General features: G+C 42.3%; 1 protein-coding gene and 1 long non-coding RNA gene across 2 annotated transcripts; one reads left to right on the top strand and one right to left on the bottom strand.

The window, feature by feature from the left end:
* Positions 1-25,307: 25,307 nt before the first annotated feature.
* LOC132709547 (uncharacterized) lies at positions 25,308-85,627 on the bottom strand. The gene is made up of 4 exons (XR_009620579.1): positions 85,476-85,627; positions 36,251-36,350; positions 35,659-35,729; positions 25,308-26,030 (listed from the first exon to the last, which is right to left on the bottom strand). It is a non-coding gene; the product is annotated as an uncharacterized LOC132709547 (long non-coding RNA).
* Positions 85,628-86,220: 593 nt separating this feature from the next.
* Positions 86,221-142,877, top strand: LOC148114273 (uncharacterized). The gene is made up of 3 exons (XM_087894536.1): positions 86,221-86,606; positions 140,734-140,798; positions 142,275-142,877. Exons 1-3 carry the CDS (start codon positions 86,297-86,299, stop codon positions 142,314-142,316), a joined length of 417 nt encoding a protein of 138 aa, XP_087750662.1. The 5' UTR covers positions 86,221-86,296; the 3' UTR covers positions 142,317-142,877.
* The last annotated feature ends 1,302 nt before the right edge of the window (positions 142,878-144,179 follow it).

Raw genomic sequence — 144,179 nt, 5'->3', positions numbered from 1 at the left:
TTTAAAAAAGATGGGCTTTGGGGACCAATTTATACAGGCAATCTCAGCAATTTATCAAGAGCAAAAAGCACAGATTATTATTAATGGAAGTTTGACGACAGAGTTTAAAATTGAAAAAGGAACAAGACAGGGATGTCCGTTGTCCCCACTCTTATTTATTTTAACATTGGAAGTCTTGCTAAATACAATACGGGACTCAAAAATTTTGAAAGGTATAATGATAAGGCAAGAGGATTATAGAATAAAGGCATTTGCAGATGATCTGGTGGTTACCCTATCACAACCAATGGAATCAATAATCCTGATGAACGACATTATACAAGACTATGGTAGAGTTTCAGGTTTTAGACTGAATTCAAAAAAGACTAAAATGATAATCAAAAATATGACACAAGATCGTAAACATGAGCTTGAAAGGAGGGCAGGTTTTGAAATTGTACCTAAGGTAAAATATCTTGGAGTTCAGGTTGCAGAATCAAATATGAAATTGTTTCAAAATAACTATGAGGTGTTGTGGCGAGAGGTTCAGAAAGACATGGAGACTTGGAAAAAGCTGCAACTGTCTTTACTTGGAAGAATAGCAGCAGTTAAGATGAACATTTTGCCAAGATTTCTGTTTTTGTTTCAAATGATTCCGGTGCTTAAAAGTGATAAACAACTGAAAGTTTGGCAAACTGGACTTAATAAGTTTGTCTGGAACGAGAAAAAGCCGAGAGTGAAATTGAAAATTATGCAAGATGTTCCAGAAAGAGGAGGCCTTAAACTTCCAAACCTGCAGTTATATTATGATGCAGTAGCTTTAACTTTAACAAGTGATTGGTTTGGAAGTAAAAAGGCTGGAATATTGAATGCAGAAAGTTTTGATCTTGAATTTGGATGGCATGCTTACCTATTTTATGATGACAAAGTTGATAAAGTATTTAAAAGTCATATACTTAGAGACTCTTTGATGAGAGTTTGGAAGAAGCACCGACTCAAATGGGATTATAAAATACCGCTATGGCTGGATCTTGGTCATACCTTGTGGAATACAAATATAATGTCACTCGGGGGGTTTTTATACAAAGAGGTTCTTTTTACAGATGCGGGCAGATGGCAGCTGAAGACATTGCAGACACTGTTGGACGAAGGGATTAATTTAACCTGGTTACAATATAATCAATTACAATTGAGATGGAAAGAGGACCAAAAAACTGGTATTATGTTGCATGAGGAAGAATTGGTTAGACATATAAGAGAGAAAGGTCCAATGCATATTAAAAGGCTTTATAATGTTTTGCTAGAAAGGGATTCAGAAACGGAATTAGTTAAAGATTGCATGATTAAGTGGGCACAAAATTTTGAAGAACCAGTGATGTTGGAAACATGGGAAAAAATTTGGGTTCAGAATGTTAAATTTACACAGTCGCAGAATCTGAGGGAAAATTTTTATAAAATGTTTTATAGATGGCATCTAGATCCTAAAAAGTTGTCATGTATGTACCCTAATGTACAGCCAAAATGTTGGAGATGTGAATGTTTGGATGCTACGTATTATCATGTTTGGTGGACCTGTAGGAAAGTTAAGGCTTTTTGGATAAAAATTTGGTGGGTCATGCAGAATGTATTGAAGAAAAAAATTCAATTTTCTCCACAACTGTTTTTATTGGGCATAGTTAAGGGTTTTACATTGGGTGAAACAAAATTGATATTGTATATGATAACAGCAGCAAGATTGTTGATAGGTAAATATTGGAAGAATGAAGTTTTGCCTACTATCGAGGAATGGACTTCGAAGATGGCCAGTTTTGCAGAGATGGCGAAGATTTCAGCATATTTAAAAGACTGTTCACAAGAGACTTATGAATGGGAATGGAAAAGGTGGATAGAATATGTTCAGAACAAATATCAAATTAGAAAGTATCAAATAGCTTTTATTTGAAAACAATGTATTAGAAATATCTTAATGTAAAGAGATAAAGAGGGAAAATTATATAGGGGGAGGGATGGGTTCAGGTATATATATCAGTGTTATTAGTTATGAGTACATAATAGGGAAGTCCGGGGGGGGAGGGTTAGGGAGGGTTAGGGAGGACGGGAAGTTTGGGGAGGGAGGTGGGGGGGTGAAAAAAAAAAGGGTGAAAATGTAATTGTAAAACTTTTGCAATAAAAAAAAAAAAAAAAAAAAAGAAACGTGACTTGAGATGGGAATGGTGTCCTTTGCCCAATAGCAGTCCTTGTAGGATCTGCTATGTGTCATTGGACCCCATTGCAATGGTTTAATAATGTAAATTTTGTTGTGGAATTGCACTGCTATGTTGGCTATTCATGTTTCAAATTGTTCATGAAATAAACCTCTGAATCTTAAAGTAAGATTTATTGCTTGTGGTTTGTCTCCTGTTTTCCTTTATTGGGGTCTTTTGATAACAATAGTAAATATATTAACTTAATGTATCTTGTGTTAGCCCATCTTGTTAAGTCTACTTTAAATTGACAATAGTTTTCTCAAATTTCATATAGAAATCTCTCCCAGCCCAGTATTTGTGAAGATGTTTTTCACAGAAAGTGTCAGACATAAAATATGAATGTAGGGATCATCGTCATCCTTATTGCTAATGGTCACTTCATAGAACAAAAAAAAATGAAAATCATAGGTAAATTTGAATTGGATATGAACATGTTCTGGAGATGACCACCTGATTGCTAAAGTCTATAAAATGTTACATAAGATGAATCTGGAAGATAAATATGTTAAGCTTATATGGTAAAATGGGCAAAAAAAATTCAGTTATAACATAATGTTAGATCAATGAGAGAATGCATGGACCAATGGTTGAAAATTTACTTTAAATTATAGATGGAAAGGAAACTTGTATAAGATGAAGTATCATTGGTATTTGTCTCTGGACAAACTGGTGAAAATATATACAAGATTTCCAACAAGTGCTGGAAATGCAATCAAATTCCAGGTACATTTTACCATCTGTGGTAGTCTTGTAATTATGCTAAATCATATTAGGTAAATATAATAATGACAATGCAAAAATATTTAAAATACAAATACTGATGAAATCTGAAGCCTTTCTTCTAGGTGTTATGGACAAATTGGTAGAAAAATAGTTTAGGACATTATTTCTTTACATGGTGACTGCTGCAAGAATTGTGTATGCTAAGTATTGAAAAGAAAAAGGGATGCTGAGTGTTGAAAAATGGACTTTAAGATTAACTGAACTGGCAGAGATGTTGAAATTAATTGCATTGATTAAAGACAGTGGATTAGATAAATTTATAGCAGATTGGAAGTCATTTATTGACTTTCTCTGTGTTAAATACAATAACTAAAAGTTAACAGAGGTTTTCAAAAATTAGTTTTATTCTTAGGATTATCTATTTATTACTTATTTTATATATAGTGAACAGATGGTGGATCCACGGATTGATAGATACATAGATTTCCACATTTTTATGCAACATAGTATTTTTATTAAATATAGATGGGAAAGTTTCTAATTACTTGTAGGTTTGCTTTGTAAATGGGAGAAGAACATACCAGATATTTTAGATAATATTGTTCAGCATTTAACCAGGATGGATAATTTATGTTTAATGTTAGTGCTATAATGATATACTTGTCATTTGTTATATTTTGTACATGTTTTTTATTTTTATTGTCAGCATTTGATGGTTGTTTTTTCTTCATTTTTCTTTCTCCCCCCCCCCCTCCCAATTTTGTATTTTAACTTTGAAGATAAATAAGAAAAATTAAAATGGTGATTTAGGAAGGAGAAATAGAAAAGGCTACAAAAAAACCAATAGTACATTATAGAACATCTGTTGAGCATGCAAAAAATCTGTAAAATCTCACCCTCAGGGCAGATCAAGGAAAAAAGAATCACATGGACTTTAGTAGAGATGCCAGTATTGGGGGTAAAGTAGAGATTCTTGGAAGTGTCACCCTGTTTTTATTAGTGGGCTCATTAAAGTGGAACCTCTAGTATCTCCTACCCAGGCACTTTGCAGCCCGTACTGAGTGGCTTTTTATGAGCTAATAACAAATTCCTCTCCCTTCCAGTGGTTGTTTATCTCTATGAGTCATAGTTTATTTCTTAGCCCCACAATCTTACAGACTCATTTTGAGGCTCTAAATTCTCAACAGCAGTGTGTGAGAGAACAGTGGCCTTCAGGGGACCTACAATGTAATTTCATATTTTGGCAGAGTGGGAGAGATTCAGAACTATGCCATGCTACTCTGTCCAATTTAGCTGCAAGTCATCAACCCTTCATTTTAAAAAGGAAAACAACATCATTGGCATAAATTGTACTAAATGGATCAACAAAATAACTCAGTATAAAGCAGTTTCCACTGCTGCTCTTTATTGGAAGCTCTTCTTTTTAGAGACCATATTTTTCATGATCAATTGGTATTCTGCAATCCCATATTAAAGAATACAGGGCTGCATGTGTTGCATTTATAATGTGATGAAGTGCCATTACTAATACACAGTGTTGTGATGTCTGGTATATTTACAGAGGGAGTTATGGTATCATTCTGTGACTTGAAGCAGAAAACATGATCACAGAAGCTGTTTAGGGTTCCTTTTTTTAAGGCCACCAAATGCCTTAAAAACATGTGGCTGAATAGCTGTGGCAGGAATACAAGTATTAAAAGAGGATACTTTTGTTGATATTTACTGATATTTTGCAGTGGGGGGGGGGAATGGCTCAGCAATTAAAGGCTTTAAGCTTGTCAGCTGGGGAGCTGACAGCCTGAATTCGAGAACTGAGCTCCATGCAGCAGGGTGAGATCCCATTACTTGCCCCAGCTCCTACCCACCTAATAGTTTGAAACTACATGCAAATTAGAATTAGAATTATTTATTTATTGGCCAACTGTGATTGGACACACAAGGAATTTGTCTTTGGTGCATATGCTCTCAGTGTACATAAAAAGAAAAGATACACTCATTAAGAATCATAAGGTACAACACTTAATGATAGTCATAGGGTACAAATAAGCAATCAAATCATACTAGGAAACAATCACTATAAATCATAAGGATACAGCAACAAGTTATAGTCATACAGTCATAAGTGGGAGAAAATGGGTGATAGGAACGATGAGAAGACTAATAGTAATAGTAATGCAGACTTAGTGAATAGTTTGACAGTGTTGAGGGAATTATTTGTTTAGCAGAGTGATGGCGTTTGGGAAAAAACTGTTCTTGTTTCTAGTTGTTCTGGTGTGCAGTGCTCTATAGCATTGTTTTGAGGGTAGAACAGTGGTGGGTTGCTCCCAGTTCGCACCAGTTCGGGAGAACCGATAGTAAAAATCTGTCATCGCTCACAGAACCAGTAGTAATGGCTGGCTGGCCATGCCCCCAAACTGGTCCCCCGGTCGCCACTTACTCGCCCCAGCCACCATGTTAATCGCTGCTGTTATATCCTGGCAGTTGGTGCATGCGTAATTGCAGCCGCCAGAAGAGGGCACTATACTGGCGGAAAATAGGAGTGCGTTGATTGGTTTAGGCGCCGACAGCCCAGGTATATAAGAGCTGTCATTTTACGAGGGTTCGGGTTGTTCACACTGTCATACAGTTAGCTGTTTGCGATTGTTCTGTTGCTAGTTAACGTAATAATTAAAGGCACTGTTATTGTTAACCGGATTGCCTCGATTTCTGCCGACCCATGTCAGTATATATCACTGGCGACGAAGGTTGGATAAGTGAGGTGGCAAATCGAGCAACAAAGCTTAACTGTCAGTGAGCTGAGGAACCGTGTGGAGCACTGAGTAGGCGCCTCAGGCAGCTGTCCGAATACCATGGACACCCTAACGATGTTCGCACCCTTTAATCAGACGCAGGAGACATGGGACTCTTTCCTGGACAGGTTTGACTGTTTCCTAGCTGCTAATGATTATAAGGCTCTACCGGGCGATAGGAAGCAAGCTGTTTTCCTCAGCGTCTGCTGACATGAGATGTTTGAGACTGCGCGAGTGCTGTTAGCACCGCTGAGGGTCCAAGATGTGCCATGGGATACATTGATGGCCAAACTAAAAGGACACTATGCCCCCTTGCCTTCCCGTGTCGCCAGGCGCTATGCTTTCCGCCATAGATATCAGGCTGAGGGAGAGACAATTAACCAATATGTGGCAGCGTTAAGGACAGCTGCCCTGTATTGTGAATTCCAGGACTTGGATGACCTTCTGCTTAACCAATTGATTTGTGGGGTGCGGGACCTCCATTTACAACGTCGTTTGTTGGCCAGAATGGATGCCACCCTGCAGTGGGCCATCGACGAGGCCTGCGCTTCCAAACTGTCAGACAAGTCCTCAACCGAAATGCAGAGGATACCTAACCCTGTAGCAGCGAGGCAGACTTCAGCTGTTCACCATGATGACATAGACTCTGAGCTATCTTTGGAGGAAGACGGGATTAGTTGGGTAAAGATGGTGTCAAAGAAGGATCGGGACCCCGAGAAGCAGAAGGCACAGGGTTTGTGTGCTGGTTGTGGGGGAAACCATAACCGCTCCGCCTGCAGATTCCGAAGCGTGGAGTATAGGCGTTGTGGCAGAAAGGGCCACATAGCCAAAGTCTGCTGAGCTGGCCAACCATCCACGGCTAATCCTAATAGACCAATATCCCAGGAGTTCCGACCTCAAAGTAGACAGGGGCCTAAGGGAAGAGAGTGCTTTACTATCTACCAAAATGCACACAAATCTGAGACAGTTGTTGGCCAGGCCGGTGGGGAAGTTAAAAAGAAAATCTTCCTCACTGTACTAATCGAGGGTATTCCGTGTAAAATGGAAGTAGACACTGGATCCTCAATGTCCATAGTGTCATGGAGCACAATTAAACACCTTATGCCCAAAATGTCAAAAAAGCAGTTGTCCCCGTGTGGCATTCGGCTGCGGGATTATCAGGGTAACGCCATTCCGACTCTGGGTTGTGGAAACGTCAGAGTGCAGTATAACAATTTTAGCGGCCGCCTGCAAGTAATTGTGGTTAGTGGTTCTTTACCCAATCTCCTGGGGTTGGATTGATTTGATGCCCTGAGTCTAGCAGTAACCAGGGTCAATAGGAATGGCGAAGATAAATTTGCCTCATTGTTGGATGAATTCGCTGACGTATTCAGCGAGGGACTTGGCACTTACATAGGAACACCTGTTTCTTTTAGTTTAGACCTGGGTGTCGCCCCTATCAGGCTCAAACCTCAGAGAGCTCCCTTGGCGCTACGGCCCAAGGTCAACCAAGAACTGGATAAACTAATTAGCCAAAGGGTCCTGGAGCCTGTGGACTACGCAAAATGGGAGATGCCCATAGTCATTGCCATTAAACCAAACGGGTCTATTCGTATCTGCACTGACTACAAGGTGACATTAAATAAGGCCTGTCCCTGTAGTGCAGCACTTGCTGCATTCTTTGGGCCGTGGTGCAGTTTTTGCCAAGTTGGACATGGCGCAAGCCTATTAGCAACTTTGGGTGGACAGCACCTCTGCGGAGGCCCAAACAATTGTTACATACCGGGGTGCATTTAAATGCACCCGCTTGCAGTTCGGGGTATGTGTGGCCCCTGGCATCTTCCAAAGCTTAGTAGAGCGACTATTACAGGGTCTACTGGGGGTGATACCCTATTTTGACAATGTATTCGTCTCAGCCAAGGATGACCATGAACTTATGGCCCATTTGCGGAAGGTCCTTCTGCGATTCCAGCAAGCTGGACTTAAACTGAAGCGCGATAAGTGCCAATTGGGCTCGTCACATGTCGAATTTTTAGGCTACCAGATCGATGCTGCTGGAATTCACCCAACCCCGGTGAAGGTAAGGGCCATCACGGAAGCTCCCCCTCCTAGGAACAAGACCGAATTACAGGCCTTTTGGGGCCTTTTAAATTTTTATAACATGTTCCTTCCGCATAAGGCCACAATCTCAGAACCGCTCCATCGTTTACTTAAGACACAGATACCATGGTCCTGGGGCCGCCAGGAAGCTGCTTCTTTTGCTGCTGTTAAGTACTTGTTGACTTCATCTAATCTCTTAGTTCAGTACGATAGCTGCCTGACTTTGTCCCTTGCCTGTGATGCTTCCCTGTATGGTGTCGGGGCTGTGCTCAGTCACTGCCTGCCTAATGGGACTGAGGCCCCCATTGCTTATTTCTCTCGCACGCTCTCTCCAACTGAGCGGAGATACGGTCAAATCGATAAAGAGGCCCTGGCGTTGGTGGCCGGCATTAAATGTTTTCATCACTATGTGTATGGCCGTTCTTTTGACCTCGTCACGGACCATAAACCCCTCCTTGGTATTCTGGCTAGGGACAGGCAAACTCCGCAAATCATCTCCCCTCGCATGGCCAGATGGGTCGAGTTCCTGGCTGCCTACCATTACCGCCTCCTACATCGTCCGGGTAAGGCTCTAGGGCACATGGATGCCCTCAGTCATTGTCCCATTCCTGTTGAGGTAGATGACCCCGCACCCGTCTCTGCTGTTCTGCTGATTGACGACCAGCAATTTCCTGTCATGGCCGCAGACGTCGCCAGGCTTACTGTGAAGGACAAAACCCTGGCAAGAGTCCTGGACTGGGTTTGGAGGGGTGGCCTCTTGGACAAGCTACCCCTGAGTTCCAGCCCTTCAAGATCTGACAGAACGAACTATCTACGCTTAAGGGGTGTTTGTTGTGGGGTGCACGGGTCATTGTTCCGCCCGGGTTACAGAAGCCAATATTGTCGTCTTTACATGAGGGTCACCTGGGGATTGCCCGCATGAAGGCGTTGGGGTGAAGTTATGTTTGGTGGCCCCATTTAGATCATGACATCACTAATTGGATGGAGGGGTGCTCCAGTTGTCAGGAATCTAGGGCTTCAGCACCTGCTGCCCCACACCCCAGATTGGGATACCCCCCGCAACCCCTGGTCCCGCTTGCATATCGATTTTGCGGGGCCAATTCAGGGGCAGACCTTTATGGTCATGGTAGATGCTCATTCCACTTGGGTCAAAGTTGTGCCTATGTCTTCCACCACCACTGACGCTGTCGTCAGGGCTCTGCAACTCCTTTTCTCAACCCATGGGCTGCTGGATGTTATCATTTCCGATAACGGCCCTCAATTCACGTCTACCACCTTCCAGTGTTTTTTTAGCAGGGCATGGCATTTGGCATGCCCTTGTAGCCCCGTTTCATCCTGCCAGCAATGGCCGGGCTGAGAGGGCCGTGAGATCGACTAAGGAGGCCCTCCGGAGGTTGGGACCGGGGGATTGGCAGGCTAGGATGGCCACCTACCTTTTAACACAACATTCAACCCCTTGCCCGGTCACCAATAGATCGCGGGTAGAGTTGCTAATGGGCTGCCGGTTGATGATAAATTTGGATCGTCTGCATCCATCCTATGCCCCTGAGTTACCCCTAGACTCCGTGAGCAGGGTCTGAACCTTCCACGACGGGGACTCTGTCTACACCAGAAATTATTCTGGTGACCCCAAATGGGTCCCGGGGATGATTTTGGGGGTAATGGGGCCACGCTTATATGCCATTCTGCTGACTGATGGCCGCACTTGGCGGTGGCATGTGGATCAGTTGAGAGCACGACATCTGTCGGTCCCACAAGGGTGGGACATTCCGGCCGCACCTGTTTCTGCATGCCCACCTACAAGAGATAGTGCAGCTGAGAACCTGTTGCTGCTGAGACCAACATACTCACCTGTGGAAGAGGAGCCAGTGGCACCAGATGAGTCTGGAGGTGACAGCTTCTCTCCACCTTCGCTGCCTATTGCCAAGCCTCTGCAGCATCCACCCACACCTCCAGCTGGAACCAGCCTTCACCGCTCGGGAAGGAGCAGGCACCGCCCAGCATACTTAGACGATTACATTTGCACCCTACCGGGGGAAAGGGGTGTTATATTCTGGCAGTCGGCACATGTGTAATCGCAGCTGCCAGAAGAGGGCGCTATACTGGCGGGAAATAGAGTGCTGATTGGTTTAGGTGCCGACAGCCCGGGTATATAAGAACTGTCATTTTACGAGGGTTTGGGTTGTTCACACTGTCATACAGTTAGCTGTTCGTGATTGTTCTGTTGCTAGTTAACGTAATAATTAAAGGCATTGTTATTGTTAACTGGATTTCCTCGATTTCTGCCGACCCACGTCAGTATATATCAGCTGCCATGTTCTTTGTGCACGCGCATCCCATTGTCTTGTAAGTCCAATGGGATGCGCATGCGCAAAGAACATGGTGATGACGGCAGCAGCTTTTCCCGCCAGTACTTTTTGGCAGCCTGAGGAGAAAGCAGCCAGCAAATAAGCCTTTTTGGAGGCTTCCTGGCCAGCCGCTTTCCAGCAGTGGTGGCTGGTTGGGGGCCGCAGAAAACTCGGGTCAGCTTGCCTTCCTGACTCTGGACCAGCCGCCGCGGAAGGCAAGCCAGCCGAACAAAGAAGCGGTGGTGGGGAGGGAGGCAGGCAAGAGGGCCTGGCCACGGGGACTGCCAGGAAGGCAGGAAAGCATGTCAGGGCTGCCCAGCTAGCTAGCTCCCTTCCCCTTGGCCCTGCCATGCTTGCCTGCCTTCCAGCCCAGTCAATGGGTGGGCGGATGGCCCTTTGGGGAGATGGAGCACTGTGCTGGAGCTGAGAGGGGTGGCGGCAGCAGCAGTGCTGTGGGAGGGCAGGCGGATGTCCCAGGGCTGCTGCACATGTGCACTGCATGTGAAGGGAGGCAGATACCCTCCTCCAAGGAAAAGAGGCAGCAACGAAGCCCTGGCTGTCACGCAGGAGAGGACCGCAGAGGGACACACACACAAATGCCCCTGTTGCCTCTGCTGCCGCTTCTTTTGCTGTTGGCTTCTCACCACTCTTAAAGTTGATCGTGAAGAGCTGGAAGACATTTCCTTAGATCTCTGCCAAACTCATTGTTGGAGTGTCAGCAATCTAAGAAAATATTTTCCAGCTCTTCAGGATCGACTTTAAGAGTGTTGAGAAGCTGACAGCAAAAGAAGGAGCAGCAGAGGCGACGGGCATGTGTGTCCCTCTGCGGTCCTCTCCCGGGTGACAGCCAGGGCTTCGCCACTGCCTCTTTATCTCAGAGGGGCGGTGTCTGCCTCCAAGTCCTTGCGGGGAGACACACACACACACACATACCCATCACCTCCACTGCTGCTTCTTTTTATCGTGAAGAGCTGGAAGACGTTTCCATAGATCAGCGGTTCTCAACCTGTGGGTCGCTACCCCTTTGGGGGTCGAATGACCCTTTCACAGGGATCACCTAAGTCCATTGGAAAACACATATTTTCGATGGTCTTAGGAACTAAGACACCACTCCTCTATCTGTCTCAGATCAGCTGGCCTTAACATCTTAGTGCGCATGTGCACCGGCCATGCCGTCATTGCCTGCATGCAGCCCCGGGACTCCACCCTTTGCCAGCCAGGAGTGCTGCCGCCAGTTGCTCCTGTGCACCGGCTGGCTGCCTGCCTCGTCACTGCCACCATGAGGAAAGGCCCTGAAGTTGCGCTGCCTGGGATCCACATGGGCTGCCACAAGGAGAGGCCAGGTATGGCTGGCTGGACGCTGCCCAGAGCTGAGCTCGAGGCTGGCAGGAGGAGGAATGTTGCCTCTTAGCCAGCTCGAACTGTCTGCTGCCTAGCCTGCCGCCATCCCCTCTCCCCTGCCAGCTGCTCCTGCCACTGCCAGAGAAGCGGCTGTGCGAGAACCGCTGCTGCCAAGGGTGAGGGGTCGGTGGTGGCAAGGATGGGTGGTCTCGGGCTTCCTTGTCTCCCTGCCTGAGCAGACTTCTGGCATAGCCCCAGGCCTCTGGACAGAGGGAGGGAGGGAAGCCCTGGCCTGCTGTTCCTGCCGCCGCCATCCCCTTGCCCCCAGCAAGAGCGGTTCTCGTGCTGCCGCTTCTCTGGCAGCACCAGGAGCAACTGCCGGGGCAGAGAGGGTGGGGCAGGCTGTGGTGGCAGGCCGTTCTCGCCAGGTAACAGGCTGCTCCTGGAGCACACAGAAGAAGGAGAAACCACCAGTGGGGAGGCGAGCTGCCCCAGGAGGACTGGAGGAAAGTGCAGTTCCTCACTTATGGAGATCCACCAGCGGGGAAGTGGTCGTGGAAAGTGGTAAAAAATGTGCAAGCCAGGAAGCGGTCATGCTCCCTGGCAGGAGAGAGTTGCACGTACACTCCAGCAAAGGTTTGTGCAACCCTCTCTGGCCAGAGAGCATGACCGCTTCCTGGGCAGCGCACCTCTTACCGTGCCCACTTCCCCACCGGTAGATCTCCATGAGTGAGAAGCTGCACTCTCCTCTGGTCCTTCTGGAGCAGCTCGCCTCCCCGCTGGCAGCTTCTCCTTCTCCTGACTGCTCCAGGAGCAGCCTGAGACTCTGCTTTCCTTGGCAAAGTGCTTCATATTGCAGCGCAGGGGACATATGCAGCGCCAGGGGATCTATGCAGCTACTATCCCACCCCTCCTCAGCCTCAGCCATGCCGTGAGGTTCCAACTCAAGGAGGAGAAGACAGAGGAAGAGGGGGGGAGTCCAAACTGCAGCTACCATGAGCAAGCCGCAGCGCTATAACGCAGGGCTCCGAATGGTTGGAGAAGCAGCAGAAACAGCAGCCAGGGCTGCACTTTCAGCAGGTAAGCAACACTACCTCTGCTGCAAGGAACTTTGGAGAGAGAGGGCGGGGGCAGGCTGTGGCCATTCTCGCCACCTAAGAGTCAGGCTACTCCCACAGCCTGCCCCTGCCCTCTCTCTCCAAAATTCCTCGCAGCAGAGGCAGCGTTGCTTACCCACTGAAAGCACAGCCCTGGCTGCTGTTTCTGCCTCTTCTCCAACCACTCGGAGCCCTGCATAATAACGCTGCAGCTTGCTCAAGGTAGTTTGGACTTCCCCTGTCCCCCTCTTCCTTCGTCTTCTCCTCCTTGAGTTGGAGCCTTGCGGTGTGACCAAGGCTGAGGAGGGGTGGGATAGTAGTTGCACGGATCCCCCAGTGCCGCCCATGTCTCCTGCCCTGCAATAATGAAGCGCTTTGCCAAGGAAAGCAGAGTCTCTTGGCTGGGCAGGAGGCGAGATCTGGCATCGCAGGCATCGGAGACTGTGACAGCCTGGCAAGCCCATTCTCTCTTGGCTGCTTGGAGAAAACAGTGAGAAAGCAGAGGATGAGGAAGTTCGGAAGCCATGAAATGGGATTGAGGGAAGGGAGGGAACAGATAATTCAAGCAGTATATTGGTCTTTCCATACAACGGAAGGAGCAGCAGACTGGGGCTTCAATCCCTTCCCCCGGAGGCCTGGGCTTCTCTCGGCACAATCAGCCTTGTATGCGTGTTTTCCTTCTGCTTCGGAAAATATGTTACCCCACTTTTCTAGCAGCTGCTAAGTCATGTCCCAAAGTTGCTTTTTTTCCCCAAGAGGCAATTGTTTTTTCTTTGAAGACGTTTTGGCTTCTCATCCACCAAGAAGCTCCGACTAGAGATGGTGGGTAATGAAAGGATTTATATTCCTTGCAAGCCTCAAAACCAGAGCTGTGTTCGTAGATGACACAAGAAGGATGGGTTGTTATACAAACTGTGCCATATTATCCTCTGCAAAAATCTCTATTGACTAATAACATGCTGAGTAATAGGTTCTTTCAGATAATAATGGGGGACAATATAAATAAGGTAAGAAGAAAAATTATGAGCAACTTACTCCTACCAAAATTTTAGAACCCACCCCTGGGATAGAAGTTGAAACAATTTATGTCCAGGATACAAGGGGTCTGTAAATATTTTTACAGCCCTCTTTTTGACTTGTGTCAGGTCCTGAATGGAAGGCAGGTTGGTAGTAATTATTTTTTCTGCAGTTCTAATTATCCTCTGAAGTCTGTATCTGTCTTGCAAATGTAAATAGATCAATAGGTACCATTTCGGTGGGAAGATAACAGCGTTCCGTATGATTTTGGCATATAGCTGGCCACATAACCAAGGAAATTCTCTTCAGACAATGCTGGCTCCCTCAGCCAAGAAACGGAAATGAGCACTGTGACCTAGAGTTGGACACAATTGACAGGGAAACCTTTACCTTTACATCTGCAGTGCGAATTAGGCTTTGTCTCATCTGCTGCCTAGGAAGGTCATTTTCCAGTGTCCCACAATCCATAGCTGGGTTTCTTTCTCCATATCTTGACAACAACTGAGAGAAAAAAACTGTTCCTTCGTGCTGTAACCACACCCTCCTGTCACCTTGCACTCCAGTCTTTTTCTCTCAGTCGCTGACAGACTGGGTGGTTTCTTCGTGCTCGGGGTTTTACCCTGCTATTTCTGTAGGCTCATTAGCTAAATTTATTTATTTTTGATTATTTCTTTTACCTTCGGGAGAGAGCTGTGGATTGGACTTATTGCAGCCAGCTGCTGAGGCGCGTGTGCCAGGTCTGGGGTTCCAGGCCAGCCCGCGCCTCTCCTTTCAGTCTAATTAGCAGCATCCGGATACTGTCCCTTCGGGGTGGTCTCAGGATTGGCATTTCAGCCGCTGGTGTTGGTGCCGGGCTGCTGGTCAGCTGGCTAGCCCTCCCACACCATTTGAATTTCATCAGCTCTCGTTAGTGGTGGCTCCGGAGTCCCTGCTCGGGTTCCGAGCACACTCTGATGTTTGAACAGCTTCGCTGAGCTCAACGGCTGGTTGCCTGGTGTGGGAGGCAGAGCGATCTGAAGGGCCGCGGTCATCGTTGCCTCGTTATCAAGACCGCCATCTTGCCTTGCCCGGCACGGCCACCATTTTGGAAACAGCGGCTTCCACCTCAGGCTCCCGGCATGGATGCTATTTTCAGACAGGGCGGCCGCCATTTTGTTACCGGCGCGGCCGCCATTTTGAGATTGGGCTGTCACCATTTTTCCTCATTTTTTGCCGCTGCCATTTGAAGGCTCCTGCACCGTAAGACCTCTGAAGCAAGCGGAGCCAGCGAAGCCGTGCCTTTGGCCAGCGCTACTGGGGGATATCCTCTCTGGACAACTACTGTGGCTCAGCACAGTAAGAGGTTTGTGCTCCTGGGAGGGATTGGCCTTTTCTTGGCCCCACAGTCCCATTTGGGCCTTTATCCCATTGCTCCATTGTGTGACTGTCTTATCTGGACTCATGGCTGACTCCTCCTTATCGTCTGATCTGGAGCATGAACCTAGCCCTCCCAGACCCCCCAAAACCAAGGCCAAGTCAAAGACTCAGTCGGCCTCTTCCAGCCAACCCATGCATCAGTCTAAGGCCTCAGTGGCATCTGACAAGGATGCACTGCATTGGCATAATGCTTTAGAGCGCCAAATTAAAAAGGCCAAGCAGGCCGCTTCTTCGTCTCTAGGCCTAGAGACACAGCCATTGCAGCAAGCCCCTTTGGTGCAGGGACCTGATGATGCCACGCCCCTCATTACACATACACAACGGTCCAGTAAACTGGTGCACTCAACTTGGGGTTCGGGCCACTCTCTGGCTCGTTCATGAGGGGTGTCCCTTTCCATGCCAGACATCTCGGCAGTGGGGTTGGCGCCATCATCAGCTCCCCAACGGAAACAGCCAGAGGCTACGTTTACCCCTACCACTGCGGGGCTCCGCGACGAGGCGGGTCACCTGCAAGGGAGCCAGTTGGCTCCCAACTGGACCTACAAGTGATGTTGTCTACTGCTCTATCATCCTTATTGGCAGCGGTAATTCAGCAGGCCACCCAACTACCTGGCACAGCTGTTCTGGTTCAGCCTCTGTCACAGGGTCAGCTGCCTGTACGATCCCACTCTCCACTCCGCAAAGAGTCTGCTTCCTCGGATGATTCTGATCACGGGGAGGACTGTCCTGAGTACATTGAATTCTCAGAGGATGAGGGCTTTTTGCCGGATACCCCCGCCTTTACTGGGCTTTTCAGACAGTCCCTATTCAAGTCGCTTTTGCACAAAGCCTGGATGACAACAAATCTCGGGACGGGTGATTCACACCTCAGTGCAGCGCAATCGGAGTTTGGTCCTCATGACTCTTTGTTTAAACTGTTCAAACCAGACAAGGACTGTATTCCCTGTCCCCAGCTATTTTTGGAAGTGATACAGAATCTGTGGACCCAGCCTGGCTCATTGACAGCACCCAGCAGCCAGGATAAGACTGTATTGCGCAGCCCCTGAGTTAGAGGCCATGTTAAGGTTACCAGTGGTGGACGCCCCAGTCGCGAACCTGTCCTCAACTTTGGTCATATCTACTGACTCTTTGGATGAACTCAAAGCGGACGACCGAAGAGTGGAGCTTGCATTCCGGAAGGCACACCAAGCCACGTCCTGGGCCATCAGAACAGTGACCGCTACGTCCTTTTTTAATCGGGCATCACTTATCTGGCTGAGGCAATTACAAGAGAGACTTCCACCAGAGGAAACGCGGTTACATCAAGATATTAACAAGATAGTAGCTGCCACTGAATATTCAGCAGACGCCTCGTTAAATTCCGTCAAATTTGCCTCACGCGCATTGGCCTCTATGATCACATCACGACGTCTGTTCTGGCTCCGCGGCTGGAAAGCGGATGCCAAAGCCAGATGGAAGTTAGCTTCTGCACCATACAAGGCCCCCAACATTTTTGGGGCCGCTTTGGATCCAGTCCTTGTTGAGGATAAGGATAAGCGCAAGGTCCTGCCATCTTCCTACCACAGACCAGAGCACCATTACATCCCGTACTCATAGAGACAGCCCTTTTGTGCCACTTCAGGACCCAGGGGGTCCTTTTCCCAGCAACCTGCATACCAAGGAGGTGATTGCTTCGCAGACAGACAACAGTTCCGCGACCACGGCAGACCCCACTCCTCCTCCAAGCACCTGTCTCGTCTCATGGACGAGGAGATTCGGCATCTTTTGGACATCAGGGCCATAGAACTGGTTCCCCTGGATCAACGGGGAACCGGTTTCTACTCGGTGCTCTTTTTGGTCCCCAAAAATTCGGGAGGCTGGAGAGGGATTCTGAATCTGAAAACCTTGAATCTGTTGGTTCGCTATCGCAGTTTCAAAATGCACTCCCTCCTCTCGATCCTCAGCAGTGTGAGAAAGGGGGACTTCTTACAGTCCTTGGATCTCAGGGAGGCATACCTTCATGTCCCGATTCATCCCGCCCACCAGAGGTTCCTGATGTTCGAGTATGCGGGCAACCATTTTCAATATTGTGCAACACCCTTTGGGCTCTCCTCGGCCCCCAGGACCTTCACCAAGCTGGTGTCGGTTGCGGCAACCCTTAGGCCAGTACCAGTCAGAGTCTTATGCTACCTAGACGACATTTTGGTACTCTCATCTTCCCTGGACCAGTCGTATCGTGACATGGCTTTAGTAATCGATGCTTTCCAGAGACACAGCTTCTCCATCAACCGGGACAAGAGCCAGTTAATTCCTTCCACCTGTCTGCTTCACCTGGGCACGGTGATCAACTCAGCCAAGGGTCAGGTGTTCTTATCACCGGACAGGGTTCAGAGTCTCAACGACCTGGTGCATCAAGTTCTCGCTCAGATGTCTACCCCCCTGTTACTCCTGTCTCAACTGTTGGGGAAGATGGTGTCATGTTTTTCCATTGTTCCCTGGGCTTGCAGGCATTCTCGACCCCTCTAGTGGCACCTTCTTCCCTTTCAGCGGACTGGCCGCATCAACTCCTCTCACTGGGTGACGTTACCTCCTCAGATACGCCTCTCGCTACGCTGGTGGACCTCCCCAGCTCTACTTTGGGGCTGTCATTTCCTAATGCCAGACTGGCTGGTGCTGACTTCCGATGCAAGCCTCCATGGCTGGGGTGCACACCTCCTCAATCAGGTGACACAGGGCCAGTGGTCTCCAGCAGAATGGCTACACAGTATAAACTTTCTGGAACTTCGTGCGATACGGTTAGCTCTCCAACACTTTCAGCAGACCTTGGGGGGACATCACATATTAGTCCTCACAGACAACATATCAGCCAAGGCTCATTGAACCGGGAGGGCGGCACTCGTTCCAGACCATTAATGCTAAAAGCGGAGAAACTAATGAATTGGGTGGAACATCACCTTCTTTCCATCAAAGCGGATCACATTTCCGGCGTCGCAAACATTCGCGCTGATTGGCTGAGCAGGGAGCAAATAGACCTGGCGGAATGGCAGTTGCATCCTCAGCTGTTCCAGGATATCACACGTCGGTTCGGGACTCCGTTGATCAACCTGTTTGCCAGCCAGTTGAATGCTCAACTCCCTCGGTTTGTGTCCCGCTACCAAGAACCGTTGGCAGAAGATTGTGATGCCCTCCGATGTCGTTGGCCTTCAGGACTATTGTTTGCGTTCCCGCCGATTCCCCTCATTCCTTGGGTGTTTTGGAAACTGCTAGAGGAACAAGCGGACCTGCTGTTGGTGGCCCCCAATTGGCCACGATGGCCGTGGTTCGCCGATCTAGTGGCACTCTCTGTCGACCGTCCATGGGTGATTCCTCCTCACTGGGTCTCTTTGCATCAGGGGGCCATCTGCCACCCAGAGTCTCAGTGGCTCCAGTTGACCATCTGGCGCTTGAGAGGGTCATCATGAGGAGGGACTGCCTGTCGAACGAGGTGATTGATGTTATTCAAGCTTCCAGAAGACCGTCCACTTCCCGTATCTATGAGGCTTCCTGGCGGGTCTTCTGCGCCTGGTGCTCTAAGCACCATGTGGATCCGATGTCCGCGGACATCCCAGACATCCTCGATTTTCTTCAGGCGGGCTTCACCAGAGGTTTGGCACTGTCTACTCTGAGGAGGCAGACCGTGGCTTTGTCAACTGTGCTTACCTGTCCACCGTATCCATCTTTGTCGCACCATCCTCGGATTCGGGGTTTCCTCCATGGCGCCACGAACTTATGCCAACCTACGGTACATCGGTATCTGTCCTGGGACCTGCCTCTTGTACTGAAGGCTCTTATGTCCTTTAAGGTGGCATTCCTCCTGGCGATTACATTGGCCAGGAAGGTGTCGGAACTTTCTGCCTTATCTATCAGGAAGGATCTCTGCATTTTTCATTCAAATTCTGCGGTGCTTCGCCTGGATCCTACTTTCACCCCCAAGGTGAATTCATGGTTTCACCGGGCCCAGAAGCTCATCCTACTGGACTTTTGCCCAGCTCCGTGTCATCAACGGGAGAAATGTTGGCATAAGTTGGACGTACATCGGGCCCTCAGGCACTACATTCGCCATACTTCTTCCTTTCGTAAGACTGAGGCCCTTCTGGTCTCATATCTTCCAGCCTCCATGGGCCAGAAGGTCTCTGCTTCCACGGTGGGATGATGGAGCAAGGCCTGTATTTCGCTGGCATATGAACTCGATGCCAGACCTTACCGGGCAGGATTTTGCCACATTCTGCCTGTAGTGCGGCAACCACGGCTGCCTGTGCTACACAGGCCTCTGTTTCTGATATCTGTTGGGTGGCCACCTGGTCGTCCATCTCACCTTTCATTTGTTATTATAAGAATGACGCTTATGCCTCGGCCGAGGCTTCGTTTGGACGACGTGTGTTGCAGCCTGTACTTTTGCACCAGAACTCGGGGAGCAGTCAGCCTCCCGCCCTGGAGGTTTGAGCTTGGGTATATCCCAGCTATGGATTGTGGGAGCAGCGCACTGGAAAATGGACGTTGTCTTACCTGAACGTCCCTTTTCTGGGTGCTGCGACCACAATCCATCCCCTGCCCTTCTGGCCTCCTGCTCCTGTATAGGTGTGTTGTGTTGTTGGTTGTTTTGCTTCTCTCAGAATTTCTCTATGTTTGGAGTCAGCGCCTTCATGGCAAAGACTGGAGTGCAAGGTGACAGGAGGGCGTGGTTACAGCACGAAGGAAGTTTTTTTCTTTCAGTCATTGTCAAGATATGGAGAAAGGAACCCAGCTATTGATTGTGGTTGCGGCGCCCAGAAAAGGGACGTTCAGGTAAGACAACATCCGTTCTGCTTCAAGTCAAAGATGAAAGATGAGGAAAATCTGGAAGCCCTGGCTTTATAGTTTTGAAACATTTTCACCTCACAGATAAGACTGAATTGGAATGGATTGGAATACCTATAACAGAAACTAATGGGTTGAAATACCCATAACAGAAGCTACCACCAGCAAATGTATTGGGTTGGTATACCCATAACAAAATGGATTTTGATTGGAATACCCATAACAGAAGCTACCACCAGCAAATGGCCTCTAAGAGATATAGCACAGCCATTACATTCTAGGATAAATAGCATCAGGCAAGAGATCAGAATGCTATACTGAATGCCATTTGCTATACTAGTGAAGCAGATGTTTTATATCATGAAAACTCAGATAAATGGAATTGCTGTTTTTCAGGTAATATAAACAGAGTTGGCATTTCAAGGTGGCATCTTTGGAACCTAGCTATGTGACATTATAGTCCTAGTTGCCTCATTGCAATGCTTTTTAAATGCTAAGCAATTGCTGTTTTAATTTGCCCTAAGAGCTATGCTTGTTTTTCTAGAGTATTCTGAGCACATAAATGCAGATGCTTGGCACATCCCAATTTTTACTGTAAAAGGCTTATTCACCCATCTGTCCATTGTATTACACTGTGCATAACACAAGAGCATGCAAGAACTTATAAATGCATTAGAATGATGCATGCTCAGAAAAGTATATTTGTGCTGTTTAAGTGAGAGGGAATTCTTTAAGCAAATCACTAGTAGAGATATCTTCATCCAATTCTTGCTTTTGTGATTCCTCAGTGTGCAGATCAGATCAGCAAGTTACTCAGAATAGCTTGACCAGAATGTCCTGCATTTGCTGCTGACAAATACTGGACTGCACAGTGGAAAACTTTTAGCTGGTGCCAAAGACAGATTGGACAATGGAATGGGGGAGGCTTTTGGATATTAGCTGATTAAAAAAGGAAAATCCAGCATCATTGGCCCTGTTTCCTCATCATTGATCAATTGGCTTTCTGCAGAGGGTGGAATCTCAGATTGCTTATGCTTGCATCTTCTTTATACTTAAAACATATTCAAAATCATTTGTGCAGAATGATACCTTGTCTAAGGGGGATGTTAACAGTACAGTCCTATGTCTCTATTCAAACTGAATACCAACTATCAACTTAGCTTAGTATTTGCATGTATCTGCTCTGGACAACATTGTCTAGCCTCATCACATTACAATGCTGAGGCTGATTGGGGTAGCTTAAAGTTATAAGGAAGATAGCAGTAAGATATTAGATTTTTTTTGGTCTAATTTCTCCCAGGGGGAGATAATTCCAGAAATGTTTAAGCCCATGATAAACTTATCACACTTATAGTGTATTTCATAATTTTTCATCAAATTCCAGCATGTGTGTGACCTTTATTTGATAAATTGGTGCTGAATTTTAACAGTGAGTTTCTTGGGGAAATTGTGGGAGAAGCTGGGAAGGGTGCTCTAAGGACAATAAAAAATGCTTAGGGCAAAGAAAGAGAGAACAGCTGTGTTTGCATGGATGTTTATCCATGGTTTTTTCATTTAACCCAATTTTCCAAGCTCTAAGCACATGAGTTGGATTACCCAACATGCAAGATTTTTAAAAATGTGATTGGCTAACTTGTGTCTCAAAGTGTCATTTAAACATAATAAAGCATGTGACATATACAGTAACTGCAAAAAGAATATCAGTTCAAAGAACGAAGGACTCTGCACAGAAGCATAATTTATTTAGAATTTTCTACTTCGTTAGTAATTTTTCTTGCTTTATAATTTAAAAAGTTTAGAAAATTGATTATGGTTCTGAGGGCAAGGTAGGGAAAGCAAAGAAATATTTCTTTTTCCTGTGTTTCTTTTGACATTTATACAATCTCTCATTTGGTTGAATAAATAACTGGAAATCATTGTTTTGCTTGAAATCTTAAATATGAATAAATTTGCTTTTTTAAAAAAAAATTACTGAATTGATAGTAGCTTTAAATATAGGATCCTTCAGATCTAGTAAAACACTCAACCACTACACTGCACACTCTCTGAACTTTTTGAAGTTGCATAATTTTCCTCTTCCAAGCACCTCCCACTTCCTACTTTTCATATCCCCTCTGTAAATGTTGTCAATGATGTTTTATTTCATTTTTATTATGGTTACTCACACAGTCAGCTAGATGTTTAGACTAAATATTGCTTTTTTTATCTACCTGGGATAAGCAGATGTGGATGTTTGATGATGTTAAAGGAATTATTACAGGATGTTAGCTGTTCCAAGTAAAGCTCCCTCTTGCTATTGACTGATGGTAATTTTGTCAACTCTGTGGTATTCCAGTAGTGCTCCAGTTGTTTAGTGATTTTACCCAAGGAGGCTATTATTACTGGTACTATCTTTGCCTTTTTTGCCACAGTAATTTTATTTCTATTTGCAGGTATTTGTATTTTGTTATCTTCTGTTCTTTTTCTTCTGTTCTGCTGTCCCCAGGCACTCCTGTCTACTATTCAGACTTTGTCTTTCTTTTTAACAATTATTAAATCTGGGATATTACGTGGCAAACGCCTGTCAGTTTGAATTCTAAAATCCCAGAGCATGTTAGCTTTTTTATTTTCTATGACTTTCTCTATTTTATGGTCCCACCAGCTCTTATTTGCAGGCAAATGGTATTTATTGCAGAACTTCCAATGCACCATTGTTGCTACTTACTTTATCATGCTGTTGTTTGTAGTCAATCTGTGCAATCTTCTTGCAGCAGCTAACCAGATGATCAGCTTTTTTACAGAGGTGGCATTTTTGTCTGTTGCTTTCTTTTCAATTCTGCCTTTATATGACCAAGCCTTATGAACATATGCCAGGTTCATAAGGCTTGGTCTTGTGCAGCCACAATTAGCCCCTCTGCCTCTTTCTTATTATTATTAAATGTATTTGCCACCATCTAGGGTTCAAGGCAATTCTGAGCAACTTAAGGTATTGTAAGGTCCCAATATATTCCTGAGTCACCAGAATGCCAAAGAGAGAGACTCAAGATGAGGCTTGCAAAAAAAAAAAAGTAGATTTTATTTATGGCCAAAAACAAAATACTGGGTGGGACTATATCCAGAACATACAGATACAATGCATGCGAGGAGATAGCCACACTTGTGGAAGGTATGGCGTCCTTTTATACCCTCAGAGACATCAGTTTAGTACCCAATTCTGGCCCCCCTAGTTTAGGTTCGAGTATTCGTTGTTGTCCTGCAAAGGAATAAAAACTTCCCAATTAGTCTTATCTCGTCCTTGAGCATTCCTTTGTTTTTCTCAATTGGCCATTTGGCCTCCTGGTTCTGCAAGGAATGAGCTTATACAGATCAAAGGCATAAATTAGGGCTGAGGTGTAAATTATCTCTTGGTTGATGTCTGCAGTTCCAACTAAGATACCTATCATGCTCTTAGATGGCACAAGAAAAACAGGAAGAAGATTGATATGGGTTCAGGTCAAATGGCAGGGACATATGTTTGACAAATATCAGATAATAACAATATGTTTGTAGCAAAATATAAAGGAATAATATATGTGTAATAAGATATGTGATACAACTACAAAGACACAATATATGTGTTACAGGAACCTAATGGTTACAGAATAACAAGTTTTTACTAAATCTAGTATATCAGTATTTTATATTCTATCCTTATTATTGTTTCCCTACAGTATGATAAAATATACAGATATCAAAGCAATTACAAATGTGAAAACAGATTAGAATTACAAAAAATTTAAATAAACTAAAAAAGCATGGGTTTGGAGCGGGGAAATGGGTCATGTTCTCTGTTACTGCATCAACGACCTCCAACAAACAGTTTCTTCTTCAGGACACCAAGCCAACCTATATAGCCAAGTTTTAAGCTTTTCCTGAAGGTTAAAGGAGGTGAGGGGGGTTTCTCCTGTGGCAAGATGCTCCAAGATGCCGCATGGGCATCTTCTCCTAGATTCCATCAGCCAAAATTCCTTGGCTGATGAAATGGCTTAGGACCTGGCTACTTACGGGACCGCCTACTACCACAAACAGCCTCCCACCGGCCGGTACGCTCTCATAGAGAGGGGCTCCTCCAGGTGCCGTCAGCCAAACAATGTCGACTGGCGGCCCCTAGGGGGAGGGCCTTCTCTGTGGGGGCACCTACTATCTGGAACAAGCTCCCCCTGGAGATACGGAGGATCCCGGATCTGCGCACTTTCCACCGTGCTTTGAAGGCACTCCTATTCCAGCAGGCTGGCCTGGCCTAATTTTTTCCCCTTCTTTTAAATTTATAAACTCAAATTTTAATTCGTTTTAAATTATTGGGAGTTTTAAATTGTCTAGGGCAAAAATTATTTAATTGGGTTTTAATTATGTCTTAACTTTTGTATTTATGTGTTTTATTTCGTGCCTGTTCACCGCCCTGAGTCCTTCGGGAGTAGGGCGGTATACAAATTTAATAAAATGTAAAATGTAAATGTAAAAATGCACAGTAAGTCCATTCTGCCAGCACAAGGCTGGTAGGCCAGTTCCATTGTAGAAGGATGGTTTCACATATATCTTGGACTCATGTCATAGAGGGCTATGAAGATAATAACCAACAACCTGAATTGCAACTGGAAGCAGATCTGCAGTCAGTGTAGCTTGCATGACAGTGGTATTACATGTGCCATCCTAAGGGCCTCCAAAACTGTCCACATTGCTGCAGTCTGGGCCAATTATAGCTTCTGAATACTTTCCAAGAATAGCCCTAGGTACAACACATTGCAATAATCCAACCAGGAGATGACCAGGGTGTGAATGAGTTCAGGGCCTCATGATTCAGGGCATAGTTGGCACTGAAAAGGGCATAAAGTTGTGCAAAAGCTCTTCTAGCCACAACTGCCACCTGCTTTTGAGCAGGAGTCATGAATCTAGGACGGGTGGGCAAATGTGGCCCTTTTACAACCTGTGGAATTCCTGAGACAGTTGTAAAAGGGCCACATTTGCTCACCCCTGATCTAGGAGAACCCACAAGTTGAGCACCAGGTCTGTCTGACATATTGCAATCCCATCCAAAACTAGGTGATAAGCCTTTGGATTCTGAGGCTCTGTATACCCACAGTCACTCCATCTTACCAGGTCCCAAAGTCTCTACAGCCTTTTTAGTAAAATAGCTACCAGTGTATCTCTTTCAAGAAAAATAATGTCTGTTCTTCCGTTTTTCTGAGAATTAAAAAGGCAGTGCTGGGGCTGATATTTTCCATACAATGGAGGAGGTAGCAAAGTGATAAAATAATACCTTGAAGTAAATCCTCCATAATTTCAAAGATTGTAATACTAATAACTATAAGTAAAGTTTCTGTTTCTTTTTTTCTTCATGTTTGCAGTTGAACTCCTACCACTATTATCCGTTGTTTGGATGTTTGTAAATAATTACCAAGTTAACACCTGCAGCATGCTAAGTTCATCATCTTAATGATTCAAAAGCTGGAACAACATTTATTGGAAAACAAGTAAGTTTCCTTTGTGGAAACAGGTTATTTCTTCCCATGAGCTTTGTTTCCCTACAGACTATTATTAATAACATCTTAATATTATAGTTATTGCTGACTATAATACCTGTCATCATTACTATTACAGTATATATTAGTGCTATGGCTGGATGACTTTAGAAGTTGCTACAAGTTGCTAATGGAGAAATCACTAGCCTAAATTCATATCATGATTACCTATTACAGAGTGTGATGTTCATGGTATTTTTTACATGTCTTGACCTTTTATCTATAAAGCAAAACAACATATAGTTCAGGTAGCACTAAGGTTGGGTGAAATGAGGGAGTTTTAATTCCATTGGTAGCCATCCTCTGAAGAATGGCTTGGATTATATTTCTGGACAATAAGGATTCTGGGTCAGATAACCTCATTTGGGTAGACTGATTTTTTTTTATACCAAAACTAGCAACAGACAATGACAAGACTGGCTATTCCTCAGAATAAACAGAGATACCAGCACCTTGACAATCCTGCCATTTGTATTTTTCAGTGTCCCAAATGAAGAAGAATTCATTTCAATGTTGCCATTCTGCAATCTTTTACAAGAATTGAATGAAGAGGCTGCATCAGTCTCCCTGGTTCCTTTATAAGGTCAGAACTCCTATCACTGGTAACTTAACCTGCCTTCTTATGGTACTGCAAAAAGTAGTTCTGCAAAAGCATGAAAACAGATGGTTATTTCTTCAGTTAACATGAGAAAATAATAGGATTTATATATTGTTATCAATACAGTTGCTACAATTAAATGTTTATGTAGAAATTACAAGACAAAATAAGAAAGACAGGTAGAGAAGGAATATTGTGCTGTGCTCTTTTTGGGCAATCTGGTTCTGTATTCGGTCTGTTCTCATCAGGATGTGAGAGGGATAAGGAGACTGGAGCTGCTTCCTAGACAGTTCATAACAATAGGGAAAAAATACATTGACAGCACCTAATTATTAAACAGCACTTCTTTGTCTTTTATTAAAGCAGGAAGTTCTTTTTCAGATTTACACGAGAGCCTGAACAATTTAGTTTCTGCTTGAGGAAATTACCTCATTAAATTTAGTGTGATTATTATTATTTTTTTTATTGTAAAAGTTTTACAATTACATTTTCACCCCATTTTCGCCCCCCTAACCCACCCCGAACTCCCTAACCCACCCTCCCTAACCCCCCCTAACCCTCCCCTCCCCCCCGGACTTCCATAGAGTATACCCCATCATTATCCCCTTTATATAAAAAAAACCTTGAGCTTTAAACCCCCCCAACCCCCATATCATTTTTCATCTTCACATAGTTCAAATATTTCTATCTTAATATAATATAATACTATCAATAAAAAGCTATTTGATACTTCCTAGTTTGATATTTGTTCTGCACATAATCTATCCATTTTTTCCATTCACATTCATAAGTCTCTTGTGAGCGGTCTTTTAAATATGCTGAAATCTTCGCCATCTCAGCGAAACTGGCCATCTTCAAAATCCATTCTTGAACGGTAGGCAAAGCTTCATTTTTCCAATATTTACCTATCAACAATCTCGCTGCTGTAATCATATACAAAATCAACTTTGTTTCGTCCACTGTAAAACCCTTAGCTATACCCAATAGAAACAATTGTGGAGAAAATTGAATTTTTTTCTTCAAAACATTCTGCATGACCCACCAAATTTTTATCCAAAAAGCCTTAACTTTCTTACAGGTCCACCAAATATGATAATATGTAGCATCTGTACAATCACACCTCCAACATTTTGGTTGAACATTAGGGTACATACACGACAGTTTCTTAGGGTCTAGATGCCATCTATAAAACATTTTGTAAAAATTTTCCCTCAAATTCTGCGACTGTGTAAATTTAACATTCTGAACCCAAATTTTTTCCCATGTTTCCAACATCACTGGTTCTTCAAAATTTTGTGCCCACTTAATCATACAGTCTTTAACTAATTCAGTTTCTGAGTCCCTTTCTAACAAAACATTATATAATCTTTTAATATGCATTGGACCTTTCTCTTTTATATGTCTAACCAGTTCTTCCTCATGCAACATAATACCAATTTTTTGGTCCTCTTTCCATCTCAATTGTAATTGATTATATTGAAACCAAGTTAAATTAATCCCTTCATCCAACAGTGTCTGTAATGTCTTCAACTGCCATCTGCCCGCATCTGTAAAAAGAACCTCTTTGTATAAAACCCCCCCGAGTGACATTATATTTGTATTCCACATAATATGACCAAGATCCAGCCATAGCGGTATTTTATAATCCCATTTGAATCGGTGCTTCTTCCAAACTCTCATCAAAGAATCTCTAAGTATATGGCTTTTGAATACTTTATCCACTTTGTTATCATAGAATAAATAAGCATGCCATCCAAATTCAAGATCAAAACTTTCTATATTCAGTATTCCAGTCTTTTTCCTTCCAAACCAATCACTTGCTAAAGTCAAAGCTGCTGCTTCATAATATAACTGTAGGTTTGGAAGTTTAAGACCTCCCCTTTCTGGAACATCTTGCATGATTTTCAGTTTCACTCTCGGTTTTTTCTCGTTCCAGACAAACTTATTCACTCCAGTTTGCCAGACTTTCAGTTGTTTATCACTTTTAAGCACCGGAATCATTTGAAACAAAAAAAGAAATCTTGGCAAAATGTTCATCTTAACTGCTGCTATTCTCCCAAGTAAAGACAGCTGCAGTTTTTTCCACATCTCCATATCTTTCTGTACAGCTCGCCACAGTACTTCATAGTTATTTTGAAACAATTTAATATTTGATTCTGCAACCTGAACTCCTAGATATTTAACCTTTGGTACAATCTCAAAACCTGCCTTGTTTTCAAATTCATGTCGTCGATCTTGTGTCATATTTTTAACTATCATCTTAGGTTTTTTCTGATTCAATCTAAAACCTGATACTGTACCATAATCTTGTATAATGTCTTTCATCTGGATTATTGATTCCATCGGCTGTGTTAGGGTAACAACCAGATCATCTGCAAATGCCCTTATTCTGTAATCCTCTTGCCTTATCACTATACCTTTCAAGTTATTCGAATCCCGTATTGTGTTCAACAAGACTTCTAGTGTTAAAATAAATAACAATGGGGATAACGGACAACCTTGTCTGGTCCCTTTTTCAATATTGAACTCTGATGTCAAACTTCCATTAATAATAATCTGTGCCTTTTGTTCTTGATAAATTGCTGAGACCGCCTGTATAAATTGGTCTCCAAATCCCATTTTTCTTAAAGTCTTTAGTAGAAAGTTCCAATCCACTCTATCAAAGGCCTTCTCCGCATCCAAGAAAACCAGCACTGCAGAGATCTGTTTATTCTTCTCAAGATATTCCAATAAATCTATAACTTGCCTTACATTGTCCTTCATGTATCTACCCTCTATAAATCCCGCTTGGTCATCGTGAATCACCTCTTGGATTACTGGCATCAATCTGTTGGCTAATACTTTTGCATAAATTTTATAGTCATTATTTAAAAGAGATATTGGTCTATAATTTTCCGGTTTTTTAGGACCCACTTGTTCTTTTGGTATCAAAGTAATATATGCTGATTTCCATGATGGGGGTATTTTACCCCCTTGTTGTATATTGCAAAATAAGTCTCTAAGTTGTTCCACCATTTCTGCTTGTAAAGTTTTATAATACACTGCAGTCAATCCATCTGTTCCAGGAGCTTTAGCTGTTTTCAATTGTTTAATTGCTGCGATTATTTCCTCAACTGTTATAGGATAGTTCATTCTTTCTTTTTGTTGGCTAGTAATTTTTGAGACTCTTTTCTCTTCTAGATATTTTTCTATAAGTCCATTCTGTATATCATCTTTAGCATATAATTTAGTGTAGTAGTCTACAAAGACTTCTTTAATCAGTTTTTGTTGAGAAATTTCTTTCCCTCCAATATCAATACTCTCAATAGTCCGTATACTCTGCTTCTTCCTTAAGGTGTAGGCCAACCATCTTCCCGGTTTATTAGCATTACAAAACGTATTATGCTTCGCATATTGTAAGTTTGTTGCAGCTTGCTCTGCCAAGAGCATTTGAAATTGATCTTTCAAAAGTTTTGTAGCACCAGATATTCTTTCATCTGTTGGGTTTTTAATGAGTAGCTGTTCCTTATTCTTTATTTCTACTTCCAATTCGAGTCTTTTCTTTTGTCGATTCTGTTTGTGTTTAGAATTCATATAAATGAGTACCCCTCTCATATACGCTTTACTCGCATCCCATACAATTTCAATTGGGGTGCCCTTATTCAAGTTCATCTCAAAAAATTCTTTCATCTGTTTTTTAAGTTCTGTTATATTTTTTTCATATCTAAACAAATTTTCATTTAATCTCCATGACCTTCTCTCAGTTTTTCCCATCTCAATTTCTATCCATACAGAACTATGATCAGTTAAAGTTCTTGGAAATATCTTTGTTCTTTTTGTTTTAACAAGTAAATCATCTGATAACAAGATAAAGTCAATCCTGGAAAAAGATCTATGTCTATCAGAGAAAAAAGTATAATCCAATTCTTTTGGGTTATAAATTCTCCAAATATCTTTTAATTCCAAATCTTCTTTCATATCAAAAAAAGTCTGTGGTAGTCTGATCCTTACTTTCGCCAAACTCTTTTTATCTAGTTTAGAATCAATTACTCCATTCCAATCTCCCATTATTAAAATAGATCTGTAATCCCATTGCAATATTTTATTATGTAAAGTCTTATAAAAATGATCCTGTTGTTGGTTCGGAGCATAAATTCCAATCAAAAGAATTTGGCCGTTTGCTGTATGCAATTCAATTGCAATAAACCTACCACCTTCATCTGCTTCTATAATTTTAGCAAACAATCTTTTATTTACATAAATAACCACACCATTCTTTTTTTCCGAGGTTGAAGCTATAAAATGTGTTCCTAATTTAGAGTTTATCAGGTATTTGTGATCTTGAGTTCGAATATGAGTTTCTTGTAGACAAATTATGTCATTATTAAATTGTCTCAGATATGTAAATAACTTCTTCCTTTTTTGTGGTGAATTTAATCCGTTAACATTCCAAGATAAGAGCCTAATTGTCACCTTGACCTTTCTGAAGCGATGAGCTGCCTTGCCTCGCTTCTTCTGAGGTCTTCGGCCTTGCTCCCCCCATAGCTTCACTTTGTGTGGTGCTTTTAGCTCCCCTTTTATGTTGACTTTCTTCTTGTTGTTTTTCTTTTATTTGCTTGGAGACTGCACGAGTTATACGCTGGTCCTTAACTTCAGGCATCCAAGCTAGATCCAAAGCAGCATCTCTTGTTGACAAAATTGGTGAAGATTCTAGCAGGGATTCCTCCATAAGGCCTCCTCCTCCTACAGCTCCCTGCATTTCCACTAATTCCGTCTGCTTGGACTGTTGTTCCCTCTCATGCTGAAATTGCTTTTCCTTATCACTTTTTATCTCCAACATTGTAGATGTACGTGGGGATGATGATCTTTCTTTAAGAATATTATAGTAAAAATATTCCGCCTTCTGAAAAGTATTCAATCGGTGTCCCTCTCCATTATATTTCAGAATTATACCAGTTGGGGCATCCCACCGGAATGGTATTTCTTGCTTTTGCAATTCATTCACTAGAAACCTATATTCTTTTCGATCTTTTAACATCTTAGGTGGTAATTCCTTGTAGACTCCAATTTGAGCTCCCTCCACTTGCACAGAGGAAAGAAAGGATCTTTGCAAAATATCATTTCTTATTCTTCTATCAGTAAAATATATCACCACATCTCTGGGTAATTTTCTTTGTCTAGCCACCCATGAATTTACTCTATAAATTTTATCTATTTTATAGACCACATCTGCTGGATCAATTTTTAACAATACAGCCAAGGCATCAGAACAAATCTGTCTCAAATCTTGCCTATCATTCTCTTTTATTCCTCGAAGCCTAATAGCGAATTCCATGGATCGAAACTGTATCATTGTAATTTCATTTTCAACTCTCTGCACTTTATTATCCACATCAACAATTTTAGAATCAGTATCCTTCATTTTAACATTAACTTCTGATTTAAATTCTTCCAGTTTGGAATCCACTTTAGTAATGGTTTCTGCCAAATCAGAAACCACATTTGACAATTTGTCAGACACCTTGTCATAATTCTCTTTCATTGCCTCTTTAAATTCATTAATTTCTTTCTTCATTTCCTGTTGTGATTTTTGAAATTTATCATCCAGAGCCTGGGTAATAAAGTCCTTCAAACTTTGAACATCAAAGTCCTTTCCCTCACCCTGCTGGCTGGGAGGGGGCTGCTGTTCCGGTTTATGAGTGGGAGATCCCTCCCCTGCAGCCTTTCCTTCCTGTTTCTTTGAAGCCATTCTGCCACGTAAATTAACTTTTCTGAAAAAAGGAAGTCTTTTTTCCTTTGCACCTCCACAAAGTCCTTTGAAAAAGTCCCCCAGATTTAATCAAATTAGAAATTGAATAAGCTGAAGCAAGCTCAGGTTTATTTTAAAAGGAATTTTTTCTTCCACTCTTCTCTGTTCGCTTGCTACAAGCAGTGCTACAATGTAGCTTATTGAAATAACTTTGCAAGATCACTCTCCCTTTCAGCTCGTTAACGCTGGAACGGCGCCATTTTTTTCAAGCCGTTTCCGCTCACTCTAGCCTTTTCCCAAATCAGAAGTTCAAAAACAAAGAAATACTTGCAGTTTCTTGGTTTAGGGGTTGAGGTTGTTTTATAGCAAAGTTATTTTTCCATCAATTTAAATGTTTGCTGCAGCCGGCTTGCTCTGACAGGCAGAGTCGTCCCACGCCGTCCGGAGTCTCCGCAAGTTGAAAGGGAGCCGCGCCCATTTCCTCCCCAGTAGCAGACTTCTGGGGGTTCACAGTGTGAACTGTGTGATTATTAAAGCAGCTTCCATTTTAAAAAAACTTGTGTGCAAGTTAGTCTGGCCATTTTAATGAAAAGCAGAGAGGCATTATATTCACATTATATGCAAATTCTGCAGCACAATGACATTGTTATTATACAATATTTTAATCCAGAGATTTACAATGGTGATATACTGTACCACTAGGGCTCCTATGCAAGTAATTATTGGGATCCAACTATTTTTCAGCTGCCTCTGGTGGCATTTGGGGAACATATAGGATCAGTAATCAACATTCAGAATTTAGAATATCAATTTTTCAATTTCTTGATAACACTCAATTCTTTCTGGGGTCCAAAATAAAAAAAGGTACAGCTTGCAAATGGTTTGGCTATATGAAGTAATCTAAGCTTTTCCTGAAGCACTATAATAATAGACATTTCAATGGGCCTTGTTCACATTCTATCCACATGTTCTTATATATAAGATATGCCCCCCGTCAACATGGCCATATTGAAATTAAGATGGAGGATGATATATGATTCACTATGAATGTTTTTTACAATTCAACATAACTTTTGTCATCACCTTAGTGTTTCCAGATAGGTGACTCCTAATATTACTGCTCAAAAGGCATTAAGCAATGTTTGTTGCCTTTACGCTATAACAATTGTATTAAATAAGGGGGAAAGGGGAAGAAGTTATGAGGAAATTGAAGGAGTTTTTTAAATAGAGGTACTCAAAAAATACTTTGGATTTTTAAGGGAATAGATTTGTAAACCTATGAGATTGGGCTCCTCCAGGGTACCAACCTCTTTAGCATTTGTTCTTCCTCTGATCAAAAACTGATATTTTTAAAAAGAGAATAGATATTGGAATAAATCTATATTAAATATGCTTGCACTGGAGAAATTTATGGAATAATGTCTGGAAAAGCTGCATTCAGTAGGACTACAAAATAACGAGAGTGCTAGGTAAGCTATAAGAGATTTAAAGTTCCTAAGTGCTCTGTTCTTTCCCCCCCACCCCACCCCACCCCACCCCACCCCACACAACACACTTATATTCTAATTTTCCCATTTTTCCCCTTTCTCCTCCCCTATCTAGCCAACCATCAAATATGCTGTTTTACCTACTTACACTTAAAAGCTCCATATATTAGAGAAAATAGTGAATGAAAATGAATATGGGCACATAAATGTGTGTCTATGTATTACACACACACATACACACATACACACATTCACTATATAGATCGGGGGAAGGAGACAGTATCTTGCTCTACCAACAACATAACACATTACAGCTGATCTGAATGTTTATAATCATTTGTATTTGTGATAAAATTTTGTGAATGACACAAGCAACTGAAAGATAAAAACCTCTTCCATAAGTACATCCCATGTCAGTTTAGTAAGACCAATAATCCTTTCTGTGCTGCATTTTAAAGGAAAATCTGATGTGGGTGGCTGAGACTTTTTGCTGCTTTCTATGTCCTTATTTGCATCTTGAATTCAATGGAATCTCTAAACTGGTTTGTTTAGAGCCGTGATGGCGAACCTATGGCACACAGAGCCATATCGCCTGGCACGTGTGGTGTCGCCTGTTCCTCATCCAGGTTTCTGGCATGCATGCGCATGTAACGATCAGCTGTTCTTTGTGTGTGGCAGTGCCAGAAACCGGAAAAGCTGGTCTTCCGTTTTCCGGCGTGACCATGCATGCCGGCCAGCTGATCGGCATATGCGCATATGTGGAAACCGGAATACCTTATCTGGTGTGCGCATGCCTCCTGGGCAGCTCCTCTTCCTGGTCATGGCCCTGGCAAACGCATGTGAAGTGCTCCCTTTTCGGCACTTGGTGCCCCGTGTGCATGCTCCCTTCACCATCACTGGTTTAGAGAATTGCTCTTGCACAATGGAATGATGGACTTCATGATACTTGTCTAAGGCATACAGAGGTCATATCAGAGAAAGACCCATGGTTTTGTTATGCTTTTTGAACACTCAGTCAATGAATAGCATCTTTGAATATTGAATAATTCTGTTATTTTGTGTACTGTAATAGTATCTTTGCTGTTTTTCTTTGCCAAGAGCTCAAAATAACAGTTTATTAACATTGGTAAAGCCAGGAATTGGCATTAGGTCAAAAAAGGATAAGGGAATTACTAGCGGAGATAAACTAAAAGTTGTTAACTTTGAAAATATTCCTTTTTTTTTGCCTCTGATATAACACATGAGAGAACATTGCCCAAGACATTTCTGGTGCCTAGTAAGAAAGATGTGTATCAGGGGTGGGTGGGAGAGAGGAGGAAGGAGGGAGGGAGACAGAGGGGGGGGAGGCACCACCTTTTTGAATGCATAATGCACATACTTCTGTTGTTAATACATAACAAATCAGTATAATTAATAGCTTTGAACCTGAGATGACAATAAACAAATCATTGTGAAACTAAACATTATAAAGACTGACAAGGAGCAGAGATAAAGATGTAATGCTTTAATAGAAAAAGCACTGATAAAACATTCTTGTAAAGTACAGCACAATTTTTAAAAATCCCAGATGAACTTTAAAAGCCGGTTTGGCAAGATTTTGGCAAATTCATCTTCAGTGAGAGAAAAGATAACTGTGGAAAACACCAATCAGCAGATGCTTGTGATATCTCTAGCAAACCTTCCCACTTCATCTTCTGCTAAATACATTTTATAAGGTGTTGAAAGAAATGTAATTTAATTTCATATTTATCTGATGATTGAAACAAGTATTCTGTTTCTGGGATCTCAATATTGTCTTTGATTTTAAATGGAAATTGGTTCCATTCAAAAAGGTAAAGATTGAATCTGAAGAGGGAAGAATCTTGATCCAGCTGACAAAATAAGTGGTGGGGGTGGGGGTGGAAGCTTTATTAGGCCTGTTCACACCAACATTGTATATTTAAGAAATTATATACATGATGGCTTGTTTAGATCTGGTTAGTTTCCCATAAATCTCTCCGGTATTTCTTTTTTGTTTTCCTGCATATTGGGCAATACCTTGTTTTTTGCCATGGATATAACACATGACAGAACATTGCCTAAGACATTTCTGGTGCTTAGTAATAAAGATGTGTAAAAGAGAGATGGTGGGAGGGAGGGAGGAAGGGAGGGAGGGAGAGACAGACAGACAGATGGGGGAGAATTTAGGAAAGTATCCATTCCACAGATACTATAAATGTATACTGATAAGGCTTAAATTGTACTTGCCAACATTTACTAATTTTAACTCTTTTTGGTAATAATTTTTGTCTTTATTTGAATTCAAATTTTTGGTATGGTTTAAACTGCTACTCGATACCCTGAATGATGTGAGGCGCATATAAATTTTTTATCTAAATAAAACTTATTTTATACAAATCACAACTTATTTTATACAGCCAAACATAAATATTGTAAGCCAATTTAAAACCCAGATTACCATTCAGATTTCTGACAGACTTCTGACAGACTTTTTCCTTGATTGACTGATTTCGTTGGGGTAACTTCTTCCTTGAGATAGAGGGGAAAACAAAAAATATTCAACTGGTTCTTAAAAACAAACTATTCCTCTGAAGTATGCAATCATATGAATGAAAGATCTTTAAACATTTCAAAGGCAGGCTGGGAAAAATATAAATATTTGAATATGACATTCCCCTAGTTGGGAAATAAAACACAATTTTCAATAACCATTAAAGATGCCAACATTTTGCAAGAAATAAATCTCAAAATGCTATTTGCTTGTAAACTGTCAACATTCTTTCCCTGTCTGAAATTATGGCAGGATTCTCTTCCATCTCCATTCATTAAAGCATCTCAAAGCAAAACAGAATTTATAAATAAAACCTACACACTTTTCAATACACATTGTATTCATTTTTTATCAAAATAGCCAGCTAACTATATCACTATGATTTATTTAGCATGTTCTGACTGTTTTGAGGCTTCAAAAATGGATCTAAAAACCATCTAATATTCAAGGATTAATCACTTTGACTATTTGGCTAGAGACTTAACATAGCTTCACCAACCTGGTATGCGTCAGATGTGGTGGACTATAAATTCAAGTTGGGGAGATGTGTGGTTCTTCATGATAGACGTTCTATGAATGGGCAGTCTTCTTTGGTGTAGCTGTTTAGCAGGAAAATGCCATAGATACTAAGCAAGCTGCAGAAGATTGGATTTCTCTTCAGTAGCTAATATACCAAATTAAAATTTCGTATGCTTAGGAAAATTAAGATTCTGTACTTAATAGTATTGGTACATTGATTTTAAAGTAGTGGCAGATACATAAAAGAAAAAATCGCTTGCACTTCTAAGGATTGTGCAAAACAGATGTTGCTTATTTGTCCATACCTTTGCCCTCTTGCTTAAGGCTATCCCATTTCAGCCTCTCACAGTCTTTAGATGGCTAAAATTTATTTATTTAATACAGCCATATCTCATTTTTTACCTAACACTTAGCTCGATCCAAACATATTGAGTTTTGGCAAGATTGCTATATAATCTTTCAACTGAAAACCCTAAACCCCACCTATTGGGACCCAGGCTAAATTCCAAAATTTGAATAGAGGGAAGCCAGCCCACTTGATGTAGACCAAGGAGAGAGAGAGAGTACTTTGATTATAATCTTGAGCCATTCCCTTTCCCACCAATCCTGCTCAAAATGTCTTCTATTGACATGCATCTTTTCAATATTGTTAGATCGGCGCAGGGAAAGAAAGACGCGACCAGCAGTGGTTCCTTCAGAACCTTTATTCAGCTCAGAAATAGAATGAGCGGCTGTGCTGCCGGGGCTCTTTTTATACGCTCCGGCAGGCTCAGCCGCCAAATGACAGCTGTTTAAATCTCCCGCCGGTGGATCAGCCAATCCCCCGGCAGATGTCCTTATAAGGACATAACACTCCTCCCCTCCTAGTCCGAAAAACGTCCATCACAGTCAATCAGCGATACGTAGTCATGCAGGTAGGCGGGACACCTGGTGGTTCTGGATGACCTGCGCAGTTCACACTGAGCTTTGCCCCCGACCTGGGCAGGCAGGGCTTCTGTCCTCTCCGGCCCCCGATCCGGGGTGGACCTGAGTCCGGCCGTCAAGTGTGCGGGCCCTGTCCCCGCACCTCCGGCCGCAACATCTGGAGTTGCCCGCTGGTGTCTCCGGTCCTTTCCCTGACCGGAAACTCTGGAACCTCGCAGCTGGACATCACTGACGCTCGGTGGATGCCGACTGATGTCCGGTAAATCCATTGGATTTTCTTTTAATTTCTGCTGATGTTGGGGTCGCTGCTGCTTCTGTTGTTGTTGTTGGGGTTTTTTTTTTTGGTTTTTTTTTTTTATTGAACAAGTTTTACAAATACAAATTTTTCCATTTCCCCCCCTTTCCCTCCCTAACCCTCCCTAGCCCTCCCCTCCTCCCAAGACTTCCGCAAGGTGAAATCCAAATCCACATCATATTATATCATACTTTACCACCCTTCTAATCTCCCCCTGTGTACAATACATTTCTACATAACATTGAACTATTCTGCCCCCTATATACTGTACATTTCTACACAACATTCAACTAAAAGCTATCTGATACTTCCTAGTTTGGTATTTATTCTGCACATAATCTATCCATTTCTTCCACTCCCATGCATAAGTCTCTTGAGTCCGGTCTTTTAAGTCTGCTGATATCTTCGCCATTTCTGCAAAACTGGCCACCTTCAAAGTCCATTCTTCAATAGTAGGCAAAACATCCCTTTTCCAATATTGACCAATCACTAACCTAGCTGCTGTCACCATATACAATATCAATTTTGTTTCATCCATTGAAAAACCCTTAACTATACCCAATAAAAACAATTGAGAAGAAAATTGGAGTTTTTTCCTCAGAACATTTTGCATGACCCACCAAATTTTTATCCAGAAAGCCTTCACTTTCTTGCAAGTCCACCATATATGATAATATGTAGCATCCAAACAATCACATCTCCAACATTTTGGTTGAACATTAGGATACATGCATGACAGTTTCTTAGGATCTAAATGCCACCTATAATACATTTTATAAAAAATTTCCCTCAAGTTCTGTGACTGCGTAAATTTAACATTCTGAACCCATATTTTTTCTCACGTTTCCATCATAACTGGTTCTGCAAAATTTTGCGCCCATTTTATCATACAATCTTTAACCAGTTCATTTTCTGAGTCTCTTTCTAACAAAACATTATAAACCCTCTTGATATGCATTGGGCCTTTCTCTTTTATCTGTCTAACCAATTCTTCTTCATGCAACATTAAATCAGTTTTTTGATCTTCTCTCCATCTCAGTTGAAGTTGATTATACTGTAACCAAGTTAAATTAATCCCTTCTTCCAACAGTGTATTCAATGTCTTTAGTTGCCATCTGCCCCATCATTAAAAAGTACTTCTTTGTATAAACCCCCCCCCCCGAGTGACTTTATATTTATATTCCATATGATATAACTAAGATCCAACCACAACGGTATTTTATAATCCCATTTGAACCGGTGCTTCTTCCATACTCTCATCAAGGAGTTTCTAAGCATATGGCTATTGAATACTTTATCCACTTTATTTTCGTAGAATAAATATGCATGCCCACCAAATTCAAGATCATAACTCTCTATATTCAATATTCCAGTCTTTGTCCTTCCAAACCAATCGCTTGCTTGTGTCAACGCTGCTGCTTCATAGTACAGTCGAAGTTTAAGACCACCCCTTTCACGAACATCTTGCATAATTTTCAATTTCACTCTTGGCTTTTTCTCATTCCAAACAAACTTATTCATTCCTTTTTGCCATTCCATCAACTGTTTATCACTTTTAAGCACCAGAATCATTTGAAACAAAAATAAAAATCTAGGTAGAACATTCATTTTAACTGCTGCTATTCTTCCAAGTAAAGACAGCTGCAGTTTTTTTCAAGTGTCCATATCCTTTTGTACCTTTCGCCACAACACCTCATAATTGTTTTGGAACAGTTTTATATTTGAATCTGCAACTTGAACTCCTAGATATTTCACCTTTGATACTATTTCAAAGCCTGCCTTCCTTTCAAGTTCTTTCTTTTGATCAACTGTCATATTTTTAACTATAATCTTGGTTTTTTTCTGATTCAGTCTAAATCCTGATACCATACCATATTCTTCTATAATATCTTTCATCTGAATTATTGATTCCATCGGCCGTGTTAGGGTAACAACCAAATCATCTGCAACTGCCCTTGTTCTGTGGTCCTCTTGCCTTATAACTATTCCATTCAAAGTACTAGAGTCCCGTATTGTATTCAACAAGACTTCTAGAGTTAGAATAAACAACAACAGACAACCTTGTCTTGTGCCTTTTTCTATACTGAAGTTTGTAGTTAAGCTTCCATTAATGATAATTTGTGCCGTTTGCTCTTGATAAATTGCTGAAACCGCCCACACAAACTGCTCCCAAAGTCCATCTTTCTTAAAGTCTTTAATAGAAAGTTCCAGTTCACTCGATCAAAGGCCTTCCAGAAACACCTGCACTGCAGAGGTCTGTTTATTCTTCTCAAGATATTCCAATAAATCGATAATTTGGCTCACATTGTCCTTCATGTATCTGCCTTCTATAAATCCTGCTTGATCATGATGAATCATCTCTTGAATAACTGGCATTAATCTGTTGGCTAATACTTTTGCAAAAAATTTATAATCTGTATTCAGGAGAGATATTGGTCTAAAATTCTCTGGTTTTGTAGAACCTGCTTCCTCTTTCAGTATCAAAGAAACAAAAGCTGCTTTCCATGAAGGGGGTATTTTACCCCCTTGTTGTATGCTACAAAATAAGTCTTTAAGATATTCAATCATTTCTACTTGTAAAGTTTTATAATACACTGCAGTTAAGCCATCCGTTCCTGGAGCTTTAGCTGTTTTGAGTTGTTTAATAGCAGCAATAATCTCCTCGGCTGTTATTGGTAAACTCGTTCTTTCCTTTTGATCGCTAGAAATTTTCATAACTCTCCTTTCATCTAGATATTTATTTATAAGTTCATTCTGTATATCATCTTTGGCATACAATTTAATATAATAATCCAAGAAGGCTTCTTTAATTAGTCTTTGTTGAAAAACTTCCTTCCCTCCATACTCAATACTACCAATAGTCCGAGTACTCTGTTGTTTTCTCAGTATGTAAGCTAACCACCTGCCCAGCTTATTAGCATTGCAAAAAGTATTATGTTTCGCAAATTGTAAATTAGTTGCTGCTTGTTCCACTGTAAGCATTTGAAATTGGTCTTTCAAAAGTTTTATAATTCCTTGTAATTTTTCATCTGTTGGATTTTTTATAAGCATCTGTTCTTTTTTCTTTATCTCTCCTTCCAATTCTAATCTTTTTCTTTGTTTATTTGATTTATGTTTAGAGTTCATATAGATCAGTACCCCCCGCATATACGCCTTACTCACATCCCAAACAATTTCAATAGGGGTACCCTTATTCACGTTCATTTCAAAAAATTCCTTCATTTGTTTTTTAAGTTCATTTACATTCTTTTCATATCTAAACAAGTTTTCATTTACTCTCCATGATCTTCTCTCATTCTTTCCCATTTCTATTTCTATCCATACCGGGCTATGGTCAGTTAAAGTCCTCGGAAATATCTTTGTTTTCTTTGTTTTTAAAAGTAAATCAGCCATAAGTAGAATAAAATCAATCCTAGAGAAGGATCTATGTCTATCTGAAAAAAAAGTAAAGTCCAATTCTTTTGGGTTATGCATTCTCCATATATCTTTCAATTCCAAATCTTCTTTCATATCAAAAAATATCTGTGGTAATTTAACACATAACTTTGCCAAACTCTTTTTATCTTTTTGGGGATCTATTACTCCATTCCAATCTCCCATAAGTAAAATAGATCTGAAGTCCCACTGTAATATTTTAGAATACAATATTTTATAAAAATTTTCTTGTTGCTGATTAGGGGCATAAATTCCAATCACCAAAATTGGACCATTGTCTGTAGAGAGTTCAATTGCTATATATCTTCCACAATCATCTGCTTCTAAAATTTTTGCTGGCAGTCTTTTATTTATATAAATCACTACACCATTCTTTTTCTCCGAATTTGAAGCTATAAACTGTGCTCCTAATCTAGAATTTATCAAATATTTTTGATCTTGTGTTCTAATATGAGTTTCTTATAAGCAAATAACATCATTATTAAATTGTCTCAAATAATGAAATATCTTCCTTCTTTTCTGTGGTGAGTTCAGTCCGTTCACATTCCAAGATAAAAACTTAATTGTCATTTGTAGTCTCCTGAAGCGTTAAGAGCATTTGCTGAAGTTTCTGTTCCAGGCTAGTAGTCTTTGGCTTAGCTCCTCCCATAGCTTCAGATTTTTGTGTTTTACCACTGACTCCCTGCTTATCTTGTGGTGACTTAGACCTCTGCAGTTGTTGTTTCTCTAGAATTTGTTTATAAACTGCTCGAGTTATACGCTGGTCTTTAGCATTGTGCAACACCAAATCGAGATCCGCTGCCACTTCTCTTGTATTTTTAGGTGATCCACCTATAGCCTCTAGAGGAAGATCCAGCAATGGTGCATCTAAAAATCCCCCTGTTGCTCCTTGAGTTTCCATTGCCTCCACTTCCATCTGTTTCTGCTGCTCTTCAAGCTCTTGTTCAAATTGCTTCTCTTTTTCACCCTCCACTATACCTAATACTGAGGATGTACATGGAGATGCAGCACCAGTTTTAAAAACATTGAAATAAAATCCTTCCACCTTTTCAACAGTATTTAATCGGTATCTCTCTCCTTGATACCTCAATATTATTCCAACTGGAGCATCCCATCTAAATGGAATTTGTTGTTTCTTCAATTCAGTCACCAAAAATCCAAAATCCTTTTATATCTCTTAGCATCTTAGGTGGCAGCTCTTTGTAGATCCCAATCTCCCTTCCATCCACTTGAATAGTAGAAACAAAAGACTTTTGTAAAATATCATTTCTTATTCTTCTATCTGTAAAGTAGATCACCACATCTCTAGCCAGTTGCCTTTGCCTTGCCACCCAAGAATTCACTCTATAGACCTTGTTAATCTTGCACAAAATCTCCTCAGGGTCAACCTTTAACATCACAGCCAGAGCATCAGCACAAACCCTTCTCAAATCCTCCCTATTGTTCTCTTTTATTCCTCTCAGTCTTACAGCAAACTCCATGAATCTAAATTGCATCATTGTCACTTCATTTTCAATCCTTTGCATTTTATTATCAACATTAGAAATTTTATAATCAGCTTCCTTCATTTTAGATTCTACTTCTTCCACTTTTTTATCAATTTGAACAACTGCTTCTGACAAGCCAGTCACAACTGTCAGTATGTCACGCTTCATCTTGTCATACTTTTCTTGAACCACCTCCTTAATTTCCTGTTGAGATTTTTCAAATTTCTGGTCCAAAAGTTCATTTTGATTCAACAGAGCCGCAGCAACAAATTCCTTCAAGTCTTTAAAGCCAGTTTCCTGTGCTTGGCTCTGGGTCTGCAAGCTTAAAGGCTGCTCTTGTGGCTTGTGAGTGGGGGAACCCCCCCCTGCAGCTTTGGCTGGCTTTGTCTGCTTTGAAGCCATTCTACCACGCAGACTGATTCTTTCTAAGAAGGAAGTCCTCCCTCCCTTTTCACCACAGAATCCTTTCAGAAATTTCCCCAGCTTTAGTCAAATCTCAAGGGAGAAGGAACAGATCAAAAGCCTTGGTAGTACAGTGATTTAATGCACCCTGTAATTAACACAGCTGCCTGCAATTTATGCAGGTTCGAATCTTACCAGGCTCAAGGTTGACTCAGCCTTCCATCCTTTCTAAGGTAGGTTAAATGAGGACCCAGTTTGTGGGGGCAATAAGCTGACTTTGTATAAATATACAAAAGTATGAAGGCTATTGCTTAACGCATTGTAAGCCGCCCTGAGTCTCTGGAGAAGGGCGGCATATAAATCAAATTAAAAAAAAATCACTTTAAAAAGAACTTTTCCCTTTTCTTCTAGCCAGTGCTGTTACTTTTAGTTACTTTGTAGCGTATTAAACACTCAGGCAAATCCACGTTCGCTTTCAGCTTTCCCTATCACTGAAGCCAGATGCCATTTTAGCAAACTTTTACTTTCTCAGTTCTTAAGCTCATCACAGGGCTAATAAAAATACTTGCAGTTTGAATTTCAAGTCCAGATTCCACCCTGTTTATTTTTTGGTAATTCGCTTGACTTTCGCTAGTTACGTTGGTCGCGTGGTCTGGCTCTGCTAAATGCAGAGTTGTCCCCGGAGTCTGGAGCCATGGTGAGCTGGAAAGGGAGCCTCACCCTGCTTCCTCCCCAGAAGCAAAAAAGACAGTCTGGGGACTTCGCAGGGGGCTCTACCTTGTCTCGCCGGCTCTCCTCCCGATTCTTCAAGATCGTGGAGTTTTTCAAGCCGCCTCTCAGCTGTAGAGGTGGCTCTTTACGGGCGGCGGGGCTGGAGGTCTTGAAGAGACCGTCTAGCGATGACGGCGGCGCCAACCGGAAGGTCTGTTGTTGTTGTTGTTGTTGTTGTTGTTGTTGTTGTTTCTCTGTCTGTGTGTCGACTTGTCGTGGCGGGTGGCTGACCCCGCCGGGGGGTCTCCCGTCTGCCTTGTCGGGTCCGTGCGGGTTGACCTCGCCGGGGTGGTGTTGGTCGACCCTGCCGGTGTGGTGGCGGTGGTCTCCCTCACTGGGGGGTTGTAGGCCAGCCCTGCTGGGGTGTGGTGAGCCTCTCTCCTTGCATTGTCCCCGGTCTACCGTGCGGCGGCTTGGGTCTCCCTCACTGGGGTGTTGTGGGACAACGTCGCCGGGGGTGTGTGGCTCTCCCTCCCTGGGTTGTCCCCGATCTACCTTGTCGTCGAGGTGGAGGTCTCCCTCGCTGGGTTGATGGCTGGACCCCTGGTCGGCATGGCGCAGACTCCCCCCTGGCTGCGGGTACTGGTCTACTTCCCTCAATTGTCGATGGCTCGCTTTGCTGCGGTGGTGCCGGTCTATCTCGTCTGGGGCTCACAGGCCTACCTCGTGGGGTTGGGGCAGGCCTACCCTGCAGGGTTGAGGTAGGCCTACCTCATAGGGTTGTGGCAGGCCTACCTCATCGGGGTGTGGTAGGCCTACCTCGCCGGGCTGTTGCGGGCCTACCTCTTCGGGGTGTTGTAGGCCTGCCTCGTCAGGTTGGTTTCGACCCATCTTTCTCCACCTTTTCCGGAGCTGGTCGATGTGACGTCTACAGACCTGTCCATCTTCCAGCTCTACTCGATAGGACTTCAGGCCAGTTGTGCTCTCTATTCTCCCCTTCAGCCACTTCGGAGAGCCATGGAAGTTTAGCGCAAACACCGGGTCTCTATGGCGAAGGCGCGAAGCGGGCGGCTGGCCGTTGCTGTCACCTCCGGGTTGTACTGGGGGTGTAACTGGTCCAAGGGTGACCTTAGCCGTCTGCCCATCAACAATTCGGCCGGGCTTTTTTGGGTGGTGGTATGCGGCGTGATGTGCTGGGTGAGGAGGAAGTTGTCTATTCTTTCCTGCCAGTCGCCCGTGCCCATCTTGGTGAGCGCTTCTTTGGTCAGTCTCACCATTCTCTCAGCCTGTCCATTGCCAGCTGGCCTGTAGGGTGCCGAGAGGGCATGACGGATGCCCCGTCCGGCCAGGAACTCCTCCATGGTCTTGGATGTGAGTTGAGGTCCATTGTCCGAGACCAGGACATCTGGCAGCCCGTACATTGCGAATAGGCGCCGGAGTGCCCTGATGGTGGCTTCAGACATGGTAGATGCCATGGGGATGATCTCCAGCCACTTGGAAAATGCGTCCACCACTATTAGGAGGTACTGCGCTTGCATTGGACCCGCGAAGTCAATGTGTACCCTTGCCCAGGGGCTGCTGGGCGTCTCCCATTCCGACGCCTGGGCTTGGGCTGGGGCTGGGCATACCTCCTGGCACGGGTCACATCTGGCGACCCATTCTTCGATGTCTTTGTCTAGGGATGGCCACCAGACGTAACTCCGTGCCAGTCCTTTCATCCGCACAATGCCAGGGTGTCCGTTGTGAAGCGTTTCCAGCGTCTTCCGTTGCAGGGAGCTGGGAATCAGCACTCGGTCTCCCCATAGCAGACAGCCTTTCATTGTGGACAGCTCCTTTTGCTTCCATGTGAATGGGCTGAATTTTTCTGCCGGTTTCTCAGTTGGCCAGCCTCACAGGACCCAGGAGGTGACCTGTTTGAGGATGGGGTCCCTCTGGGCGTGGGCTGCCATGTCAGCTGATGTGAGTGGACACTCTCTGTCAGCGTCAATGTGGAGTAGGCTGAGCGTGGGTGCGGGGTCTTCTAAGGGATCTTTGGTGGGGCATCTGCTTAACGCGTCTGCATTCCCTATAGATGTCCCAGGTCTGTGGGTCAGCCTGTAATTATAGCCGGCCAGGAAAATTGCCCAACATGTCATTCTGGGTGACATGAAGGTCGGGGTGGGTTTGTCCCCCGCCAGTAATCCCAATAGAGGTTTATGGTCCGTGATAACTGTAAAAGTTCTGCCATACAAGTATTCATGGAAACGCTTGATGCCAGCCATGATGGCCAAGGCTTCCTTGTCCAGCTGGCTGTAGTTCCTCTCGGTGCTGGACATTGTCTTCGAGAAGTATGCGATTGGAGCTTCCGAGCCGTCTAGGAGTTGGTGACTTAGGACTGCTCCAATTCCATATGGTGAGGCATCGCAGGTCAGCAGTAGTGGTAGCGCCTCATGATATTGAATGAGCATGCTGTCTGAGGAAAGTAGCCCTTTGATGGTCTTGAAAACCGTTTCCTCTTCTTTCCCCCATTTCCATGGTACCGCTTTCCCCAACAGGCGATGGAGTGGTTCAGCAGCTGTGGCCTTCTGTTTTAAAAAGACACTGTAAAAATTCAGTAGTCCCAAGAGGGCCTGAAGCTCCGCTTTGTTTTTGGGGGCTGGAGCTTCGTGGATAGCTTTGACTTTTGATTTGGTGGGGTGTATGCCAGTGCCATCTATGAGATAGCCCAGGAACTCGACCTCCTGGACCCCAATGATGCATTTGTCTCTCCTGACTCTCAAACCCTTCTCCTTGAAGCACTGGAGAACTTGCTTCAATCGCTCAAGCAGCTGGGTTTTAGAGTGCCCGGAGATCAAGACATCATCAAAGTACGGCACTACCCTTGGAATGCCTTGGAGAAGTCGTTCCATCAAAGATTGGAAAATTCCTGGGGCTGCGCTGACTCCAAATTGGAGGCGGTTGCACTTAAAGACGCCCCTGTGGGTGACAATAGTCTGAGCCTCCACTGTTTTTTCATCAACTGGCAGTTGCTGGTAAGCCTGGGCCAGGTCCAGTTTAGCAAAAATTGTCCCACTCCCGAGTGAGTGCAGCAGATGTTGCACCACTGGGACTGGGTATGCGCTCTGTTGCAAAGCCTTGTTGATTGAACATTTATAGTCGGCACAGATGCGCACAGATCCATCATGCTTCATGGGGGTCACAATGGGGGTCTCCCATGTCGCATGATTGATTGGCTCCAGTACGCCTTGGGCTATCAGCTTATCTAGCTGAGCATCTACTTTTGGCCTCAAGGCAAATGGAACTCTGCGGGGCTTAAGCCTAATTGGTGTAATTGCCTTATCTAGATTGAAGGAAATGGGTTTTCCCACAAATTTCCCCAGCTTACTGTCGAAGACTTCCTTGAACTCTTCGAGGAGGGTGTCGAGTTCATCCTTCCTGATTTGATTGACTCCTCTAATTTTAAGCCCTAGTGGCTTGAACCACTCCATGCCTAGCAGGTTCAGGCAGCTGTGCTCCACAATGGTGATGGGGAGGATGCCTTGGAATTCATGGTAGGCAATCTGTAGCGACGTTCTCCCCAGGACTCCAATCGGGTTTCCTCCAAAGTCAACCAGTCTTGATCGAAGAGGCTTCAGGTCCTTTTTCCTGATCTCGGGCTTGAGGCGCTTTAGCTGTTGCCAGTCCATGATGGAGTAGATCGAGCCCGAGTCTACCTCCATGGAGCATGGTGTCCCTTCCACGTGCACGGTCACGTGGCACTTGGTGGTGGTGTCGTCATCATCGGAGAAATCGATGGTTGTTTGGTGGACTGCTCTCCTCTGGTTCCCGTCACTTTCTCCGCGTCTGGGTTGGTAGGAGGACTGTCTAGATGACCTAGACAGGCTACCTCACGTAGTCTTCATGATTTTCTCGCGGGCGATGGCTGGACGGTTCTGGGGCTGGATCCTTGGCTCTGCAGGCTTTGGCAATGTGACCCCTCTTGTTGCAGCATCTGCAGGTCGCATCCCTCCATCTGCATTTGGCCCTGGCATAGTCTCCTTTGCAGCTGGCACAGTGCTCCCTCCAGTCGCCGTTTTGAGCGGTTTCCCACTCGGAAAGTCTGGAGACTTTGTGGACGGCCACTTCTTCCTCCGAGTCTGATCCAGCTGTTGACTCTTCTGTCAATGACTGTGCTGCTCTGTGGATCTTGTGGATCCCTTTTGCCCGAAGCATTGCGGCTGCCGCTCTCTCGGATGTCTCGGCAGCCGTGGCTTCCTCCACAACGTCCCTGAGCACGAGCTTCTTTTTGCTCAGGAACTTTTTTTTTTTTATTGAAAAAGTTTTCAAATACAAATTTCCCCCCCTTTTTTTCCCCCTCTCCCTCCCCCTCCCTAACCCCCCTTCCCCACCCATCACCCCCGTGACTTCTTCATGACAAAAAAAAAACCTAATTCATAACAGATTACTTACTCCCTCCTCTAAATATTGACCTTTACTTACTGAAAATATTATTAATATTATGACATCCCCCTTTATCCATACATTTCAGAAAAGAGAAAAGAAAGGAAAAAAAAGACATTATACTATAACATTATAGAATAACTTCTAATTTAGCATAATAGTATTATACCTCCCAATTTGGCAATAATCTGCCCTTTTTCTCCTCTCCCAAGCTTGTATCTATATATTATTACAACAATTCAAGACCTCCTTCCACTTTAAAACTATACGATAAGTCCTACTTTAACATTTAATCTTCTATATATATTACTATAACATTTCAAAGCGGCCTTCCCCATAAAATCTAGTTTAACATTTATTCCACTCTATCCATTTCCTCCACTCCCCTAAATATATCACTTAAGAATCCCTTTTCTTAGACTAATCAATCTACTAACTAGCTTATTCACCCACTATCATACAAAATTACCATACACAACAATTCTTAATGTCTTTGATTCACTGCCCACACTACTTAAAAATATATGTCTATATATTCCATTATATCTAAATAAAAGAAAAGAAAAGACAATGACTTTAAATTTATAGTCCATATAATATCTTCTTTGAAGTCTTTCCACTGGATTGGTAGAACCAACATCCATAATAGGGTAACATAGCTTGCTGGTGCAACAGTTTATTCAGAATCTTCAATCATATCTGCCCCCATCAGTAGTAAATATCTTCTTATATGTATAAAAGTAAAAAACAACCACCCGAGTGACATTATAATTATATTCCAAATAGTAATAATTGTGGGTTTCATCAGGATTATTGATTCCCATCATCGTAGTGGGTAACAACCCGATCTTCTGCATGCCCCAGCATAATTCTCTTGCCTTGTGATTCAAGATAATTATATGTTTATCAACACAAAAAGAAATTCCAAAGTGGATAATTCAAATCCATCAGTTTAAGGCTCTTTTCACGTCCCCAGATTACAGCCATGCAGAGATCTGCCACAATCCTCAGGATGATATTAACCAATACGTCGCCTCTTCTATGTTTACACATAATCATTCATATTTTAAAGTCACTGGCTTCACTGTTGCCTGATTTAGAAATTTCTATTTTTATGCAACCTATTTCTTTTTTTTTTTTTTTTTTTTTTTTGTGGGTTTGGTTTCCATCCTGGTTTCCTTTCTACAAATTGTGTATCATCTGGTCGGTTTTCATTCTGCTTTGTAGATTGGTCTTGTTGGTTTTGTTTTTGTGTCTCATGTTTCTTTTTTATCCCTTGTGTATCCCCTAATTAATTTCCATACTTGTCCTTGCCTTGATAAGTCATCACATTAAGGTTAGATGCCACTTCTCTCAAATTTGTAGATAGTCCAGCTGGGGTATTCGATAAATCCAAAGGCAATTCATCTGGTACAGTCTCTATAATTCGATATTTTACCTTTATTTCCAGCTCCTTCTGCTTATCCTGTATTATACCTGAAGATGTTAAGTTCATTTTCAACCTATTTTGATAAAATTCTTCCGCTCTTTCAACAGTATTTAGCTGGTATCTTTCTCCTTGATATCTGAATATAATACCAACTGGGGCGTCCCACCTAAATGGGATATTTCTCTTTTTTAACTCATTCACCAGAAAACCAAATTTCTTCCTTTCCATTAATATCTTAGGTGGGAGTTCCTTGTAAATCCAAATCTTTCTTCCATGCAATTGCAAATTAGAATTGAAGGAGTTTTGCACGATATTATTCCTAATTTCTTTATCTGTAAAATAAATCACCACATCTCTAGGCAGTTGCCTTTGCTTGGCAATCCAGGAGTTTATTCGATAAACTCTGTCAATCCTACAAAACACTTCCTCAGGTTGAACCTTTAGAATCCCAGCTAGAATTTCAGAAGATATTTTCCTTAAATCATCTCTGTTATTTTCCTGCAAACCTCTTAATCTTATCGCATATTCTGTGAAATTATATTGTACCATTAGAATCTCTTTTTCAATCTTCTGTTGCAAATTTTCTACATTACCAAACTTTTGATCAGCATCCATTTTAGGTTTTTCTTCTGAGCTATTATCCTGAGTGTTTATCAAATCATTTTCAATTTTTTGAGTTCTATTGTCCAATTTATCTTGAATTTCTTCCATTTTAGACTCTAGTAAATTAGTATTTGTGTCCAACTGTATCATAAATTCTGAAAAACCATTAGCCACTTTTGAGAATTTTTTCTCCAAAAAATCAAACTTAGATTTCACCAATTCTTTAATTTCCTGCTTAAATTTTTCAAGTTGCTGATTCGCAATCTCCTCCCTTCTTTCAATCTCCTCTAAGAGAAATTCTATTATATTAAAATCAGGTTTCTGAGACTGAAGAGTTAAAACTTGTTCCTTTAAATTGTTGGTGGGGGAATCCCCCCCCCTACTTGTTTATCTGACTTTGTAAGTCTCAATGCCATGTTTCCGCCCAGGCAGGCTTTGTTAAAAAAAAAACAAGAAAAAAAGACTTCTTTCCAATCAACAACAATATCAAGTCTCCAAGGGAAAAAGAGAGAAAAAGACACAGGAGCGAAGTTTTGTCTACAAATGTAGCCAGTGGTATTTATTCCGCTGCATTGTAATAATAGAAAACGGAAGGACTTTCCCTTTCAGCCTCTCCTCCAGCCACGGCAGACGCCATTTTAAAAGGCTTTTTTTTCCCTCTTTCTTTTCCTCCCTTCTCTTAAGTAATTTTTAAAAGATAAGTAAAAAACTTGTGGTTCAGTATTACAGGTCCAGCTCACATTTTCTTTGAGTAATCTGTTAAATTTGCAGGCTTGCTTCTGACACCTGGCTCTGCATTAGCAGAGGTCTCCCAAAGCCCGGAGCAGCGGCTGGGGATATGGGGCATCTCATCCGCTCCGTCCCAAAAGTAAAAAAAAACTTTTGGGACTCCGCAGAGAGTTCTACCCACCCCTGCCGGCTCTATCTCCGTTTCCTCATGGAAACGGAGTTTTTTCGAGCCGCCATTCCGTTGTGAAGGCGGCTCTGACAGGCAGTGGAAGCTGACGATCCCAAAGGAACGTCTGGCAGCGACGAGCAGCAAACCGGAAGTCGCTCAGGAACTTTTTCTGCAAGGCTCTGTCCCTCATGCCAAACACAATGCGGTCAGCTATGGCATTGTCCACGTGATCGAACTCACAGCTGGCAGTGATTTGGCGTAGGGCGGCCACGAATTCTTTGATCGTTTCACCTTCTCTCTGATCTCTCTGGTGGAAGGTGAAACGGTTGGCAACCGGCGTTTCCATCGGTGCATAGTGTTCCTGCAAGAGTTGTTGCAGGTCAGCCCATGGCAACTCTTCGATGTCCCTCGGTGCCACGAGGTCGACGGCCATCTCCAGGACTTCGGTGCCACAATGGGTCAGGAATAGACCTCTCTTTCGGTCATCATCGATATCACGGGTGTTGTTGCCTCTCAGGAATTGCCGGAATCTGATCATGTAGGACTTCAATTTCTCCTTCCCTGGGCGGAAGGGGGCAAGGGTCAGCAATGCGGTTTCTGGTGTTGCCATACTGCTGGACAGTTCCTACGTGTGACTTCAGCTTCTAGTGACTAGCTCTTTGTTTGTTGGCTTCGTGCCACGAGGTTCGTCGCTTGGTTCTTGAATCCTTCGTCGCCAGTGTTAGATCGGCACAGGGAAAGAAAGACGCGACCAGCAGTGGTTCCTTCAGAACCTTTATTCAGCTCAGAAATAGAATGAGCGGCTCTGCTGCTGGGGCTCTTTTTATACGCTCCAGCAGGCTCAGCCGCCCAATGACAGCTGTTTAAATCTCCCGCCGGTGGACCAGCCAATCCCCCAGCGGGTGTCCTTATAAGGACATAACAAATATGATGGGAAATCGGGGAGAGGCTATTTTTCTAAAAGGCAAGTGACAGTCCAATATCATTGATTTTTCCATTGACTTCTGCTAGGATTTGGGTATTAAAAAATCATCTGTTTGGTGATTTTTTAAAATCCACTCCAAACAAAGCAAGCCATTATTAATGATTTGAAATAAGGTGTGGTTGAAGGTCATGCTAATATTTTAGCTTTGCATTTCCTTAGAGGGTGTATTTTGTTCCAGAATTTCTCCTATAGTGCTATGCTAACCCCAAGTGCTTTTCTCATAGATATAGTCAGTCCTTTTCCCCCTCCCTTGCTTTTGCTTTTATTCTTGGCTTTATGGTACATCAATTTTTCCATTGCTCTGATTATGTAATGCTGGATCAAGTAACCTCAATAAACTATTTGTTATGTTTCTGAAGTGATGGGAAGGAGGGTATCATTTTCAGAAAAAGGCAAAGAGCACAGTGACCCCGCCCCCTCTCTGTAGTCTCTCACAGCTGGGGAATAAAGGAGTTGGTTTTCATGTCAAACTCAGATTTCATACCAACAGCTGACCAAACACTATCAGTTGAAAGGGAAAATCACCAAACCAGCCCATAGGCATTCTTGCCTATTTACCCACATCTGGGATGGTGACAAAGGTTGTTTGAAACAGATTCAGGGTTAATATTGTATTACGGAATAGCTTTCTGACACAAATCTAGAAAGTGTAAGGCAAGTATAGCTAAAAACTGTGTCTTTTCTTTGCTCTGTTTCTTTCTCAGGAATATTAAACTTTTAGTTCCCCTTACCTCCATGCAGTCTTGCCAGATGAGATAGCTTCATGTTCAGTAGCTAGACACTGTGGTCATCCTCTTCCCCTCATTGTTATCATTTTATATGTGCCTTGACATGATTACCATACATTCTGTAGTCTTCCATAATGCGATGCTTTTCAGATATAGTGGGCTTACAATACCCAGAATTTTTGAAAGTTATCAGATTATACTGAGGATTGCATCGTTCATTACCAAAGTTTATAAAGAATCATCTCCAGCTCTAAGGAAGAGAGGATCTGTATTTAAAGAGGCACCATTAGCTTCCTCTGAATTTATGACATAGCTGCACTTATCCATCAATAGTTATGACAATCGCATTGTAGTCTAGGATGACATCAGGGTAGGATTCTGAGGCAGATGTCCAGTTTCACACTCAGAAGAAGGAGCAGGAAATTTCCTAATGCAGACGGTTTTGCTTTATCTAAACAATATAACCATAGAATCCCACCCACTTACTTTGCTGAATACAGGAATTCAGATGAAAACATTCCTAACAGGCATCTGTCCAGCTTCATCTTGAGATGAATCCTCTCTGCATAATTGGTTTCGTTATCAAACTGCTCTTACTGTTTTTAACATTCCACCATGATCTGCCTTCCTGTTATTTAAATCTGTTTTTCCATATTATACCTACTGGGAGAAAGCAAACCTGGCTTTCTTCCATATAATATTCTTTTTAAAAAAAATTTTAAAAAACAAACTTTATTAAATTTAAAAATATTTTAAAAAAGGAGAAAATATACAAATTTTCTCAATCATAAAATTACATTTTCAATCCACAATTACACTAACAAACTAAATACATGTGATTATATAAACACATATATACAAACAGTGACTTATTTACCTATTCTATCTATCTGACGGTGCAGTCTTTATTGCTTGAATTTCCCCTAATTCTTATCTTTACCCTTTTTTCCTTTGGTTTATACACTTATACCATCTATTCCATACTATAAAATATTTTGAGTCTTCCTTGTCTTTTAATTCTAGAGTTAATTTATCCATTTCTGCGCATGTATAAGTTTTTTGAATTACTTCCTGATCTGTTGGCATACAATCTGTTTTCCACAATTGTGCTAATGCCAGTCTGGCCGCCGTAATTATATGTAGTGTTAAATACTTTATGTCTTTTCTAATATTCCTTTTTATTATGCCTAATAAAAAAACTTCTGGTTCTAATTCAATTTCTTGATCTATTATTTCTACTATCCATGTTTTTATTTTTTTCCAATATTTCTTTATTTCTGGGCAAAACCACCAAACATGGAAAAAAGTACCCTGAGCTTGTTTACATTTCCAACAAACAGGATTTACATTCGGGTACATTTTCACTAGCCTCGAAGGAGCTAGATACCATCTGTACCACATCTTATAATGGTTCTCCTTATATGCTACCGATTTTGTCATACTATAATTGTTTTCCCATACCCTCTCCCATTCTTCTAACTGTATGTTATGCCCAATGTTCTTTGCCCATGCTATCATCTGTCCTTTAACCAGTTCTTCTGCCAAATCGAATTCTAATAAGTATTTGTAAATTTTTGAAATTAGTTTTCCTTCTTTGGATTCTAATAATTTATCTAATCTGTTTGGTTTTGGGTCTATTCCTCCCTCCTCTTGGTCTTTTCTGTATCTTATTTTTATTTGTGAATAGGGCCACCAGTCTATTAATATTCCTTGTTCATTAAGTTCTTCCCTTGTTTTCAATACTCCTTGTGAATCTAATATTTCTCTGTATCTTAACAGTTTTTGTTTTACTAATAAGTTGGGATGAATTATTGCTTCTATCGTTGATAACCAGCCGGGAACTTTCATATAATGTTTGCTTTTTATCTCTTGCCATATGTCAATTAATGATTTCCTAATAATATGGTTATTAAAATGTTTGAATATTTTATTTCTGGGACTCCATAAAAAAGCATGCCATCCCTTCATTAAATCATGACCCTCTAAATTTAATAATCTTTGATTTTCCAGGGTTACCCATTCTCTAATCCACGTTAAACTTGAGGCTTTATAATATTTTTCCCATGCTGGGAGTCCAAATCGGCCTCTAGTTTTGTCATCTTGTAATATACTTAATTTAATTCTTGATTTTTTCCCCTCCCACACAAATTTTGTAGTTATTTTATCCAAATTGCTAAAAAATTTCTTATCTAATTTTATTGGGATTGTTTGGAATAAATTTATTTTCATATTTGTATACCGCCCTATTCCCGAAGGACTCTTAAAAATAAATAAATAAAGGAGTCTTGGCAGTATATTTGATTTTATTGCTGCAATTCTCCCCAACAATGACAATTTTAATTTTCCCCATTTTTCCAAATCTTCTTTTATTTTTTGGACCAAAGGTCCATAGTTATTCTCTTTTATCATTGTACTTCTGGCTGTCATATTTATCCCTAGGTATTTCACTTTTTGGACTACCTGTAATCCTGAATCTTTTGCTAATTTCTCTACATGTTTTGCTGTTATATATTTTTGTTATCATTTTAGTCTTTTCCTTATTGATTTTTAGACCGGCTACATTTCCAAATTCCTCAATTTCTTTTATTAATTTGGGTGTTATTTTTATTGGATCTTCTATGAAGAAGACAAGGTCGTCCGCAAAGGCTTAGACCTTGTATTCTTCTTTTTTTACTTTTAATCCTTTTATTTGTTTATTTGACCTAATTCTGATTAGCAAGTTTTCCAGAATCATAATAAAAAGTAAGGGCGACAATGGGCAACCCTGCCTTACTTCTTTATTTATTCCAAAGAATTTTGTTGGGTCCCCATTTACTTTTTTTTTTTTATTGAAAAGTTTTATGAAAAGTACAAACATTTTCACCCCCCCTTCCCCCCTCAACCCCCCCTCCCCTTCCCCCCCTCCCTTCCCCTCCCTCCCCCCACCCCCCTCCCTAGACTTCCCAGAACGAGCACAGGGTATAACATTCACAAACCAAGAACTAAAATGTGCTAACAAATTATTACATTTCATGTTCTCCCTAGGTCCTTAACTCCTTATAACTCAGAAAAAACAAACATAAACTACTTAATATTATTTCATTCATAAGTTATATGAATCTTCTTATTCGGATACTTCTTCTGTATGTAATCAATCCATTTTGTCCATTCCGATATATATCTCTCATTTGAATGGTCTTTAAGGTATGATGAAATTTTTGCCATTTCCGCCAAATGCACAACTTTTAATGTCCATTCCTCAATAGTAGGTGGATCTTCCTTCTTCCAGTACTGTGCCACCAGTAACCTGGCAGCTGTTATTAAGTTCAAAACCAGCTTAGTCTCTATTACAGTACAATCCGTAACTATTCCCAACAGAAAAAACTGTGGTGTAAATTTAATTTTTTTTTTCAAAATATTTTGAATAATCCACCATATTTTTATCTAAAAAGCCTTAATCTTTTTGCATGTCCACCATATATGGAAATACGTAGCATCTTCACACTCACATCGCCAACACTTGGGTTGTAAATTCGGATACATACAAGCCAGTTTTTTTGGGTCTAAATGCCATCTATAAAACATTTTGTAAAAATTCTCCCTTAAATTTTGTGCTTGTGTAAATCTTACATTTCTAACCCATATCTTTTCCCATGTTTCCATCATTATTGGTTCACCTACATTTTGTGCCCATTTTATCATACAATCCTTGACAAACTCTGTTTCTGAATCTATTTCCAGTAATGCATTGTACAACCTTTTTATGTGCATTTGACCTTCATCTCTTATTTGCTTTATCAAATTCTCATCCTGCTGCAAAATACCAATTTTTTGATCTTCTCTCCATCTGGCCAGCAGCTGTCCATATTGAAACCAAGTCTTAATAATCCCTTCTTCTTTTAGTTGTCCCATGGATTTTAACTGTAGTCTGACTCCTTCCTTATAAAGGAGTTCCTTATATGTAATCTTATCTTGCTTTTGCTCTAAACTTATGTTCTCTATCGCGTGTCTGGGTACTGTCCATATTGGTAACCTATCCTTTAGTTTATATTTATACTTTTTCCAGACACGCAATAGAGCATTTCTTAATATATGACTTTTAAAAGTCTTATCTACTTTCTTATCATACACTAAGTAAGCATGCCAGCCATAAACCAAACCATATCCTTCAATATTCAATATCTTTTCTTCCGTTAAGTTTATCCAATCTGTGATTGCTGAGAGGGCAGCAGCTTCATAGTACAATCTTAAATTGGGCATCTTAAGACCACCTCTTTCTCTAGTATCTTGCAATATCTTTTGTTTAACTCGTGGTTTCTTCCCTGCCCACACAAATTTGTTTATGCCCTTCTGCCATTCCTTCAAGTTCTCATCTTTTTTAAGTATAGGTATCATTTGAAAAAGAAATAGAAATTTTGGTAAAATATTCATTTTTACAGCGGCTATCCTTCCCAGCAAAGACAGTTGTAGTTTTTTCCAGTTGTCCAACTCTTTCTGTATTTTATGCCATAATGGTTCATAGTTGTACTGATATAATTTCGTATTTGCAGTCATAATATAAACCCCCAAATATTTAACCTTCTTAACTACTTCAAATCCTGTTAACCTTTCTATCTCTTCTTTTTGGCTCCTAACCATATTTTTAGCTATTATTTTTGTTTTAGCTGCATTTATTTTAAAGCCAGATACTTGTCCATATAAGCAGGTTATATCCATCAAGGCTGTAATCGATTGTACTGGTTGGGTTAAGGTAACAACCAGGTCATCCGCAAATGCTCGTACCTTGTATTCATCCTGTCTAATTTTAATTCCCTTAATTGTATTCATCTCGCGTATCTTGTTTAATAAAATTTCCAGCGTCAAAATAAACAATAACGGGGACAAAGGACAGCCTTGCCTTGTTCCTTTTTCTATGTTAAAAGCATCTGTTAAACCACCATTAACTATTATTTGCGCTGTTTGTTTTTGATATATTGCCTTAATAGATTGTACAAATTGTTCTCCAAATTGCATCCTTTCTATTAGTTTTAGTAAAAATTGCCAATTCAATCTATCAAAAGCTTTCTCAGCATCCAAGAACACAAGCACTGCGGGAACCTGGTTGTTCCTTCCCAAATACTCTAATAGGTTAACAATTTGCCTTACATTACTCTTCATTTGTCTACCATTTATAAAGCCAGTTTGATCATGGTGAATCATTTGCTGCATGACTATCATTAATCTATTTGCCAAAATTTTAGCAAATATCTTATAGTCTGTATTTAATAATGAAATTGGCCTATAATTTTTAGGATCTGTATCATCATGCCCTTCTTTTGGGATCAACGAGATAAATGCCGTCTTCCAAGTTGGAGGTACCTTTCCTCCCTGTTGTATATTATTAAATAATTCTTTCAACGGTTCTATCATTTCCTCCTGTAGGGTTTTATAGTAAATAGCCGTCAAACCGTCCGTCCCAGGAGCTTTACCCACTTTCAACTGCTTAATTGCTAACGCAATTTCCTCAGACGTTATCGATTGATTTAAACTATCCCTCTGCTCATTTGAAATTGTATAAATATTCTCTTTCTGCAAAAATCTCTCTATATCTATATCTTTAATTTTATCACCAGTATACAGCCTCGAATAAAACTCTAAAAAAGATTTTTTAATCAATTGTTGCTCATAAACCTCTTTACCCTTATATTTTATTCTCTCTATTGTCCTTGATTTTTGCTTTTTCCTTAACAAATATGGTAACCACCTGCCTGGTTTATTGGCATTGTAAAAAGTATTATGTTTTGCATATCTTAAATTAGTTGCCACTTGATCTGCTATTAACATATTAAATTGACCTTTCAATAAATTGATTGCCTCTTTAATTTTCTTATCCGTTGGATTAGCTACTAAAGCCCGTTCCTGTTTACTAATCTCATCTTCTAATTCTTTTCTTTTTGTCCCCTGTTTCTTTCTATATTTATTATTCAAATATATCAAAATTCCTCGCATATATGCCTTACTTGCATCCCATACCATTTCCATCGATGTGCCCTTTTGCATATTCATAACAAAAAATTCTTTCATAAATTTTTTACACTCTTTTACATTTTCTTCATACCTAAACAAATTATCATTTAACCTCCAGGACCTCCTAGGCCCTTTCTCATACTCCAATTCCAGCCAAACTGGACTATGGTCTGTCAATGTTCTTGAGCAAATCTTCGTATTTTTCACCCTAGATAAAAGATCGTTAGTAATTAGTATAAAATCAATCCTTGAAAAGGATTGATGTCTATCTGAAAAAAAAGTAAAATCTTTTTCTTCCGGGTTTCTTTCACGCCAGATATCTCTCAACTCCCAGTCGTCCATCATTTCCCAAAACGCTTTGGGCAATTTTGCTCTTGTTAACACTTTTTGTTTAGGTCCCTTCTTGTCTTTTTTAACGTCCAAAACACCGTTCCAGTTGCCTAACAGGATACAAGTTTTATATGCCCACTGTGTCAATTTTGAGTGTAGTAAATTATAAAAGTTTTCTTGTTGTTGATTCGGGGCATAAACTCCAATTACAAGTATTTTTTCTCCTTTTACTAAAAGTTCTATCGCTAAAAATCTTCCTTGATCGTCTGCTTCAATTAATTTAGCAACTAAGTCTCTTTTCAAATATATAACTATACCATTTTTCTTTTCTGATGCTGCTGCTATGTAAGATGTACCAAGTCTTGCATTAATCAAATATTTTTGATCTTGTATTCTTATATGAGTCTCTTGTAAGCAAATTACTTCATTCTTAAATTGCTTAAGATAGTGAAATATTTTTCTTCTTTTCTGTGGAGAATTCAAGCCATTAACGTTCCAGGTCAAAAATCTAGTTCCCATCTCAGGGCCTTTGGAGCCTCTGAAGCAAGTCCTGATGCTCTGATCTCATTTGAGTTTTAGGTCTTGCGCCCCCCACTGCTCCTGTTTTAGTAGTATTTTGAATCATTTCTTGAGTTGCCATCTGGGATTGTTGCTGTCTTAATTCTTCCTTGAGTCTAGCTGTCACCGATCTGGTCTGTCTTTGGTCCTTTGGTAACTGCGAGAAATCAATCAGCGCCAACTCTTGAGTAGCCATTTGGATTTGTAATGTTTCTTCTTGATCAGCCAAAGCTCCCCCCTGAACTACTGTCAAGAGCTCTTCTGTCTCAGCTTCCATTACTTCTTTCTTTCTTTTGCCTTCTGGTGATTTAGTTGGTTTGGGTGTGCCAGCCTTTAATACATTAGTATAAAAATCTCTTGCTTTCCAAATTGTATTAAGCCGATATCTCTCTCCTGAGTAAGTCACCACTAGTCCAGTTGGTGCCTCCCATCTGTACTGTATCTGACGTTTTCTCAGCTCATCCACCAGAAAGGCATACTCCCTTCTAGCTCTCAAGATCTTAGGGGGGATTTCTTTCATTGTCATTACTTCCTGGCCCCCCACCCGAAGCTTGTTTTTAAAAGTAGCCTGTAAAATTTCGTTACGTACTGTCCTTGTAGTAAAATATATCACAATGTCTCTTGGTAGATGTTTCTGTCTAGCAATCCAGGAATTAATGCGGTACAGCTTGTCCATCTGCCAGCCCAGATCATTTTTTGACTCCCCCACCAGCGGTGCCAATGCCTCAGACATCATTTCTCTCAAATTCTCTTGTTTATTCTCCTTCACCCCTCTGAATCTTAAAGCAAATTCCATGTCCCTGTATTGTATCATTATTATGTCGTCTTCAGCCCTTTGAATTCTGTTTTGAGCTTCTCCCATTTTACTATCCAAAATTTCAGAAGATTGTTTAATTTCCTCAACTCTATCATCCACCATCTCAATATTGCCTGCCAGACACTTAAATGCCATTAATATATCATCCCTAATCCCCTGATTGCGAATTGCAATCTCATCTGACACAGCCTGTATCTTTTCGTTAGTTTCCTTAATTTTTTCATTAGTTTCCTTAATTTTTTCATCAATCACATCAACAATTTTATTTTGGGTGATTTGGAGAGCTTGTTGCAACATTTCCAACGTTAGGGTCTGTGGATCCGCTGGAGGAGCAGAAACTTGTAATCTAGGAATATGAGCTGGGGAGCTACCAGCACTCCCAGTTCCTTTAGTAGGAACAGTTTTTACAGACTTTGAGGCCATTTCCAGTTTGAAATTAGTCTTTATATTTAATCAGAGTCAAAAAGAAGAGTTCCTCAAAAGATTTCCCAATATTAATTAACTTTTAAAATCCTCCTTCTGTCAGCACAAAAGCTTTTTTTTTTCCCAAGCGAAGGGCTGCCAGCAAAACGAAACTTTTCCTGTAACTTTCCGTTTCCCCCGCCCTTTCAAGCTTCAATCGCCATATTGTTGCAAAGTACTAAGTGATTACTTCCGAAGGAGGCTCTAGGCATTGGAGTTAGGTAAAAAATACTTGCAGTCTGATTTTTCCTTGCTCGTTCCGCCTGCTGTTAGTTCAAGATGTTAATTCCCTCATTTCCATTCAGCAAGATTGGTCGCGGCTTCTAATTCCGCTAATTAGCTGAGACGTCCCTGGTCTGGAGCAGCTTGACAGGCTTTTAGGGAACGCGCGCCCTTCACGCCCCAGGAGTTTTCCTAGGGCGTTCGGGGGGGTTCTACCTCCACCTGCCTGCTCTTCTCTCTCCCCTTTGCCCAGGGAGAGAATTTCAAGCCTCCAGACAGCGTTTGTCAGCTGCTCTGGGGCTTTAACGGAGCCAGGGAGCGGACGGTCTCAAAAGAACATCTTTCAAGGCTCGCAGAGCCAAGCCACTAATATGCTAGCCTTTTGATTCTTATATATTGATGATATCATTCTTGTAAATTTATCTCCAAATTTCATATTTTTAATTTGGTGTGTCATAAACTGCCAATTAACTTGGTCAAATGCTTTTTGTGCATCCAGAAATATCAGTGCTACCTGTCTTTCTGGATGCATCTCATAGTATTCTAAAACGTTTATTATCATTCTTATATTGTTTTTTATTTGTCTTGTAGGCAAGAAACCGTTTTGATCCTGATGTATTCTATTATTTAGTATTTTTTTCATCCTATTTGCAATTATGCCCATAAAAAATTTATAATCGGTATTTAATAAGGAGATCGGTCTATAATTTTTTAACAATGTTGTATCTGCTCCCTCTTTTGGTATCAGGGAAATATATGCTTCCCTCCATGTATTTGGTAACTTTGCCTCCGTCAATGCCTCATTATATATTTCTAATAATATCTCATTTAGTGAGTCCCCTAAACTTTTATAAAACTCCATTGGTAGGCCATCGGTCCCCGGCATTTTGTTATTTTTTTGTCTCTTCAATGCTTCTTTTAACTCCCCCATAGTAATTTCCTATGGAAAGATGATCAGAAACTAGAAATTGAATCCCTATAAAGAGATTGGAAAGAGAAGACTGAGGGATATACGATAAAACTCTTCAAGTACCTGAAAGAACATTATATGGAGTTAATTTCCATATAATGTTCTTTCAGGTACTTGAAAAGTTTAATCATATATCCTTCAGTCTTCTCTTTCCAATCTCTTTATAGGGATTCAATTTCTAGTTTCTGATCATCTTTGTTGACCTTCTCTGTTTAAAGTTGTCTAAATTTGGTACTAAGTTTGGTATTAAATTAAGTTTGATACTAAGAACTAGACTCAGTACCCAGAATAGGGTCTGATCAAAATAGCCAGCTTTTTCTTGTGATTTAAGAACTATAATAGGAACTATTCACTTCCGGTTTGGCGTCGCAATGAGACAGTCAGGGAAATAGCGGACAGTGATGAGCCCTGCGAAAACCCTGGCTGCCGAACCACCGCCGATAGGTCTTCAGACTGAACCTGTCTTGCAGGGATGGGGGAAGAAGAGGAGCACCTCGGATGACTGAGAGGAACAGGCAAGTTCCTCGGAGGTCGGAGGGAACCCTCTGTGAGTCGGCAGTGGGGGGCAGCAGCCATGGCAGCTGCCATGAAGCTGTGACAATCGGGCAAGAAAAGTGCTGGAGGAAAGCAGAGAAGAATGGAGCTCTTTGAAGCCGGGTGAGTGACAACAGCCCAGGCTTGTAACAACATTTGGAGCATCACTAATAATTAGAAGACCCCCTAGCCTAAAACAGCGGCTATGCAACAAAGAGCTTTGGTGGCGCAGCAGACTAAAGTGCTGTTAACTAGCACCATCTGCCTGCAATTACTGCAAGTTCAAATCTCACCAGGCTCAAGGTTGACTCAGGCTTCCATCCTTTCGAGATAGGTAAAATGAGGACCCGGATTGTGGGGGCAATAAGCTGACTTTGTATAAAAAAGAACACCACTTGGGGGGACCAAAAGCCCTACTAAGCAGGTATATACAAAAGTATGAAGGCTATTGCTTAACACATTGTAAGCTGCCCTGGGTCTCCGGAGAAGGGCGGCATATAAATTGAACCAATAAATAAACAATAAATAAATAAAGGGGCTTTGGAAAAACTTTTTAAAACTACAACTTTAAAGAGACAAAGACCTGAGAAACAACTAATTTTGGAACAGAATTAAGAGAATTAATCTGGAGATATAGTTAAAAGACTAAACACTTTAAAATTTGAACTGGATTTTAAAAAGAAGATTTGATATTTTTTTTAATTAAAAGAAGTTATATAATAATAAATAAAATGGAGTCTTGAATGATTAATGGAAAATGTGGATTTTAGAGAGACACCATCTGGCGTAAAGAGGAACTTTGTAACTTTCCTTTGTTATGGGAAACTCTGAGTTTTATAGATAAAAATTACTGAATTCTGTGGAGGAGGATTTTTCTTTCCTGTATGCAGGCAGCTGATTATGGTGAAAAGAAAAGAAATTTACAATGGAATTCCTACAGCTGAAATAATAATAATTTAAATGCTGGCACAGGAATAGAAGAAGGATTAAGTGCAGCCTCAAAATATTCCGATATTCCATTGACAGTTGCAAAACAAAATGGCAGCTCAGAGCTGAAACTCCGAGGCTAGGAGGGAGATGTTTCGACATTTTCAAGAGTGTGGGGGTCAATTATTTATTTATTTATTTATTTATTTATTTATTTATTTATTTTATTGAATTTCTATACCGCCCTACTCCCGAAGGACTCAGGGCGGTGCACAGCCATGAAATAAAACACATAGATATATAAAATTTAAAATCGAATAAAATGAATTAAATAAATTTGGCTGAATTAGTACCCATAATTTAAGATACCCATATTTTAAAATACATTAAAAATTTAAAATTTACACTTAAAAGGGAGAAGATTTAGGCAAGGCCAGCTTGATGAAATAAAAGCGTCTTCAACTCGCGGCGGAAGGTGCGCAGATCCGGAATCCTCCGTATCTCTGGGGGGAGCTCATTTCAGATCGTCGGTGCCCCCACAGAGAAGGCTCTCCGCCTAGGGGCCGACAGCCGACATTGTTTGGCCGACGGCACCTGGAGGAGCCCCTCTCTGTGGGAGCATACTGGTCGGTGGGAGGCTGTTGATGGTAGTAGGCGGTCCCGTAAGTAACCAGGTCCTAAGCCATGGAGCGCTTTAAAGGTGGTAATCAGAACCTTGAAGCGCACCCGGAAGACCACCGGGAGCCAATTAACCATCCACAGACCCCCCTCCCAGCAAGCTGAGGTATTTTCGGCTCAATAGAGCTGTGGATGGAGCCCAAGGATAAAACCCGAGCCGAGCCTGAAGATCAGCTGTTTGTCAGTAAAAAGACTGAGGGAGGTGGGAAGGATGTCAACATCAAAACCTGGCTGTCATAACCAGGTCAACCACTGAGTCTAATACAGCTGATGAAATGGTTGGCGAGACGGTGGCAACAGCGACTCCGGATAGGGTGTTGATAATGATGCCTGGGCTAATAGGTGCTGCAAGTAGCAACACGGCGGCAATGATGTCTATGGCAAGGGGGGTTACCACAATGGCGAGGGGAATGGCGCTAATGGCGGCGACGGCAACACCAGGAGGCTGCAAGGAAGCCCTTGTTGTTAATAGAGGAGAGGGCAATGCTGCAAAGGCTATAAATGTTAGGATCGCTTCAACCTCTAGGGATCTGTTGCACTCCTCTTTCTTGAAACTCTGAGGACTTATTAAACTAATTGAACTAAGTAGCCTGAGCAAGGTGATGGATAGGGACTGAGGATTACAAACTGGAGATGATGACTTACTCTCCCCCTCAACTGTCCCTCTCTCCTTTATCAGATCTAGATCTATTACGACCACTCAGCGTTAACTTGCAATCTTAGATCGATCTGCAGCTTTATTTACCATCTATTTCCCCAAGATTACCCTGATTATTTAACCCTAAATACTTTGTCCAGTGGCTCTGCCTTACTTTTTTTTTTTTTATTGCAAAAGTTTTACAATTACATTTTCACCCCTTTTTTTCCACCCCCCCTCCCCAAACTTCCCATCCTCCCTAACCCTCCCTAACCCTCCCCCCCAGACTTCCCTATTATGTACTCATAACTAATAACACTGATATATAAGCTTGAACCCATCCCTCCCCCTGTATAATTTTTCCTCTTTGTCTCTTTACATTAAAATATTTCTAATACATTATTTTCAAATAAAAGCTATTTGATACTTTCTAGTTTGGTATTTGTTCTGAACATATTCTATCCACCTTTTCCATTCCCATTCATAAGTCTCTTGTGAACAATCTTTTAAATATGCTGAAATCTTCGCCATCTCTGCAAAACTAGCCATCTTCAAAGTCCATTCCTCGATAGTGGGCAAAGCTTCATTCTTCCAGTATTTACCTATCAACAATCTTGCTGCTGTTATCATATACAATATCAGTTTTGTTTCACCCCGTGTAAAACCCTTAACTATACCCAATAAAAACAACTGTGGAGAAAATTGAATTTTTTTCCTCAAAACATTCTGCATGACCCACCAAATTTTTATCCAAAAAGCCTTAACTTTCCTACAGGTCCACCAAACATGATAATACGTAGCATCCAAACATTCGCATCTCCAACATTTTGGCTGAACATTAGGGTACATACATGACAACTTTTTAGGATCTAAATGCCATCTATAAAACATTTTATAAAAATTTTCTCTTAGGTTTTGCGACTGTGTAAATTTAATATTCTGAACCCAAATTTTTTCCCAAGTTTCCAGCATCACTGGTTCTTCAAAATTCTGTGCCCACTTAATCATACAATCTTTAACTAATTCCGTTTCTGAATCTCTTTCTAACAAAACATTATAAAGCCTTTTAATATGCATTGGACCTTTCTCTCTTATATGTCTAACCAATTCTTCCTCATGCAACATAATACCAGTTTTTTGGTCCTCTTTCCATCTCAGTTGTAGTTGATTGTATTGTAACCAAGTTAAATTAAACCCTTCATCCAACAATGTCTGTAATGTCTTCAGCTGCCATCTGCCCGCATCTGTGAAAAGAACCTCTTTATATAAAAACCCCCCGAGTGACATTATATTTGTATTCCACAAAGTATGACCAAGATCCAGCCATAGCGGTATTTTGTAATCCCATTTGAGTCGGTGCTTCTTCCAAACTCTCATCAAAGAGTCTCTAAGTATATGACTTTTAAATACTTTATCTACTTTATCGTCGTAAAATAAGTAAGCATGCCATCCAAATTCAAGATCAAAACTTTCTGCATTCAATATTCCAGTCTTTTTACTTCCAAACCAATCACTTGTTAAAGTTAAAGCTGCTGCATCATAATATAACTGTAGGTTTGGGAGTTTAAGGCCTCCTCTTTCTGGAACATCTTGCATAATTTTCAATTTCACTCTCGGCTTCTTCTCGTTCCAGACAAACTTATTCACACCAGACTGCCAAACTTTCAGTTGATCACTTTTAAGCACCGGAATCATTTGAAACAAAAACAGAAATCTTGGCAAAATGTTCATCTTAACTGCTGCTATTCTTCCAAGTAAAGACAGTTGCAGCTTTTTCCAAGTCTCCATGTCTTTCTGAACCTCTCGCCACAACACCTCATAATTATTTTGAAACAATTTCATGTTTGATTCTGCAACCTGAACTCCAAGATATTTTACCTTAGGTACAATTTCAAAACCTGCCCTCCTTTCAAGCTCATGTTTACGATCTTGTGTCATATTTTTAACTATCATTTTAGTCTTTTTTGAATTCAGTCTAAAACCTGAAACTCTACCATAGTCTTGTATAATGTCCTTCATCAGGATTGTTGATTCCATTGGTTGTGATAGGGTAACAACCAGATCATCTGCAAATGCCTTTATTCTATAATCCTCTTGCCTTATTATTATGCCTTTCAAAATTTTAGAGTCCCGTATTGTATTTAGCAAGACTTCCAATGTTAAAATAAATAAAAGTGGGGACAACGGACATCCCTGTCTTGTTCCTTTTTCAATTTTAAACTGTCGTCAGACTTCCATTAATAATAATCTGTGCCTTTTGCTCTTGATAAATTGCTGAAATCGCCTGTATAAATTGGTCCCCAAAGTCCATCTTTTTTAAAGTCTTTAGTAGAAAATTCCAATCCACTCTATCAAAGGCCTTCTCTGCATCCAAAAAAACCAGCACTGCAGGGATCTGTTTATTCTTATCAAGATATTCCAATAAATCTATTACTTGCCTTACATTGTCCTTCATATATCTACCCTCAATAAATCCCGCTTGGTCGTCATGAATCACCTTTTGGATTACTGGCATCAACCTGTTGACTAATACTTTCGCATAGATTTTATAGTCTGTATTCAAAAGAGATATTGGTCTATAATTCTCTGGTTTTTTAGGACCAACTTGTTCTTTTGGTATCAAAGATATATAAGCAGTTGTCCATGATGGGGGTATTTTACCCCCTTGTTGAATATTGCAAAATAAATCTCTAAGTTGTCCCACCATTTCAGCTTGTAAAGTTTTGTAATACACTGCGGTCAAACCATCCGTACCAGGAGCTTTAGCTGTTTTTAACTGTTTAATTGCTGCTATTATCTCCTCCTCTGTTATAGGGTAATTCATTCTTTTCTTTTGTTGATCAGTAATTTTTGTAACTCTCTTGTCATTTAAATATTTTTCTATAAGTCCATTCTGCAGCTCCTCTTTGGCATATAGTTTGGTATAATAGTCCACAAAAGCTTCTTTAATTAATTTTTGTTGAAAAATTTCTTTCCCTCCAATATCAATACTATCAATAGTCCGTATACTTTGTTTTTTCCTCAATGTGTAAGCCAACCATCTGCCCGGTTTATTAGCATTGCAAAATGTATTATGCTTCGCATATTGTAAGTTTGTTGCAACTTGTTCCGCCATAAGCATTTGAAATTGGTCTTTCAAAAGTTTTATAGCACTTTGTATTCTTTCATCTGTTGGGTTTTTAATAAGTAACTGTTCTTTGTTCTTTATTTCCATTTCCAATTCAGATCTTTTCTTTTGTCGGAACAGTCTATGTTTAGAGTTCATGTAGATAAGTACCCCTCTCATATAAGCTTTACTTGCGTCCCAAACAATTTCAATTGGGGTACCTTTATTCAAATTTGTTTCAAAAAATTCTTTCAAATGCTTTTTAAGTTCTATTGTATTTTTTTCATATCTAAACAAGTTCTCATTTAATCTCCAAGAACGTCTCTGAACCTTATCCATCTCAATTTCTATCCATACAGGGCTATGGTCAGTCAAAGTTCTTGGAAAAATCTTTGTTCTTTTTGTCTTAACAAGTAGATCATTTGACAACAGGATAAAATCAATCCTAGAAAAGGATCTATGTCTATCAGAAAAGAAAGTGTAATCCAATTCTTTTGGGTTATGTATTCTCCAAACATCTTTTAGTTCCATATCTTCTTTCATATCAAAAAAAGTCTGTGGTAGTCTAATTCTAGACTTTGCCAAACTCTTTTTATCTAGTTTAGAATCAATTACTCTGTTCCAGTCTCCCATAATTAAAATAGATCTATAGTCCCATTGCAATATTTTAGTATGTAACATCTTATAAAAATAGTCCTGTTGTTGATTGGGAGCATAAATTCCAATCAAAAGAATTTGGCCATTTGCTGTAAACAATTCAATTGCTACAAACCTACCATCTTGATCTGCTTCTATAACTTTAGCTGTTAACTTTTTATTTACATAAATAACCACACCATTCTTTTTCTGCGAAGTTGAAGATATAAAATGTGCTCCTAGTTTTGAGTTTATCAAATATTTTTGATCTTGAGTTGTAATATGCGTTTCTTGTAAACATATTATATCATTATTAAATTGTTTCAAATATGTAAATAGTTTCTTCCTTTTCTGTGCTGAGTTCAACCCATTGACGTTCCAAGATAAACACTTAAAGGTCATCAGCCTCTTTCTGGAGCACAGAGCAAAATGCTTGAAGATCATCCGAAAGCTTCGATCTCGCTCCTCCCATAGCTCCACTCTCTTGTACAGTACTCTTAACTGCCTTCTTGTCTTGTCTTTCCTGTTGTTGTTGTTGCTTTTGTTTAAGTAGTTTAGATTGAGCTCTAGTTATACGTTGATCTTTAACTTCAGTCAACTGAATCAAATCCAAAATTGGAGAAGAATCAAACAAGGGCTCACTCAGAAAACCTCCTTCTGCACCTTGCACTACTTCTAATTCCTGCTTGGACTGTTCTTGCAATTGCCTCTCTTCACTCTCTTTAATCTCCAAAACTGTGCATGTACGTGGAGATGGTGTTCTTTCCTTAAGAATAGTAGTGTAAAAGTGTTGTGCCTTCTCCACGGTATTCAACCGATATCCTTCTCCCTTATATCTAAAAATTATCCCAGCAGGTGCGTCCCACCGGAAGGGTATCTGTAAATTTCTCAGTTCCTTAACAAGAAAACCAAATTCTTTTCTGGCTTTCAGCATTTTAGGAGGTAATTCTTTAAAGATTTCAAGTCGTGAACCCCCCACTTGTACAGAAGTATGAAAAGATTTTTGCAGGATATCATTTCTAATTCCTCTATCTGTAAAGTATATGACCACATCTCTAGGCAGTTGTCTTTGTCTGGCCACCCAAGAGTTCACTCTATAGCTTTTATCTATTTTGTGAAATACCACATCAGGATTAACTTGTAAAATCTTGGCCAAGGCTTCAGAACAAACTTGTCTCAAATCCTGTCTCTCCCCCTCTCGAATTCCCCGAAGCCGTATGGCGAATTCCATCGCCCGGAATTGTATCATAACAATCTCATCTTCAATTCTCTGCATTTTATTGTCAACTTCATCAATTTTATAATCATTGTCTTTCATCTTAACATTAACTTCTGATTTAAATTCTTCAACTTTAAAATCAACTTTCCCAATAAATTCTGCCAGGCCAGACGCCACTTCTGATATTTTTTTGGTCACCTTATTTTGATTCTGTTTCACCATATCTTTAACTTCATTAATTTCCTGCATAAATTCCTGATGTGATTTTTGAAGTTTATCATCTATCTCCTGTTGACATTTTAAAAATTTATCATCCAGAGTTTTAGAAATAAATTGTTTTAAATCTCCCACATCAAATTCTTTTTTCTGGGTCTGTAACTGCTGTGCAGAGGGAAGCTGCGTTTCTTGTTTATGTGTGGGGGATCCCCCCCCCTGCTGCCTTCCCTTCCTGCTTCTTTGAAGCCATCCTGCCACGTAGTCTGGATTTTCTAAAAAGGGAAGTTCCTTTTCCTTTCCCTCCTGCACAAAGACTTCTAAAAAAGTCCCCCAGATTTGATCAATTAAAAGCTAAAGTAAAACAAAGTCCAATATTAAAAAGGGAGAGATTTTCCACTTGCTTCTCTTATAGCAAACAAGGCAACTTTGCAACAACTTGGAAACTTGTAACACAAAATAACTTCACCAATCCACACTCATTGGCTCGTTAACTTTAAGGCTAAGCGCCATGTTTTTTTCAAAGCACTTTCACTCACTCAAATTTGTCTCAGTTTGAAAAGTCAACAAAGCACTGATACTTGCGTTTCCAAGTTTCAGGGTTCAGATAGGTTCGCTGTTTGTTAAAGCTGATTCTTTTCAAATTACGTTTCCTGCAGCCGGCTTGTTTTGCGGAGGCAAAATCGTCCCACGTCGCCCGGAGTTTCCGCAGGTTGGGAGGGAGCCACACCCATTCTCTCCCCAGAAACAATTCCCTGGGGGACTACGGGGGCTCAACCTGTGCCCTGCGATCTCTACTTCTTCAATCCTTAGGATTTTGAAGCTTTCAAGCCGCTTCTGAGTAACGAAGCGGCTCTACGGGCGACGGGGCTGGCGGAGCTCCAAAAGGCACCGCCGTCGCTGAAGACAGAGAAACCGGAAGTCTCGCTCTGCCTTACTTTTTTGATCTAATCCTCGGCCATCGCTGGTATCAGGACTGGAGGAGATACAAACATCGAGAGTCTTGGATTATGGGGAGATAGACCACCTTCTCTTTGTTTCAAATGGTTTGGTCGCTGTGAGAGGACGACCCTTTGAGACCTCTACCCCCACCTCCTTTGGATGGACTTACTACAACCACAAGACTTCCCATCATCGTGAGAGGGCGATGATGTTCCGATGTATTGACATTTGTAACATACTGGTCTCCCTTTTACATCTATTTCCTCCCTTATTTTAAATTACCTGTCTTAACTATCTCTAACACTCTTAGAAGAAAATGATCCTTCATCTCCTTCAACTCGCTCCTATCTTTGATGTATTCAACTGTGGAGCTCCTTGCACTGCGAGATTCCCCCCTCTCGCATGTCTGGCCCTCTCAGTTATCAAGGGCCGCCCTTGAGGACGGGTTTTGGAACCCTGAGAGGTGGTTTGCAAAAAAACGATGGCTTTGGGGTTTTTTAGATAAATCTTTAAGTTCTATTTTAAGGGGTTCTGGGAGGGATTGTGGGAATGGATCTGGGGGGATCCATAAATCCACTGAAAGGGGTAATGGGTCTGATTGTCATGGTGGGGAGGATGGGGACAGAAATCTGACAAGGATGCAGGGGGATGAAGCGATGGGCATTAGTATAGTAAGTGGGAGGGGCAGATATGACGGCTGCAGGGGGCCATATTATGTTTTGGGAGTGCGCACTCGATGTTTACGAGCGATTGCCCACTCCGACCCCCAAAGCACTGCTTGTTTCCCGGGTTGTTCAGAGTCTCAGACCCTGGGTCTACGGCTGATGTTATGTAATGCCAGGTCAGTGGTAAATAAAGCCCCCCTCATTCATGATCTTATTTCAGAGGGGGGTGCTGACCTGGCAGGGATTACGGAGACCTGGTTAGGCCAGGAGGGAGGAGTTCCCCTTGTGGAAATGTGCCCGCCAGGTTTCCGTGCATTCCATCAGCCAAGGACTCAGGAAAGGGGTGGGGGAGTGGCAGCAATCATTAGAGAAAGTCTTTGCCCGAGGGAGGCCACTGTTCCTCAGATAGCCGGATGTGAGTCCCTCCTTGTGAAGTGGGGTCGGGGGATTCAGATGGGCCTACTGATTGCATACCTGGCTCCCTGCCACGTAACAGCGGTCCTGCCTGAGCTACTCGACATTATAGCCGAGGTGGTGGTGGAAACCCCCAGACTTATTGTTATGGGGGATTTTAACCTGCCATCTGCTGGTGAGATGTTGGAGACGGCTCGGGAGTTCATGGCTTCCATGATGGCCATGGACCTGACCCAGGTAGTTCAAGGTCCCACCCACTTGGGGAATCACACTCTGGACTTGATTTTTGTCTCTGATCAGTGGCTGAATGATCTAAGAATAGGGGATATAGACATCAAGCCCTTGTCATGGTCTGATCATTCTCTCCTTCACATGGACTTTCAAGTCACTTCTACCCACCGCAGGGAGACGGAACCAACCAAATGGTTCCATCCCAGGCACCTGATGGACCCTGAAAGGTTCCTGATGGAGCTTGGGCCATTTCCTGAGACTCTGGCTCACGACTCGACTGAGGACCTGGTGGTCGCCTGGGACAGGGTGGCTACTGGGGCCTTGGACCACGTCGTGCCTTTGCGGCCTCTGACCCGATGCCGATCTCGTCTAACTCCTTGGTTTTCCAAGGAGCTGAGAGAGATGAAGCATCGGAAAAGACGCCTGGAGAGCGATTGGAGGACAAGCCGATCTGAATCTGACCGAACACAGGTGAGATCTTATATTAAGACCTACCTAGTGGCGATAAGAGCGGCGAAGTCTAGCTACTTCTCCACTCTTATTGCATCTGCAGAGAACCGCCCAGCTGCGCTGTTTAGGGTGACCCGCTCCCTACTTCAGGTGGGGGTACGGGAAGATCCCTTAAAGGGTCGAGCTGAGGATTTTGTACAATTCCTGCATAATAAAGTCGCTCAGATTCGGGAAGGCCTGGACTCCGATTGGGTAGAGCCAGGGGAGGAGACGGGGGCAGGTCTTGAGAGCGTTATCTGGGAAGAGTTTGACTCTGTGGCTCCTGAGGACGTGGACAAGATTCTGGAAAAGCTTAACGCTGCCACATGTTTATTGGACCCGTGTCCCTCCTGGTTGGTACTGGCCTCCCGGGAGGTTACATGAGGCTGGCTCCAGGGGATTATAAATGCTTCTCTGAGTGAGGGTGACTTTCCCGCCACCTTGAAAGAGGCGGTTGTGAAGCCCCTCCTCAAGAAGCCTTCCCTGGACCCGGCTATATTATCAAATTATCGTCCAGTCTCCAATCTTCGCTTTGTTGCGAAGGTTGTTGAGAGTGTGGTGGCGCGACAACTACCCCGATACCTGGATGAAGTTGTCTATCTGGATCCATTCCAGTCGGGCTTCAGGTCACGATACAGCACAGAAACGGCATTGGTCGCATTGGTGGATGATCTCTGGAGGGCTCGGGACAGAGGTTGCTCCTCTATCCTGGTCCTATTAGATCTCTCAGCGGCTTTTGATACCATCGACCATGGTATCTTACTGCAGCGGTTGAGGGGGTTAGGAATAGGGGGCACCGTGCTTCGGTGGTTCTCCTCCTTCCTCTCTGACCGTTCGCAGTTTGTGTTGGCAGGGGGGCAGAGGTTGACCTCGAGGCACCTTATTTGTGGGGTGCTGCAAGGGTCAGTCCTCTCACCCCTTCTGTTCAACATTTATGTAAAACCGCTAGGTGAGATCATCCGTGGTTTTGGGGTGAGTGTTCATCAGTATGCTGATGACACACAGCTATACATCTCCACCCCAGACCACCCCAATGATGCCCTTGCTGTGATGTACCGTTGCCTGGAGGCCGTGCGGATCTGGATGGGGAGAAACAAGCTCAGACTCAACCCCTCCAAGACTGAGTGGCTGTGGCTTCCGGCGTCCCGGTATAGTTAGCTGGTACCATCACTGACAATAGGGGATGAGATCTTGCTCCCGACAGAGAGGGCCCGCAACTTGGGTGTCCTCCTGGATTCAAGGTTATCTTTAGAAGATCATTTGACGGCCGTGGCCAGGGGTGGCTTTTACCAGGTTTGCCTGATCCGCCAGTTGCGTCCCTTTCTGGATCGGGACGCCTTGCGCATGGTCACTCATGCCCTAGTTACCTCCCGTATGGACTACTGTAATGCTCTCTACATGGGGCTCCCCTTGAAAAGCACCCGGAGGCTCCAACTGGTCCAGAACGTAGCCGCACGGGTGATTATGGGCGCAACTCGTTACGCCCATGTAACACCTCTCCTACGTGAGCTGCACTGGCTCCCGGTGGTCTTCTGGGTGCGATTCAAGGTGATAGTTATCACCTTTAAAGCGCTCCATGGCTTAGGACCTGGGTACCTACGAGACTGTCTTTTGCCACCAATAGCCTCCCACCGACCAGTTCGTTCTCACAGGGAGGGACTACTCAGGGTACCATCAGTCAAATTATGTCGACTGGCGACTCCCAGGGGGAGGGCCTTCTCTGTGGGGGCTCCAACCCTTTGGAATGAACTGCCCCCAGAGATACGGAATATCCCTGATCTCCGTGCTTTCCGCTGTGCCCTCAAGACCCTGATGTTCCAACAGGCAGGGCTAAACATACAAACATGTGAATGATTTTTTAAATGTTATCTAATTCTGGGTTTTATTTAATTGACCAAACTAAATAATAATTTTAATTAGCAATTTTATGATGTTTGTGTGTCTATATTTTTCTTGACTGTACACCGCCTTGAGTCCTACGGGAGAAAGGCGGTATAGAAATATAATTAATAAATAAATAAATAAATAAAAGAAAAAGATTTGATACATCATATCTGGAATAAAAATAAGAAAAGACATTTAATGTGATTTATGGAGAAAAAAATTAAAAATTTGGAAAATGGAAGGAAATATATGTTTGCATGCGAGGAAATGGAAGATAATGTGATTAAAAATAAAATAAAGTAAAGATGGATTGTAATAATAAAAGGGAGGCTTTTATAGAAATTAAGTGTTAAAAGAAATTAATTAATACATGTAAAGATATGCTTGATGCAAGAACTATGTTTTAATATCAAAATGTTAAGGAAAAGAACAAAGATAAATATGATTAATTGAAAATGTTAAAAGGAATTTATAAATACAGTTAAAGATATGTATTAAGCAAGAACCATATCACAATGTTAAAATGTCATGAATGTCATGAAAAAGGATACAGAAAAATAAGATTATGTGAAAAAGCAATGCATAGATGGATGGAAACAACAAAGAAAGGTTTAAGTAGAGATTGATAGTTAAACCATCTATGAATATGCTGTGTTTAACAGCCAAAAAGTTATAATATGCTGTGTTGAACAGCCAAATAAAATGATTATGCTGTGTAACAGCCAAACCAAACTGAATATACCGTGTAATGGCCAAAAAAATAAAAATGAAATGAATATGCTGTGTTTAACAGCCAAAAAAAATGGAGTTGCTGTGTAACAGCCAAAAAACAAAAAATAATATGCTGTATTTAACAGCCAAACAAAGGACATGCTGTATAACAGCCAAAAAATAAAAAAGGATATGCTGTGTTCAACAGCCAAAATAAATGGTTATGCTGTGTTTAATAGCCAAGAAATAAAAATGATTGGTTTAACAACAAAGATAAAGACAATAATGTTGGGTTTGTTTTTTTAAGGAAAATATAAAATGAGGTGGGATAATTAAAGTGAGGGGATGTATGTTGAGAGTGATAGCTAAGATAAAATGAATAAGATAGATTCAATAATAGAAATAGAGTATAAATTTTGAATTTAATAGTTAAAAAAATGGGTATGTTGAAATTAAAAATTTTTGGAATGATTAATATAATTGTATGATTTATATTGTTAAAATATATCCATCTAAGCAAATGAAAGAGAAAATGGATTGATAATTGGTTAGGATTTAAGATTTAAGTAACGGGCTTTTGGCGATAATGGCATAATTATATAGATAGATTTGAGGGAAATACTTGTTTTAAAATATTTAGTTGTGTTAATTGAAAAATAAGATTTGTTAATGATTTGCTTAATATGTGACCGGAGCAAAAGCTTCATTTTGAAAAAATGTGTTTTATGTTTTTGTTTTAAAAATAAAAAAAAATTATTAAAAAAAAAAAGAACTATATTTCAGTAGATTCAGCTTCAGATTACATTTACAAAGTAACATCCTTTAATGGTTTCTCCTTCCTGTAGATAAGGGTATAAAACCAAACTAAATTAGCTGTCAGCATCTTGGAGTTTTGGATTGCTAATAGGAGAAGGGCAGAATACATACAGATGAGGTTAAATTACAACTCCCATCAGCTCCAACTAGCATGGCCAATTCTATAGTGCTTCAAGGAACTGTAGTTCAACAATATACATGCAGACCAATTCAGGCACTACTGTAGCATGTAAATAACCATTTACAAAACTGGGAAAGATCTCAGAAGTTTCTTTTAACTGGAGTGAAGAAAGGGAGAGCGAGAGAGAGAGAGAATGTCAAAGCATGTTTGCATATCACTATCAGTGCTGTATTGTCATCTCAAATTGAGGCAAACATTTTTAGATGCTCTACTCTGGAAATGATATTTTCCTTCTTGTCACTTTTCCAGATGCTGCTTCTGAGCAATGTTGCTGGGCATGGGTGAGAGTGCTTGAATTAACACTATCTGTATTGGCAAATGTAGTTGTGTGGGAAACAGAATCCCAGCTTCTACACCATTTTTGCCCCTTTCATTTTTAAATAGGTAAGTCTATCAAGTGAAACTAGCAAATATAAAAGCTTGGAACTGACTATACTTGACTTAAATCATGTAATTGGAAGTGTAATTGAAAGAACCATCTTTTCTCTAATAAAAAATTCCTGTCTCAGTGGCTTCTGCTCCCCAAAGACCTGGCTTTTCACTTCCTTTCCTCATTATAGCGTTCTTAATGTAGTTTATACTTTCCACACCAATCCTAAACTAAGCCATTTTCTCCAAGTCTAGTTCTTTAACAGCACTGATCCAGCAGTACATAAATCAAGATAAGGTTTCCAGGACAAGCAAAAAGGACAAAATCTCTAATTCTTTATTGTCAACTAGTAGTCAGCAGATTGAATAGTCAACCAATCAATCCTCCCTCCCCCCATTTCAAGGAATTAAACAACAAAAGTCTAGTCAGTATGACAGAAAAGGAAAAAAATTGTGGTGGAAAGAGTAATCAGAGTATTGTGCATGCAATTGGAGGAAGTATTTCATGAAGTGAATGATATTGGGCAGGGTTGGAATCTCAGCCATTCAGGATGGCTCACACTTTCAAGCTGTATAAGGTAAAGGTAAAGGTTCCTATCGCACATATGTGCTAGTTGTTCCAGACTCTAGGGGGCTGTGCTCATCTCCATTTCAAAGCCGAAGAGCCAGCGCTGTCTGAAGACATCTCCATGGTCATGTGGCCAGCATGACTAAACACCAAAGGAGCATGGAATGCTGTTACCTTCCCACCAAAGTTGGTCCCTATTTTTCTACTTGCTTTTTTTTTTACATGCTTTTGAACTGCTAGATTGGCAGAAGCTGGAAGAAGTAACGGGAGTTCACTCCATTATGTGGCACTAGGGATTCAAACAGCTGAACTTCCAACCTTTTGATTGACAAGTTCAGTGTCTTAGCCCCTGAGCCACCGCATCCCTTTCAAGCTGTATAGGCAGTAGCATTGCACAAACTCATTCCATGACCTAGTAAAGATACACTATGGGGGCTGCTGTTAAATTAAAATATCCTATCAGGAGTTCATAATGTCTCCCATGACTTGGACAAATCTGCATTTTTTAAACTCTCAGTTTTACAACTGTGTACGCTTGAGTCAAATCTATTCTACTTCCATATGAATTATTTTGGGTTTTTTAAAAGCATAAAATTCTGTTTAAATTGACATTTTGAATAATTGTTTATAATTTCAACCTTCCATCCGCAGGTGAGGCGTCAGAGGCGGCTCGGGAGTTCATGGCTTCCATGACGGCCATGGACCTGACCCAGTTAGTTCAAGGCCCAACTCACATAGGGGGACACACTCTGGACCTGATTTTTGTCTCTGGTCAGTGGTTGAATGATCTTGGTAGAGGGGACCTAGATATTAAACCCTTGTCATGGACAGATCATTCGCTCCTCCAACTAGACTTTCCTACCGCCTTCCCCCGCCGCAGGGAGACGGAGCCAACCAGATGGTTCCGTCCCAGGCGCCTGATGGACCCCGAAAGGTTCCTGACGGAGCTTGGGCCGTTCCCTGAGACCCTAACACACGACTCGACTGAAGAGCTGGTGGCCGCCTGGGAAAGGGCGGCCGCCGGAGCTTTGGACCGCGTCGTGCCTTTGCGGCCTCTGACCCGATGCCGATCTCAACCGGCTCCTTGGTTCTCTGAGGAGCTGAGAGAGATGAAGCGTTGGAAAAGACGCCTAGAGAGCATTTGGAGGACTAGTCAATCCGATTCCGACCGGACACAGGTGAGGTCTTATATCAAGACCTACCTAGTGGCGATAAAAGCGGCAAAGTCTAACCACTTTTCCGCTCTTATCGCATCTGCAGAGAACCGCCCAGCCGCCTTGTTTAGGGTGACCCACTCCCTTCTCCGGGGGGGAGTGCGGGAAGATCCCTTGCAGGGTCGTGCTGAGGATTTTGTGCAATTCCTGCATGATAAAGTCGCTCAGATTCGGGATGGCTTGGACTCCGACTGGATGAGTCCACGGGAGGAGACGAGGGCAGGTCTTGAGAATGTTATCTGGGAGGAGTTTGATCCTGTGACTCCCGAGGATGTGGACAGGGTTCTGGGTAAGATTAGTGCCGCCACGTGTTTATTGGACCCGTGTCCCTCCTGGTTGGTGCTGGCCTCCCGGGAGGTTACACGAGGCTGGCTCCAGGGGATTATAAGTGCTTCTCTGAGTGAGGGTGCCTTTCCTGCCACCTTGAAAGAGGCGGTAGTGAGGCCCCTCCTCAAGAAGCCTTCCCTGGACCCAGCTGAATTAGCCAACTATCGTCCAGTCTCCAACCTTCGTTTTGTGGCGAAGGTTGTTGAGAGCGTGGTGGCACGACAACTTCCCCGGCACCTGGATGAAGCTATCTATCTGGACCCATACCAGTCAGGCTTCAGGCAGGGGTACAGCACAGAAACGGCATTGGTCGCGTTGGTGGATAATCTCTGGAGGGCTCGGGACAGGGGTTGCTCCTCTGTCCTAGTCCTATTAGACCTCTCAGCGGCTTTTGATACCATCGACCATGGTATCATGCTGCAGCGGTTGAGGGGGTTAGGAATAGGGGGCACCGTTCTGCGGTGGTTCTCCTCCTTCCTCTCCGACCGCTCGCAGTTTGTGTTGGCAGGGGGACAGAGGTCAACCTTGAGGCATCTCGCATGGGGAGTGCCGCAAGGGTCGGTCCTCTCACCTCTCCTGTTCAACATTTATGTGAAGCCGCTGGGTGAGATCATCCGTGGTTTTGGGGTGAAGTGTCATCTGTACGCTGATGACACTCAGCTGTACATCTCCACCCCAGACCACCCCAACGATGCCCTTGATGTGATGTCCCGCTGCCTGGAGGCCGTGCGGGCCTGGATGGGGAGGAACAGGCTCAGACTCAACCCCTCCAAGACCGAGTGGCTGTGGCTTCCGGCGCCCCGATATAGTCAGCAGGTGCCATCGCTGACTATTGGGGGTGAATCTTTGCCCCCCACAGAGAGGGCTCGCAATCTGGGTGTCCTCCTGGACGCACGGCTGTCTTTAGAAGAGCACATGACGGCCGTGGCCAGGGGGGCCTTTTATCAGGTTCGCCTGATTTGCCAGTTGCAGCCCTTTCTGGATCGGGACGCCTTGCGCACAGTCACTCACGTCCTTGTCACCTCCCGGCTGGACTATTGTAATGCTCTCTACATGGGGCTCCCCTTGAAGAGCCCTTGGAGGCTCCAACTGGTCCAGAATGCGGCCGCATGGGTGGTTATGGGTGCAACTCATTGCGCCCACGTGACACCCCTCCTGCGTGAGCTGCACTGGCTCCCAGTGGTCTTCCGGGTGTGATTCAAGGTGTTGGTTACCACCTTTAAAGTGCTCCATGGCATAGGACCCGGGTACCTTTGAGACCGACTTCTGCCACCAATAGCCTCCCACCGACCAGTCCGCTCCCACAGAGAGGGTCTCCTCAGGGTGCCATCGGCCAAGTTATGTCGGCTGGCGACACCCAGGGGGAGAGCCTTCTCTGTGGGAGCCCCAGTCCTGTGGAATGAACTGCCCCCGGAAATACGTAAGATCTCCGACCTCCGGGTGTTTCGCTGCGCTCTGAAGACCCTGTTGTTCCGCCAGGCCGGGCTATTAACATAACGTTTTAAATTGGGGTATTTTAAATTTCTGGGATTTTAAATTGGAGCCTAATTATTTAATGATTTTAAATTTTAATTGTTGTTTTGTTTCTGTGTTTTTAAATAGGCTGTACACCGCCCTGAGTCCTTCGGGAGAAGGACGGTATAGAAATAAAATTATTATTATTATTATTATTATTATTATTATTATTATTATTATTATTATTATTATTATTATAAAACACATATCAGTAAACACATGTTGTTTTCTAGGATGCATTATTAAATAATATTGTGTCTTAAAATATGTACTTATTTAGAATTGTTTTTAGAACATAGAAATGTGTCATAAAAATCATCAAAGTGTGACATTTGCATGATAATCAAGTTCTGATTCTCTCATTGGGTTAGACTAGAGCAGTTCATACCAAAACTCTTAACCATCTATTACCACGATGATAATTTTTACAATGCACTGCTTTCTTCTGGTTCCAATTAGTAATGCCATTTAGAAAGCTTGATTTTTTTAAAACACGTTGGTAATTCTTTTCTAGGACCTAAGTAAAAATAGCTTATCTATTATCTTTGATTTATGGTTGCAATCTAAGAAATACCTGATTTATATTATTCTGAAAGCCATGATCAGCTCTGAAATTAGGACTGTAAATGATGATTCCTCTGCAAAACTACATAAAATTAGGCTCTGTGAGGTCCAGTGGAACTGGACTTTCAGAAATAATGTCTAGTACTGATTCCTGGAGTATCAGGTGCCCATACCAATCATGATGGGAAGATTGTCAAAACAGAGGAGGACCTAAAGTGGAATGGGTCACAGCTCATTTGTTTTGCTTTCGTCTGTTGCTACAACAGCTGTAAAGGAAGAACTATCTCAGAAAGTAACTGACTGGATCCAATTGTGCCACACAAAACTTCTTGCACTGTATAATTATATAATTATTATATACAATTATAATTATATTATACAATTATAATTATATTATACAATTATAATTATATTATACAATATAATTATATAATTATAATTATATACAGTGCAAGTATAAGCATTTGATAGGTGTGCAAAGAGCGTTCATTTGATTTCTTAAATTAATGGAAATGAGGCCATTTTTTGGCTAAAACAGCCAATAGTATAAGCTTCAGCTCCAGCAGTAGAAGCCCTACATCTGTCCCTGCAGAATGAAACTAACTGTAAGAACAAAGCCACAGGATTTATTCTATGCCCTTTTAAGGCCAAACCTCATTGACTAAATTGTAACAGGGTCAATCAAGTTCTTAGACGCTGCACTTTAACTGAAATGAAAATGTTTCAGCTGAGTAATGAGTTCTTATATATATCCAAAGCTTTCCACCAAATTAACGTCTGTGTTTTAAATCTGGAAGTGTGGTTTTTCTACTGCTTTTAATATGGATGACTTTGGGGACACAGTGGCTAATGATTTAATTAATGATTTACATTAAAACAAAGGTGATCTTGCATGATTAAAAACCTACTTCTCTCCCTCTCTTCCCCTCTCTCTGTATTTTTATTTCTTTCTAGCAGCCGTTTATTAAAGAGCCTGGATATTTTTGCTGTGAAAATAAACTAAATACCGCCCTCTATTAGAAACTGAGTAAAACTGTTCTGAAAACATTTTCTCCTTTATTGATTTCTTCACAGCCTTTTTATTGCTTCAGTTTTTCTGCCTGTAATCCCACTGTTAATATTCCCCTCATCATTTACTTCCTAGACTGACTTCAGTGGGCTAGCCCCAGACTTAGCCATAATGGGGTAGGCTCATAAAAATCTGTTAATTATATTAAGTTATATGGCATTGATTTTAGGGGAAAAGTCAAACATTTCAGTGAATTCACTTCAACTTGAACTCAGGTAAGTGTATACTGGATATCGGAAGTAAAAAATATTTATAATTATATTAAAAATAATAATCCTTCCCCTCCCCCAATAAGACATTATCTCAATATGATTGTGGAGCTTGAATGCTCTGAGGAGGATGAGAGCTATTCTAGAGTATGGATGGATAGGTCTCATCAGAAGATGCCTAGCAAAGCTTGTCTCTCCTATTAAAATATATAGTAAAATGTAACAACTATGAATAAAGTCAAAAATGTCTGGATAGTAGATATAGCAGTAACAGGAGACAGCAGAAGAGAATAGAAAGAACTGGAGAAAATAACAAAATACAAAAACCTGCTAATAGAGGTAGAATGACTGTAGCAAAGAGAGCAAAAATAGTACCAATGGTAACAGGTGCCTTTGGTTTAATCCCAAAATAATTAGAGCACCACTTGAAGATCAGCGTTGACAAAATCACTATCAATCACTTGCAAAACGGAGTTTTACTTGGAACAGTTTACATCCTGTGATGATACTTCTAACACCATCAAACAAGAGCAACATCTGCCTATCTCAGATTCTTGGAAGGACTCAATAGGTGGACAAAATTGTCAAATCCAATCTAAACAGCTGATTGAATGCAACCAACCATAATCCACTAAGAATGTTGGTTAATTGTGCTTCAGTCAATCAAGAGACCATTTCCGGCACTCTTTTCACTCCATCCCCAAATAATGCAAGCAAGCCAGTGGTGGAATTCAGCCAGTTCGCACCACTTCAGGAGAACCAGTTGTTAACTTTCTGAGCAGTTTAGCAAACTGGTTGTTGGAAGAAATTAGGGCAGAGAACCGGTTGTTAAATTACTTGAATCCCACCACTGAAGCAAGCCCATTTACAAGACTACTGAAGAAGGACACAGGCCTAAAAAACATAGTTTATCAAGGAAATAGGTATGGTCTGCAAATTTCAACCAATGAAAGAAATTAGAGTTGCATTGGTTTTGAATGCTGATGCTTTCATATTTAATTTTTCTTCAATCCCCAGCTGGAAAAGTTCTGCCTAAAATCTTGGCAAGTGACTTGACAATTCAGAGTTCAATGGGAAAAGGCTGTGAGTCTGGATTGGGCAGTTTCCCCTGCTTCTCTGTTTTTTGTCCTGAATATGTGAAATGTATTACTGTAAATATTTTTTGAAAAAGTAAATATAACCTAGGATGGCAAGCAGAAAATTAACCATTTATTGTGTGAATTTTTCAGGTGGATATTCCTGGTGGGTTCAAAACCATGCTCTTATCCCAAGTAGTACAAAGGGATTTGAAGATTTTTTTAAAAAAATATTTTGGTGGAATGGTGGATTTCTTGTTTGTTTTTTCCTCTTTTGACCCAGCTAATGTTCTTTCAGCAACTCCAGGAACCATTCACTCCCCTTTCATTAATGCTGTTTCTATTGCAGATCACTAAATATTCCTCAGCTATAACTCACGTTGAGCATCATTATTAGAGTGGTTCATCATGTATATTAATGAATTCTTCTGGTCTTGTCTAATTCTTACTTCTTCCTCCCACTTAAAGGACATGGATTCACGACTCCTTATTCTCTCAGTTTCCTTTCAGTATCAGCTTTCTCCAACCTCAGACTTTTGATGCATGGCTAACTGAGAAGCTGGGACTGCACGATAAACTAAGCAGCAGAAATGATTTTAGATCTTTTTTTTTTATCATCTTAGGAAGATTAAATAATTAGTGCTGAACTAAACACTCTATTGCATAAAATCAGAAAAACAGTTCAGCTAATAGAGCTAAAGAGCCCATTTGGTGTAGTGCATAAAGCACAAAGCTGGAAACTGAATAACTATGAGTTCTAATCTCACTTAGGCACAAAGTCAGCTGAGTGACCTTGCAGTCACTCTTTCTCAACCCTAGGGAGGAGGCAACGGCAAACACAGGAGGACAAGCAGTTGCAAGGTGTCAACACTGACTTGAAGGTCAATCGATCAATATAGTAAGAGTCAAATAGCCCAGCTGTGTCCCAATGTAGGGCATGTGAGATGATAGCTAATCTATATTATAATGCTTCCAAGCAAATGCTAGTACAGGTAGTTCTTAATTTACAATAATAATTAAGACCAGATTTTTTGTTGTTAAGCAAAGTGATTTTTAAGTGAGTCATGTCCAATGTTCTGACATTTTGCCATAGTTGCTAAGCAAATCACTGCAGTTGTTCAGGGAATCCTGCAGTCATTAAACGAATCCCACTGCCCCCATTGACTTTGCTTGTTGGAAGCCATCTGGGAAGGGAGCAAATGAAAATCATATGACCCTGGAATGTTGTAACCATCATAAATTCATGCCAGTTGCTAGGTGCTTGAATATTGATGTTGGGATACTGCAACTGACATAAGTGTGAAGATAATTCCTAAGTCATTTTTTTCAGTGCTGTTGTAACTTTGAACAGTGGCTAAACGAATGGTTGTAAGCCAAGCACTACCTGCATTTAGCCCATTCTGGAATACACTAAATGCAAAACACCTCAAACCATAGGTCTGCCAGAGGTGAGGCCTCTGCAGATTTCAGAGTAACACCTATCAAGGAAATCAGCAGTCATGTGGAAGGTAAGGGCAGAAGATGTGTATGGAATGGGATGTGGAAAGGGTGAATAGGCAGATTTCCTGTAGCTGAGAATTAAATCAGAGAGAGTGGGGTGAAATGGGTTTATTTGTGATGAGAGCCAATTTAGTGAAGTAGTGAAGGTGCCGGAATAAAAATCAGCAGACTCTCAGTTAAACATGGAAACCAGCTGAGTGACTTTGGGCCAGTGACCCTGTCTCAGCCCAACCCACCTTGAAGAGGTGGTGTTGTGAGGAAAATAGAAGGGGGGAGCATTATGCTCTCCTGAGTTGGGAAAAATAAAAGCAGGTTATAAATTTAACAAATAAATAAAACTTAATACTAGAAGATACTATTATGAGCCTCTCACATTTATATTTCCAAACTAGGAAATATAGCTATCACATCTTTAAAAATAACAAGAGAGTGAATATCCAGCATCATAAAGATAACTGTTTCTGCTGGTGAAGTCAAGAACATTTTATAAAAGCCAGTTAGGGTTATGAGCACAATTAAAAAAAACAACCAATGGAGCCATTGAGACTTTAAGGTTGGCTGATTCAGTTTTGTGCTTAACAATCACATATGAGAGGTCAAGAATTCAGATTTTATCTCCGTGAGGCAATTCATATCTGAGAAAAAAAAACTACCCTTATGAATGAACTCAAGGGACCTAACCAACAAAGCAGTTTAGCCATTTTACTTCCAGAATAAATAGATATCTCCAAAAATCATTTTGCATAAATCATCTAGCAACTTTAATTTCTACCATTAGGAATAAATTTGGCTTAATGAAAGAGAAGATTTAGTGTCCATTGAGCCATTTAATTTACAGAAAAGTAACTTACCAGAAAAAAAGCTGCAGTAGTAATTAAGTACACAGTAATTAAAAATTTGTCCCAAGATATCGGCGATGTGACATGTCCACCCACTCTGCTGATTTTTTCTCTCTTTTTTCAATTCCAAGTCAGCATCATCTCCAGAGTTGCCATGGTTACAGGTGCACTGAAAAAAGAAGGCTGCGATGAGTCTTGTCATTGCACAGTGACCTTGTGCTGTTGAAAAATGTACTGAAAGGAATGCAAGGTATATTATATACATACCAAAAGGAAACAATGCTGGTGGGATATTTGGATTGCAGGATCTCGCCACAATAGTTTATCTCTAAAATGCCTGCATGGCCATGGCTCAGCTTTGAGTGGATATAACTTTAGCTATGATATATAAAGGTTGTGCTGATTCATAAAGATGTATTGTGTAGGGTGAAATTGGAAGGGAAATTGGAATATTGGAATATTCAGCTTAAGAAGTGAAGCCGTGAATAAAGGCTTCACTCAGGTCCACCAATAAGGCGAGAAAAACAGTTCATTTCTATTGGCCGAGCCAGCTGACAGCTCGCTATAAAAGACGAGCTGTCAGCCAGACTTGCTGCTGGGTTTTACTTGTTGCAAATAAAGAGTGTTGCATCAGATCTCGCTCTGTCTCTTCCATCTAACTCACAATCTAACACTGGTGACGAGGATGGGATCGGAAGAATGATAAAATCAAAAAGAGCTGATCGCGACCCCAGCCAAAGTGGAACACAGAAACGAGCCGTTGTTTGCTGCACCACACTCTCCTCAACCATCAATGCATCTGCTAATCACCAGCCTGCATCGGTCTACTCGAGATGGCTGCCATCGCTCCACTCACTCCATATAACACAGCCTCAGGAAACTGGGACTCCTATATAGTCCGGTTCAAGTGCTTCTTAGAAGCAAATGATTTCACAGGACTTTCTGATAACAAGAAAAGGACACTATTCCTGAGCTATTGTTGCACGGACATTTTTGAGACTGCCAGGGCCCTCCTTGCCCCAGCAGCCATGCAAACCATACCATGGACAGCTAAACTCAGAACGCATTACATGCTCACACCGTCAAGAATCGCTCAGCATGGGAAGAAACCAAGAGTGAAACTAAAAATTATACAGGATGTAGGTGAGAAAGGAGGTCTTAAAATGCCTAACTTAAGATTGTATTATGAAGCGGCTGTTTTATCACAAATTAGTGACTGGTTTAACTTAACTGAAGAAAGAATGTTAAACATAGAAGGCTATGATTTGTTATATGGATGGCATGCTTATCTGTTATATGAAAAAAAAGTGGATAAAGTGTTTAAGGGTCATATACTTAGAAATGCATTGTTGAGGGTTTGGAAAAAGTATCAATATAAGTTAAACTATAAGATACCCATATGGGCAAATCCTAGACATGCAATAGAAAATATAAGTATAGAGCAAAAAACAGAGGTGATTACTTATAAAGAGCTTCTTCTTTTGGAAAGGGGTAATTTGCAACTGAAATCTTTAGATGTACTAAAAGAAGAAGGGATAATTTATACTTGGTTTCAGTGTGGTCAGCTTCAAGCTAGATGGAGGGAAGATCAAAAAATTGGTGTTATGCAAAATGAGGAAAATTTGGTGAAACAGGTTAGAGATCAGTCAGATGCATATTAAAAGGTTGTATAATGCTTTATTGGAAATAGATTCAGAAACGGAATTGGTTAAGGATTGTATGATAAAATGGACACAAAACTTTCAGGAACCAGTGATGATGGAAACATGGGAAAAGATTTGGGTCAGAAATGTTAAATTTATGCAAGCACAAAACTTGAGAGAGAACTTTTATAAAATGTTTTATAGATGGCATTTAGATCCTAAAAAAATATCATGTATGTACCCGAATTTGCAACTAAATGTTGGAGATGTGAATGTGATAATGCAACCTATTATCATATATGGTGGACCTGCAAGAAAATCAAGGATAAAAATTTGGTGGGTGATGCAGAACATTCTGAAAAAAAGGTTGAAATTTACTCCTCAATTGTTTTACTGGGTATAACGATGGATTGTACAGTATTAGAGACTAAATTGATTTTGAACTTAATATCAGCAGCAAGGCTGTTGGTAGCACAATACTGGAAGAAGGACTTTTTGCCTGAAAGTAACGAACTTAGCAGAAATGGCGAAAATCTCAGCGTATTTGAAGGACTATACACAAGAAAGATACGTATCGGAATGGAGAAGATGGATTGATTATATTCAAAATAAGTATCAGACAAGAAAATATCAAATAGCTTATGAATGAACGTTAAGTATTAGAAGTATTATGTTATCTATAGTGGAATTAAGGTTTCAGGGGTGGGGGATTTAGTAGTCTGAGGATAGATAGGTTAATTTAGCTTATGATTGTTAATTGAAGTACCCTGTATTTTACTCTGGGAAGTCTCGGGGGGGGAGGGGAGGGAAAGGGGGGGGAATATTGGGAGGGGAAAATTCTTTTTTTTTTTGTAAAACTTTTCAATAAAAAAAAAAGAATCGCTCAGCGCCATGCATTCCACCAACGGAATCAAGAAGAGGGTGAATCAATAAATAAATATGTCATCGCTCTTCAAAAAGCCACTTTATACTACGACTTCAAAGAGCTCAATGACATCCTACTTGACCGAATCATCTGTGGAGTGAGAAACATAAACCTACAAAGGTGTTTACTAGCCAAGCCAAATCTAAACTTGCAGATGGCGCTAGATGAAGCCCAAGCCATGGAAACCTCGAACCAATCCACAGCAGCAATCCAAAAATCAAATAGCCCACCATCCTCGTGCAGAGCTGTCACCATCCACCATGACAACACGGAGTGCAAAATATCTATTGACGATGAGGGCGAGGTCTGCCGACTCCGTTCAGCAAAAGGACAAAACCCCACGATGGAAGGAAAGAAAACCACATGTGTGGATTGCGGCGGTAATCACCCCAGATCAGTGTGCAGATTTAAGGATGCAATTTGTAGTGGTGTGATAGAAAAAGACACTTAGCAAGGTCTGTCATGCCAATTAACCCACTGCCTATTGCACCAATCAACCTGCCACCCAGACGGGGTCCAAGAAGGCACAGTACAGACAGCAACGGCAGGGAGAGGAATGTTTTGCAATATCCAAGAACACATACCAGGCAGAGTATGTGCCCTTGGATAATACTCTGCAAGCCACCCTAGACCACCTGGGCAAGCCAGCCTAGACCACTCAAAGAAAATGCACATCACCATATTAATTGAGGGCTCCCCATGCTGCATGTAGGTGGACACCGGGCCGTCCATGACAATTGTATCCTCGACTACAATAAAAAAAACTAGTGCCGAGAATATCCAAAAACCAATTGAAATCCCATCACCTCCAGCTAAAAGACTACCAAGGAAACGGATCCCTGTCATTGGGAGCAGAACATTCCAAGTGTCTTTTAAAAACTTTGCGGGGGCCCTGTGACTCATCATAGTGGATGGCTCCCTGCCAAGCCTGCTAGGGCTGGACTGGTTCTCCTCCCTTGGCCTAGAGATGACTGGCATCAACACCATCCATAACAACAGTGTCGAGGGCCTGATCCGGGAGTTCGCAGACATCTTCGAGGTGAACTGGGCAAGTATACGGGGGACACCCATTTTCTTCAATCTTGACCCCCAGGTTGACCCTATCAGAATGAAGCCGCACAGGGTCCCATTTGCTTTACATCCCAAAAGAGACAAACAATTGGATAAATTAATTGCCCAGGGAGTTTTAAAGCCAGTCGACCACACCAGTGGGAGACTTCAATAGTGACTGCTGTCAAACCAGATGGCTCAGTCAGCCTTTGTGCGGACTATAAGTGCTTGCTTAAGAAGGCATTGCAACAGAATGCATATCCAGTACCAATTGTGCAACACCTCCTGCACTCTCTAGGCAAAGGAAAGACTTTGCTAAATTAGACCTCACGCCGCCATACCAGCAACTGCCAGTGGACAATGCCATCGCAGAAGCGCAAACCATTGTGACACTCTGATTACAGTTCAGAGTGAGTGTGACACTGGGACTGTTCCAGAGCCTTATGGAACGCCTTTTACAAGGCATTCCAGGTGTCGTGCCCTACTTTGATTACGTATTAGTCTCAGCAACTAAAACAAAGAACTCCACAACCGACTGAGAACAATCCTAAGCAGATTTCAGGAGGTGGGGCTAAAAGTCAAAAAAGAAAAATGCCAAATAGCGGTGCCACAGGTCGAGTTCCTGGGTTACCTGATAGATGCCTCAGGGTTACACCCCATGGAGGGAAAGGTACGAGCCATACAGGAAGCTCCGACCCCCAGAAATAAAACAGAGCTCCAGGCATTTCTAGGACTATTGAACTTTTATAGTGTTTTTCTACCACAAAAGGTGTCAGTAGCTGAACCGTTGCACCGATTATTGGCTAACAAAGTCACTGTAGGGCTGGGTCAAAAGGAAGCTGCCGCATTTGCTACCGTAAAAAACCTGCTGTCATCCAAAAGTGTCCTTATCCAATACAATGAGAACCTCCCACTGGTTCTCACTTGTGATGCCTCACCATTTTGGGTTGGAGCAGTCCTGAGCCATCAAATCCCAAATGGGACTGAGGCTCCAATCGCCTTTTACTCCAGGACATTATCAGCTGCAGAGAGAAATTACAGCCAACTGGATAAGGAGGCTTTGGCAGCAGTTGCTAGAATAAAGAAATTCCATGAGTATTTGTGTGGCAGACACTTTGAACTGATCACCGATCACAAAGCGCTGCTGTGCCTACTTGCAGGGGGCAAACATTGACCATCTTGTCACCACATATGATGCATTGGACTGTGTTTTTAGTGGCTTATAACTACAGATTCATCCACTGATTGGGTAAGTCCCTAAGCCATGCAGACGCCCTCAGCCAGTGCCCCTGCTGGCCATCCTAGAAGACACGGGCCCAGTTACCCCCATCCTCCTAATAGAGGAATGGCCATCCGATTCCATCACCACCGCTGAAGTCAAGAAACTATCTGCGAAAACCCTAGCCCAAGTCCTCAACTGGGTGTGGAGGGGGTGGTTTAAGGGGCCCGTCGGAGCTGAATTTGCACCCTTCCATGCCCAGCAACATAAACAGTCATCATAGAAAGGCTGCTTGCTGTGGGGCAATAGGGTAATCGTCCCACCCAAACTTATTAAGAGCCTTGGTGGTGCAGCAGACTAAAGCACTGTTAAGTAATACCAGCTGCCTGCAATTACTGCAAGTTCAAATCTCACCAAGGTTGACTCAGTCTTCCATCCTTTCGAGGTAGGTAAAATGAGGACCCAGTTTGTGGGGGCAATAAGCTGACTTTGTATAAAAAGTCAGCTTATTGCTGACTTGGGGGGGCCGAAAGCAGGTATATACAAAAGTATGAAGGCTATTGCTTAACGCATTGTAAGATGCCCTGAGTCTCTGGAAAAGGGCGGCATATAAATCGAACCAATAAATAAAAACATAAATAAATAAACTGCAGAGACTGATCCTGGAAGCTTTACATGTAGGTCACCCAGACATCGTCAAGATGAAATCCCTCACCCGCAATAATATCTGGTGGCCAAACATGGGCAAGGCCATTGCAGAATGGGTCGCATCCTGCACACCATGCCAGGAAATGAGACCAGCGCCACCCTCAGCTCCAGTGCAAGAGTGGAAGACCCCCCAAGACACCGTGGTTGCGGGTCCACATTGACTTCACAAGACCAATCCATGGCCAAACCTTTATGGTTGTCATAGACGCATATTCTAAATGGTTGGAAGTGGTCTTGATGCCATCAACAACCTTGGACACCGTCATAAAGGTGCTATTAAAACTGTTCATGACCCATGGCCTTCTGAACGTCCTGGTGTCCAACAATGGCCCACAATTCATGACCAGCCATTTTGAAACTTTCCTGTCTAGTCATGGCATCCACCATGCCCTGGTCTCACTGTTCCATTTGGCCAGCAATGGACAGGCAGAAAGAATGGTGCAATGAGCCAAAGAGACTCTTGCTAGAATGGGTCCCGGGGACTGGCAAACTCGAATTGCCAAATGTTTGTTAGTCCAGCATGTAACACCCAGTGCCACAATTAACAGAAGATGAGCTAGTTGGACCTTTTTGGATTGAAGTTGGACTAAAAATGAACTCTCAAGCCTACTGCAGGAAAGACGAGTAGTGGTGGGCCAGAGTGGCAGGCAGCCATGGGAGGTCATCTTCTCATGGTGACACTGGCAACAAACAGAAGCAGAGGCACGGGGAGAGGCAGGTGATCTGGATGCACCACATAGGCCAAGGAAAAGCCAATGGCAGTTGGTTGGAGCAGTGGGCAGCCGCAGGAGGCTCATCTTCATGTCTCTCAGTTTGCCTGCAGCCATGGTACATCCAGATTGCAAGCCTTCCACTCTGTGTGTCGAGATTGCCTGCCTTCTGCTCCATGCCTTCTGCTCTGTGCAACCCCATACTACACCGAGGAAAGGTCTGGCAGGCTGCAGCTGCTGCCAGATACTGTTAGTCCCCATGCACTTGCCAGCTCTTGTGTGCACCCTGGGGGGGGGGCGCCTGGCCAAGCTGATTACCCTGAAATTGTGTTTCCCTGAAAATAAGCCCTACTGCTTATTTTGGGGTCCAAAAGAAAATAAGACCGGGTCTTATTTTTGGGGAAACACAGTAGTTGCCCAATAATTGTGCACACATAGCTATTCTAAGAAAGCCAAAGCCTCACTTTTACTTTCTTAAATATTTTTGAGGTTTATTAACATTCTGGATTGACCAAGAATACTGTAGTGGTTCAATAGTAAAAGTAACCCTCCAAAATACAGCTTGCCTAACTATTGTGCACATAGTGTAACACATTAAAGGTTTATTAGTAAAAAAAATGTGTCAAATGAATCAGACTCAATTTTGAAAAATTTTAAAATCAAATTCATTAATTGAATCAAATGTCTCATTAAATGAATGAAAATCTGTTTTACTTCCAGCCCACCACCAATCAGCTGTTTCCCCCTCCACTGATCATCTGTTTCTGATACAGCCGAAGGAGGAACTAAATTGCCTCCAAGCAGCTCCGTTTCAAGTTTTTTTTAAAAAAAACATTTACTGCTGATCAGCTCAAGCGTCTTCAGACAGCTGCCCAGAAGCGGGTGGGGCGGTAATTTACAAAACTCCGATTGCAGTTGCTTTAAAAAAAAACACCACTTGCCACTTAGTTAACTATGTCCAGCCAGCTAGCCAGTAGGAGATGGGGGAGGGATTTTAGAGAACTCTTGGCTTGCAATAGTAACAGAGATGGAAGGGACCTTGAGGTCATCTAGTCCAACCCACTACTCTCACAAGAGTATGTCTGATAAATGCCGTATCCAGTCTCTTCTTAATAACCCCCAGTGATGGGGCACTTTTTCAAATTTGCAAAAAAAAAAGCTTGCAAATTTGAAAACCAGCAGTTTAGAGAAGAGATACAGCACACGACATTATAGAATGCATTGTATAGATGCTGGCTAGCATTTCTACAAGCAGTTATAAAACAAATGCAAACAAACTATCTTTGCAAAGAACTGTACTTACAAACACAATACTGTAGTGTGCAAAGTATAGTACAATACTTAAGAAGCAAAGCAGTTCCCAAAGTGCTTACAAACAATACTATACTATAGAGTTACAACAAATATATATTTTAAAATACTTACAGGAGCAATTCTAGCACCCTACCGGTAGTTTTCAGCCCAGGCAGCAGCAGCAGATCCTACACACAGCACCAAAAAACCTAAAATAAACAAAAAAATCTTGGAGCAGGGCTGGTTGCAAAGATTACGGGATCTTGTTTGGCCATGTGACCAGGGACAAAAAAACCCCAAACTGCTGGCTTCAGGAAATTGCCTCATAAGCCTGAACAGCCCAGGCAAGACACAGAATTAAAAATGATGGAGTGACTGAATCCAAGTCACATTGAAGCGGGATTCACTAATCCCAAATTAATCAGGAGACAAGACCACAGAGATCCAGAGAAAACAGGCTTTATTGAATATTGCTAGCAATAGGCCCAGTGCAGTAACCTGACAAATACTGAGCCCCGAGCAACGCCCTGAGGTGGTTTTTATATGTTTATGATCATAGCATACTTTCAGTTCCTTCTAGGATAATGCAATATGCATAGATACAGATGGGTAAACTGGAAAAGTACAAATACAGAAGTAACCTGGAAAAGTACAAAAGCAGAAGTATATGGGTATACAATACGTGCCAGTTACACAATTACAATGGTTACAACATTATAGTTACGACAGATTGCTACAAATGTCAAGTTCCCTTCTAGGAGTACAGATGTAGGAGAAAGGGCAATACATTTATAGATGCGCTATAAATGATATAAAAGCAAGGCCTTTAAGATACATACTGTTAGGATACACCATATGAGGGGCTCTCCTTCATTCCCCCCTGTTGAGACTTTGCCAAGTAATACAATTACTGCAAAGTTTCATTTTCGATGTTACTTTCCTCGATAAATTTCTGGTATTCCCACCAGGCCATGGCTCGGGCCGTGGACTTTTTCTCAACCAATAAGGACAACGTGCTGGTACCAATGTAGGGGTCGTATTTCCTCCCAACCATGTCCAAATGTCATCCTCCGCGGGGAAGCGTTTGCCCTGGTCAAGAGGCGAAAGGGGACCCTCCAAGTCCAAGCTCCCCTTCCCCCCTGTTCCTAGCAAAACGCGATAAAGGTAAAGAGAGTTAATAATGATACTGAGTAGCAATAGCACAATAACAACCCAAATGGAAGGCAAAAGGCCACGGCGAATACAAGCCGTCTCACGAATGCGCTGAGCTGGATCCATTTAAGACCAATGATAGGAATATGTAAGAGGTGGTTGACTAAGGGCTGTGAGAACCGTAGGAGTTGCCGTTAGGGTAGAGACCCGTTGGCCAGAGGAATTGGAATAGAAGAATCCCTCAAGAACTTGTTCGATAACAACTATGTCACAAATAAGGGCACAGTCAATACACAAAACACAATCAATACAATGGGAACAGCAGCAGGAATCGCAGGGGCAGGGGCAAAACCAGCACATGAAATCAAGGAGATGACGAGGGGACCTGCCTCCCAGAGCGCAGGGTAAAGCGAGGAGCGTTGCCCATGCGATGGGTATTAGCCTCCGGAGTAATACCTGCAGGGGGTTCCTCTTCGGCTCCCGTTCGTAGAGGGACAGCTTCCGGAGTGTCACCAGAAGGGGCAGCCACAGGTGCAGCGCATGGACCTGATTAACCACATCCCAGGCCATGTGGCCTGGGAGGAAAACACGAGAATCGGGCAAGACCCACCAACCCCCCTGTAGGGAAGCATCGAGTTCACGGGCTTGAGCAAGTTCAGATGCACTATAATGAGGCTGCATAGAGTCTGGGGGATCCCATAAGGCGAGGCAGTGCGCCTGCAGTTTGAAAGGTCGCAACGCTGCATGGCGAGCCTCCTGGTCAGCCTTATGGTTACCCAGTTGTGTGTCCGAGGGTGATTTCTGATGGCCCCTACAGTGCATGACAGCCACCTTGCGAGGGGCCCAAACACTGTCCAGCAGGCGGAGGATTTGTGGACCATACTTGATGTCCTTTCCCCCTGCTGTAATAAGTCCCCTCTCTTTATACAATGCCCCGTGGACTTGAACTGTTAAAAAGGCATATTTCGAATCTGTGTAAATATTGACATTTAGATTTTTAGAAAGCTCAAGGGCTCTAGTTAAAGCGTGGAGCTCTGCCAACTGTGCACTAGTGCCAGGAGGGAGGGGTTCGGCTTCCCAGACATCTGTTAGGGTAACAACAGCATATCCAGCCTTGCGAACCCCATTCAGGAGGAAACTAGTGCCGTCGGTGTACAGTGCATAGTCAGGACGGGGAAGTGGGACATCTGACATATCAGGGCGGCTGGCATATGTTTCCCCAATAGTCTGAATACAATCGTGGGCCGTATCAAGATCAGGTTCAGGAAGGAGAGTTGCCGGATTCAAAGAAGTAGATTGCTTTAAAACAATCATGGGGTTGTGAGTGATAAGGCCTTGGTATTTGAGCATCCTGGGATTTGTTAACCACAAATGGCCTTTTGTTTCCAAGACAGCCTTCAAGGCGTGAGGGGTTTGTATTTCGAGCTCTTGTCCAAAGGTTAGCTTGCAAGACTCTTGAGTAAGAAGAGCCGTGCCAGCAACAGCCTTGAGACAGGCAGGCCAACCCCTCGCAACAGGATCCAGTTGCTTGGAAAGATAGGCTACAGGGCGATGCCAGGTTCCTAACCTTTGGGTGAGAACCCCAACAGCAACATTTTGTTTAGTATCCACAAATAACTGAAAAGGTTTGTCTAAGTCTGGCAAGCCCAAACTGGGGGCTTGCATCAGAGCATGTTTTAAACTTGAGAAACTTTTCTGTTCCTCTTTTCGCCAGAGGAGCGGCTCTCGGTCACTGCCTCTGGTAGCCTCATATAGGGGTTTTGCAAGGAGGCTAAAGTTAGGAATCCAAATACGGCAAAACCCAGCAGCCCCCAGAAACCCCCGGAGATCCTTTTTAGTCCGTGGGGTGGGGAGGCGGCAAATAGCTTCCTTTCTTTCATGACCCAAGGTGCGTTTTCCAGGCTCAATATCATAGCCCAAGTATCTAACTTTTTGCAAAACCAATTGTGCCTTTTTCCGAGAAGCCTTATAGCCCAGTCGCTGTAGAAGGTGTAGGAGATCATAAGTGTTTTGCCAGCATATGTCCTTTGTCTGGCCAGTGACCAGCAGGTCATCAACATACTGCAACAAGACCTCCGGCTTGGGGAGGTTCAAAGCTTCCAAATCAGCTGCGAGGGCATTCCCAAACAGAGTGGGGGAGTTCTTAAAACCTTGAGGCAACCTGGTCCAAGTATACTGCTGTTTACGACCAGTAGCCGGATTTTCCCACTCAAAAGCAAAGAGATGCTGACTCTTTTTATGGATTGGGATGGTAAAGAATGCATCCTTAAGGTCTATGACCGAAAACCATGACGCAGTCTGGGGAATCAAGCCCAGAATAACGTACGGATTTGGGACCAAAGGATGAATGGTCACGGTAGCGGCATTTACTGGCTTTAAATTTTGGACCGGACGGAAACGGCCATCCCCTTTCGGAATAGGCAAGATTGGGGTGTTCCAGGCCGATTCAGTAGGGACCAGAATGTCATGTGCCAGATAGAGATCAATAACTTCCTGTATAGCTTGCATAATGTGTCTAGGGTAGGCCCGTTGACGAAGGCGAATTGGATGTTTGGCAGGGAGCTCCTCAACAATAATGGGCGTCTGATGGCGAGCAAACCCAGGGGGGTTTGTCCTCAGCCCACAAAGAAGGGACATTAAAATCCTCCCAACCGGAGTTTGCTACGATTTCATGTAAAGCCATTAAGCGCCATGCTTCCTCCTGGGGAACCTCCACAGAGACCTTGCCATATGTCAAAGAAGTAGAACCGTCCGGCTCAAAAGAAATCTGAGCCCTTAATTTACTCAACAAGTCTCGCCCCATAAGGGGAAGAGGGCACTCCGGCATGTAAACAAATTGATGAGTTATCGTTTTACCCCCCGTGTGACAAATTAGGGGGTTGAGGAATGGGCGTTTGATTGGCTGGCCTGTCGCCCCCTGGACCGTGATGGTATGCGAGGAGGGCTGGGCCAAGGGTTTGGTTATGACGGATCGGGTAGCCCCTGTGTCTACAAGGAAGGGAATAGGCTTGCCTCCAATTGTGAGACTGACCATGGGTTCAGGGAGGCGTGCCGAGCCCGGTCCGTTTCATTCCCATTCCTCGACTTCGGCCAGACCAATGAGGGGGGTATTGGACGCCCCTCGTCCCCTCCCTCGAAAGGGTCTGCCTCGTCCACCTCGGCCGTCTCGGGCATAACCTCCCCGATTTCCTTCCTTGGCACGTTCCAGTTCTTTTTCAGGGCATTCATTTCTCCAGTGGCCAAATCGTTTACAGATGGCACACGGATATGATCCCCGGGGTCCCTCCGATCCCCGGTCCCGATACCGCCCCAGGGGTCCCCCCGACCCCTGGCCCCTTGTGCCGCCCCAGGGGTCCCCCCGACCCCTCAAGCCCCTATCCATTCTCGGCCCACCTCGGGTCGCAGGCCCGCCCATCAAAGCTGCAGCAAGCAGTTCTGCCTTTTTATGCATTTTTTGCTCCTGCTTCTGTTCCTCAATTTTATCCCTGTTCGCAAAAACCTTCCGTGCCACTTCCATCAGTTCACTCATTGATTTCCCAAGAGCTCCCTCCAATTTCTGCAATTTTCGCCGTATGTCAGGGGCTGATTGAGAAATGAAGGCCATTGCCAACATGCGAGCATTTTCAGGCTGAGTAGGGTCTATGGGGGTGTACATTCGGTAAGCATCTAACAGTCGGGCATAGAAGGCTTCCGGGGCTTCACTAGCACCTTGGATCACCAAAGAAGGTTTTGACATGTTGGTGGTGGGTTTCCCCGCCACCTGGATTGCCTGCACCACAAGGCGCTGGTAATCCTGAAGGGACCTAAGATCCTCGATCTTATAAGGGTCCCATCTGGGATCTTCAGAGGGAAAATTTCTAGCCACCCAGCGTTCAATAGTCATATCCCGGGCTGGCATAGTTCCTTTTAGGATTTTAAGGGCGGCATTCCTAATCTTTTCCCTCTCTTCCGGATTGAAGATGGTACTCATCAACTGTTGTAGATCCCTCCAAGTTGGATTGTGGGTATCTACAATAGTTTTAATCAAATCAGTAACCTCTGCTGGTTTGTTACAAAACGGACCATAATGCATTTTCCAGTTTAAAAGGTCCGAGGAAGTAAATGGGACGTGTTGAAACACAGAGACAATTACAGGCTCTCTGTTTGGTTCAACCACGGACTGATCTACCCTCCTGAGAGGGCTCAGGAAAGCCGGTCCGTCTTCCGACGGATCAGCTTCCTCACTCTGCCTGGTATTCTTAGAGCGAGTTCGATCAGCTATGGGGCCTTCCTGTTCCCCAAGGGGCAACTTTTGTCCCCCCACTGCTCCTTCTAATTCATCAGAGGAGGGGGTGATCTGTTCGCTTTTCTGGGTTTGTCGCTCCTTCGGGCGGGCCCCCTTGTCCCCTCCATCCAAACTGGTTTGGGCGGAGCGGTCAGCTGGGCTTGGTACCCCCGGTGAGTCGGGGATGCCCAAGTCATCGAGGGCTCTCAGGAAGGTATCAGCTCCCTCTCCTGTACTGCTAGAAACTGAGGTGCTTGCCCTATGGCTAATGTCACCCTCCCCCCGAGGGAGATATGGCGGTGGATTGGGCAGCTCCTCTGGGCAGCTAGGAAGGATGGTGGGGATTGTTTTTTCCTTTTATATGGCAAGGTGCGGGAAACCAATAATCTACACCTTGCGGCTTTGCACTTTTGTAGCCAAATGGGGGGATGTTGTACTAGAGTAAGCCAGACATCGATGTATGGGGCTTGGTCAGGATGTCCTGTGGTGGGGTGGAAGACCCTCTGGTGTACTTGTAGTACAACCCTAGGTCCAGCGACCCCGCTGCTGGCCAGCCTACTCTGAGTTCTGGCCAGTCCATCTCACAGAACACCCGCAACCTCTGCCTACTCCATTTTATGCCGTAATCCTGGCTAATGTAGGCATCTTTAAAATGTTTTAACATACATGCCAAGGGGGTCAAAGGCGTACTGCCACCTCCACCCATTTTCCTCCCAGGGCACCAGACAAGACAAGTAGGTAAAGGGATTTGGGAAGAAGGTAAGGGGTCCATCTCTCCCAGGAAAACACGAAGGATTCTCAATCACGCTTCCCCGACCGCCAGCCCCGGACACTCAACGGTCACTGGACGGAATTGCGGGGTACACTCACACCAGTCGTGCACGACAAACCTCCCACCTTGGGGTCCCTCCGACCCTGGGGTCCCTCCGACCCCTCGTACCTTCAGGGAAAGGGTGATCAGGCACTTCCCCCCCACTCCTCCAGTGGTTATTCCCCTGGGTGACTCTCACCTTTCCCAGCAACCCTCCGTTGGCTGGATATACAGGCTGGTCCCTAGCCCAGGGGTTTAGGTACTTGCCTGCCGGCGTCCTTTTCTTCTCCCTCCAGCTGGATTGAAACGTGCCTGGTCTCGTGGTCTCTCTCTTAAGCGGTTCTTGGAAGCGTCAACCGATGCCGCGAAGGGCCGGCCCCACGGGGAAGCCCCTCGGACTAAAAGAGTCCGATGGCGCCTGGGACTTTCCCCGATCCTCCGGGTCCTTCACAGCGTGGCGACGATCCAGAGGAATCTAAAAATTCCGTTGCCTCCTGGCTGGCTCGCCAGAAATGAAGCGGGATTCACTAATCCCAAATTAATCAGGAGACAAGACCACAGAGATCCAGAGAAAACAGGCTTTATTGAATATTGCTAGCAATAGGCCCAGTGCAGTAACCTGACAAATACTGAGCCCCGAGCAACGCCCTGAGGTGGTTTTTATATGTTTATGATCATAGCATACTTTCAGTTCCTTCTAGGATAATGCAATATGCATAGATACAGATGGGTAAACTGGAAAAGTACAAATACAGAAGTAACCTGGAAAAGTACAAAAGCAGAAGTATATGGGTATACAATACGTGCCAGTTACACAATTACAATGGTTACAACATTATAGTTACGACAGATTGCTACAAATGTCAAGTTCCCTTCTAGGAGTACAGATGTAGGAGAAAGGGCAATACATTTATAGATGCGCTATAAATGATATAAAAGCAAGGCCTTTAAGATACATACTGTTAGGATACACCATATGAGGGGCTCTCCTTCAACATGGCTACAGAGGCCTGCTTTTAGTCACAGTTTTGCATTTCTAATGTAAGTACTCTTTCTGAATACATTCATTCTGGTGAAAATTTGCTGAAGGAAACCCCATATCTGGGGGATTTATTTATTATTATTTATTTATTATTTGGATTTATATGCTGCCTTATCTCCAAAAGAATTCAGGGCGGCTCACAACAATAAAACACATAAAGTCCAATCCTTCCTTTAAAAATACCCAATAAAACTATAAAACTATAAAAACCATTAAAATCCCCTCTAAAACCCCTTCAGTCTAAGCTGGCCAGGCGAAATAGCCATGTTTTAAGGCCACGGCGGAAAGAGCGAAGGTCAGGGGCCATCCGGAGCCCCAGGGGGAGCTGATTCCACAGGGTAGGTGCACCCACAAAGAAGGCCCACTCCCTAGGAGTCACCAGCCGACATTGTCTGGCCGATGGCCCCCAAAGGAGGCCCTCCGTGTGGGAACACACTGGACGATGGGGAGCTGTCGCTGGCTGCAGATGGTCCACCAAATACCCCGGGCCTAAGCTATGTAGGGCTTTATAGGTAATTACCAGCACCTTGAATCTCACCCGGAGGGCAACCGGTAGCCAATGCAGGTCCCACAGGAGGGGTATAACATGAGAGCGTCGGGACATTCCCATCGCTACCCGCGCAGCCGCATTCTGCACCAGCTGAAGCCTCCAAGTGGTCTTCAGGGGCAGCCCCATGTAGAGAGCATTGCAGTAGTCAGTCTGGGAGCTGATGAGCACATGAGTGACTGTGTGTAAGGCATCACGGTCCAGGTAGGGGCTCAACTGGCACACCAGACGAATCTGGGCAAATGCCCCCCTGGTCACTGTCATAACATGATCTTCCAGAGTCAGCCGCGAATCCAGGAGGATGCCTAAGTTGCGCACCCTATCAACAGGGGGCAACACCTCGCCCCCTATAACCAGCGATGGAATATTCCCTTGGAACTGAGATGCCGGTATCCACAGCCACTCTGACTTGGCAGGGTTGAGCTGAAGCCTGTTCCTCCCCATCCAGAGCCGCACCGCTTCCAGGCACCGGGACATCACGTCGAGGGCATCACTGGGCTGATTCGGGGTGGATATAAAAAGTTGGGTATCTGATGATGGGTACTGATGATACCCCACCCCAAAACCATGGATGATCTCCCCCAGTGGCTTCATATAGATGTTGAACAGAAGGGGAGAGAGGACCAACCCCTGAGGAACCCCACAAGTGAGGGGCCTCGGGGCAGACTTCTTTCCCCCTGCCATTAGTATACAGGATTACCTGTATACTAATCCTATAATACTTCCTATAATTGGGCATCTCTCCTACCAAGGTACATCGGGGAATGGACCCAGAGTATCTTCCCCCAATGTCCCAATAGGCTGTACTTGAACTCCAAGAGGTCTTCCAACATTTAATACAGCCTTCTCCATGTTATGGCTCAGGGAATCATAAATCAATCTCTGAAGAAGGTGTATCACCCTTTTTACTTTTTGTTCTTTGAGCTCAACGGGTTTTCTCCAAACAGGTTTTCCTCCAAAGATTCAATAGACTCATTGGGGGTTCTCTCCCTCTGGCTCCAGCTGTTGTGGGGAAGCTCTCCCATCTCCTGTTCTTGGGGATAAGACACAAATTTTGAGGCCTCCAGCCTAAGAGTTTCTGAAAAATATTTATGTCAAACATGGATAGTGTGGCTTCAATAGGCTTGGATAGCCATAACCATCTCACATAGCCTCCTTCATCATTGTCCTCCTCCTCCTCCCTTTCCATAGGAAATTGTGATTGGGTCGCTGGGCCCTTCTGTGCAGGCAGGGTTTAGTGAGCTGTGGCTTGGGCTGCTGGGGCATTCATACTGTTTCATGCAGAGGCAAGAGATGGTTTTGATGTCAAATTTTCAGGGGCTCCATACTTCCCTCTGGGCGAATCCAGTACATTGGCAGCCCAGCCAGCTTCTCACAGACAATGTAAGGCTGGGAATCCGACCAATCAATTAATTTATGCTTCTGGGGATGCTGAAATTCCTCAGCAGAACTAGGTCACCTGACTGCAAGTCCTAAACACTTAATCATAGTTCATATTTCTTTGGTCTCAAATTCCTGAAGCAGTTTGAGTCTTCTCATATACAGTCTTCAGGTCCTTCCCAGTCGAGGAAGAGTGTAGTTAAACCTCTGCAGATAGGGAGTGTCCATGACTTCTGAACATCCAGGAGACCAAGCAATTGATAAGCTTGCTCTGAAAGTCTTTGCCTTGATCAGAATGTATTTGCTGGAGCAGTTTATAATGGACAAATAATTTCTCCATTAAAACCCTGACACCCATTGACCTTTAGTTGGAAAAGCCAGAGCATAGCAGGTGAATGGTCAGTTACTACCACAATATTTTCCTGCCACTTGTATTGGGTTCCAAACACAGGAAGTCAATACATACTAGCTTTATAGGTCCTTGACTTTATAGATAGCCTATGGGGGAACCTTACGGGCAGTAAGATCTTTCATGGATACAGCACAGACAGGATCAATAATAACCTTTGACTTCAGCCTTCATGCAAGGCCAGTAGAACCAATCTCTTTCCAGCTTAAATGTTATCTCTGGTCTCAATTGCTCATGATTATCGCCAACACTGTCTCCCTATGTTTTTTTGAGGAGAAACAATTGCTACTTTTCTTTAAGGCCATCTGAAGGACTCCTTTGCTAGATTACCCCATGCGGAGCTGTAGTCAGTCTCATTCTTTATGTAACTATCTTTCTTCCTTTGGTGAGGAAGGAAGAACTTCCACCAGTCACTCTCTAAAACTTTCATAGCCAAATTGCACAGAGGACTTCGGCCTGGTCCTTTCTCAAATCTTTCTTGGTAAGAACAGACAGACCTCCACCTCTCACCTGGGTTGGGTTGCATCAGTGATTCTTTTGCTCCTTTTGCCCCTCTAGTCTGAAGTTTGACCTCCTGGTGTAGGGCTTGTATACTGTTTAATGTCAGTTGAGTCCATTCTTCAACAGTGGCCTTAGGATATTAGGGCTTTCTCAATAGAGGATCTGTATCTCTATTTCCCATTCCTGACCCATATTTTAGACTGAAGCGGAATTCTGAAAGGGCAGCCAGCCACCAATGCTCCATGGCATCAGGTTTAAGCATTGTGAGGAGGTACATGAGTGGGTTATTGTCAGTCTTGATGTACTAGTCCTTTAGCTTATCTACCATGGCCAACTTCAACATCAGAAATTCCAGCCTATGTAAGGATATCTTAACAGAGAACTAAAACAGAAACAAGAACTAGGAAAACAAGGGATTGAGATAGACTGGTATACACGATTGCAAATACAATCAAGATATGATAAAGATTTGAAACAGTATGGTTTTAACCTGGGAAAATCAGAATTGGACGAGATATTGACTGGGACAGATGAAAACATGATTAAGAAATTGTATAATTATTGGACTTCCGGTTTGGTTCCTGTCGCTGAAAGTCGGTCTTTTTTCGGACCGCCAGTCCCGTTGCCTGTTAGAGCCGCTTCGAACAAGGAGAAGTGGCTCGGAAAATTCCAAATCCTGAAGGAATCGTGAATAGAGCCGGCGAGAGGCAGGTAAAGCCCCTGTGAGCCCCCAGATAACACCCTTTCGCTTCTGGGGAGGAAACAGGCGCGGCTCCCTATTCAGCTCGCCGAGGCTCCGGACAGCGAGGACAATTCTACATATCGTAGAACAAGGCGGCGGGACCAACCTTTCTATCGAGAACAAAGTGAATTCTCCAAATAAACAGGGTGGAATAGGAACTTGAACCACGAAACTGCAAGTATTTACTAGCCCTGTGACTAACTTTAAAACAAAAGAGTGAAAGTCTCTTGAAAATGGCGCCCAGCTTCAGTGTTAACGAGAGCTGAAAGCGAGAGTGGATTTGTATAGCTATTTCAACTAGTTACAAAGTAGCATTGCCTGTAACAAGTGAAAGAAAAGGGAATCTCTTTTAAGACAAGCCTGATTGTGATCCAATTTCATCTTTAATTTGACTAAACCTGGGGGAATTTTTCAGAGGACTCTGTGGAGGAGGAAAGGGAAAAAAGACTTCCTTTTTTGAAAAAGTTAGACTACGTGGCAGCATGGCTTCTAAGCAGACTAAACAGGATGTGAAGGCGGCAGTGGGGGGGATCCCCCACACATAAGCCTCAACAACAGCCTCCCAGCCAGCAGAGCCAGAAAAAAGAGATTGATCTTGAAAGCTTAAAGGATTTTATTGCTCTGGCTTTGATGAGGCAAGATGAATGTTTGGACAAGAAGTTTAAAAAGTCACAACAGGAAATTAAGCAGGAGATGAAAGAAATTAAAGAGGTGGTACAAGAAAAATATGACAAGGTGACCAAAAAATTAATGACTGTGGTGACTGGATTGTCAGAAGCAGTTATTAAAACTCATGAAAAAGTGGAGGAACTTAGACTAGAAGTGGATGTCAAAATGAAGGAGGCTGATCATAAAATTTTTAATGTTGACAATAAAATGCAAAGACTGGAAAATGAGATAACAATGATGTCAGCGTTCCAAATTAGGCTCTTTTCCAGCGCTGACATGATTGGAATGAATGAAAGAGAAGAAGCGTTGATTTATTGCTGAGATGAACTTTTACCTAGTTTTCTGCAAACAGCAGATAGGGTTACCTGGGTGATAGAGGGAGGGGGGCAAATTCCTGTGAAAGAACGTGCTGGGACGAAGAGATGGATCTGCATGATGGCCAATGGGACATTGGGGTTGGAGAGCGGAAGGGGAGGGTGTTGGAAGGAGGGGCCAGTTTGGCTGCAAAAGAGTTCAGAAATGTCGTTCTCTATCCTTAAATAAAAAAAAGATTCATTAGAGACTTTGCGTTTGAAAATGAAGTTTATTTAAGATAGCAACGAAACCTGATAAATGATGCAATTCAGGTCTATGGAATTTGCTATAAGCTTAGAGGCTTAAAAGAGAATGATAGGGAGGACTTGAGAAAGATCTGTGCTGATGCATTAGCTGTGATGTTAAAGATTAGTCCTGAAGAGATTTTTTGTAAAATCGACAAGGTGTACAGAGTGAATTCTTGGGTGGCCAGACAAAGACAACTGCCTAGAGACATGGTGATATATTTTACAGATAGAAAAATAAGAAATGATATCCTGCAAAAGTCCTTTGTCTCTGCTGTGCAAGTGGATGGAAAGGAAATTGGAGTTTATAAAGAATTGCCACCTAAGATGTTAAAAGACAGAAAGGATTTTGGATTTCTAGTGAATGAATTAAAAAAACAACAAATCCCATTTAGGTGGGATGCTCCAACTGGCATAATTTTGAGGTTTAAAGGAGAAAGATACCGATTAAATACTGTTGAAAAGGCAGAAGAATTTTATTCTAACTTTTTCAAAGTGAGTTCACCATCCCCACGTACATCTTCTCTGTTGGAGACAAAGGAGAGTGACAAGGAGAAGCAATTTCAGCAAGAGATCGATGAGCAGGCTAAGCAGTTGGAATTGGAGGCAATGGAAGTGCAGGGAGCTACAGGAGGATTTCTGGATGCGCCCTTGATAGATCTTCCCTCAGAAATTGTAATTGAACCACCTAAGACTACAAGAGAAGTGGCTTTGGACCTAGCCCGGATGTGTGAAGCCAAAGATCAGCGCATAACTCGAGCAGTTGCTAAGCAAATTAAAGAAAAGCAACAACAGGAAAGGACCAAGCCACAGCAAGGCAAGAAAGGAGTTAAGGGCAATATACAAGAATGTGAAGCTATGGGAGGAGCAAAGCCAAAGACTACCAACTTGGAGAGCCTTCAGCATATGTTCTTATCGCTTCGAGAAGACTCAAATGACAACTAAGTTTTTATCTTGGAATGTGAACGGATTAAATTCACCACAGAAAAGAAAGAAATTATTTAATTACTTGAGACAATTTAACAACGATATTATTTGTTTACAAGAAACTCATATTCGAATACAAGACCAAAAATACTTGATAAACTCAAGATTAGGAACACAATTTATAGCCTCGAATTTGGAAAAAAAGAATGGCGTAGTGATTTATATAAATAAAAGACTGTCAGCTAAAATTATAGAAGCAGATGACTGCGGCAGGTTTATAGCAATTGAACTCTACACAGCAAATGGCCCAATTCTGGTGATTGGAATTTATGCTCCTAATCAACAGCAAGAAAATTTTTACAAAACTTTGCATTCCAAAATATTGCAATTGGATTATAGATCTATTATAATTATGGGAGACTGGAATGGAGTAATTGACTCTAAAATAGACAAAAAGAGTTTGGCAAAGTCAAGGATTAGATTACCACAGACCTTTTTTGATATGAAAGAAGATTTGGAATTAAAAGATATTTGGAGAATACATAACCCAAAAGATTTGGACTTTACTTTCTTTTCAGATAGACACAGATCCTTCTCTAGGATTGACTTTATTTTACTATCATCTGATTTACTTGTAAAAACGAAAAGAACAAAGATTTTTCCAAGGACTTTAACTGACCATAGCCCAGTATGGATAGAAATTGAGATGGGAAAGAGTGAGAGAAGATCATGGAGAGTAAATGAAAATTTGTTTAGATATGAAAAGAATATAACAGAACTTAAAAAGCAGATGAAAGAATTTTTTGAAATGAATTTGAACAAGGGTACCCCTATTGAAATTGTGTGGGATGTGAGTAAAGCATATATGAGAGGGGTACTCATCCATATGAACTCTAAACACAAATTAAATCAACAAAAGAAAAGATCTGAAATGGAAGCAGAAATAAAGAATAAAGAACAGTTACTTATAAAAAAAACCCAACAGGTGAAAGAATACGAGGAGCTATAAAACTTCTGAAAGATCAATTTCAAATGCTTATGGCAGAACAAACAGCAACAAATTTACAATTTGCGAAACACAATACATTTTGTAACGCTAACAAACCGGGCAGATGGTTGGCTTATACACTAAGGAAGAGGCAGAGCACACGGGTCATTGATAGTATTGATAGTGGAGGGAAGGAAATCTTTCAACAAAAATTAATCAAAGAAGTTTTTTTAGATTATTATACCAAATTATATGCTAAAGATGATATACAGAATGGACTTATAGAGAAATATTTAGAAAAAAGAAGAGTTACAAAAATTTCTAGTCAACAAAAGGAGAGAATGAATTATCCTATAACTGCTGAGGAGATTATTGCCGCAATTAAACAATTGAAAACAGCTAAAGCACCAGGGATGGATGGTTTAACTGCGGTGTATTACAAAACTTTACAAGCAGAAATGATTGAACATCTTAAAGAAGCATGGAAAACAGCTTATATTTCATTGATACCGAAAGAGCAAGTAGGTCCTAAAAAACCTGAGAATTTTAGACCAATATCTCTTCTGAATAATGATTATAAAATATTTGCAAAAGTATTAGCCAACAGGTTGATGCCAGTTATTCAAGAGGTGATTCATTATGATCAAGCGGGATTTATAGAAGGCAGATATATGAAGGATAATGTAAGGCAAATTATAGATTTATTGGAATATCTTGAGAAGAATAAACAGATCCCTGCAGTGCTGGTGTTCTTGGATGTGGAGAAGGCCTTTGATAGAGTGGATTGGAACTTTCTATTAAAGACTTTAAGAAAGATGGACTTTGGGGATCAATTTATACAGGCGGTTTCAGCAATTTATCAAGAACAAATGGCACAAATTATTATTAATGGAAGTTTGACAACAAATTTTAGTATTGAAAAAGGAACAAGACAAGGTTGTCCGTTATCCCCATTGTTATTTATTTTAACATTAGAAGTCTTGATGAACACAATATGGGACTCGAGTACCTTGAAGGGAACAGTGATAAGGCAAGAGGGTTACAGAATAAGAGCATTTGCAGACGATCTGGTTGTTACCCTAACACAGCTGATGGAATCAATAATCCAGATGAAAGACATTATAGAACAATATGGTACAGTATCAGGATTTAGATTGAACCAGAAAAAAACTAAGATGATAGTCAAAAATACGACACAAAATCGAAAACAGGAATTTGAAAGCAAGGCAGGTTTTGAGATAGTACCAAAGGTTAAATATCTAGGAGTTCAGGTTGCAGAATCAAACATAAAACTGTTTCAAAATAATTATGAGGTGGTGTGGCGAGAGGTACAAAAAGACATGGAGACTTGGAAAAAACTGCAGCTGTCTTTACTTGGAAGAATAGCAGTAGTTAAGATGAACGTTTTGCCAAGATTTCTTTTTTTGTTTCAAATGATTCCGGTGCTTAAAAGTGATAAACAACTGAGAGAATGGCAAAGTGGAGTGAACAAGTTTGTATGGAATGAGAAAAAACCGAGAGTTAAGCTGAAAATTATGCAAGATGTCCCAGAAAGGGGAGGCCTTAAACTTCCAAACCTACAATTATACTATGAAGCAGCAGCTTTGACACAAGCAAGTGATTGGTTTGGAAGGAAAAAGACTGGAATATTGAATATAGAAAGTTATGATCTTGAACTTGGTTGGCATGCATACTTATTCTATGAGAATAAAGTGGATAAAGTATTTAAAAGCCACATACTTAGAAACTCTTTGATGAGAGTTTGGAAGAAGCACCGACTCAAATGGGATTATAAAATACCGCTATGGCTGGATCTTGGTCATATCATGTGGAATACAAATATAATCACTCGGGGGGGGGGTTATATAAAGAAGTTCTTTTTACAGATGCGGGCAGATGGCAACTGAAGACATTAGAAATGCTGTTGGAAGAAGGGATTAATTTAACTTGGCTACAGTATAATCAACTTCAATTGAGATGGAAAGAGGACCAAAAAATTGGTATAATGATGTATGAAGAAGAATTGGTTAGACATATAAAAGAGAAAGGTCCAATGCATATTAAAAGGGTTTATAATGTTTTGCTAGAAAGGGACTCAGAAACTGAGCTGGTTAAAGATTGTATGATAAAGTGGGCACAAAATTTTGCAGAACCAGTGATGTTGGAAACATGGGTTCAGAATGTTAAATTTACACAGTCGCAGAATTTGAGGGAAAATTTTTATAAAATGTTTTATAGGTGGCATTTAGATCCTAAGAAATTGTCATGCATGTATCCTAATGTTCAACCGAAATGTTGGAGATGTGATTGCTTAGATGCTACATATTATCATATATGGTGGACATGCAAGAAAGCAAAGGCTTTTTGGATAAAAATTTGGTGGGTTATGCAAAACGTTTTAAAGAAAAAAATTCAATTTTCTCCTCAATTGTTTTTACTGGGTATAGTTAAGGGTTTTTCAGTGGGTGAAACAAAATTGATATTGTATATGGTAACAGCAGCGAGATTGTTGATAGGTCAATATTGGAAAAATGAAGCTATGCCCACTATTGAAGAATGGACTTTGAAGATGGCTAATTTTGCAGAGATGACGAAGATTTCAGCATATCTGAAAGATCGGACACAAGAGACTTATGTATGGGAGTGGAAAAAGTGGATAGATTATGTGCAGAATAAATATCAAACTAGGAAATATCAGATAGCTTTTAACTGAATGTATTATACAGGGATAGAATAACTGAATCTTGTGAAGATTTGAATAATATACAGGGGGTGGAGGGGTTCAAGTTTTATAAAATGTGACCTTGATTTGGATTATATCTTGTGGAAGTCCTGGGGGGAGGGGAGGGTTAGGGGGGGTTAGGGAGGGTTAGGGGGGGAAATTGGGGTGAAAATGTATTTGTAAAACTTTTTCAATAAAAAAAAGAAATTGTATAATTATTTATTGCAAATCAGATTAGAAGATGAAGAAGTAAAAGAGACAATGATAAAATGGGCAAAAAACTTTGGTTACACAATAGAATTAGAAAAATGGCAACAACTATGGGAAAGGAATTACAAATTAACAATGGCAACTGCACATAAAGAAAACCTATATGAAATGTTTTAGAGATGGCATATGTCACCAGAAAGATTAGCAAAAGTGTTTAAAGATAAATCAGTTAAACGTTGGAAATGTTTTCAATTGCCAGAATCATATTATCATATGTGGTGGTCATGTACAGAAGCGAAAACTATTGGGTTAGAATACAGGCATGGTTAGAGGAAATGTTACACATGTTTATAGAATTAAAACCAGAGGTATTTTTATTGGGTATATTACCGGAGAAATATAGTAAAGAAGATACTTATTTAATTATTCATATAATAACAGCGGCAAGAATTGTATTTGCACAAAAGTGGAAGGCAGAAAAAAATCCCGACAGAAGGAGAGGTAATAAAGAAGATTTTAGAATGCGCATAAATGAATAGATTAACATTAAGAATAAAAGATGATTGGTGTATTTCAAGACATGGGGACAATTTTATGTATGGTTAGAAAAGAAATATGAATAAAAGATTATAGATTAATAAATTAGATAAGGTATAAGTAAATGAGAGAGAAGACCGAAAAGAAATAGAAACCCAGATGACACCTGTGTAAATGGAAAAGGGGGAAGTGGGGGGAAAGGAAAAAACATTATTATATAAATGTACAATTTATGATGATATTTGTGAAATCAGTAAAATAGAAAAGAATGTCGAGCCGCGTCCACTGCATCCTCCACTCAACACAAAAGCCACTAATAAATGCCCGACGGCACGCAGAATTAGTAAACCCAGGGCCTAGGCGACAGACTTGATGATGCAGTGCAGGGGCACGGGTGATAATGATAGTAGCAACAATGTCCGGAGACACAAGTGGTGATGGTAGCATGGGTGGTGATGGTGGTAGGGATCGGGCCGGAGCTGACGGTCGGGCGCTGCCAAATGACATAGCAGAGAGCAACAGGAAAGAAGCACATTTGATTTATGCCACTGAACAGCTTTGCCGAGAAGATGAGAGCTTGTGTGATTGGAGGGGCGGAGCTATACTTTGAAAATGGGTGTTGAGAGGCGGAAGCTCTCAGCACTGACTTTAACAGTGTAATGCTTAGTTTGCCTTGTAGCCAGCTTGTAGCTAGAATAAACTCACATTCAACACATCTCCAGCGTTCTTTGAGTTATTTATATGAGCTCAGCACAAGTGTGGCCAAGCAAGGCAAGAGAAAGTTGGCGCTCCTCTTTACAAATACAAGGTATGAGTGGCAAAAGGCACAGATATAGCAGAAGGCACGGACACCCTGGCGGAGGAAGTGAAGGAGCCAGGGGCTGTGGAGGAGGAGGAAGGGGTTTTGGAAGTTCCAGTGGCCAAGGAAGACATTGCTCAACCAGTAGTAAGACCCAAAGAACAGAAGACTCAGCCCGGGGGAGGCACAGTGGAGGGCAAGGAGACCCATGCTGCTGGCAGTGGCCTCTCATCATCTGGACATTGGTAGCAGAGTTCTGTTATCACAGGAGCTGGTGGACCCAGGGTGCCCACACACACACCCTTGCCACTCCGTTCCAAGGTTGGAGAGAGAGACGGTGGACAGAGGATGAAGAGGGGAAGTGGAGTTATTCTACAGAGCCTGGGGCAAACACTATGGATGTATTGTGCAACAGGTTTGGAGAAGCCAGTTTCAGAGATGCACCTTCATGGCAGCCATGGGCGATGGGAATGGAGCAGTCAGGGACCTGGCAGGGTGGGTCTGGGTCTGAACAACGGTTCCACTTAGCCAATCCAAAACTTAGAGTGGAGAGGGTCTCAGGTCATCAACGGGCTACAAAACAGCATGCCACCAGTTCTCTGGAAGCAGTAATGGGAGGAGCGGACCGTGTTCCCCATGTTCCCCACAAAGACTTGAAGCCACACGATGTAGATCAGCAGGGGTCGAGGAGACAGCAGAGGACCCAAAAACTAGATAGTAGGGACCCAGGAGTCAGTGCAGTAAACTCAGCATATGCCTTGGGGTCCACCCGCTATACAGGCTTCCTTTGATGGCAGCTCTGACCAGGTGGCCCTATTTCTGAGTCAGGTTATTAGTTATCTGGATGTATACAGACATTGTTACCCATCTCAATGGGTGATGGTCGTTGCAATTACAGCTGTGTTAATGGGGGAAGCCGCTGATTGGGTCGCAGACCTACATAGCAACCATGCTAGGGAATTGACAGATGTAGGGCTTTTCTTGGAGGCCCTACGGGTGAGATTTGAGGATTTTAATTTAATTTAATTTAATTTAATTTCCAATTTATATACCGCCCTTCTCCCTGAGGACTCAGGGCGGTGTACAGCCAAGATAAAAAACATAGAATACAAATATTAAAAAACATTTAAATATATATATAAATTTTGGCCCAAAAGTTAAGAAATCACAGACTGATTAAAAGAATTTAAAAATTTCTTCTTAAGCCAACCCGGCTTGCTGAAAAGATGGGTTTTAAGGGAACGATGGAAGGCATTGAGGTCATGGATTCTCCTTATCTCTGGGGGCAACTGATTCCAGAGGGTGGGAGCCCCCACTGAGAAGGCCCTCCCCCTGGGGGTCACCAGCCTACATTGTTTGGCTGATGGTACCCTGAGGAGGCCCTCTCTGTGGGAGCGCACGGGTTGATGGGAGGTCATCGGTAGCAGCAGGCGATCTCGCAGATAGCTAGGCCCTATGCCATGGAGCGCTTTAAAGGTGATAACCAACACCTTGAAGCGCACCCGGAAGACCACCGGGAGCCAGTGCAGCTTGCGCAGGAGCGGTGTTACATGGGAGCGCCATGTTGCTCCCATCACTACCCGCACTGCTGCATTCTGGACCAGCTGGAGCCTCCGGGTGCTCTTCAAGGGGAGCCCCATGTAGAGAGCATTGCAGTAGTCAAGGTGAGAGGTGACGAGGGCGTGAGTGACTGTGCACAAGGAATCCCGATCAAGAAAGGGCCGCAACTGGCGAATCAGGCGAACCTGATAAAAGGTCCCCCTGGTAACAACCGTCAGATGTTCCTCCAAAGACAGCTGCCTATCCAGGAGGACTCCCAGATTGCGAGCCCTTTCAGTGGGGGCCAAAGACTCGCCCCCAATAGTCAGTGATGGAATCAACTGACTATATCGGGATGCCGGGAGCCACAGCCACTCAGTCTTGGAAGGGTTGAGCTTGAGCCTGTTCCTCCCCATCCAGATTCGTATGGTTGAGGATGAGTCCCAGGCCCAGGTGGCTGAGGGGAAACTTGTTGCACTCAGGCAAAGGGGCCGTCTTGCGAAGGAATAAGTCAAGAAATTCCGCAAAACCACAAGCAGGCTGCGAATGTGGCCTGAACATCTCCTTGTACACTAGTTCCATATGGGCCTGGACTGTGATCTTTGACAGGAGTGTGTCTATCGGGGTCTATCTCCCTGTTTGGCTGAATGGTTCTGAGCTGCGGTAGAACTGGATGTTGGACTGAAGGAATTTTGAGTCTGGGGGGGTGCCAGGCCAGGACAGCCCCGATGGGGTATGGACAGACCATCTTTTAATCAATGCCTACAACCCACAGGAACTACCTACATTGGATGTGTTGGGAGGCCTTCATTTCGATGTTTCCTCTGTAACCAGGAAGGTCACCAAGCCCTGGATTGTCCTATACCCACCATCAAGAACACCAGCCGAACGGCTTCCGGTTTGGCTTCTGTCGCTGTCAGACGGTCTTTTGAGACCGCCAGCCCCGTCGCCCGTAAAGAGCCGCCTTTACAGCTGAAAGGTGGCTCGAAAAACTCCATTTCCTTAAGGAAATGTGAGATAGAGCCGGCGAGGGCAGGTAGAGCCCTCTGCGAAGTCCCCAGAGTTTTTGTTTTACTCTTGGGGACGAAGCAGGATGAGGCTCCCTATTCAGCTCGCCGCTGCTCCGGGCTTCGGGAGAACTCTGCCTTTTGCAGAGCCAGGCGATGGGACCAATCCAATCAACAAAATTTAATAGATTGCTTGAATAAACAGGATGAAATCCGGATTTGGGACCCTAAATCGCAAGTATTTCTAACAATTCTTTGAGTGATTTTAAAAGCGAAGAAAGAAAGTTTAAAATGGTGACTGGCTGAGGCTTGAGAAGAAGAAAGCTGAAAGCGAAAGTCCTTCCACCTGAATAGTTCAATATGTTACAAAGTATCTGAAACAATAGCGCTGGTTAGAATTGAAGAGAAAAATTTTCACTTTATGTTTCTTCCTTCTTAGAGACTTGATATTGATATCGTTTGGAGAGAAGTCTTTTTTTTAAAAGAGTTTGTCTGTGTGGCAGGATGGCGTTAAAACTGACAAAGCCAGACAACCAAGCTGTGGGGGGGGGGGCTTCCCCACTTACAAGTCATATGAACAAGTTTTAAGCTTGCAGATCCAGGAGAATGGTTTTAAAGACCTAAAGGAATTTGTTTTGGAGGAGATTGCAAGACATGATGAGATTGTGAATCAGAATCTTGAAAAATTTAGGCAGGAAATTAAAGAGTTGGTACAACAAAAGTATGCTAATCTGAAACAACAGATTATAACAGCTTTGGAAACCTTTTCAGAAATAGTTGTAAAGATGGATAAAGATACCAACTTAGAATTAGAGTCTAAAATGAAGGAAGCTGATCATAAGATTTATAATCTGGACAATAAAATACAAAGAATTGAAAATGATTTGATAAATATTCAAGACAATAGCTCAGAAGTAAAGTCTAAAATAAAGGAAGCTGATCACAGGACCTACAATGCAGATAATATAAAACAAAGGATTGAAAAAGAAGTTATAATGATGCAATACAGGTCCATGGAATTTGCGGTCAGAATGAGGGGACTACAGGAAAATAACAGAGATGATTTGAGAAAGATGTCTGCTGAAGTTCTGGCTGTGATTTTAAAGGTTAGTCCTGAAGAGGTATCCTGTAAGATTGATAAGGCCTACAGAGTAAATTCTTGGGTGGCAAAGCAAAAGCAGTTGCCTAGAGATGTGGTGATTTACTTTACTGATAAAGGAATAAGAAATGATATTGTGCAAAAGTCTTTTAACTCCACTCTAGAAATGAACGGAAGGAAGATTTGGATATATAAAGAGTTGCTGCCCAAGATGTTAAAAGATAGAAAGGAATTTGGATTTTTGGTGACTGAGCTAAAGAAACAAAACATCCCATTTAGGTGGGATGTTCCAGTTGGTATAATATTGAGATACCAAGGAGAAAGATATCAACTAAATACTGTTGAAAAAGCGGAAGAATTTTACTACAAGGTTCTTAAAATGGATCCAACATCTTCATGTATGCCTTCAGTGTTGGGAATACAGGAGGGGAATAAAGAAAAGCAAAATGAACAAGAGATTAAAACTCAGGCTAAGCAGATGGAGATGGAGGTAATGGAAAAACAACAAGTTACAGAGGCCCTTTTGGACGAGCTGCTTTTGGATTCTCCCTCAGAGGTTATAGCTGGATTACCTATAAATATGAGAGAGGCGGCTTTGGATTTTAATGAGATGACTTATCAAGTTACAGACCAGCATGGAACTCAATCAGCTGATATACAAGTCCTAGAAAGACAACTAGGATGGAGATCTAAACCACAAAAAGCTAAGAAAAGAAGAAGCAGGTTCTACAAAACTAAAAATTTTTAAACTAAACAACAGTCTAATGCCAGTTACTTAAGAGACGATTAAACATAATAAGCGGGATTTATAGATGGCTGATACATGAAAATATAATTGAGGCAAATTATTGACTTATACTATTTTGAGAAGAATAACAGATCTCTGCATTGCTGGTGCTTTTGGGATATGGAAGATGGCCTTTGATTGAGTGGATTGGAACTTTCTATTTTGGACTCTTTGAAAAATGGATTACGTATGTGCTGAGTTATGAGGCAAGAGAACCATGGGATTGGGGCATGCAGAAGATCTGGTTGTTACCCCAATGTGGTGGTTGGAATTAATAATCTAGACAAAAGACACTACAGAAGATATTACATGGAATATAAATATAAAGTCACTTGGGTGGTTTTTTATATACGGAAATACTTATTATTGATGGGGGCAGATGATAATGGAAGACTGAATATACTGTTGGAAGCTGAACCTGATGTTACCCTAACATGGGTGATGGAATTAATAATCCAGTTGAAAGACACTACAGAAGATACTATATGGATTACAAATTTAAATTCATTTGAGCATCTTGTTTATATATGGAAATATTTTCTTAGTTATATGGTGTGGGGCAGAAAAACAAAGATATTAAAAATAATATGTATGGTAGACCTGTAGGAAAGTGGGTGGAGATAGGTTAGGTTACTGACTGTTTAGTTTAGGAAAAGGGATGTTATGTTTAGATATAAATATATGTAAAAGATTTGAATTAAGAGATATATGTATGGGGGTGGAAGAAATGAGTAGATTATGAGTTGAATAAATGTTAAATTAGGATTATTATATAGTTATATAATTGAAGGTTGCTTTGAAATGTATAGTGCAGGGGGGATATAATAATAATGTTAGAAAAGAAATGGTTAGCATATGCGGGGTGGTGTAAAAGGATGGTAAAGTATTATATAAATTGATATTAATTTGGATTTTATTTTGGAGAAGCCATGGGGGGAGGGGAGGGGGAGGGGGGTTAGGGATGAGGGGGGAAAGAAAAAAGTGGGGAAAAATCTGTATTTGAAAAACTTTTTCAATAAAAAAAAAAAAAAACCAACCCAACATTCTGGAGTTCCAGGAAACAAGGTTAAGGAACAGCCGAAGTTAACTCTGGAACAGTCCAGAATAGCCTAACAAACACCACCTATTGAGGCTGACACACCTACCAAAGGAGCTGCAGTCCCCTGGGAACCGGATGAGGGAATACAATGTCTGGTGACAGCGAGGATGAAGATCCCAATGACCTGATGGTAAGTGACCCTGTTCGACCCTTTGTCATATGGGTGACTATACGAAACATATACACGTCCATGAGGTTGGATCATGGTGCGTTGGTAGATTCCGGTTGCACTCGGTGCTTGATCCGTCGGGCGGTGCTTGAAAAGTTGGGGATTTGTACGATGCAGTTGCGCCATCCCATCACCTTTGAGCAAATGGATGGCTCTACCTTGGGGGGTGACCCCACCACACATGTTACTGAACCTGTGTGGTTAGAGATAGAAGGGCACCAAGAAGACTTTAGATTTATAGTGATTGACAAAATGATTGAACCCATCATTTTGGGATTAGCATGGTTAGATAAGTGGGAACCTATTATTGGTGGGAGGGGGGATCCAGATTTTCCATAGGGCCTGAGCCATCTAACCAACCACAAACACCTGGGAGGGAGAGGGTGCAACAGTATCCAAACCTCACAGCTGGAGTTTTTCCTGATATGTACAGGGATTTGGCAAAGGTCTTCAGCTAGGAAGAGTGCGAGATATTACCACCTCATAGGTCAACGGATTGCGCTATTGAACTGATCCAAACTGCCAAAACCCCGTATGTATTCGATGACACTGAAGGAGATGGAGGAATTGAGGTGCTATATCAATAGAAATCTGGCTAGAGGTTTTATTCAACCCAGTAGATCCCATATGGCAGCTCCAGTCCTGTGTAGAGAGAAGGATGGCAGTCTACATCTGTGTGTGGACTTCCGTAGTCTCAGTGCTGTCTGTGTGGAGCATTTATACCCCCTGCCATTGATGCAGGACCTGCTTGCCACCTTGGCAAACCAAAGAATCTTTACAAAGCTGGATTTACATGAGGCATATTACCAGGTGCATATCTGACCAGGGAATGAATGGAAAACAATGTTTAACTGTCCCCTGGGTAGCTATCAATTTTGAGTGATGCCATTTGAGTTACAGGGTGCCCCCGTAGTATTCATGCAGTTGATAAATGGTCCTGCATGAACACCTGTACCAGGGGGTACTTGTATACCTGGATGACATCCTCATATATACCAAAACAATAGAGGAACACACCTGTTTGGTCCATCAGGTATTACAAAAGATGTTAGATGCCAAATTATTCGTAAAGATATCCAAATGTGAGTTCCACCACACTGAATTGGAATATTTAGGTTACAGGATATCTGGTGAGGGAGTGAAGATGGATCCCGCAAAAGTCAGGGCAGTATTGGAATGACAAGCCCCAAAGACAAGAAAACAATTAGAGTTTCTTAGGGTTTGCCAATTTCTACAGGGGTATCATTCCCTCCTTTGCCCAGGTGGTGTTGCCACTAATGGATGTTGCAGACTAAACCATCCAGGTTGAAGCCACGGCCAGGCCAGGAAATAATGTGGTCAGTAAAGTGTCAAAGAGCATTTGAAACCTTGAAGGCACTCTTTTCCTGGGACCTATTCTCAAACATCCTGCCCCAGCCCAGCCATATATAGTACAGGAAGACATGAGTGATGTGGCCATAGGAGCAGTATTATTACAAAGACATATGCAGGAGAAACTCCATCCATGCACATACCCTTCTCGGAAATTTACACCCACAGAGAGGAGCTGGGTGATTTGGGAGAAGAAGTCTTTCGCAGTGCGATGGGCCCTTCTAACTTGGCGGCATCTATTGGAGGGTGCAGAAAAACAATTCGTGGTCTGGACTGACCACAAAAATCTGGTAGCCCTCCAAACCCCCAGAAAATTGTTCCCCAAGTAAGTACGATGGGTGCAATATTTCCAATAATTTAACTTTGCCCTCAAATACGTACCTGCTGGGAGAAACTTTCTGGTGGATGCCCTATCTTGAATGCCCCAATATAACAGTCAGTGGGAGGATGTAATACAGGCCATGATACTGCTGGAGCAACTAGCAGGAGAGGTACAGGGTGCTGAGCCAGTAAACCCTTGGCTTACTATGTTACAGGAGGCCTTGTTACAGGATAGATGGCTAGCAAATAACACTCCGTTAGTCACCCATAGGGAGGGGCTTGTCTGGAGAGGAGACAAGTTATACATACCTACAAGTCTCAGGGATCCCGTGTTAAAATGATGCCATGATGTAAAACCAGCTGGACACTTTGGCTTACTTAAAACACTACCCGTGGCGAGGTGCCAAGGATATGGTCAGATATTGAGGAATATGTGGGAGGTTGCCTGACCTGCGCAATAAACAAACCATGGCCGGGCAAACCAATGGGTCTGTTACAAACAGTAGCCAAACCCAGATGTCCATGGGATGAAATCACCATGGATTTCATTGTGGACCTCCCGGAAAGTAACAGCAACACAATGATTTAGACTGTAATAGACTTGTTCTCAAAACAGGCCTACTTCATTCCATGTCACAGTCTCCCCTCGGCGAGATGGTTAGCAAAATTGTTCATTCAACATATATATCAACTGCATGAGGTGCCCTATCATATAATTTCAGATAGGGGAGTACAATTTACCACCCACATCAGACAGAACTTCATACATATGATAGGGTCATCACAAGGGTTAAGTTCAGCTTTTCACCCCAGCACCAATGGTATGGTAGAAAGAGTCAATGCAGTGATAGAACATTGCCTACGATGCTATGTGTCCTATCAGCAAACAGATTGGTTCAACTTGATACTGTTTGCTGAAGTAGCCTATAACAATGCAGTGCACCACAGTACCAGTTTCACCCCTTTCCCTATAGTGACAGGACAAGAGTTCCCTGCTATCCCGGAATTGGAGGTACCAGCTCCAGGAGCAGGGACAACGATAAAACCCATGGGGTGGGCAGATAAAATATGAGAGGTCTGGCTGCAGGTTAAACAGTCATTACACACCATGGCTGCAGAATACAAACAACAGGCAGACAAGAAAAGCTGATCATACACCATTCAAAGTGGGGGATCAGGTGTACCTGTCTACGAAATACATAAAACTTAGGATACCCAGTAAAAAACTGGGCCTAAACTACTTTGGCCCCTTTACGGTGACTTAAGGTGATCAACCCCGTTACGGTTGCTCTGAAACTACTGTCCCTTTTAGGGAAAATCCCTCCTGTGTTTCATAGCAGTTTGCTGATGCCTGCAAAACATATTAGGCCCCATGGTAGAATACGAGGACCAGTATGTGATGACCAATACAAAATAGACAAAATCCTTGACTCTCGATTGTACAGGGGTAAACTTAAGTACCTAGTCAAGTGGAAAGGATACCCCAACACAGATAGATCCTGAGTGAAAGAAGATGATGTACATGCCGACTGATTGCTGCGTCATTTTCATCAGAAACACCCACAAAAGCCTGGTGGGCCTACGTGGGAGGATGGGCATGATTAACCTCTTTACTTTCTGTCTTGCAGGTGGACTCCTGATAGAGGGGGCTGCCTTTGGAATTAGTAAACCCGGGGCCTCGACGACAGACCTGATGATGCAGCGCAGGGGCATGGTTGACAATGATAGTAGCAACAGCGTCCAGAGACACAGGTGGTGATGGTAGCATGGGTGGTGATGGTGGTAGGGATCAGGCCGGGACTGATATTCGGGCACTGCCAGATGGCATAGTGGAGAGCGACAGGAGAGAGGCACATTTGATTTATGCCACTGAATAGCTTTGCTGAGAAGATGAGAGCTTGTGTGATTGGAGGGACAGGACTATGTTTTGAAAATGGGTGCTGAGAGGCAGAAGGTCTCAGCGCCGACTTTAACCATGTAGTACTCAGTTTGCCTTGTAGCCAGCTTGAAGCTAGAATAAACTCACATTCAACATGTCTCCAGCATTCTTTGAGTTATTTATATGAGCTCAGCACAAGTGTGGCCAAGCAAGCCGAGAAAGAAACTGAAAAGAAAGTAAATATAAATAGAAAATCAGGGCTGCTTGGATACCATTTTGGAAAATATTGAATCGAAAATGAATACAACAATGGAGAGAGAATGAAAGGAGGAGTAGAGGGATATATAGGAGGGGAGAAGAGAGGAAGGAGAGAGAGGAACAGAAGAAAGGGAAAAGGAGAGGAAGAAAGGGAGGGAAAATAAGAGTAGGAGAGAAGGTTAGAAGGGAGGAAGAAGGGAGGTGTGGGGGAAAAGAAGGGAGGGAAGGGAAAGAGTGGAGAAGGAGAAGGATTGTTGTAAAGTAAGGGAGATGGAATAGTAGAAAAGCAACCCCGAAGATACTTAAATTGTTTAACGAACTAAAAATGAAAGTTAAAAGAGAATATGTATGATTAACAATAGATAAGAGACTGTACATTTAAGATATGTTTATGAGAAATAAAAATAAAAAACTTTTTCAAAAAAAAAAGAAAGAAATTACAGCCTATGAGTGGGATAATTCTTCTCTACTGGAGTGAGGCTCTGTTGACCTAGGCAATAGGCCTCAGATTCTTTCATGCTCCTGATCAGTATTCCACCAAGGCCATCTCTACCAGTATCAACATGTAGCTCATAAGGCTGGGTTGGATATGCGTAAGCCAGAACTGAGGCATTGGTTCAGATTTTTTCTCAAAAAACTGCTCATATTGTTTGGTCCACTTCCTCTTTATTGATTCTTGGACTTTCTGGGTCCTTTTTCTTTGTAAAGCCTAACCCAGGAAAATGGGCTCATCTTCAATTTCCATGTTCTTTAACAGTTTTTTCAGTGATTGGGTTATTTTAGCAAACCCCACAACAAATCTTTGATAATAGGAGCAGAATTTCGGGGCCCTAGGGGGTACCACAGGGGTGCTTGGTCATCAGCAACCCCTGATTCAGTCGGATGGGCTTGGAGCGAGGGTCTTAAGACCTTCCTTGCCCCTGGACATTCCTGGAGTCAGAAACGGCAACGGAGAGCTGTAGCTGCGCCGTTCTGATGCTGCCAAGAGTGGAGACATGATGGCTTATTGGCGGCGGCTAGTTTTGGTTGGTGGAGCTTGGGGCGAAGGTTTTGGGACCTCCCTCGCCCCTGGACGTGCCTGGAATCGGTGGCGATGGCGGAGAGCTGTGGCCGCGCCGCTCCAATGCTCCGACGTTGCTGAGAGCAATGTTATGGTGGTTTGTCGGCAGCGGCTTGTCGGTAGCAGCAGCGGCGAAGGTGAAGGCGAAGGTGGCAGTGTGGCGGTGAGTGGCAGGCAGCCCGTTGAATTCCGTCTGCCCCACTTGGAAACCTCCTCAGCGGCCCTTTGGAATCGGGAATGGTGGAGTTGGCATCAGCGTGGGTGGCGCGGTCGGCCTGGATATTAATTTGGGCCGTGGCACACCCCATTGAAGTACTGATGCTGTTTCCAAACACTATTGCTGGCAAAACGGGCTTGCTGGGGGCGAGACTGAGAGGGGCACAAGCAGTTTGTTTTCGGGACTGGAGATGAGAGACCCATTCCTGGAGGATCTTTGGTGGCTGCAGAGGACCTGGAGGCCCCCTGTGGCATTCAATGAAGGCTGGGGTCTGGAAGCTGGTTGTTATCCCGGAAGAACTGAGGAGAATAGGGCTGGTGGGTGACGGAGGGTTTCCCCATTGCATGGATACCAACCCTTTCTCTCCTCCCCCCTCCCGGGTACTGTGTATGCCAAAAATGGGCTTATTATCTGCCTGTTCTGTCCCCGTCCCACACGCACACACATCAACAGATGTTCAAGAGTTAAAGACTAAACTAGCTGACAAAATCCTTTTCCTTATGATAACAGAACTTGGCAACAACCTAGTGGCTGCTTGCCAAGAGTTTATTACTTACGAAGAGGAGAGATAACTTCTCCCCGCTTCTGGTACATCAAAAGAAACAGCTCAATAATTACAGAGTCAATCAAGTCCAGAGATAATCCAGCAAAGTCTATAGCAAAAGTCCGGCAATGCAGAATGGCGTGGAAGCTTTCAGCTTTGTTCATCACAAGGCTTGACTGGCCACCACGCTCCCTTTTATACCTTGTGGGGCATAGTCCAGTAACTCAGCCTAATCTCGGGCATGCCTTTTCTTCTGTTGCGCGCGCTTATCTCTGCGATGCTGGCGTGGATCCAGCCAAGACTCATTACTCTCATCACTGGCCACTTGTGGCTGTGTGGACGTGCTTGGCCCCGGCCCTATCTCTTGCCCTTCGGCGGACACCGAAGGCATTGCCAAAGAGGAGGGTCCTGGAGAGGGAGGCCTTGCCAACTCCTCTCCTTCACTCTCGGAGTCCTCTCCTGCTGATGACACAGGCTCAGGTAACAGAGCCACAACACTGCCCTTGACCGAAGGGGTTATCTCTTCCCCCCCTTCCCTCTTTTTCCCCTTCCCTTTTTCCTTTTTCATCGGGATTTACTTGGATACGATCTTCAAGTATAAGACTACGCCAAGGACTTTCATCTTAGCCCCCAGCATGACTCACGGATTGACAGATTGATAGACTTCTCCCTCCGACCATGGATCAGCCAAATAATGCAACTGCTGAGGGGGCCTTTATTACATCATGATTTTGCCATTGGGAGAAGTACTTTTTCGATCCATGGCTGCTTGAGGGTCCCGCCATGAGAGGGCAGGCCAGATGTCGTTCCCATTGGATGAAATCGTCAGGACCCCCCTACTGTCATGGGAGGACAGTAGGGATACCAATGGTACATCATTGAACAATGGCTCCATGCTACATCTTTTTTGAGACCCCTGATTATGCTCTGTGCCTCCATCACTGCACTCGGAGATGTACACGACAGTGGATCTTCTTGCGCTGTGAGATTCCCTCCTCTCGCAGATGTGGCCCTCCTCACTATCGAGGGCCCATCTCAATGATGGGTTTGGGACCCAGAGAGGTGGCATGTGAAAACCAGGGGGTTGAGGGGTTTTTTATCGAAATTTTTAGTTAAACTTTTAAGGGGTCAGGTCTGGCCGTGAAGGGGGGATGGGGGACCCGGGGTCAAGGGGGGGTCAGAGCTCATCCGGATAGTGTTTTGAACATCAATACAGTGGGTGGGAGGGGCAGATACGGCGGGAGCAGGGGGCCATATCATGTTAGGGGAGTGCACACTCGCTGTCTACGAGCAATGGCGTGCTCTGGCCCCCAAGGCTCCACTCGTTCCCCAGGTTGCACAGACCCTCAGGGCCCGGGCCTTCGGCTGATGCTATGCAATGCCAGGTCTGTAGTAAATAAAGCCCCCCCTCATTTGTGATCTTGTTCAGGACGGGGGAGCGGACCTGGCAGGTATTACAGAGACCTGGTTGGGCCAGGAGGTGGGGTTCCCCTTGTTGAAATGTGCCCACCAGGTTTCCACGCATTCCATCAGCTGAGGTCACAGGGGAGGGGCAGGGGGGTAGCAGTTATCATTAAAGAAGGTCTGACGGCCGGCTGTGAATCCCTCCTTGTGAAATGGGGTCACGGGGTTCAGATGGGTTTGCTGATCATGTACCTGGCTCCCTGCCACGTGGCAGCAGCCCTGCCCGAGCTACTCAACGTCATCGCCACGGTGGCGGTTGACACCCCTAGAGTTATGGTCATGGGGAATTTCAACCTGCCATCCATGGGTGAGACATCTAAGGTGGCTCGAGAGTTCATGGCTTCCATGACAGCTATGGACCTGACCCAGTTAATTCATGGCCCTACCCACATGGGGTGAAACACGCTGGATCTGGTTTTTGTCTCTGGACAGTGGGTGAGTGATCTTGAGATAGGGGATATAGTTACTGAGCCCTTGTCATGGTTAGATCACTCTCTCCTTTGTCTCGATCTTCGAACCTCTGCACCCCGCCGCAGAGAGGCGGAGCCAGTAAGATGGTTCTGCCCCAGGCGCCTGATGAAACTTGACAGGTTCCAGATGGAGCTTGGGCCATTTCCTGAGGCTCTGGCACATGCCTCGACTGGAGACCTAGTGGCTGCCTGGGATAGGGCGGCCGCTGGAGTCTGGATCGGGTCGTGCCTTTGCGGCCTCTGACCCGGCGCCGATCTCATTTAGCTCCTTGGTTTACTGAGGAGCTGAGGGAGTTGAAGCACCAGAAAAGACGCCTAGAGAGTAGTTGGAGGGCCAGTCTTCTGAATCGGACCAGACATTGGTAAGATCTCATATTAGGAATTACCTAGTGGCGATAAAAGCAGCAAAATGGAGTTATTTTGCTGCTCTTATTGCGTCATCAGATAACCGCCCGGCCGCCCTGTTTAGGGTGACCCACTCCCTGCTCCACCAGGAAGCGCGGGAGGACCCCTTGGAGGGTAGAGCCAAGGATTTTGTTCAGTATCTGTATGACAAAATCACTCAGAATCGGGAAGATCTGGACTCTGACTGGGTAGTCTCAGGGGGAGGGACTGTGGCAGGTCTTGAGAATGTTATCTGGGATGAGTTTGATCCTGTGACTCCTGAGGATGTGGCAGGATTCTGGGCAGACTGAACGCGACCACATGTTTGTTGGATCCGTGTCCCTCCTGGTTAGTGCTGGCTTTCCAGGAGGTGACATGAGGCTGGCTCCAGGGGATTATAAATGCTTCATTGGGTGAGGGTGACTTTTCCACCGTCTTGAAAGAGGTGGTGGTGAGGCCTCTCCTCAAGAAGCCTTCCCTGGACCCGGCAATATTGGTTAATTATCGTCCGGTCTCCAACCTTCGCTTTGTGGTGAAGGTTGTTGAGAGCGTGGTTGCGCAACAGTTTCCCCAGCACCTGGATGAAACGACATATCTAGATCCGTTCCAGTCAGGTTTCAGGCCTGGGTACAGCATGGAAATAGCATTGGTCGCGTTGGTAGATGATCTCTGGAGGGCTCGGGACAGGGGTTGCTCCTCGGTCCTGGTCCTATTAGATCACTCAGCGGCTTTTGATACCATTGACCATTGTATCATGCTGCACCAGTTGGAAGAGTTAGGGGTGGGTGGCACTGTGTTACGGTGGTTCTCCTCTTTCTCTCCAACCGGTTGCAGTTTGTGTTGGCAGGGAGGCAGAGGTCGACCCCGAGGCCCCTCATATGTGGGGTGCCGCAAGGGTTGGACCACTCGCCCCTCTTGTTTAACATTTATGTAAAGCCGCTGGGCGAGATCATCCATGGTTTCGGGGTGAAGTACCACCAGTACGCTGATGACACTCAGCTGTACATCTCCACTCCGGACCACCCCAACGATGCCCTTGAAGTGATGTCCGGGTGCCTGGAGGCCATGCGGATCTGGATGGGGAGGAATAGGCTCAGGCTCAACCCATCCAAGACCGAGTGGCTGTGGTTTCTGACATCCCAATATAGTCAGTTGGCGCCATGACTGACTATTGGGGGCGAATCATTGGCTCCCACAGAGAGGGCTCGCAACTTGGGCGTCCTCCTGGATTCACGGCTGTCTTTAGAAGAGCATTTGACGGCTGTGACCGGGAGGATTTTTCATCAGGTTCACCTGATTCACCAGTTGCGTCCCTTTCTGGATCGGGACTCCTTATGCACGGTCACTCATGCCCTCGTCACTTCCCGCCTGGACTATTGCAATGCTCTCTACATGGGGCTCCCCTTGAGGAGCACCCGGAGGCTCCAACTGGCGCAGAGTGTGGCCGCGCCGGTGGTAATGGGAGCGACATGGCGTTCCCATGTAACACCCTTCCTGCGCGAGCTGCACTGACTCCCGGTGGTCTTCCGGGTGCGCTTCAAGGTTTTGGTTACCACCTTTAAAGCGCTCCATGGCTTAGGACCTGGGTACTTGCAGGACCGCCTACTACCACCAATAGCCTCCCACCGGCCGGTACGCTCCCATAGAGAGGGGCTCCTCCGGGTGCCGTCAGCCAAACAATGTCAACTGTTGGTCCCCTAGGGGGACAGCCTTCTCTGTGGGGGCACCTACTATCTGGAATGAGCTCCCCCCGGAGATATGGAGGATCCTGGATCTGCGCACCTTCCGTCACACTCTCAAGACCTTTTTATTCCACCAGGTGGGCCTGGCCTAATCTTTTCTCTTTTTCTTTTTAATATGAAAATTTTAATCTGTTTTTAAATTATTGGGGTGTTTTAAATTTGTCTGGACCAAATTGTTTAATTTGGTTTTATTCTGTTTTTAAATTTTGTATTTATGTATTTTATCGTTTGGCTGTTCACTGCCTTGAGTCCTTTGGGAGTAGGGCGGTATATAAATCAAATAAAGATAAAGATAAGATAAAGATAAAGAATCTTAGAAACAATCACAGTTCTACTGTGCTTTGGGACCTGGGCAAGGAGTGACTATTTCCAGTTTCATGGGGTCAGTCAATATCAGTTCTGCAGAAACAATATGTCCCAGGCAAGTGACAGATTGCTGATAAAACTGACACTTCTTAAGAGACAATTTCAGTCCCACATCACGAAGTCATTTTAGGACTTTCTCCAGATGCTCCTTGTGTTCTAATGTCCCGCTGAAGACAGTGATGTCAACCAAATACACCAACACTTCGATTAATTTCATGTCTCTACTGTCCACTCCATAAGCTGCTGGAAGCTCGCTGAGGCTTCCAATAAGCCCTGGAGCATCTGATTGAACCAATTATTTCCTTGACTTTTTTCTTCTTTTTACATATTGAAAGAAACTTTATTATTATTCATATTAATACTATTGACATTTGTTGCAGGCTTCAGTTTATTTTAAGCTTTAGTTTTCCTGATTTCAACCTTGCAGGTTTGGGCTATTTGCTGATATTTTGTCTTAGTTATATGCCCTGTTTCCACTTTTTATATTTATCCTTTTTTATCTCCAAGTTATCAGAGAGTTCTTTCTGCAGCCATGCTGGTTTCTTTTGAAATTTCTTTCAAAAAAGGTATGTAGGTACAACTTGTTCTTATCTGAATGGTCCCCAAGCTTTAGGGGCTAGTAGGTACCTTTTCAAGTCAGGGAACATATTATGGCCATCTCATGAATATATCCTTAAGTTACTGTTATCAAGCAATATCTTTTGGCTTCATTTTTTATATGCTATCAGAGTTCCAACTGATGCCCTAATTAAATCATGAGCCTCAAGCCAAGCTTCAAAAGAAATCCAGTTATTTATTAGGAGCTTCATGTCAGCACAATCCAAGTGAAGCCAACTCTGACCTCACTTAATTCGCACCTTGGCTCTGACCCTACTTTCCCCTCCCCCCAAGGCAGTGATGGGTTCCTCCCGGTTTGGTCCAGTTCCGCCGAGCCAGTAGCGGTGATGATATGACATCACCGAACCGGTCCTGCCCCCTCGCCCCCCCGCATTATTCTTACCTTTTATTTGGCCCCACCCCCAATCCATTGCTGCCTCCTGAATCCCAGCTGATGGCTAGAGGGAAAAAAACTGTTTAAACTCTTGCTGCGGGGCTTCAAAGGGCCACCCTACAGCTGATCAGTGTTAAAAGAAAACAAATGAGTAGACCGGTGCCTGCAAAAATAAATGGGTAGACCGGTGCCTGCAAAAATAAATGGGTAGACCGGTGCCTGCAAAAATAAATGGGTAGACCAGTGCCTGCAAAAATACATAGTAGACCGGTGCCTGCAAAAATAAATGGATAGACCAGTGCCTGCAAAAATACATAAGTAGACTAGTGCCTGCAAAAATAAATGGGTAGATCGGTATAGCTCTGCAAGCAGTTAAAAGCCTGGTAGACCAGTACCTCTGCTAAATCCTAAATAATTGTCACATGACCATCAAACCACACCCACAAAATAAGCCACGCCCACAGAACTGATAGTAAAAAATTTTAGAACCCACCCCTGCCCCAAGATGGGTCATCAGTCACATTCCCCAATGAAGCAATTTTGCAGGTTGTAGAAGTCACTCCCTCCGGCCACTGTGGGTCCCCCTGGAAATGACCTTGACATTGCTGCTGGAATGTGCTTTATTTTGACTGAAATGCAAGTTTCTCAATGCAGCTGTGAAGCTCAGTTTTTCCATCCCCCTGCCTATGGTAACTCGAGAGCAGGTCAGGAATGCTTCGCGAGTTGACATTCGGCTTCCCTATGCAAAGCAAAAACAGTTTAAGTACAGGTATAGATTTTAGGGGTGCGACCCCCCCACCCCAGGCTTTGTTGGGTTGTCTTCATTGAATTTAGCTATGAGGCGGTCAGCTTGGATGTTTCTGCTCTTTATCCAAGACGCCTCTGATAAGGGATAGCCCTTCCATTTGATTAGGTATTGGAGCTGTCTCCTGTGCCATCTTGAGTCAAGGATGTATTGCACCTCAAAATGGGTTTGGCCCATTTTTCCAAATCAATTGAATATCCAAAGTTTCTTCCCCAAGCTATCATTGTTTCTTTTATTTGCTCCTCCTCTAATTCAATACTAAGCAAAAAAAATTTTTTTTATTAAATTATCATCTGTTCCCATGAGTATCCTAGCCAACTCAGTCTTTTCCATATAAAAACCATATAATTTAGCATCCTTCTCGTATCTGCATATACATATACCAGTCAGTCTCAATCCCCTGTCCTTCTAGTTCCTGTTTCCCTTTCAATTCTCCCTCATCTCGCTTTGCGATCTGATGAGATCCAGCCATGAATGGTGTGAATGGGTTTTAATGTCTTTAATGTTTTTAATTTTTAAGTGTTTTTATAGTGATTTTTTGAGTGTATTGTGAGCCATCCTGGGCCTTCGGAGAGGGGCGGCATATAAATTGAATAAATAAATAAATAAATAAATAAATAAATAAATAAATAAATAAATAAATAAATAAATAGATAAATCTGTTAGTAAATCTTTATATCTAACAATATTGCCAAAATTAAAAACATTTGGGTGTATTAAAGCTTCCATAGTCGATAACCATGTTGGTATTTTCACATAGTATTTGTCTCTTACTTTCTCCCAGACCAATAACAATGCATTTCTTACATAGTGTCTATGAAAATAAGTGTGTCTATGTCATTTCTTACATAGTGTCTATGAAAAAAAGCATGTCATCCCAGTTGCAAGTCATACCCTTCCAATGTTAACAACCTTATATTTCTTAACTCCACCCATTCCTTCAACCATGTCAGAGTTGCTGCCTGGTAATATAGTTCCCAATTTAGTAACCTTTGTTACCATGGCTGCCACCCTCTGCTGCCAACTCACAGAGAGTTCCCTCTGACCTCCGAGGAACTTGCCTGTTCCTCTTGGTCATCCAAGGTGCTTCTCTTTCTTCCCCTTCCCTGCAGGATGGTTCCGGTCCGAAGACCCATCGGCAGCGGTTCAGCAGCCGGGGTTTTCGCGGCGCTCATCAGAGCCCGCTATTTCCCCAACTGTCTCGCCATGATGCCAAACCGGAAGTCTCGAGATCGGTCTATAATTTTTTATCAATTGTAAATCTGTGTCTTCTTTGGGCATAAGTGTTACATATGCCTCCTTCCATGAATCTGGCATTTTTGCCTTTATTAATAAATCATTAAATAAGTCCAACATTATATTACTGATCACCTCTTGTAATATTTTATATAACTCTGCTGGTAAACCATCTGGTCCTGGTGCTTTCCCACTTTTTTGTCTTTTTATTGCTTCTGTTACTTCAATCATTGTTATTCTTTCTTCTAGCATTCCTTTGTATTGTTCTGATATTTTAGTCAAATCTAATTTTTCCAAATAGCTTAGTATCTCTTCCTCCCGAGTTTTTTCTTGAGAGTAGAGTTGCTCATAATATTTTTGAGTTATTTTCTTTTTATCTTCAATTTTATATTGTAGTTCCCTTCTCCATCTTGTAAATATTTTATTATTTTCTTCTCCCTATCTTTTCTTAACTTGTATGCTAGCCATCTTCTGGGTTTGTTTGCATTTTCAAAGAAATTCTGTTTGGTTGTTCTCAATTTATTTGCTAATGCTTCTTGTTCATTCAAATTTGTTTCATGTTTTTTCAATTCCATCGGTTTCTTATTTTTTCTTTTATTTAAGGTATCTTTCTGAAATTCTTTTTCCAATTTCTTATAGTCCTCTTCTAATCTTCCTTGTTTCTGCCATTTCTTTTTGTTCTTTTTTCCCCAAGTACGTTATTGGTAGGCTTTCATTATATCCCATTGTATCCTCTTTCTTGTTTATTTTAAAAAATACTTCCAATTCTTTTTCGGCAAAGTCCTGAAACTCTTTTTCATTTAAAATTGTTGAATTCAAAGTCTTTTTCTTTTGCCCTTTCCATATTATTGTAATTGGGCTGTGATCAGCCATATATTAGAACCAATATTTACTTCTTGCACAGTTTCTGTAAGTTCCGTTTACATCCATATCATATCTATCCTTGACCATGATATATGTCTATTTGAATAGAAAGTGTATTTGTCTCCAGATACCTTGAATACTTAATTCTTCTATCATTGTGAAAAACAATTTCGGCAGTGTACTTCTAGGCTTTTTATTTACCTTCATTGTTTTATAGTCCAAGCCTGCATCTATTATCGCATTGAAATCTCCCATTATACATATATTTTCATAGTCCAACTCTATAATTTTCTTGCGTAGTTTCCAATAAAATTTTTCTTGTTTTTCATTCGGTGCATATAGTGCTATCAAAAGTATTTGTTTAAAGTTCATTTTTATTTCCACCATCAAAATCCTGCCATCCTCGTCTTCAAAAATTAACTTGGGTTCTAATTTTCCTTTAATGTACAATACCACACCTCTTTTACTTTGATGCATCAATGATGTAAATAAGAGTCCTAATTTGGGATATTGTAACAATTTTAGATGTTGTTTTCTAATATGTACTTCTTGTAAACATATAATGTCCATCTTCAAAGTATTTAATTTAGCCAATGTTCTATTTCTTTTTATTGCCACGTTCAGTCCATTTACATTTAAGGAAATTGCTTTAATTTCTTCTTCCATGTTTTACTTATTACTAGTTTTTAATTTTATCGCTCTTGTCTCTCTTTGTTCAATTGGGTCTTTGGCTCTGGCTCCCTCTCTTAATGCTCTTTCCTCTTTTGCTTTTTCATCTTTATCTTTCTCTTCCTCTCTCTCTTTTGCCCCACCTACAGCTCCCAAATTTTCCTCCAATGGTCCACAGAATTGCTGATAAAATAATTTTGCTTTTTCAAGCATGTCCAAACTATATAATTGTTCTTGCCATGTCATCATAATTCCTTCAGATATTAACCATCTAAAACTCACTCCTTTGTATATTAAGAATTTTGTTAGGAATTGATACTCTCTCCTCAAATCTCTAACTCTTCTAGGTATTTGTCTTAATACCACAAGTTCTTTATCTTTGTAATTCTTGCCGCTTGTAATATCTCTGTTTTCTTTGCCCTCTTTGTAAATCTGACATGCACTTCTCTTGGAAGTGTATTCCTTATTGTATATCTAGTGTAGACTCTAAATGCTTCATCAATCTCATTTAATATCTCCTCCTTGGGTTGTTCCAAAGCCTCAGCCAGAACCTCTGCAATTACTTCAGGTAAATTTTCTCCCTTTTCTTCCTCTATGTTTTGAAATCTTGAGTAGAAGTCAGAACACTCCATCTGCAACAGGATAATTGTTTTTTTCTTGTGACTTATCTGTTGAAACCAATTTCTCTTCCAGCTCCTCAATCTTTTTTTCTGTCATTTCTATTTTTTCTTCTACTTTCTGAATCCTCTCCTCATTTTTCCCCATCATTTCTTTCATTTCTTTTAATTCCTGTTTTATATAACTATGAAGTGATTGCATAAAATTTCATAATTCCATCATCTCTGGATTTTTCTGCTTTTCTGGTGCTGAGGGGCTTGGTGCTGGCTGTGTAAATTTCTTCATTTCTCCTCTTCTCAAATACTTTATATTTTATTTGCAGTTTATTTGTAATCCAAATATCTCATTCAACTGATTGTTGAATTAGTTAAAATAAAATAAAGTAATATAAAGAGGGGGAAAAAGAGAAAAGAAGAAAAGAAAAAATGAGGAAAAAAAACCCCAAGATTTCCAACAACATCCACCCTCTAAAAGTTTTAAAATCTCTTATCAAAATACAATCAAAAATCCAAAAGAAAGTGGATTTGATAAAAAGAAAAAAAGGAAAGAAAAAAGAGAAGATAATAAAAACCAACAAGAAACAGAATAAATTAAAAAAGGTTTCTTCTGACTCTTCAAGTCTTAATCCAAGGAAAAAATATTTTAAAATCCAATTCCATTAAATCCAGTGAAAAAAAGAAAAAAAAAAGAAGAAAAAAAACCCTCTAAATATATATAGAAGAAAAAAAAAGGAGTGAGTCTAAAGTCTTTTTCCACCAGCAATTCTCAAAACATAAAACTAGTCAATCCAAAAATTAAGAGGTAATAAAAAAATTGAAATCCAAAAAATCAGACAATCCGAAAGCTCAGAAAAAAGAAAGAAGTTCAAAGGCAAGTTTCAGTCTAATCTTCACAGCTGTTCTATTATCTTTTATACAAAATGTCAAGGTCAGTTCTCACAGCTTCTTCAGAAATATATGTCTTTTTTCCTTCTGCCACTAGATGGCACTGCAGGTTAACTTTTAATATTGAGTGTAGTTTCATCTCTTTACAGTTGCTACAAAGTTGCCCTAATCACTTTCTCTTATAAACAAAGTATTGTTCATTCAGTTCAGTCAAAGTCTTAGTATCCAATTCCTTTTTAAAACCAATATCAAATCTCCAAGTCTTTCCCCCCCCCCTTCACTCAAAGTCTGGTAAAATGTCTAAAATGCTTTATTCCGCCTCCCTTGTAGCTAAAATATCTGGATATGAATGTGGATACACACCCGCTCTCACTCCTCGCTCAGCCAATCTTTTCCACCCTATCAATCTTTCAGGTGGATCAAGAAGAAAACTCTCAAAAAATAGTAAAAAACTTAAAAAAAGATTTAAAAAAATCCTCACCTTGATGTCACAGGCTGTCTCTTTGCTTCCTCTTTTGTTGCAGCTGTCCTAGCTTTTTAGTGACTTCTAGGTCGCTTTCCACCCTGTCTGATTTCAGGAGATTCTTCCAGTCTTTCCAGGGAGATTGCGATTTCCCTGTGTTGACTGGTACGTGCTCCTCTTATTTGTCGTCCCTACAGGATGACTTAGGTCACCAAGGACCCTTGGACAGCGGGGATATCGACAACCCCTTGGGAGCAACTAAGGAGTCCCTCTTACCGCTAGGACGTTGGCCATGCCTCTGCGAATGTGTTCCTTAATAGGTCGCCCTCTTTGCTTTAGGTTTCGAAGCTCATCCTCTGCATACTGATCCTCCTCCACCTCCTGAAATCTGGCTTCTAGCTCTTATAGGAAGTCATCAACGTCTTGCAGTTGGGGGGCTCTCCTCTTTTGGAGGGCTGCTAGCCATTCCTTTGCTTCTCCCTCTAGCCCCCCCAGCGATGGTATTCACCATGGCTCTGTGCAATGGGTAAAGATGTCTGTAGCACTCTAGGTAGACTCTAGCAGAGTCAAGAAATAGAGCCAGTTGATCTGAGTCCCCATCAAATTTCTCCTTGAATTGGGGTAGTTTGTTCAGCACTGCTCCTCCTTCATCATGTTGGCCCTCATATGCTTGTGTTATGGTGTGTTTGGAAGTCACCCTCAGCTCTAGTTCATAGAGAGGGGAGGAGCCACCCACCTTGGGTGGCTTGCTTGTTGCGTGGAGGAGCCACCAGCAGCAGCTTCAGGCTCATTGTCCTTCTGGTGGCTGGAGAAGGGGGGCTGTGTTCCCGTCTGCGTCTCCTCACTTCAAAGGGCTCAGTTGCAACCCCCTCTCTTTTGGGCAGCACGACAGCACCTCATCACAAAGGGTGGTTCAGTCAAATTTCTCCCTCAGGTGTTCTAAGGATCCCCTCAAGGGTTCCATCAGAGTTTTTGGGAGTCTGAGGACTTCCGGGTTGCTGTTTGTCGCTGCCAGACGTTCCTTTGGGATCGTCAGCTTCCATCGCCTGTTAGAGCCGCCTTCACAACGGAATGGCGGCTCGAAAAAACTCCGTTTCCATGAGGAAACGGAGATAGAGCCGGCAGGGGTGGGTAGAACTCTCTGCGGAGTCCCAAAAGTTTTTTTTTTACTTTTGGGACGGAGCGGATGAGATGCCCCGTATCCCCAGCCGCCGCTCCGGGCTTTGGGAGACCTCTGCTGATGCAGAGCCAGGTGTCAAAAGCAAGCCTGCAAATTTAACAGACTACTCAAAGAAAATGTGAGCTGGACCTGTAATATTGAACCGCAAGTATTTTACTGACTTTTTTAAAAAAAATTACTTAAGAGAGAGGAGGAAAAGAAAGAGGGGAAAAAAAAGCCTTTTAAAATGGTGTTGGCTGGAGGAGAGGCTGAAAGGGAAAGTCCTTCCGTTTTCTATTACTACAATGTAGCGGAATAAATACCACTGGCTACATTTGTAGACAAAACTTCGCTCCTGTGTCTTTTTCTCTTTTTTTTCCCTTGGAGACCTGATATTGTTGTTGATTGGAAAGAAGTCCTTTTTTTTTTTTTCTTGCTTTTTTTTTAACAAAGCCTGCCTGGGCGGAAACATGGCACTGAGACTCATAAAGTCAGATAAACAAGAAGGGGGGGATCCCCCCACCAACAACTTAAAGGAACAAGTCTTAATTCTTCAGTCTCAGAAACCTGATTTTAATATAATAGAATTTTTTATAGAGGAGATTGAAAGAAGGGAGGAGATTGTGAATCAGCAATTTGAAAAATTTAAGCAGGAAATTAAAGAATTGGTGAAATCTAAGTTTGATTTTTTGGAGAAAAAATTCTCAAAAGTGGTTAATGGTTTTACAGGATTTATGATACAGTTGGACACAAATACTAATGTACTAGAGTCTAAAATGGAAGAAATTCAAGATAAATTGGACAATAGAATTCAAAAAATTGAAAATGATTTGACAAACACTCAGGATAATAGCTTAGAAGAAAAACCTAAAATGGATGCTGATCAAAAGTATGGTAATGCAGAAAATCTGCAACAGAAGATTGAAAAAGAGATTTTAATGGTACAATATAATTTCACAGAATATGCGATAAGATTAAGAGGTTTGCAGGAAAATAATAGAGATGATTTAAGGAAAATATCTTCTGAATTTCTAGCTGGGATTCTAAAGGTTCAACCTGACGAAGTGTTTTGTAGGATCGACAGAGCTTATCGAATCAACTCCTGGATTGCTAAGCAAAGGCAATTGCCTAGAGATGTGGTGATTTATTTTACAGATAAGGAAATTAGAAATAATATCGCTCAAAATTCCTTCAATTCTAATTTGCAATTGTATGGAAGAAAGATTTGGATTTACAAGGAACTCCCACCTAAGATATTGATGGAAAGGAAGAAATTTGGTTTTCTGGTGAATGAGTTAAAAAAGAGAAATATCTCCTACAGGTGGGATGCCCCAGTTGGTATTATATTTAGATACCAAGGAGAAAGATATCAGCTAAATACTGTTGAAAGAGCGGAAGAATTTTATCAAAATAGGTTGAAAATGAACTTAACATCTCCAGGTATAATACAGGATAAGCAGAAGGAGCCGGAAATAAAGGTAAAATATCGAATTACAGAGACTGTACCAGATGAATTGCCTTTGGATTTATTGGATACCCCAGCTGGACTATCTACAAATTTGAGACAAGAGGCATCTAATCTTAATGTGATGACTTATCAAGGCAAGGATAAACATGGAAACCAATTAGGGGATATACAAGGGATAAAAAAGAAATATGAGATACAAAAGCAAAACCAACAAGACCAATCTACAAAGCAGAATAAAAACCGACCAGATGATACATATTTTGTAGAAAGGGAACCAGGATGGAAATCGAACCCACAAAAAGAAAAGAAAAAATGAAATAGGTGGCATAGAAATAGAAATTTCTAAATCAGGCAACAGTGAAGCCAGTGATTTTAAAATATGAACGATTATGTGTAAACACAGAAGAGGCGACGTATTGGTTAATATCATCCTGAGGTTTGTGGCAGATCTCTGCATGGCCGTAATCTGGGGACGTGAAATGAGCCTTAAACTGATGGATTTGAATTATCCATTTTGGAATTTCTTTTTGTGTTGATAAACATATTATATTATCTTGAATCACAAGGCAAGAGAATTATGCTGGGGCATGCAGAAGATCGGGTTGTTACCCACTACGATAATGGGAATTAATAATCCTGATGAAACCCACAATTATTACTATATGGAATATAATTATAATGTCACTCGGGTGGTTGTTTTTACTTTTATACATATAAGAAGATATTTACTACTGATGGGGGCAGATATGATTGAAGATCCCTGTAAACTGTTGCACCAGCAAGCTATGTTACCCGATTATGGATGTTGGTTCTACCAATCCAGTGGAAAGACCTCAAAGAAGGTACTATATGGATTATAAATTTAAAGTCATTGTCTTTTCTTCTTTTTTATTTAGATATAATGGAAAATATAGACATATATTCTTAAGTAGTGTGGGCAGTGAATCAAAGATGTTAAGAAATGTTGTGTATGGCAATTTTGCATGATAGTGGGTGAATAAGCTAGTTAGTAGATTGATTAGTCTAAGAAAAGGGATTTTTAAGTGTTATATTTAGGGGAGTGGAGGAAATGGATAGAGTGGAATAAATGTTAAACTAGATTTTATGGGGAAGGCCGCTTTGAAATGTTATAGTAATATATATAGAAGATTAAATGTTAAAGTAGGACTTATCGTATAGTTTTAAAGTGGAGAAGTTATTCTATAATGTCATAGTATAATGTCTTTTTTTTTTCCTTTCTTTTCTCTTTTTTGATATGTATGGATAAAGGGGGATGTTATAATATTAATAATATTTTTAGTAAGTAAAGGTCAATATCTAGAGGAGGGAGTAAGTAATCTGTTATGAATTAGGTTTTTTTTGTTATGAAGAAGTCACAGGGGGGGATGGGTGGGGAGGGGGGGTTAGGGAGGGGGAGGGAGAGGGGGAAAAAAAGGGGGGGAAATTTGTATTTGAAAAAGAGTTTTTGGGAGTCTGGCTTGTTCCCAGTCCCTCATCCATTCCACTCTTCCTAGCTTGCTCAGGGGTTTTCCCCAGTCCTGGGCGCTAGGGTGGGGGAGTTCAATCTCAGCTACTTTAGGGACTTTTTCCCACCAATACGCATCGCTTTTTGTTTGGGTTGCGGGGGCGGGAGTCTCAGTTGCCTCTGTTGTCTTGGCTTTGATGTCCAGAGAGGCTGTAGTTTGGTTCCAATTGGGCTGCTGGCTCCTGGAGTTCCTGAGGTGGGGACAATTTCTGTCCCACTCTGGGTCGCCTGGAGCAGGCTCTCTTCGGATAGTCCGCCCTCTGCCATGGTAGCCTGAGTTTCTCTCCACACACCCCAGGTGTCAGGGAGCAAATGGAGAGCTCGGGACTCAGTAATCCTGGTCGTTTTGATTAGTTTTGGGAGAGTTGGCTTGCTTTCAGGGTTCCCACTGATGCCCTAATTAAATCATGAGTCTCAAGCCAAGCTTCAAAAGAAATCAAGTTATTTATTAGAAGCTTCATGTCGGCACGATCCAAGTGAAGCCAACTCTGACCTCACTTAATTCACGCCTTGGCTCTGACCCTATTTTCCCCTCCACCCAAGGTGTGTCATCAGTCACATTCCCCAATGAAGCAATTTTGCGGGTTGTAGAAGTCACTCCCTCCAGCCACTGTGGGTCCCCCTGGAGCCATTGACATTGCCACTGGAATGTGCTTTATTTTGACTGAAATGCAAGTTTCTCAATGCAGCTGCGAGGCTCAGTTTTTCCATCCCTCTGCCTATCGCAACTCGAGAGCAGGTCAGGAATGCTTTGCGAGTTGACATATGACCTATCTAGTATACTTTACCATTAGTCTTAAGAACATTGGCTGTTTTCTAGAGGTTAAGTCATACTGTCCCACTTTGTGTTTTTATTGTGCAAAAACAACAATAACAACACTTAGTTTATAGTTTCAATTTTAGCAAGGAAGACTTTTCTTGGGGGTTAAGCCCTAACTGAAACCTAGAGGATATGATTCTGCACAGGATATATTGGTGCAGCCTGTCATTCTTATCTTTATGAATGATTCCCAAACTTTAGGGCTTCTTTTGAAATCAGAGAACATGTGGTCATGTCATAAAATGACTACTTAACACAGGAGCTTGTCCATTGCATTTCACACCACCACCAATGTATCTAAATGCTACCTGCGAATCTCAATAAACCATCCACCTGCCAAACATTGGCTAATTCTGTTTCTACTTTTTTTTTCTGGGCAGATATATACACTGTACTCCCAAACCAAGATGTCATTTTTTTTTTATTTGTAAAGAACAATTTTGGGTTCCATTTGGATCTTAGAGGCCTTTATGCAAATAAAGAAAATGCTGTAATGTAAAGCTTGGCTTTGCATTGTGCTAATTACTCATAGTTTAATTAAAATACTTTGTTAAAGAAGTTACAGTTTAGGGAGCATGGCACACATGAAAGGAGGCATTTAAACACTATTAATACTACTAGGCACCACTTTGGGGACCTCAGAACTATTGGTTGTGTTATTATTTATTTCCTTTTACTAAACTCCCAGGCTGGACTAGAGAAAAACCCAATCAAAGTCAGACAAAGAGGAAGTTTTATCTCTTCTCACCCAAAATAAAATATTCTGAACATTCCTTGTTCTGTTTGGGTCTTAAAGAAGAAATCAGAAAATTTTTTCACCATAAGATCCATATAAATCCATATAAAGTTCTGATATAAATTAAACACTTATTCACCCAGACCTTTCCTTGACTAATTTTTCCAAGTTTTGGGTGTTTTTGGCTTTATAATACTTTATCTATTGATTTATTATAAATATTTTATGTTTTTTTTTCTGCTTTCTGTTGTTGTATTTCTTAATTGACATAAATTGATAAAATAAACCATTTCAATATTTATTTTAATGAAAAGCAGCTTATAAAGTCTGCAATACCCATTCCCAATATTTGGCTATGTTAATATAACAGAAATCGCATTAAGCAGACATACATTTATATAATCTCAATGATTGAGAATGCAGAAGTCAAGAAATAAGTTTAATCATAGTATACTCTATACCAAACGTAGGCCTCCCATCTGAACCGGAAGTCTTCAGGTTAAACTGTCCTCTACAACCTCACTGTCTGTCCTAGATGAGCTATGTCCTCTGACACAATTCTTGCAATTTGAAAGGTTCATGAAACTTTAGAGGGCTAAGCATCATATCTGTAACGTTGTAGCATGTTGTAATACCTAAACTTTGACCTCCTGGATATTAACATCTAAACTGTCTTAGTTCTGAATAGAATGACCTACAGTTTGTCCATATATAATGCTAGGCTGCAGTACTCCAACAATTTTCCTTTCAGAAGAAAAACTTCCAGCTTCCATTTGTGTGAAGAAATGCTCTCGTAAATGCAGATTATTCCCAAGGTCAGCAGGCTAGTATTCCATTTATTTGTTTATTAAATACCAAATCAAGTCAAGAACCAGGCAATAAGAAATTAGATGGACAACACTATTAACATATCTTAAAAGATTATTGTATAGTTTGTATTGTGCATTCCTACAAAAGCATACATTATGTTCTTGTCCCCATCAGTAAATAAATAAAGAGAGGTATATTCCTTCCTATAGAGAAAATTCTGGGAATTCTGGACACTTTCATATTGGAAAGTCGGTTTTATATATTATATGTCATTTTGGCAAAACTTTTCATGTTATATATAACATATAAACTGCAAATTTCCTAAGTCACAATAAAACAGCATGTGATATTCATTGTGTGTGTGTGTGTGTCCTTCTATTTTGTTATTACTATTATGATTCAGACTAGCTATTTGAAGTTGTGATCTGCATCAAAGTGTTGCAAAGGCTGAGATCTTTTTCCTGTAGTAGAAGCTGTTTTTCTCATCAGAGTTGAGTCTTAAGAGTGTGGCGTGTTTCCGAGGATCTAGCCCAATAACTCCAACGCAGGATAAATTTGATTCAAAAGGTATTTATTTACATCTTACTTATCTCTGACAGGTGAACATCTGGAATGGCGCTGGACTCTTGGAAAATACCTTATATACCTGGGAGGCGGAGTCAAGGTGAGGAGGGGTCAAGGGAAAGGCTAGGTGGAATGGATGCCCTGCCATGGTGCACAGTGTTAGGCATTTGTATCTAACAAATCCCCCTCTAAATGCTTAACAGTTGGAGATGTGTGTGTATTGCATATGTACACCTAATTTCAAAGTTAAATAAGCATGTTGTTTGTTCTGTAAGGGTTTGCTCAGGATGTCCGCAATTTGTTCAACAGTCTCACAATGTATGGCCATTTTTTCCAACTGTTTACAGACCACAAGCCTCTTCTGGGTCTGTTGTCGAGGAACAAACAGACCCCACAGATCACGCCTGTCTCGTTGGTCAGTATTTTTGGTCGCATACAACTACCAGCTCATCTACCGCCCAGGGAAGGCCCTAGGAAATGCTGATGGCCTTAGTCGCTGTCCCTTGCTGTTACCTATCTCTGACCCTACTCTAGGTGTCCCCATTTCTTTGGTAGATGAATGGGAGGCCCCTGTAACAGCATTAGACATAACTAAAGCCTCTCAGAAAGACCCTCAGATAGCCCAGGTTTTGGATTGGATGGCCCAGCGGCCACGTATCCGAGGAGTTCCAGCCATATCTGAGGAGGCAGCATGAATTATCTGCCTTAAGGGGGTGCCTTCTATGGGGTAGCAGAGTGGTGGTCCCCCCCCCCATTGCGGACACTGATTTTACATAGTCTACACAACGGGCACCCAGGCATTGCCCGCATGAAGGCTCTGGGGCGCAGTTATGTATGGTGGCCCAATCTAGACAGGGCTATAGCAGAGTGGGTAGGGAGATGCCAGAGTTGCCAACAGTCCCGTCTGGCTCCCCCGGAAGCCCCCGCCCGGGAGTGGAAAACACCTAGAAACCTGTGGTCTCGGCTGCATATTGACCTGGCAGGGCCGTTCCTGGGACAGACCATATTAATAGCCGTGGATGCATATTCTAAATGGGTCAAGTTGGCACACATGTCCTCCACCACCTCTGAGGCCGTTATCCGAATCCTTCATATGTGGTTCACTACCCATGGCCTGCCGGACCTGATCGTCTCAGATAACGGCCCACAGTTCACCTCTGCCACCTTCCAGGTGTTCCTGGCAGAGCTGGGCATCTGCCATGCCACGGTGGCCCCATTTCATCTGGCCAGAAATGGTTTGGTTGAGAGGGCAATTAGATCTGCTAAGGACGTCCTGTCCAGACTGCGGCCAACCAACTGGGGAGAGAAGATCACGAAATACCTTTTGGCACAGCATACCACTCCCTGCCCTACAACTAATCACAGTCCAGCTGAGCTCCTCATGGGCCGCCGCCTCAGAACAACCTTGGACAGGCTGCACCCAAACTATTCAACGGACATACCTTTGGACTCCACTAGTGGAGTCAGGACCTTTAGTGTTGGGGACCAAGTGTATGCTCGCAATTACGGGGGGGGAGGGGGAACCTCGTTGGTTGCCTGGGCAAATCTCCAAAATAACTGGCCCCTGTTCTTATAGGATCCTGCTCGAGGATGGTCGAAGCTGGCACCGACACATTGACCGATCCGAGGATGATTGTTTGCTTCCCATCCAGCCCACATCGAATCAGACTCGGGGCTAAGCATGGCGGCGGACCCCGTTAACGACTACCGAGCCGGAGCCACGGCTTGCCTGTCCGCTCCCCAGTCACCCCTGTTGGCTGACTTACCTGTGGATCCAGTCATTAACTCGCCAGTGGGGTCACCAAGCGCAGTCAGGCCATTTGCATGCAAGCAACCAGGGACTCCGGGCACGGCTCTACCTTCGCCACCACGATTTGAATCTTCCGCTCCGGAATTGCGGCGTTCCAACAGAATACGCAGGCGCCCTGCATATTTGTCGGACTACGCATGCGCCATCCAAGGGGGGAGGAGTGTAGCATCCTCTGCCTGTTGCCATCAGCAACCAGGATTAGCTGCTGATTGGCTACCAGTTGACAGTTCCTTAGGCAGGAGGCATACTTGTTAACCATTGGCTATATCTCTAACAGCTGCTGATATAAATAGCAGTCTGCCTCAAGTTTTCTGTTGTTGCGTTCTGGTTACTAGTTGTTAAACAATAAACCTTTGTGTTCGAGTTAAATCGCCTCAGTCATTATTCCACGCCAATAACGAATTCAACAGGTTTGATCAGGATGTCCGCAATTTGTTCAACAGTCTCACAATGTATGGCTTTGATGAAACCAATGTTTGATAATTGCCTAACGTGTTTGTGTTTGATATCTATATGTTTTGATCTTTGACCCACAGCGTCCGCCGTGGATATGTCTATAGCCGCTTTATTGTCTTCATGTATAATTATTGGGTAAGCTGGTTCAGTCCAGATATTGGAAAGCAGGTCATCGAACCATGTTAAGTTGTTGGCTGCTTTTGACAGGCAGATGTACTCTGCTTCTGCTGTGGATGTAGCTACCAAATTTTGCTTTCCGGTATACCAATGCACCGGACAGTTGTTGATGAAGAATATGTAGCCAGAAGTACTTTTCTGTTCTTCATGTCCCCTGCCCAGTCAGCATCCGCATAACAAGTTAAGATAGATTCTCTGGAGTTTACTGGTTCTAAACATAGGCAAGCATCTACGCTGTATTTTAGGTACCTGAGTATTCGTTTTGCACCCTCCCAGTAATATGTTTTTGGTTCGCTGACATGCCTAGACAGAAGGTTGACCGCTAGGATGATGTCTGGCTTTGTCCAGTTAGCTATGTATAATAGGGATCCAATGACGGATCTATATAGTGTATTGTCCTTGAATGGTTCATCTTCGTCGTACATATGAGTTGGGTGTTGTCTTGTTTGTGTGTATTGATAGGATGTAATCCTCAAATCTTTTTGGGGTCTTATTTCTGTTGGATCTAACGAGTCTGTTTGGTTGTGTCTCTGTGTCATGCATGTATCTGGCTTCCCTTTTTGTGAGTGTGTCTAGCTTTATGATGGGATGGTCCTCTTTCCACTCTTTGGTAGTTACCTCTTGGTGTCTAGGTTTGTGTCTCTCATGTGTTTTGGTTTCTACTGTGTCTTGCTTATCCTCATCCCTTACATAGTTTGTGATTTCCTGTCTGGGGAATACTTCATTGAGGTGTATTTTTGACCAATTAGTATTTTCGTGGAACACCGCTGTCCTGGATATGATAAATTTATTGTCTTTGTCAGTGAATCTGTATCCTTTTGTCCCAGATTCATACCCCATGAATCTCAACCTTCTCGCGACTTTGTTGTCCTTGCATCTCAACTGTTTTGGGATATGCACGTCTGCTGTGACCCCAAATATGTGTAGATGTGCTATTTGAGGTTTTCTGGGGTCTTACCTACTACACTAGACCACAGTCTGTTCAGGGTATAGTTAGAGTACGTGAGTGCCTCAGCCCAGAAAGATTGTCCTAGCTCT

Source organism: Pantherophis guttatus, chromosome 4 (assembly GCF_059756535.1).
Source record: "Pantherophis guttatus breed Tessera chromosome 4, ASM5975653v1, whole genome shotgun sequence".
NCBI classification, from domain to species: domain Eukaryota; kingdom Metazoa; phylum Chordata; class Lepidosauria; order Squamata; family Colubridae; genus Pantherophis; species Pantherophis guttatus.
This window is presented reverse-complemented; position numbering and strand designations above follow the sequence as displayed.

What these genes read in the sequence shown, in the direction of transcription:
- LOC148114273 (XM_087894536.1), top strand. Translation starts at nt 86,297, where the DNA reads ATGGCTGCCATCGCTCCACTCACTCCATATAACACAGCCTCAGGAAAC. An exon ending in AAAAATTATACAGGATGTAG is followed by an intron (nt 86,607 to 140,733) that starts GTGAGAAAGGAG and finishes TATCTCTGACAG; the next exon opens with GTGAACATCTGGAATGGCGC. An exon ending in ACCTGGGAGGCGGAGTCAAG is followed by an intron (nt 140,799 to 142,274) that starts GTGAGGAGGGGT and finishes CTGTTCTTATAG; the next exon opens with GATCCTGCTCGAGGATGGTC.